A 144,179-nucleotide genomic window follows, 5' to 3' on the forward strand; every position below is an offset into this window, starting at 1 on the left:
GGAGCCGGGGACTCGAACTGGGTTCCTTACGCAGGTCCTTGTGCTTTACCCTACCTGCGCTTAACCCGCTGTGCTACCGCCCGACTCCCTGGCATGAATATTTTAAGTAGATGACTTTCCTACTATAGGTCTTCAGAAAGAGAACCCAGAGTCCTGCTCTGTCTTGGGAATAAGGAGTGCCAGGGTTACTGTAGTTGATATTGAATTGTGCTGTAGACGAATTCTCATTTCCTCCTCCTCCACATAAGTCAGGTTAATAGACTATCCTCTACCAAACTACCTCTACTAGATTTGTAGAAATATCTGTGGGCTGTACTAGCTAAACTTTCTATATTCTCAGCACAACATCAAAATACTTTTCACAAAATAGAACTAGAAGACTGTCACCTATATGATTTATCAGTTTTAGTTTTATTAAAAATGAAAATATATTAACTTGTCAAAGCAAAAGCAAGAAAAAGTCTAATTCTGAAACATTTGTGGTAATGGACAGCATATGGAATTCCTTAAAAGACATCAGTTGTTCATAGAGAATACCTGCATGGAGAACTTCCATAATGTTTTTCTTATTGAGGCCAGAAAATCATTTAAAGCTAATTATATAAGAATAGAAATGAACTGTAAATGCTACTAGAGAAATAACATGTTTATTTACTTGTTAGGGACTCAAGCGAGATTCCCTCTGCACCATGTGTGTTAACAGAAATAACAAAGCATTACTATTCCTATAAGAAAAAGAACAACTCACTTTTTCTACAGCTCCATTCTCTTCTAGTGAGTAATCTACAGAAAAGTAACAAAGTGCATTATATTTTAAGTGTTATTTTTAATTTAATTTAATTTAATTTTATAAGGCAGAATGAAATTGAGAGGGGAGGTGGAGATAGAGAGCAAGAGAGAAAGAGAGATAAATTTAGCATTGTTTTATGTCTCATGAACCTCCCTTCCTGTAGGTGGGAACTGAGGGCATAAATCTTGGTCCTTGCACTTGGTGATATATATGTACTCAACATGGTGCCCAGTCCCCCAAAATGTACTACTTTTGCTTGATTTTTATCTTCTAGATTTTACTTGAAAGTAGAGATAAACTGTGTGTGTGTTGGGGGGTCGGGAGGGAGACAGGACCTTGCCCTCAATGTGGATCAACAATGGTAGAGAATGTTCCATCCTCCCAAGGTACATTGGATAACATACTCTATCTACCACCTGACGAAGATAGGTCCTGAAATTGGGGCAACTTGGAACATTCCTACTCATGACTACAGTAGAGGTAATTTTTGTTGTGGTTTCTTTCCTGCTCAGAAATATTTTTGTATGATGTAGTCCCATGTATTTTTGTTTTTGTTCCCTTTGCTACTGGAGTCCATTCTTCAAAGACTTCTCTACAATAATGCTCAATAGTATATAATCCAAGAAAATGAAGAAAATTACTTGAGCCCTAAAGTATATTATGAAAAACACTTTAAAATGTGAATTTATAGGAAATACAAAAAAGTACCTACTGAATTTAATTTGTACCAGTCTCCTGAACACTTCAATTTCTTCTACAATGTTGTTAGCTTATTACAATAAAGATTAGAATGGATCTAAAGTTTGAAGCTGAAGAGGAATATGCAATTAATTATTATTAGTTATTATTATTATATAGTATGGCTACTTATGGGAGTTAATTATGAAAAAATAATTATTTCTCCAGCTTATTTTTTATCATTTAATGGAGGGTTGATTGTTTACAAGACAGCTGTTGACACATGGATATAATTTCTCTTCTTCCCTCCATAGGTATCTGCAAATCACTCATAACCCTCAGGTTCTCACTCCCAGCCCCTTCCTTGTTCTCATTCCCCATAGCCCTTTGCTTTGGTGCTATGCACCAAATCCAGTTCCCTTTGTAATCTCCCTTTTTGTTCTTGTTTCCTAAGTTCTACTTATGAATCAGATCATCTGGCATCCATCCTTCTCTTCTGGTTTATGTCACTTAACATGATCCCTTCAAGTTCCTTCCAAGAAGTGGAAAAGGAAATTTCTTTCTTTCTTTCTTTCTTTTTTTGAAACAAATGAGTAGTATTCCATAATGCATATATACCACAGCTTTCTTAGCCACTCATCTGTTGTGAGGCTTGCTTCCAAATTTGGGCTATTACAAGTGGCACCGTTATGAACATAGATGTACATGGATCTCTTCAGATATGTGTATTTGATTCTTTAGGATATATCCTCCGAAGAATTGCCTGGTCATAGGGTAGACCCAGTTTCTGAGTTCTGCTTTTTAAAAAGCATCTGTGTTTTGTTTAGTTATTAGTGTTTCTGATGTTTTGAGTTAGATTAAAATATTTTAATTTTTGCATGTTTGACCATTACTAATTCTGCTAAATGTAACCATCAAGTCATGTTTCATATATCTTTTCATTTTTTTGAAATTTTTTTATACTTCTTTATTTTTCCATTTTGTTGCCCTTGTTGTTTAACATTGTTGTGGTTATTGATGTCTTGCTGTTGGATAGGACACAGAGAAATGGAGAGAGAAGAGGAAGACAGAGAGTAGGAGAGAAAGACACCTGCAGACCTGTGTCACCACTTGTGAAGCGACTCCCGTGCAGGTGGGGAACGAGGGGTTGGAACTGAAATCCTTCCTCCGGTCCTTGCACTTTGTGCCACCTGCACTTAACCTGCTGCACCACCGCCTGACTCCCAATCTTTTCATTTTTTTTTTCCCTCCAGGGTTATTGCTGGGCTCGGTGCCTGCACCATGAATCCACCGCTCCTGGAGGACATTTTTCCCCCTTTTTGTTGCCCTAGTTGTTGCAGCCTTGTTGCGGTTATTATTGCCATTGTTGACGTTGCTTTGTTGTTGGATAGAACAGAGAGAAATGGAGAGAGGAGGGGAAGACAGAGAGAGAGGGGAAGAGAAATATAGACACCTGCAGACCCGCTTCACCGCCTGTGAAGCGACTCCCCTGCAGGTGGGGAGCCGGGGGCTCGAACCGGGATCCTTACCCCGGTCCCTGTGCTTTGTGCCACGTGCGCTTAACCCACTGCGCCACTGCCCGACCCCCAATCTTTTCATTTTTAACCACCTCTGGATTACACAATATTTTCCTACAAAATTATAAATGTTATTTCTAATATCAGAAGGTTAGAAACAAACAATGATTAATTCACTAATTTTATAGAATTTGGTCTTTATTCAAACCATTTTTTTCAATTTCATTCATTTAAAAAAACATAACCCTGCAAGAACAGGAAGAACTTTATGTATTATTACCACACAACACATCATCATTGTACATTCAACCTTAATAAAGTTTTAGAATTTTTAAATCTTCACTTACTTGCTTGAGACCACAGAGCAATTTCAGTTTTGGCTTTTATTGTAACCTAGAACCTAAACGACATTATTGTTTTGTTCAAATGTAGATTCCATTTTCAAATACTTTATTTTCTAGACTTAGACTTGGATGTTATATAGTGTGAGGGAAGCTTCAATTTGTTTCAAAAATTGTATATATTAATTTCTTGAGAATTAACATGTAACTAGTTTAATTCTGTCACCCACACAAAGAAAACCAGCCGCTGCAGCATTACGAAGCATTTTTGTCATTTAATAAACTATTGTCGAGGTAAATAAGAAAGTAAATTTTGTGAGTTTTTTTCTCTTAAGTATTTCACTGAGATCTATGAAGCATTATATTGTAAATATATCCTTTGGCACATTACCTGTGTATTTATTTTCTGTCTCTAGCTCCAGTGATTTCTGTCTTTGTTAAGAGAACAGCATGTTACCAGTGACTTCTGGGTCTATAATTTATCTGTATGACATTTGTGGTGTAGAGAATTGTCTACTGGTCCTTCCTCCAACTGCTTTAAAGCAAAATAAGGGGTGGACACAATATGAACTCTAACACCTGTTATTATGAAAGGACTAGAAGTGGACAAACGCTTGCAACTCTCTTTATTTATTTTTTTTTTAATTTTTTATTTAAGAAAGGATTAGTGAACAAAAGCATAAGGTAGGAGGGGTACAACTCCACACAATTCCCAACACCCAATCCCCATAACCCAACCCCTCCCCTGATAGCTTTCTCATTCTCTATCCCTCTGGGAGCATGGACCCAGGGTCATTGAGGGATGCAGAAGGTAGAAGGTCTGGCTTCTGTAATTGCTTCCCCGCTGAACATGGGCGTTGACTGGTCGGTCCATACCTCCAGTCTGCCTCTCTCTTTCCCTAGTAGGGTGTGACTCTGGGGAAGCTGAGCTCCAGGACACATTGGTGGGGTCTTCAATGCAACTCTCTTTAAATAAGAGGCTGAATTGATCTCTAAAAAGAAGAAGAAAAGAAAGTTATCAACCCAGCATTGAAAAAATAGTGATACTCTATACATTTATAACTGCTGCTTTATCAACTTTTAGCATTGGAAAGGAATATCAGAGAAAGCACTTGATACTGTAAAATGATACAGTATAACCTTCAAAGGATTACTGAGAGGATTCACTGAGGTTACATTTCCAAAGCGAAAGTACATGATAGTCACTGAGAGAAATATTAGTAACAATCCGATGATAGGGATTTCACTGTTATTTTCATCACTTAGAACTCTGAACATGCTGTTAAATATGTGTTTCAAATGTCTTATCTTTAGGATCTTCACAAGTAGAAACAAACTCTAATTCCTATTTTACAGACTTTCCCCACATTGTTATAAAATCAGATGATAAAATCACAGGTATGTTTAAAAGCAGAGCTAGTTTTTAACAAATATATCATTATTTTTACCTAGCATTTTTTATTTAAATTTATTTATTTATTTAAGAAAGGAGACATTAACAAAATCATAGGATGGGGGGGTACAACTCCACACAATTCCTGCCACCCAATCTCTATATCCCATCCCCAATAGCTTTCCCATTCTCTATCCCTCTGGGAGCATGGACCCAGGGTCATTGTGGGTTGCAGAAGGTGGGAGGTCTGGCTTCTGTAATTGCTTCCCTGCTGAACATGGACGTTGACTGGTCCGTCCATACTCCCAGTCTGCCTCTCTCTTTCCCTAGTAGGGTGGGTCTCTGGGGAAGCAGGGCTCCAGGACACATTGGTGGGGTCTTCAGTCCAGGGAAGCCTGGCCGGCATCCTGATGGCATCTGGAACCTGGTGGCTGAAAAGAGAGTTAACATACAAAGCCAAACAAATTGTTGAAGAATCAGGGACCCAAAGGTTGGAATAGTGGAGATGAAGTGTTGGGGGGGTACTCACTGCAAACTCTAGTGTACTACTGCTTTCAGGTATATATTTGCCCTAGTTTGTGGATACCTGTGAACATATGCTCTATCTCCTGGAACCTGGTCTATATCTAGGTTTCGGGACTTTGTTAGGAAGTGAACCACCTGGGATGGAATTAGAGAATACTATGAAAGGAAAGGTCTCACCTGAGTGATGAAGCTGAAGGGTTGTCATTCCACACCTGAAGTCTCTGGACACAGTCTGAAGTGAAGCATGCTGGGGTGGCACTCTTTGTGTTGATTAGGTTGCAATCAGCGATGCAATATTATTTGATAAGAACTGGGAGAAGCATATGGGAAAGTTCCCCCTACACTAGGGTCCCAGAACTGGGGGAATTTTAGACTCTATAGTGGAAATGTGAGGTTCCTGCTGTCTTAGGGTTCAAGAAGACAATGGATAGTTACTGTTATCATCACATTATTTGGTAATTGGGTTAACTTTGAAAAGTCCCTTTGTTAGACATACAATCTATTTTCCCCCTCTCATATTAATTAAATAGTTATTTATATGACTACAGTTTAAGAGGTGTGTACATAAACACCATTCCCATCACCGAAAGATTTTGTCCCATCCCAACCACCAATCCCCACCCCCACCCTACACCAGCCCAGGAAGCCAGCCACATGTCCACCTCACCACAGGGTTTTTACTTTGGTGCCCTACTTTCAATTTAGTCAGATCCTGCCTTTAGTTTCCCTTTCTGATCTTCTTTCTCAACTTCTGTTGATGAGTGGGATCATCCCATACTCATCTTTATCTTTCTGACTTAGCTCACTTAACATCATTCCTTCTAGCTCTGACCAAGATGGGTCAGAGAAGTTGAGTTCATTGTTCTTAGTAGCTGCAGTTACCTAGGATTTTAATTAACATCACACTCAATTAAAAAAAAAAATGATACTCCAAAAACAACTCTGGAATATAATCTCACAACTCATGCTTGACCATCAAAATGATTAGTAACTTACCATTTGTCTAGAGTCATAGATTAATAAACGACTACGTTTAGATCCAGTCAGCTAAAGGTAGGCAGGGACACACACTTCTAGGCAATGAAATATTTGATAATTTTCTTACCCCTCTTCCTGCTAATATATTTCTAATGGCAGTTGTCCAGAACCTTTAGTAGGGAACCAACTATGACTAAGGAAACAAAGGCATGGGGCTATATCTCAAAGTCTTGTGTCTTCTCATTAAAATGCTATTTAATATTCAAAGACAACTAAGAGTAGGCTACATTCACAAATTCAAGATAAAGAATATGAAAGTTTAAGGGAAGAGAAATCTGTAAGTAATTAATGCCTTCAATGTCTTATCATGTCATGACAGACAGAATATCTGGGGGAGTTTTTTGATTAAAAAAATGATTAATGTCACATTAAAATCTGTTATTTATTTGGTTATCACATTCTAGCTGGTGCTAATGAAAATGAGTTACTTTCACTCAGTCATATGCACCTATTGTTGAAGTTAAATGTGCAGTGAATACTATAAAATGAGACAATCAGACAGATTATAAAGCTATAGACAGAAAAAATAAATATAGTTGAAAATACTTTGGAGTCTACTAGTATTGATGGATCTCTAGAAGTTATTTAAAGCATCAGGAAATTGAGAAATTAGACCAAGCATTCATTTTCTTTGAAACCTACTTGGCATATTGATCTATGAGTTGGGTTGTAGATTTTAAAAAGAGCCATGTTCTGACTATGACAGTGAAATAACTCTTCCTTTAATCACCACTATTGAGTTGCTTATGCAATAATAATGTGAGTGCTGCTCTTCATCTTAAACATAAATAACGATATCCTAATGAGAAGGTAAGCAAGATGTGTATCATAGTATATTTCCACTATGCTATTAAACAGTCACTGAAATGATGTACTATTTGACAGCTATTTGGCATAATTACATGCTAGATAAGAACAATCATTTTACAAAGTGCCTATATAAAAATTAGGGTATTTTAAAAACCATCAAATATCATGAAATAATGTCCTTCAGGGATCAACTGAAAATTGCAAGTAGTAATGAAACCATGGCATCACTGATCAGAAAACTCTGGTGAGAAATGCACTACTCACCAGACATGTGTGCGGAGGTGCCCTATCCCATGCACCCTGGTCTATATCAAGTTTATGTAACTTTGTTAGGAAGTGCACCACCTGAAATGGGACTAAGGAGTCCTATAAGCTAGGAAAGGTCTCACCAGAGTATTGGAGCTGGAGGGTTGACTTCGCAGGCCTGGTGTCTCTGGACACAGTCCTCAGTGAAACATGTCAAGGTGGCACTGGTTGCATGGATTTGGTTGAGATCAGCAGATACAGTATCAAATGTTGTGGATCAAGAGAAGCATGCAGAAAATGAGCAAAGTCCCAGAGATTCCAAGTCTGGGACAAAAACTTGTTCTGCTTTACATCTTAATGCTTTTCAGCCACCAAGTTACAGATGCTACTATGACGTCAACCTGACTTCTCTGGGCAGACGACCTCACCAGTGTGTCGTGGAACACCACCTCTCCAGAGTTCTACCCCACTAGGGAAAGGTAGAAATGGGATGAAGGTATGGATTGACCTGTTAAGGCCTGTGCCCAGCAGAGAAGCAATCACAGAAGCCAAGCTTTCTACCTTCTGCTCTTCAAGTGGATTTTTGATCCATACTCCCAGAGGGATAAAGAATAGGGAAATTTCTAAGGGACAAAAGGGATTTGAAGCTCTGGTTATGGGAACTGTATGGAATTGTAGCCCTCTTATCCCACAATCTTGTCGATAATTATTAAATCACTAATAAACAAAAAAGAAATGCATCAATGACCACACATATAGATAGATACGCATTCCTATGGATTAAAATCTGCATAAGGTGAAGCTTACCCCATCATCCACGCTGCTCCCATTACTTTTTCCTATAGTAGCCAGGCTGGGTGTGTAGTAGAATCTAATTTTTTTAGGTATGAATATTTTTAAAAAGAAGTCAGTGCTTATTGACGGGAATGCAATTCTTGTGGAAAACAGTCTGAGAACTCTCAGAGGCTAGAAATAGCCTTATGACCCTGAAATTCCACTCCTGGGGATAGGTCCTAACGAACAAAACACACCATACAAAAACATCCATGTATACCTATGTTCATAGAAGAACGATTTGCAATAGCCAAAATCTGGAAGCAACCTAGGTCCCCAGCAACAGCTGAGTGTCTAAGAAATTTGTGGTATATATATATATATATAGGAATACTACTCGGCTATTAAGAATGATGAATTCAAATTCACTTTCTTCACCATCTTGGATGGAGCTTGAAGGAATCATAGAGTTAAGCCAGAAAGAGAAGGATGAATATGGGATGATCTCACTCATAGACATAGTTGAGAAATAAGAACAGAAATGAAAACACAAAGCAGAACTTGGACTTTGTTTGGTATATTGCACCAAAGTAATAAGCTCTGGGGGATGGAGAAGTTTTCAGGTCTACCATAAGGGGAGTGAGGACACAAAGCTTAGGTGGTATGTAAGTGGTGTGAAACTGTACTATTATTAACTTATAATCTTATAAATCACTATTAATAGAATATATAAAGGAGAAAATAGATTAAATATTTCAAGTTCTCTTTAACTGCCTAGATTTTAATTATGAGTATATATTGCTTTATTCTAAGCATTTAATATTTCAAATTTGTAAACTGATTGAATTCTGACACTGGGCTTAAATTGTTTAAGCACTCCTTAAAAATGGTCTTTGTTTGTTTGGTTTTTGCCTTTAGGGTTATTATTGGAGGTTGGTGTCAGCACTAAGAATCTACTGCTCCTGGTGGCCATTTTTTTCATTTTATTCAGTAGGACAGAGAGAAAGCAAGAGAGAAAGGGGAGATAGAGAAGGAGAGAGAGGAGGGGGAAATAGGTACCTGCAGAATTGCTTCACTGCTTGTGAAGCATCCGTCCTCCAAAAATCTGGTGAGACGTTTCCTAACACATGGGACTACCTACTTCGATTTTTGATGGCATACTCTCCAACAAAGACCTTAGATACAGGCTAGGTCCATGGAGATTGGGTACATATCTAGACGTATCCATGAGTTAAGGGCAACTATATGCCTCAAAGAAAAAGTGCTTAGTAGTCTTCTGTGATTAGACTTAGACCTAATAAGCTTGGCAAGGAAGTAGAATGACTTAAAGAAGGCACCATAAATTGTGTAATCAAATACTTATTACGTAGGTCTAGACATCCTTGTTTCCTACCCCCCACCTGACTTCCCTCAATCACTCTATCTACCCAACTAACTACACAAAAGAAAGTAACATATCTTCTTACTCTCCTCTGACAGCATCAGTGTCATTGTTACCCCTTGGTAATCTTTAGATAAAACACTGTATATAATTTGCAAGAGATACTCTGGCAAAATATATATATATATATATCAACTAAAGGACAATTATTGTCCATATGGCAACCTTTATTAGAAATCAAACAAGTAAATTCAGTAAAACTTGCAGTTAACTTAAACTCCACTAAAATCCTAGGGGTATTTCCTCCCCTAACCTTGAGGTCAAACCCACCCCATAAACCTAGTACCAATTTGTATAAAACAAATGACGCTCACACTTTTTTTTCTTTTGCCTCCAGGTTATCACTGGGGCTCAGTGCCAGCATTACAAATCCACTACTACTGGTGGCTATTCTTTCCATCTTATTGGATAGGACAGAGAGAAATTGAGAGGGGAGTGGGAAATATGGAGAAAGAAAGATAGACACCTGCAGACCTGCTTCACCACTTGTGAAACATCCCTCCTGCAGGTGGGGAGCCGGGGCTCAAACCCAGATCTTTGCACTAGTCCTTGAGGTTAGTGTACTATCTGTGCTTAGCCGGGTGTGTACCATCCAGCCACAACATTAAGCACTATAACAGCTGGGAGAAAGTCTAATCTCATCAAGTACATAAAGGTCTACTAAGCTAGGAAAATGGCAAGACTGGTTCAATTAATGATGTCCTTTTTGGCCACTACCAGGTCACCCCTTTAATCTGAGACCCTAGTCGGGAAATCCTTGGATTCCACTATAGATACAATGAGCCTAGATCTAAAATAGATCCCTCACTCTGCCATCACTAGATCAGTTCCATCAGGAACATCATTACAAGCCTTCTTGTGGGCCTCTAAAGGACCTCGACCTCACTATGAAGCAGTAACGGTAGGAATTACCCAGTTTTTCAAAGGGAGGCTATGTCAGCCTATTCTGCCACTCAGGGAAGACTGGTCCTGAAATGTGTGCAGCCTAGAATGTTCCTAGCTGTGGTCATGGACTTTGAGCTCAGACTGACAGGGACTCACAGAGGCTCCTGTGCTAAATATGAATATACATGGGTCAGATTGATAAGGCAAACTTTTAATTGTATTTATATATTTTCTTCAAGTTTGGGAGCTACTCTTAGACTTAATCCAGCTTTCTAGCCCTTTTCTCCATTCTGACTACATCTTCCCAGACAATATTTTTAGTCAGTCTCCACCTTAGCTATCAAGCTCAAGCAAAAATTACTAAAGTCATTGCCCCCTAGAAAAATACTAAAATGGCATTCTCAGTTACTTTCCACCCTAAGGTCCCTAATTTCATCTGCTGTATTCCTACTTTTTGGTTTTTGCTTATTAAACGTTTTGTCCTGCTTTATATCTTATCACTCTTCAGCCACCAAGTTGCAAATGCTTCTATGATTCCATCCTGACTCCCTAGGCAGATGACCTCACCAATATGTGCCTGAACTTCACCTCTCTAGAGCCCTACGCCACTAAGGACAGATAGAAACAGGCAGATGGGGTATGGTTTGACCTGCCAATACCCATATCCAGCAGAGAAGCAATTACAGAAGTTAGAACTCCCATCTTCTGCACCCCAAAGGAATTTTGATCCATAATTCCAGAGGGGAAGAGATTTTAGGGGAAGATGACTAGAGGACTCTGAAACCCAATTTCATCTGGGCCCTGAGAGAGAAGAGGAAAAAAGGAAGGACATTCAGAAGTATTCATTGGTGTAGATGTGACTTAGAAAGGAAGAGAAGGCAGAACCACAGGAAAAATGGGCAAATATGTATAAATACAGATAGTTATAGATACAATATTCAATCATATTTGTGACCTTGAGAGAATTACTGCAGTTTCCAGTGGAGGGAGCACAGAATTTGGGTAGTGGGAACAGTGCGGAAATTATGTCCCTATTTGTCTCATAATTTTGTAAACAAATATTGAATCAATAATAAAATTTTAAAAAGAAAAATGGAAGATATATATATATATATATATATATATATATATATGTATATATATTAGTCAACTCATATCTGTGACCTTGGGAAAACTACTGTATTTTCCAGTGGAGGAAAAAGGAACCCAGAGCTCTGACAGTGGGAACACTGTAGAAGTATACCACTGTTATCTTATAATTTTGTAAATAAATATTAAATCACTATAAAAGAACTTTGGAACTCATAAAATAAAAATTATGAAGTAAAATACATAAAAGAAGGAAAGAAAGGAGTGTTAACTTTTCAATAATAAAGCGTCTGCCTTATCGTTCAAACTTAAGCAAGATAGTAATGTAAGCCAATGCTGAATCAATAGTGAAAGAAACTGGGAATCAATGTTGAAGTCAGAAAGACCTGACCAGAATTGTAAGATAGATTGTTTTTCAAAGGTAACATAAATGTCTAGGGAAACTCCAATCCTCTCCTAATAAAGTATGTTCCCACATAACACATTATTTGAAAAATGTCATTTATTAAAATTGAAATGTGACTGATGTGTGAAACATTTTAGAAAACAGAAAATTAAGACCAATCTATTTGTTTTGCAGCTTGACCTGGTTAGTGAATAATAGCCTCAAATAAAATGCAAAACTGCAATTAGCAATATAAAATGATGACATTTTCAACAGCAAAGGTTAGCGTAGAAGGAAGTAAAACACAAGGTCAACAATCAAATTCACTGAAAACCTTCTATTTCTTTTATTTTTAATGAGTTACATATGTATAAATAGACCATTTCAGATTTTTCATAAAGGAAGCCAAGTTGAGTCCACTAGTCTGAAAGCTCCTCTCTGCCTCCACTACTCTGTCTGGAATGCATCACTTTCACCCTTTGGCAGCTCAAGATCTGATTGCATATTGGTCACACATCTTGAACACAAGATGGAATTTTATGTATGGAGGACAACTGAGGGTGCCCTGTTGTGTAACTGACTCTGTAGAACCAAGTGAGACAACTCAGTACCTTTGGACCAGCCAAAAATAACTTATTCCAACCTGAGTAGTAGTTCAGCAGGCTACAGGATATCACATTACCAGAGAAAGATGACTACAGCATGACTATTACCATTACGGCAATTCCAGTCTGATATTATGTGACCCTACTAACACCCAGACCTATTTCTCCTCATGCGGAAAGTTCCGTGACCAGAAAAAGTTAAAAACAGAACTGTGCTCCAGTCCTGGAACCTTAGGGTGGGGCCCACTTTTCTGCATGCTGCTCTCAATTCAAATCAAATAATATTGCATCCTCTGATCACAACCTAATCCACGCAACAAGTGCCACCGCAACATGCTTCTCTTCAGACTGTGACCAGAGGCTTCAGGTGTGGAATGACAACCCTTCAGCTCCATCACTCGGGTGAGACCTTTCCTTTCATGGTATTCTCTAATTCCATTCCAGGTGTTCCACTCCCCAATAAAGTCCCCAAACCCAGATATAGCCCAGGTCCCCTGAGATAGAGCATAGGTTCACCCGTGCCCATAAACTAGGGGAAAAATATATACCTGAAAGCAGAAGTACACAAGAGCATGCAGGGAATAACCCCCAACACTTCATCTGCACTATTCCAGTTTTTGGGTCCATGATTGTTTAACAATTTGTTTGGCTTTGTATGTTAACTCTCTTTTCAGCCACCAGGTTCCAGATGCCAGCAAGATGCTGACTAGACTTCCCTGGACAGACGACCCAATGTGTACTTGAGCTCCACTTCCTCAGAGCCCCACCCTACTAAGGAAAGAGAGAGGCAGACTGGGAGTATGGACCGACCAGTCAACACCCATGTTCAGCAGGGAAGCAATTACAGAAGCCAGACCTTCCACCTTCTGCAACCCACAACGACCCTGGATCCATACTCCCAGAGAGACAGAGAATGGGAAGGCTATCAGGGGAGGGGGTGGGATGTGGAGATTGGGTTATGGGAATTGTGCGGAATTGTACCCCTCTTATTCTATGGTATTGTTAATGTCTCTTTCTTAAATATAAATAAATAAATAAATAAATACAGAACTGTGAGGTTAGGGAATAAAATATGCAAGCAAGTTTTCTATTCTTTCTTATTTCAACTAAATTTATAAGGTACTGCTTTACTTTAGGTGCCAAAATTAATATGGAAGCTTTTATCTCTAGGCAAAGCATTAAAATTTGTCTTAAGCTTTTAGATTTATACTATTAAGTCTCATTTGCTCATGGTCAGGTATAAATCAGGATTAGTTGCATATTATTTGAGAGAAATAGAATATGAAATAACTAAATGAGGACATGAAGTGATGTAACTCTTCAAGACAGTCAGGCAAATCAATCATTTATGTACAAGATGAATGTTCCATATTAAGCAACTAGCAAACTAACTCACTTGGATAGAGTGCTTCTTTGCCCTGTGTGCTACCCAAATTTGAACCTGGCCCCCACCACATTAAAGGAAGCTATGGGGCTATGGTGTGATTATTTTCCCTAACCCAGCCCCCCAGCCCTAGCTCTCTGTCTCTACTTGAAAAAATTAACAAGAAAAAAAGAATAGAATAAATAAAGAACAAAAGTTCCATGTCAATAAGATACTACTATATTACGTTGCATTTATGAACACTTCAATTTTTCCTTCTAAACTTTACCTATGCACATCTCTCCTCGTGTGTGTGATAGGGAGGTATGTTATGCTGTTGTTTTTGTAAAAACAAGGGAGGAAGATGAGTCATTTGGGGGAACAAAACAGATAATAAAAATTTAACTATGTATACTATTTTACTGAATTTATATCTCATTGGACAAAGAATATATTTATTAGAAAAGGAACCAGGCATCATAAGAAAGAGAGAGAAAGAAAGAAAGAAAGAAAGAAAGAAAGAAAGAAAGAAAGAAAGAAAGAGAAGAGAGAGGAAGGAAGGAAAAGGAGGGGAGGGGGTGGGGAAGAGGAGGTAAGGGTACAAGAGGGAGTATAAAGGAGGGAAGGGGAAAGGGAAAGAGTGAGGAAGGGGAGGGGAGAGAATGGGAAGGGAGGAGAGGAGGAAAAAGCAGTAGAGGGAAAGGGGGGAATAGAAAAGGTGGAGATGATACAATGGTTATGCAGAAACGAAAGAAACCATGGAAAATTAAGTTCAAAGGAAGAAAGGACCTAGAGTATGTGGTCCAGCCAGCAATGGAATACAGGCCTTGAATGAGTGAGGCCCTAGGATGGATCCCCATCACTTCATGTAACAGCAGTCAAGTACTCTGGTCTAACTATCTATCTGTCAATCGATCTAGCTATCATCTATCTATCTATTTATCTATCTATCTCCTTCCCTCCCTCTACCTATCCATCCCTCTTTCCCTTCCAGTGTGTGTGTGTGTGTGTGTGTGTGTGTGTGTGTGTGTGTGTGTATCTGACTCTCTTTACTTCTATGTGTCTCGATATAAAAAATAAAGACAATCCCTAGGAGAGAAATTACTGGATCATATGGAAGGTTCATGACTAGTCTTTTGAGAGTTCTCCAGACTGCAGTCCACAGAGGCTGGACCAATTTACATTCCCACCAGCAGTGCTGAAGGGTTCCTCTCCAGCATTTGTTGCTGCTGTCCTTTTTGATGTATGCCATTCTTATAGGGGTGAGGTGGTATCTCAATGTTGTCTTTGTTTGCAGTTCTCTGACAATCAGTAACCGGGAGCAATATTTCATATGTTTGTTAGCCTTCTGGATCTCTTCTGTAGTGAATGTTCTGTTCATACCCTCTGCCCATTTTTGGATGGATTCATTTGCTTTTTTGGTGTTAAGTTTGCTGAGCTCTTTATTATGGTGATTAGTCTCTTGCCTGATGTCTGGCATATGAAGATCTTCTTCCATTCTGTGGTGGGTCTCTTTGTTTGGGTGATGGTTTCTTTTTCTTTTCAGAACCTTTTCAATTTGATGTAGTCCCATTCATTTGTTTTTGTTTTAGTCTTACTTGCAATTGGGTTTGTATCATTAAAGATATCCTTGAGGTTTATGTGGGAAAGTGTTTCACTAATGTTTTCCTCTAAGTATTTGATAGTTACTGGTCTAACATCCAGTTCCTTGATACATTTGGAGTTGATTTTTGTTTCTGGTCAGATAAAGAGGTTCAGTTTCATTCTTCTGCATGTTTCTACTCAGTTTTTCCAGCACCATTTATTGAAGAAAGTTTCCTTTCTCCATTTAATATTTTGGGCCCTTTTATCAAACATTAGATGTCCATAGGTGTTGGGGGTTAGTTCTGGGCTTTCAATTCCGTCCCATTGGTCTGTGTGCCTATTTATGTTCCAGTACCACGCTGTTTTGATGATGATGGCCTTATAATATAGTTTGAGATCTGGGAGTTTGATGCCTCCATTTTATGTTTCTTTTCCTCAAGATAGTTTTGGTGATTCTAGGTGTTTTCCGGTTCCAGAAAAATGACTGTAATTTTTGTTCTATTCTCTTAAAGAAGCTTAGTGGAACTTTGATGTGTATCACATTAAATTTGTATATGAAAATTAAAAAAAAAAAAACCATACTTTTCTAAGTGTGACTAAGTTTCCCTTATATCAAATTAAATTCTCTTTAAAAAATAATTCAAGGGGTAGACTTGGCTGGTGGCTCACCTGGTAGAGAATATACATTACCATGTACAAATACCTAGGTTCAAGTCCCTGCATGGGGGGGGGGGGTCTTCAGGAGCAGTGAAGCTGAAAGACAGATAGATAGATAGATAGATAGATGATAGATATGGAGAGAGACAGGGAGAGAGAGATGGAGAGAGAAGGAAGGAAAGAAGAAAAGAATAAGGGGGAAAGAATGAGAAGGGGAGAAAGGAGAGAGGGTGCTTAATCGAATGGAAGGAAAGGAAAATATTTCAAGTTAGTAGGACTTCATTCATTGAATAAAAGTCATGCTCTCTAGTGGCTACCTTTAAAATAGCATTTAATTAAATGTACAAGGTCAGTGCCAACATGTCCCAGAACTTCACCTCTCCAGAGACTCACCCTACTAGGGAAAGCCAAGTTGGGAGTATGGATCCACTCAGCTATGTCCAGCAGAGAAGCAATTACAGAAGACCAAATTCCTTCCTTCTACACCCAAAAAAGATTTTTGGTCTGAACTTCTAGAGAGGGAAATGTTAGGGGAAGATGACCAGAGGGCTCTGAACTCCAGTTCTACTGGGACCCAGAACTTTCATGACAAAGAACATTTGTCTTTGTACCATCACTGAAATGGAAGAGATTCTGGGCAATATCTAAGGAAGTTAGGTACTATTTCACTTCTCTGATAGGAAAGAGGAAAAAGGAAGGATAACTATGGGTTGATTTCACTCAGAAGTGTAATATAAAGAATTGACTTTGGGAGAACCTTGGTTGTTACCATTGAGAGGAGATGTGTGGAACACAGAACTTTGGTGGTGGGAGTGGTGTGAAACTATACCCCTATTGTTTTATAATTCTATAAAACACTAACTAAAATAAAAAATAAATGTGCAAGGTCATATTTATGATTGTAATGTTTTATTTATTGTATTTCAGTGGTAGATATATACATGGAAATATATAAACACAGAAAGAGAGAGACCAGAGCACTGCTCAGCTTTGATTGATGGTTGTACTAGGGATTGAACCTGGGACTTGGGAGACTCAGGTATGAAAGTCTTTGTGCATAGCTATTATACTGTCTCCTCAACCTGGTCATCTTTATTACTAAGATGAACACTAAATAGAGGACACTAGGGTACAGGCAGTGATACAACTAGTAGAGTGCACATGTTAAAGTTTGATGTTCACCCTAAATTGTCCTTTTCCCACTGAAGAGACATTTGGGCCAAGAAGACTTTTACTGTAGTGCTTTACAAACCTCAAAGAAGGGTGGTGTTCTCAAAGCTACTACTTTTTACCTTGCCCTCAATGTGGATCAACAACCACAACAATAAGGACTGTTCCATTCTCCAAAGGTTGGACAACATACTCTACCTACAACCTGTGGAAGATGGGTCCTGAAATTAGTGCAGCCTGGAATGTTCCTAGCCATGACCACAGAATGTGAGCTCAGACCTACAGGGATGCAGAGGTCACATAGGCTTCTGTGCTGAATATGGGCCCCAGATCAAATTGATGTGGTTTACAGTCAACAATATTTATATACTTTTCCTATATTTGGGAGCTATTCTCTTTCCTGATCCAGCTTTCTAGTCCTATCCCCAACTCTGACACCATCTCCCCAGCCAATACCTTTGGTCCACCTGCATGTTAACTGCTGGGCTCAGGGAAGAACTGTAAAGCCATGAGCCCCTTGGAATATACCTGTAATAGATCTACTAGCTTTTTCCAAAACAGAGAGCCTAAATCTTCATCCTCAATATTCTTGCTTTTATGTTCATGACTAGTCAACAACTTGTTCTGTCTTACATGTTAACTCTTTTTTAGCCACCAGGGTCCAGATGCTACCATGATGAAAACCTGACATCCCTGGGAAGACGACCCCACCAATGTGCCCTGGAACCCTGCCTCCCCACACCCTTATCCCACTAGGGAAAGAGAGAGACAGGCTGAGAGTATGGATCGATCTTCCAGTGCCCATGTTGAGCAGGGATGCAATTACAGAAGCCAGACCTTCCACCTTCTGCACCCCATAATGATCCTGGGTCCATGCTCCTAGAAGGATAAAGAATTCTATCAAGGGAAGGGATGAGATATGGAGTTCTTGTGGTAGGAATTGTGTGGAATTATACCCCTCTTATCCTATGGTCTTGTCAATATTTCCATTTTATAAATAAAAATTCTTTAAAAAGCTAATACTTTTCCCCTTTAATGTTTTCCATCTCAGATTCGTATTTTCTGAGGAGTTTGAAGGACTAGGGGTGGGGACCTTTCTCCAGGCTGTTAAATTTTCACAACAGTATCTTACCTATCAAGCTTCTTTACTGAGCTGGTGAGGAAGACTGCAGTCAGAAACAATCTATTTCATCATTTTGATCATGTCACCCAAAAAGTTGTTGTTGTTGTTGTTGTTGTTGTTGTTTTAAGTGACAAAAATACAAAGTCATGACACTGAAAAGACATTTATTCCAGAATCTAAAGTGAGGGAAGTTATATGTGGCCAAAAATGACATTTAACAACAGAAAGTGAAGTTTAGAGGGAACAAGTATTGTGCGGTTATAGACAGAAAATTGGAGGTCATGTACAAATGAAAACTGGAGCCCAGAAAACTAAGAGCTGTCACCTCACATTGTGGAGTTATTGTTTCAGGTGACTATTCAGTAAGACAGTCTTTGGATCCCAGGGCTAAAAAGTGATTTAAGTGAATACACTACCAAAAGCAACTAGAAAATCACAGAAGGACTTGGCAAGGCAAGATCATCAGAAGGAAACATGGTTCACTACTAGTGAAAAATCAGTTGTCTCTCTCTGTGAAGGAAAAGTTGAGTGTTCCCCTCCTAAGTTCAGAGATATGTAGGAGACTATCAAACTCTCCACTTATCAAAGAAAGAGAGGAAAAATGAGATTGGTTAGAATCTCCGAATGACCATTCACAGGGGAATTATACCAGTGCGTTTTTCTGTTATAATCATCAACCTGATTCCCAGGAATGGATTGCCCAAAAGTGGAACTCCAGATGTGAAAAAAGAACATCATGTGGATAAAGAATCATGATAAATATTTTCAGTAGGAAGAAACAGGCAATCACTGAGAAAAACTGTAAAAAAAATGTAATTCTAGGCGGAAAAATGGTTTTGAAAAAGCAGTTAGCTACTTCAACATACAAATTTAGGTTGGTGTAACAAAGATTGCAGAATATTTTTGATTCTTTTTGAAGCATGTATGCTAATTTTTAATCATAGAAAAACCAAAAAATAATTATTATGATAGATTCAGAGGTGGCTAAACACATCAAATTGGGTAAATTTGCAGTGAGCAATGACAATGAAGCAAAGTAAATAATTAATTGGGATCCAAATAAATAAATAACATCTTAAATCTACAAAATAATGACCACTGACTGTACAACACTATATTACATTTAATTTGAAAAATCTCAGTGTACAATAAAACTAAAAAAGCATAGAGAGGTACAGATTAGAAGGTTAATGATAATAAGTACATAGACCTCAATTAATTGTTGAATCCAGAGCAGATAATTGACAATAAATATTTAATGGACATTTATTCACAAAAAAAAGTAAAAAATTAGCTGGCAACAAGGAGCACACATTATTAAGTACAATTGAATTACTCCTTTTAGTTTGAGAAAACTAGTTTGATATATGCAACACTATAGATATTCCCTCCTCTTTTTCTGGGTGAGTGTCTAATTATTATAGATGTGGTATTATATCACAGACTTAGTAATATGTGCTTCGCTTTGAAGAAACTGCTTCAGCTACCCAAAATCATTCTCTGCATCAGGCTTTATTTTCATTCTGCATTACAAAAAGCTGAACTCATTGCAATATGTGAAGGTCTTGCCTAGGGCACTGAGAAATGCCTCTGATACCATATTATGTTCTTTAGGAAGGAGAGAAGCATCACAGGGTCCCTTTAGAACATGAAACTTGTTTGTTCATAGAGATTTTCGATTTCCACCTTCAAAGTAGCAGTGAAACAACCTCCAAGGGTAAATTTTTATGAAATTAATCTCACTGGAAGTAAGAGGTATGCTTAAACTTGATAAATCCTTACATGATTGAACAAAACATTTTTATAGAAATATGAAAGGTATAGTAGTGTTATGATTTTTCAGATATTTCAAATGTGTTTTTAATATTTATAAGTATTTATTCATTCATGTATTGGGTAGAGACAGAAAGAAACAGAGAAGGGAGGAAAGACAGAGGAGAGAAAAAGAGAAACACCTGCAGCACTGCTTCACCACTTTCCCACGTGAGGACCAGGAGTCTTGAGTGGAAACATGTACATTCAACCAAGTGCACCACCACCTGGTCCCTCAAATGTTTGTTTGTTTGTTTAATTTTTTATATTTATTTATTCTCTTTTGTTGCCCTTGTTTTTTTTTTTGTAGTTATTATTGATGTCGTTATGTTGGATAGGACAGAGAGAAATGGAGAGAGGAGGGGAAGACAGCAAGGAGGAGAGAAATATAGACACCTGCAGACCTGCTTCACCGCGGGTGAAGTGACTCCCCTGCAGGTGGGGAGTCCGGGACTAGAAAATGGAACCTTCAGCCTCCTCGCGTTTTGTGCTACACGCCCCTAATCCGCTGTGCTACCTCCCGACTACCTCAAATGTTATTTTAGTTGGAAAATTATCCATGCCCACCCCCCAGAAATTACAAGGGGTTTTCTTTGAGTGATAGCTGTTTGAAGAAGTAGGTAGTTACTATCCTTAAGCTTGGATGATATGTGAAAAATCTATGAGAAACAGGATTATTGCTCAAATTAAAGAGATTTTATGCCATCTGTCTTGGCACCATAAAAAAATGAAGCAAATCAGCAGTGTTTCTATTGTCCATAAGAACAGAAGTTTGTAAGCTTAGCATGTATTATGTAATTCAGGGAGAAAAAAAAACGAATGATTTAAGTGATAACTCTGTAAATCCCTTTGGGGACAATTTTCAACTTCTCTTTTGGATAACCAATAGAGAAATGAGTTGAAAAAATATGGGTGTTTTCAGAAAGAGAGGGAATCATAACATTAGATGAATATCATCGATTTCATTAAAGGAAGGTATTCCCAGGCTGCTTGACAAGCTATAAATTTCCACAATGTTAGCCTGAATACATTTGGAAGTTCAACCGACAAAAAAGCTTAGCATATAAATTGGCTTTATAAACACCTAAATATGGACAAAATATGAATTTAAAAGATGCTTTGGAAATCACAGATAAACTAAAAGTCATCAGATTTTTGTTAAACAAGTTGGTTATTAGTGCACTTGGCATTGTCTGTTTCAGTATAATAACACAAAGATTCTAGTAAAGATTATATGGGGGGGAATCTACAGACATTAACACATAAACTTCCTTTTCATAATTTTCAAATTGTCTTATATAAAAATCATTTTCTTCCATTTACATTGCCTTTTCTCCTGGTAACCTCTTTATGTAAAGCTAATGGACCTGTAAGTGTCCACTCCTTGGTTTTCCAAATTTGTCTCTTGATTCAGTCTGATGACTGACTGATATCTGAGATAACAAAGTTTCTCTGCTATAAGACCTCTTAATTTTTAACTTTTTTTGACTTAAAAAATGCCTTTGTCTCATTATCAGTTTTCCTTCTGTTTTAAAAGGTGAATTAATCTTGCTCTACACAAGACGTTTGTTTAATCTGTTATTATTTCTTATCTTCTATTGATGCCCAGTACTCGTCTCTTAGTTCTCTTTTTCATCAACTTTACTACCTTGTTGGTTTCTGCCTTCAGCTATTTTTAACATGTTTATATTTCCTTTCATAGTATACTCTAATTCCATCTCAGGTGGTTCACTTTCTAACAAAGTCCCATAACCTAGATATACACCAGTTTCTGTGAGAGAGAGCACATGTTCACACGTATCCATAAACTACTGCAAAATATATACCTGAAAGCAGAAGTACACTAGAGTTTGCAGTGAGTATCCCCCCAACACTTCCTCTCCACTATTCCAGGCTTTGGGTCCATGATTGCTCAACAATTTGTTTGGCTTCGTATGTTAACTCTCTTTTCAATCACCAGGTTCCAGATGCCACCAGGATGCGGGCCAGGCTTCCCTGGATTGAAGACCCCACCAATGTGTCCTGGAGCTCAGCTTCCCCAGAGACACACCCTACTAGGGAAAGAGAGAGGCAGACTGGGGGTATGGACCGACCAGTCAATGCCCATGTTCAGCGGGGAAGAAATTACAGAAGCCAGACCTTCTACCTTCTGCAACCCTCAATGACCCTGGGTCCATGCTCCCAGAGGGATAGAGAATGGGAAAGCTATCAGGGGAGGGGGTAGGATATGGAGATTGGGTGGTGGGAATTGTGTGGAGTTGTACCCCTCCTACCCTATGGTTTTGTTAATTAATCCTTTCTTAAATAAAATAAAATAAAATAAAATAAAAATGTCTCCAATTCTAAACTGTCTGCCCTTTTTTATTATTATTATCTTTTTTTTATTAGATAGAAAAAGCCAGAAATTGAGAGGGTAGTGGGAGACAGAGAGGGAGAGAGACAGAGAGACACCTGAAACACTGCTTCACTACTCACAAAACTTTCCCCCTACAGGTGGGGACTGGGGGTTGAAGCCAGTTCCTTGAGCGCTGTAACATGTGTGCGTGACCGGGTGTGCCACCACCCGGCCCCCAACTATGCCTTTCTGTCCCCTTGCTTTTTTTGTTTGTTTGTTTCTGTGAACATTCATAGGAATCACTGTATCAATTCCTCTATTCTTCATTGCTCAGTTTCATCTCTACTCCCAATACAGTCTGTAGCTTATACCACTTCAGTGAAACTGTTTCTTCAAAAACCTGAGCATTATCACAGCCAAATCTAAGAACGTTGACTTTTTCCACAGCTCCCTTTATCAAAAATATTTGAAAAATATTAATCATATGTTCCTGGGTGAGATTCTTGCCTCCTGGTTCCAGTGGCCCTGTCCCCTTCATTCTTTTTCTTTTCTCACTTCTCTTCCCAGAAAGTTCTCATCTTTCTGAGTGGAAAATTATTATCGCGGGTCAAGCAGTGGTGCACCTGGTGAAGTGTACACATTACAGTGTGCAAGGACCAAGGTTCAAGTCCCTGGTCCCCACCTGCAGGGGGAAACCTTCACAAGTGGTGAAGTAGAGCTGCAGGTGTCTCTCTGTCTCTCCTCCTCTCCACCTCCCCTTCACCCTCAATTTCTCTATGTCTCTCCGATAATAAATATGGTTTAACAATAATAAAAAAGTATTAAAAAGAAAATTATTGTTGCTCATAGTTATTTGGGGGATCCTAGTTTCACATCTTCTATTACTAGTTCTAACTTATACATCTAAGATAAACACATTATTGTGAATATAGAAAAGACATTCATAAACTTATGGTTCTAAAAACATTATAATATTAATATAGACATTGTGCAATATGTAAAAAGTAAAAGAAAATAAAGAGCCTTCATATTAATCTCGAGCCTGAGATAATCACTATTATTAATTTAATGTCCATTGTTTTTATCTGAATAAACCAAAATGGAGATCACTAAAGCTACAACTCTGTACACTGTTTTATGCCCTTAGCCTTATATAATAACTTGTCCTTGTGTCTCTAAATATTTTATAAGCACCCTTTGAATGTGCTTGTTTTCTTTCAGAGCATTCCAACATGGATGTATCATATTTTATGTAGCCATATTTTTCTGTTTCAGTATTTTAATTACTTTCCATTTTGACTATCACAAACAATGCTGTGATGAATATAATTGCAGGTCAATTTTAAATTATATTCCAGATTGTAAAATGATAAAATAAAAAAATTCAGACTTTGATTCTGGCCTTATCTGCAACTTCACGAAAAACCTTAGGTCATAAGATAACTAGAATATTTAATGAGAAATCTTAAAAGAGCAAAGGCATTTGAGTATATAAAATATGGGGGGTAGGCAATCCATTCTGTTCTGAAAGAAAGAGGTTGAATAATTTCATAAATCATATACCAAGAATATCCCAAGAAGAGAGCATTAGGAGACTGGGTGGAAAATCCATTAGCTCTATGCATGCTTTGTACCTGGTCATCATAAAATCAAAGATAAGTGTTTGGTTCAGATGAGAAATTTTTTTCTTCAGTCTTCTTTAAAGTAAAAGATTCTTTACCATTACCTATGAATACAACAACTGTCTTTGAGGCTATGAATACCTCAAATCTGGTTTTACATATTTGTTATACAAAACTGAATTTACTCACTATAGTTTGTTATAGTGAATTGTATTTAATTGAATGTTTGCTGTAGAAAATTGAATTTACTCGCCTACGTTGTAATACATATATCAGAACAGTAATAATTAAACAAAGTTGCTGTCTATGCCATAACTAATTGTATTCTGCAACATTACCAAATGACATAAATTCAATGAGAATTCATCTTCTGTCTTCGTTGTTTCCTACATTTGCTTGAGAATAATTGGTTTCTAAAGAACATGAAAAAATGTTTTCTTTACACAGTTGTAAAATGGAATGAACTCAAATTTTTAAGAAATGTCAAAACTTTTAATGCATTTTGCCAGAGATTTATATAAAAGTTTATTTATTCGGGAGTCGGCAGTAGCACAGCGAGTTAAGCGCAGGTGGCGCAAAGCACAAGGATGGGGGTAAGGATTCTGGTTCTACCCCCTGGCTCCCCACCTGCAGGGGAGTCACTTCACAGGTGATAAAGCAGGTCTGCAGGTGTCTCCCCCTCTCTGTCTTCCCCTTCTCTCTTCATTTCTCTCTGTCCTATCCAACAACAACAACAACAATAATTACAACAATAAAACAACAAAGGCAACAAAAGGGAATATATAGATAAATATTATAAAAATAAATGTTTTAAAAAAGTTTATTTATTCAAAAAATCCATATTTTTTATATCCCTCTGAGAATATGGAGCCAGAGTCATTATGGGGTGCAGAAGGAGGAAGGTCTGGCTTCTGTAATTGCTTCCCAGCTAAACATCAGCATTGGCAGGTCGATCCATACTCCCAGCCTGCCTCTCTCTTTCCCTAGTGGGGCGGGGCTCTGGGGAAATGGGACTCCAGGACACATTGGTGGGGTCGTCTGCCCAGGGAAGTCCGGTTGGCATCATGGTAGCATCTGGAACCTGGTGGCTGAAAAAAGAGCTAACATACAAAGCCAAACAAAGTGTTGACTAATCATGAACCTAAAAGCTGGAATGGTTCATATGAAGAGTTGGGGGGGGGGTCTTCGTTTTGCAGATAGTTAGTAGTCCTATTTTATTTATATTCCAAAGAGCCCATGACTATCCTAGTTTCTGTTTTGTTTTGGTTTTGTTTGTTTGTTTTACCCAGTAATTCCTCTCCTAGGGATATACCCCAACGACTCCATAATACCCAACCAAAAAGATATGTGTACACGTCTCTTCATAGTAGCTCAATTCATAATAGCTAAAACCTGGAAGCAACCCAGATGCCCAACAACAGATGAAAGGCTGAGAAAGCTGTGGTATATATACACAATGGACTGCTACACAGCTATTAAGAACAACAAGCCCATCTTCTCTGAACCATCCTGGATGGAGCTAGAAGAAATTATGTTAAGTGAGCTAAGTCAGAAAGATAAAGACAAGTATGGGATGACCTCATTCTTAAACCTAAGTTGAAAAAGAACAGAGAGGGAAACTCAAAGCAGGATTTGACTGAATTTGGAGTATGGCACCAAAGTAAAAATCTCTGGGTTAAGGGTGAGGGTGGGGGGGGGGAGGATGGGATGGGACACAGTCTTTTGGTGGTGGGAATGGTGTTTATGTACACTCCTATTAACTTGTAGTCATGGAACGACTTCTATCCATATAGTCTAGACCAGCACAGTAGTATCCTTTCTAAAAGATTCTTTGAAGAAAACATTTGAAGTGTATTCATGACCCTTTTTTTATATTTGTTTTTTTTTTAATTTTTTATTGGGGAACTAATGTTTTACATTCAACAGTAAATACAGTAGTTTGTACATGCATAACATTTCAATAAATTTGTATTAAGTATGAATTATGCCACACATTACACTGGCTACTAGGGATATAGTTCCTTTGAACAAAATATTTATTCCAAATAATACTCTCAACATTTGAGGCATTGTGCCTTTGCCAACACTAAGTATCATTATCTTAAAACCTGATGATTTTGTTAAGTTAAATGTATTACTTTATTAATTTACTTATGTATAATTACTACTGATACATTCAGTAAAAGCCAAAGTACAATATATAGGAAAGGCGTGAATAAATGAAAGGAACAGTGGAATAGGTGCTACTGAGATAGAAAGAGTCCCCGATAAGAGAAGAATTTCTAGAATGATCTGGAGTTTCCTATGAATAAGAATAAAAATAAATTCCTTTTTAAGAATTCATCTTGAGGAATAAATGAGGCTAGATCAATAGAGGAAACTATGTATTTAAATAAGAAATCAAAGATTTGTATGAAGAACAAATTCATTCAATAAATTGGACTTTGAAATATGCACCCCCATAATTGAATATGAAAAGGGTATAAAGAGACCAAAGGCATTTGCAATTGATAATAAAAAGAATCCTATGGAATAGACCTGCACTTTGAGTGACAATGTTGAAAAATATCTATCATTAAGAAATAGATACACACCCAACCAAAAAGAGGTGTGTACTCCTATGTTCATAGCAGCACAATTCATAATAGCAAAAACCTGGAAGCAACCCAGGTGCCCAACAACAGATGAGTGGCTGAGAAAGCTGTGGTATATATACACAATGGAATACTATGCAGCTATCAAGAACAATGAACCCACCTTCTCTGACCCATCTTGGACAGAGCTAGAAGGAATTATGTTAAGTGAACTAAGTCAGAAAGATAAAGATGAGTATGGGATGATCCCACTCATCAACAGAAGCTGACTAAGAAGATCTGAAAGGGAAACTAAAAGCAGGACCTGATCAAATTGTAAGTAGGGCACCAAAGTAAAAACCCAGTGGTGAGGGGTAGGCATGTAGCTTCCTGGGCCAGTGGGGGGTGGGAGTGGGCGGGAGGGATGGGTCACAGTCCTTTGGTGGTGGGAATGGTGTTTATGTACACTCCTAGCAAAATGTAGACATATAAATCAGTAGCTAATTAATATGAGAGGGGGAAATCAATTGTATGTCTCAAAGTTTCTCAAAACACAAACTGAATCTTTTTAATATATAGGCTATGTATTTGATATGCGGACTCTCTCAAAAGCCTAGACCAAGTAGATTAGAAGCTTCCAATAGCACAGCTATATACAAGATACTGGGTACTGTCCAGCAAACCATAACAAAGGGTCTTTTCAAAGTTAACCCAATTAACAAATAATGTGATGATAATATTAACTATTGAGTGTCTTTTTGAACCCTAAGACAGCAGGAACCTCACATCTTCACTATAGAGCCCCTACTTCCCCCAGTCCTGGAACCCTTGGATAGGGCCCACTTTCCCGTATGCATCTCCCAATCCAAACCAAATAACATTGCATCTGCCGATAACAACCTAACCAAAGCAACGATTGCTACCTCAACATGCTTCACCTCAGAATGTATCCAGAGACTTCACGTGTGGAATGACAACCCTTCAGCTTCATTACTCGGGTGAGACCTTTCCTTTAATAGTACACTCTAATTTCATCTCAGGTAGTTCACTTTCTAACAAAGTCCCATAACCTAGATATACACCAGTTTCTGTGAGAGAGAGCTTATGTGCACACGTATCCATAAACTACTGCAAAATATATACCTGAAAGCAGGACTACACTAGAGTTTGCAGTGAGTACCTCCCTAACATTTCCTCTCCACTATTCCAAGCTTGGGATCCATGATTGCTCAACAAATTGTTTGGCTTCATATGTTAACTCTGTTTTCAATCATCAGGTTCCAGATGCCACCAGGATGCTGGCCAGGCTTCCCTGGATTGAAGACCCCACCAATGTGTCCTGGAGCTCAGCTTCCCCAGAGTCACACCCTACTAGGGAAAGAGAGAGGCAGACTGGGGGTATGGACCGACCAGTCAACGCCCATGTTCAGCGGGGAAGCAATTACAGAAGCCAGACCTTCTACCTTCTGCATCCCTCAATGACCCTGGGTCCATGCTCCCAGAGGGATAGAGAATGGGAAAGCTATCAGGGGAGGGGGTGGGTTATGGGGATTGGGTGTTGGGAATTGTGTGGAGTTGTACCCCTCCTACCTTATGCTTTTGTTCACTAATCCTTTCTTAAATAAAAAATTTAAAAAAAAAGAAAAGAAAAGAAATAGATACATAGTGTGCCATCCCACCCATCCACCCCCACCTCCTGGGGAAGCTGGGGTTGGGGGGGGGGTGGATGGGACACAGTCTTTTGGTGGTGGGAATAGTGTTCATGCACACTCCTATTAACTTGTAGTCATATAAATCACTATTTAATTAATATGAGAGGGGAAAATTAATCATATGTCTCAAAATTTTTAAAGCACAGACTGAATCTTTTTAATACATAGGCTGAGTATTCGATATGTCGACTCGCAAAAGCCTAGATCAGGGAGAACAGAAGCAACCAGTGGCACAGCTATATACAAGATATTGGGTATTATACAGCAAATCCAAACAAAGGGACTTTTCAAAGTTAACCCAATTACCAAATAATGTGATGATAACAATAATTATCTATTGTCTTCTTGAACCCTAAGACAGCTGGAACCTCACATTTCTACTATAGAGCCTATATTTCCCCCAGTCCTGGAACCTTAGGGTGGGGCTCACTTTCCTGCATGCTTCTCTCAATTCATACCAAATAATATTGAATCCACCAGTCCCAACCTAATCGACACAACGAGTGCCACCTCACCATGCTTCACTTCAGACTGTGTCCAGAGACTTCAACCACCAGGTTCCAGATGCCAGCATGATGCCGACCAGACTTCGCTGGACAGACGATCCCACCAATGTGTCCTGGAGCTCCACTTCCCCAGAGCCTTTGCTCACTAGGGAAAGAAGATGGGAGTATGGATTGACCAGTCAACGCCCATGTTCAGCGGGCAAGCAATTACAGAAGTCAGACGTTCTACCTTCTGCAATCCACAATGACGTTGGGTCCATACTCCCAAAGGGATAAAGAATGGGATAGCTATCAGGGGAGGGCATGGGATACGGAGATCTGGTGGTGGGAATTGTGTAGAGTTGTAGCCCTCCTATCCTACAGTTTTGTTAATGTCTCCTTTTTTAAGTAAAAAGAAAAAGAAAAAGAAACAGATATATAGATATATTTCTTCAATGAGCATTTAGTTAAATGGAAGTTTTAACTTTTATTTTGCTCAATGTATGTTAACTTTAAAATATGCTTGTTTTCCTTAAATAAGACAAGATGTCCTGTGTTGTGTTTTTATTTTTTATTAGTGGTTTACCAGATTATAAGATTACAGGGTCTAATTCCACACTAAACCTACTTCTAGAGATCTGTGTCCCTACTCCCCAACAATAACTATTATATTTCATACAAAGTCTTACAGTCTGCAGATTGGCTATTTTTTTCTTTCTTTTTTTTATTGTTGTATTAAGGGGATTAATGATTTACATTAAAGACAGTTGTTGGTACAAGTATAACATTACTCAGTTTTCTATGTTTTTTTTTAATTAGGAGTATAATTTCTCACCACTCCCTTCACCAAGGGTCTGTGTCCCCACCCGCTCAGATAACCACTATAGTTTTCCCACAGTCTTAGATATGAGTTGATTTTTTTCACACTCATGTGATCAATTCTCTATATCCTGCATGTGAGTGAGATCATCCTGTAGTTGTCCTTTACCTCCTTACTTGCTTTACTAAGCAGAATCTTATCTAATTTCATCCATTTTATCCCAAAGAACATAATATCATATTTTTATTGCTGAGCAATACTTTATTAAGTATATATCCCATAATTTATTTATCCTGTCTTCTGCTGAGAGGTATTTTGGTTGTTTCCAAATTTTGGATCTTATTTATAGTGCCACTATTAACACTATGCTCATGCATAGGACTGTGCACACCTCTTCTAAACAGTGTTATTATATCTTTTGGGTAAATGCCTAGGAGTGGAATTGCTGGGTCATAAGCTATTTCCATTTGTATTTATTTAAGGATTCTCTGTACTGTGCTCCATAATGACCAAACCAATTTGCATTCCCACCAGCAGTGTAGTAGAGTTCCTCTTTCTCTCTCCACATCCTCTCCAACACCTTCTCTTGTTTGGTCGATGAATCCCATTTTCAGAGGTGTGAAGTGGAATCTCAATGTGGGTTTAATGTGCATTTCATTAATGATGACTGAAATGAAGCATTTCTGCATCTGATTGTGTGTCATGTGTATCTCATTTTTTAAGCTCTTTTTTTTCCCTTTTGTTGCCCTTGTTGTTTACCATAACAGTTGTTGTTATTATTGTTGTTGTTGTTGCTGTCGTTGTTGGACAGGACAGAGAGAAATCAAAAGAGGAAGGGAAGACAGAGAGGGGGAGAAAAAGATACCTGCAGACCTGCTTCACCACCTGTGAGTATCTCTTCTTTAGAAAACTTTCTATTCATATCTTCCACCTACTTTTCTATTGGGTGGTTCTTTTTCTTTTTGTTGAGTTGTATGAGTTCTTAACAGATATTTGATATGAAGTCACTTGTCTGAAAAGCAGTGCGCAAGTATATTTTCCCATTTGCTTTTATTTTCATAATTCACACTTCTTGGTGTCATGCTTAAACTCCATTGGCACACTAACCTGTAATTTGAACAATTAAATTTCCTTTTATATTACAAACTTCTTCTTACTAATTAAATCAGTGTCAAACAGCTGTTGATATGTTTAATATTTTAAAAATATCCATCTCTTTAAAATCTAAACAAACTTAATTACATATAATTTTATAAAATATGCAATTTCATTTTACTTTATACAAAATGAGCTTCATTCATCAAACTAGCTCTAGGCTTGTTTAATTTATATTATCAATATTTTTGTTGTTTAATCCAGAGCACTGATATGAAATATTTATGCCAACTTAAATCAGGCATGTTCAGTATGCCAAACAATTCCTTCTTTCCAGTTTTTATACAGAGATGGATTCATATTTGGTTAAATGTACTTACTAGAATGGATAGACAGTTTTATTTTGTTTTGCTTTATATAATTTTTCATTTTTTTGTTCAAAGACTTTTTTTTATATTGATTCACAAAATTGTAAGATAATAGAGTTCCGTGTCTCTCCTCCACTGGAAACTGCTGTAGTTCTCCCAAGGTCAGATATGGGCTGAGTCTATTATTATCTACCTATATCTATTTTTCCCATTGTTTTCCAATGGTCTTGCATACACTTCTTTTCTAAGTCACCCCTATACTTCTTACTACTTCCAAGTGTCTTTCCTTTTTTCCTCTTCTCTCTCAGATAAGAGAAACAGTGCCTAGCTTCTCTGGCATTTTCCAGATGTGCTTCCTTTTCATTGATGGTATAAAAACAAGATTTCTGGTGACAAATATTGAGATGTTGAAATACCAGATCCTGATGGACCAGGGGTACAAAGCCCTCTGGTTAACTTTCCCTATCTTTTACTCCTCTTGGAGTATGGACCAAATTCTTTTTGTAGTGCATATAGTGGGAGTTCTGGCTTCTGTAATTGCTTGTCTGCTGGACATGGGCATTGGCAAGTCTATCCATACCCAATAGAGACTTTTTACTGAATAGTGTATTCTTTTGTCAGATAGCATTACCCTCCTCCCCATCCCCTTCTTGTCAGCCTCTCTCCATTTTGTTCTAGATTCTCTTATATTTAACCAAAGATAGTAACAATATTTTCCCAACTGTCCCACCCTCTAAATATGATTAGTGTTCAAATGAAAGGCATTTGTTTAAGATATAAAAGGAAAAGTGGAACAATGGGTTCATATCTCTTTTCTAGCAGAAAGCAAATGCATGAACTTCTCAGATATAGATGTTTGCATAATTTATAATAGCTAAAACCTGGAAGCACAATTCATAATAGCTAAAACCTGTGCCCAACAACATATGAATGACTGAGAAAGCTGTGGTATATTTACACTACACAGCTATTAAAAATAAGGAACCCACCTTCTCTGACCCATCTTGAGTGGAGCTAGAAGGAATTATGTTAAGTGAGATAAGTCAGAAAGACAAAGACAAAAGGGAAACTCAAAGCATAATCTGACTGAGTTTGAAGTATGGCACCAAAGTAAAAATCTCTGGGTTGAGGATAGATGTTCAGCTTATTGGGGGTTGGGAAGGGAGAGGGACACAGAACTTTGGTGGTAAGAATGGTGTTAATATACACTCCTATGAATTCAAAGTCTCACAAATCACTAATTAAAATGAGAGAGGAAAAATGGATTGAATGTCTCAAACTTTTTGATGCATAGACCATAGCTCTGAGTCTATATGCCTTCAATCTAAACACTTAAGATGGTAATCAGATTGGTAATCAGATTGAATTTTAACAGTGGGCTCAAACTTTTAATACATCTCTAATAATGACTTGTGCTTTGAAATATTAAATCTCCTATAAGCTTAGACCAGGGAAAACAGAAGCAACTGTTGGCATAACTTTATAAGATACAGCTATATGTAAATAGCATTAAAGCACATAAACTATGCTGAGGTGTTGTGCTATAGAGCAAATCCTAACAATGAGATTTTCAAAGTGAACCCAATTGTCAATAAATTTGGTTATATCAATAACTATCTATTGCCTTCTTAAACCCAAAGACAACAGGAACCTTCTGCATTCTCTACAAAACCCATATTTCTCCCTGTCCTGGAATCCCTGGGGTGAGGCTCGCTTTCTAGTATGTTTCTTCCAATTCATACCAATTGATACTGCATCTTCTAATCCCAACCTATTCAATACAACCAGTACCACCTCAGCATGGTTCACATCGGATTATATCCAAACAAGTCAGGTGTGGAATGTCAACTTTCCAGCCTTATTACTCTGGTGAGATCTTTCCTAGCTCATGGAACTCCCTGCTCCCATTACAGGTGGTGCACTCTTTAACAAGGCCTCAAAACCTAGATATAGACCAGGGCTTCTGTACACATGTATCCATATGTTAGGAGAAAATATACACCTGAAAGCAATAGTGTACAATAGTTTGCAGTGAGACAATAAATGCAGCAATTAAAAAGACCTGAAAAAGATACCATAAAGCACTTAAAAAATAGTTTCTACTTAGACCTAGACACTCTCCTTACCTACCTCATATTACATGTCCCTCAATCACTCCAAAGCTAACCTTGTCAGATAAAATAAGAATTACAAATACATAGTCCTTTTTCCAACTATGACAACCAGCTCCCTAGGCAATACCGTGGGTCCACCTGTATGTTAGCTGTCAGTGTCAGGCAAAAACTAGTAAAGTTATGGCCCCTTGGAATATACCTAAGATAGATCTACTAGCTTTTCCCAAAACGGAAACCTCAAATCTTCATCTGCAATATCCTTGCTTTTAGGTTCATGATTAGTCAACAATTTGATATATCTTAACTCTATTTCAGCCACCAGGTTCCAGATACAACCATGATGCCAACTAGACTTCCCTGTATAGACAACCCCACCAAATGTGTCCTGGAGCCCTGTATCTCCAAACCCTGCCCCAACTAGGGAGAGAGAGACAGACAGGCTAGGAGTATGTATCAACCTGCCAATGCCCATGTTCAGCAAGAAAGCAATTACAGAAGCCAGACTTTCCACCTTTTGCACCCCATACAGATCCTGGGTCCATACTCTCAAAGCAATAAAGAATAGGAAAGTTTTTTCAGGGGGTGGGATAGGGAGTTGCAGTGGTAGGAACTGTGTGGAATTGTACCCCTCTTATCCTATGGTCTTGTCAATATCTCCATTTTATAAATTAAAAATAAATTACTCCAATTTTCTGCCTGGGATATAGGAAACTGAGAACATGGTTAAAAACCACAGCAACTAGTAAATGTATGCACCTTATTGGCACAGAGATAGAGGTGGGGTTCCAACAGGATCTACTGTGAACCCCAAAGAAGGAACAGAGGTAACAATCTCATATACCATGTATGCTCATATTCACTAAAACATACTAAGACCTCAATCCATGTCCTACCACAGCAAAGAGTATCATTTCTAAAATGTTAATGACAGAAGAAAAGTGGTAATTTCCTGACCACTAAATCTGTTTAATTTTCCAGAAATGATAGTGTTTTTAATACACTGATAGCATGGTTAACAGCTTTTTGATATTCCAGAGGAATAGATGCCACTATAATTAAATTTATGCTGAAGCATACCTTTAGTCTAAAATGAAATAAGAGACAGAAAGCAATGTTTTAGAAAGGAAATTTGAGATTACAAATATATTTACGATAAAGTCCAATAACCTATAAGACATACTAATTGAAAAGCAGGGTGTTAAGGAAATAACCAACATGTTCTCTGTTTCCCGCTAAAGGGCTTAAAAACCAGCTGAAACACAGAAGGAAAGCATTCTGGTGACTAACTATTAATAATATAGATGATCTCCACTGTAAAAGATTAAACTGGTTCTATATAACTGCAAATAAAATTTGTGAGAATGTTCCTGTTCTATTCTGAGAGATATCAACCTGAACCTGAAAATTGGATGCCTATGTGATTGATGTCAACTTAATAATTGAGTGGGAAATGTGTTCCTCATATCTTCCTTTGATAGTTGTTATGAGTCTTCATTTAGACTCCTATAAAGCTTTCAATTTTCTCTAACAGTTGTGTGATCATTAATAAAGAAAAACTGAGTACTTCTCATTCAATCTTTTTATATAAAATATTTTTCAATAGGATTTTCTTTTCAAAATAACATGCTTTGTCCCTGATTTATTGATATTCTAAGCATGTTCTTAGCATCTTTATTGGGTGCTTCCACAGGAAGGGAAAGAGGTAGTTGGGTTCAGAGTATTCAGATGTAGTATGTGGTCACTACCACCTAGCACAGCAGAGGAATGAGAACAGAGGATTCCCCAGACCACCACTAGTATAGAGATAATTCAGTATAAGAAGGAAGACATAAGAAGAAAAGCCAGTGTAAGCAAACAATGCAGTAAAGTTTTGTTTGTTTGTCAACCGAGCATTACTCAGCTCTGGTTTATGGTGGCACTGGGGATTGAACCTGGGGTCTTGGAGCCTCAGGCATGAGAGTCTTTTGCATAGCCATTATGCTATCTCAAAGCCCACAGTAAAGTTTGATAAAATAATTGCAGGAAAGCACTGAGAATAACAGGAGGAAGCTTAGTATAGCTACTGAGGTATAAAACAGTTGCAAGAAGAAAAGATACTTAAACGTATGAAAGAACTGAGTAAACAAAGCAGAAAGCAAACACTTTCATAGACTGTGACAGTAAAATGGTGATCACCAAAGGGGAAAGGGACCAGAATAGGTAAAAAAGGAATTAATTGTGTGATGTCTAATAGAAATGAAATATTTAGGGGGTTGGGCGGTGGCACAGTGGGTTAAGCGCATGTGGCGCAAAGCACAGGAACCAGCATAAGGATCCCGGTTTGAGCCCCCGGCTCCCCACCTGCTGGGGGGGAGGTTGCTTCACAAGCAGGTGAGCAGGTCTGCAGGTGTCTATCTTTCTCTCCCCTTCTCTGTCTTCCCCTCCTCTCTCCATTTCTCTCTGTCCTATCCAACAACGAATTGCGTCAACAAGGGCAATAATAATAACCACAACGAAGCTACAACAAGGGCAACAAAAGGGGGAAAAAAATGGCCTCCAGGAGCGGTGGATTCATGGTGCAGGCACCGAGCACAGCAATAACCCTGGAGGAGGAAAAAAAAAAAAGAAATGAAATATTTGGAAGAAATCATAGTGTAGCATAAACAGAAGCCAAACTACAATATTGTACACCTAAAAAATAAATATCACTATAACCAATAGTTTTCATAATGTGTGTGTGTGTGTGTGTGTGTGTGTGTGTGTGTGTGTCCATGTCTGCTTTAGGTTATCAGGGTGAGATTGACTTCATAGAAGGTACAAGGGAGTATTCTTGTGTCTTCAATATTCTGGAAGAGTCAGTCACTACCATCAAGAAAACTAGCATGAGCACTCCATGAGTCACTCCAGAAATATTAAGGGCAGCCCAACTTTCCAAAGCAAAGCTGGGTCATCCTACCCTGCCACATAAAGAAGACTAGTTCAGAAATGAGTGCAGCATAGAATGTTTCCAGCTGTGACTGTGAATGTTCCTAGCCAGTTCAGACTGACAGGGACTCAGAGGTGTTACACAGGCTCCTGTGCTAAACATAAATATATATGGCTCCTGTGTCAAGCTGATGGAGTTAACAGTTAATTCTACTCATAGATATTCTTCAAGATTAGGAGCTACTCTCTGCCCTAAGCCAATCTTCTAGCCTGATTCTCAACTTTTAAACCATCTTCTCAGGCATTTTTGTGCAACTCCAAACTATCAAACTATCAAACTAGCTATCAAACTCAAGCAAAAACTATGAAAGTCATAGACCCCTAGGAATATACTTAAAATAGACTTCCCAGCTTCTTTCCATCCTAAGATTCCTAGTCTCATCTTCTTGGTTCTCACTTTTTGGTTCCTGTTCATTAGGCATTTTGTCCTGCTTTATATCTTACTGCCTTTCAGCCACCAAATTGCAGATGCTATTATGATTCCATCCTGACTTCCCTGGGCTGACAACCTCACCAATGTGTCCTGGAACCTCACCTCTCCAGAGCTCTACCCTACTAGGGAATGAAGCCACTTTCTGTACCCCATAAAGAATAAAGAACCCCATTTTGGTTCATAGTCCCAAAAGGAGGGGAAATGCTCCACTTCACTTACCATTAGGGAAATGCAAATTAAAACTACACTGAGATACCATTTCACACCTGACAGAATGGCTTACATCAATAAACCAGGAAATGACAGGTGTTAGATATGTGGAGCAAATTCTCTGGTGGGAATGCAAACTGGGACAGCCCCTTTGGAAGACTGTATGTATTTGCTTTTAAAGAAATGAAAATGGGAGTACCTAATGATCCAGCAGTACCACTCCTGGACATTTATCCAGTGAACACTCTAGCACCAATTAGAAAGGACATATGCACCCCTATGTTCACAGCTGCATGATTCACAATAGCCAAAGAGTAGAAGCAACCTAAATGCCCATCATCAGATGCCTGTCTAAAGAAGTTATGGGATATATATTCCATGGAGTACTACTCGGCAATAAAAAAAGATGACAGGAGAAAATAGATGGAACTGAAGTTAATTATGCTTAGCAAAATGAGTAAAGAGAAGACAAACAGCTACCAGATGGTTTCACTCATACGTGGAATCAAGAGATCTGATTTACATAAATTTGCCCCCCCAAAAAAAAAAAATCCAAACAAAACAGAAGCAAGCAAACTGTTTGTAAGACTTATAAGAACTATGGTGGTTATCTTTTCGAGATGGGAAGTGAGTGAACTCTGGTGGTAGGTGTGGTGTAGAAGCATACATTGTACTCTTACAATTTTGTAACAATTAATAAGAAATAAAATTTTTAACTTAAAAAAAGGTGGGAACCCAGATCAGTTATAGGTTGTGATCATAAGAAAGCAAGTATACCATCCTTACCAACAGCCCTTCCAACCCCAGAGATACTGTTTTATTAACTGTATCACAAACAACTAATTCACAGAAATAACTAGCTAAAAAAATTCCACAGACTACCCAAGTATGTTACATTCTTTTTGCAGGATATTTTTCACAATTCAGACAGCATGTGCTTTTAATATAATGTGGAGCATTGGAAATGTTTTTTGATAAGAGAGACAGCAGAAAATGGCAGGCTGAAAATATGTGACTAGCCTTGATTACAGCAAAGAAGAGGAATTATTGTCATAACAGAGAAAAAAAACCATGAAAAAGGTACCATAGCTCACAGAAGTTGAATCACATGTCTAGACTGGAAATTTCAAGGCAAAACATAATGTTGGGTACTGAAAACAAAGAGTATTCAGGAAAAAATATGGGTTTAATGTAAAGGAAAAGAGAGAAAAATAAGAAGATCTCTCTAACCCTCAAGTATTTAAGATATTTAAACCTGACTAGAAAAAAAAAAAAGATAATTTAGTGAAAAAAGATATCTGGATAGGTGCAATGTATAGACCCTAAGAATGTTCACTAATACCTAACTATCTCTGTGCTTTATTATAAATGCAGCAGAATGGGGTGCAGGGAACTCAGTTAGTATTAGAACACTGGCCTGCATTCCTTGAAGTCCCAGTGGTCTCAGGTTTGATTTAAAGGACCACAAGATGCCTCAACTGAGTGGCACTCTGGTATCTCTCATCCTCTCTCATCCTCTCTCTCTCATCAAATAAATACATGTTTCTAATATGCAGAAAAATCTTGAGCATATGTATACATATGTAGTATGCACAGAATGAAGTAATATCAAATGTGTCTATAGTTTTCATTTCACCTACACCCTCTCCCTCTTTTTGTCACTAGATATTTTCTGGGGTTTCAGGAATGCACAATTCCCTCATTCTCAGTTAACTTTTCCCCCCAGAAAATGGATGAGAGCAAAGAAGAGGCAGAGGGAAGGAAAGAAATAACAGCACCACTCCCTCAACTTGTGAAGTTTCTCCTGTGCATAGTGTTTCCATGTGGTGACCAGAGGTTCAATCTCAGGTCCTCATACAAGATCAAGTGCTTTACTGGGTGAGTGACTTCCCAGTCCAAAATCTCTATAAAATTTAAATATATATATAGGGGGGGGCGCCAGACAGGGTACTCACATATGTGGAATTACATTGCTCCCAAGAAACTTTGTTTTTCATTAAGAGAGACCAAATCACTAGAGTTTCCATGATGCTATAGTATTTCTCATACTATTCCAGAGCACCAACCTGGAAGGTCTCTCTCTCTCTCTCTCTCTCTCTCTCTCTCTCTCTCTCTCTGAGCACAGGTCAACTTTTGCTTATAGTGGTATGAGGGATTGAACCTGGGACCTAGAAGCCTCAGGCATGCACGGAGTCCAACAAGAAAGAAGAAGCAAAGGAATTCCAACTGTTAATAAGGTGATCAGTGGTAGAATAAAACCAGGAACCCAGCAACAGCAATGGGAAAAAGCATAGATTCAGGAAAGAAGACAACAAAATGGACAGAATGATAATATCAAATGTTGGTGAGCCAAGGCTAGCTTAGAACCTTTACATGTATGCAGCCTTAAGAATGAAAAATGTAACCTTAGAATTACAACTTTAAGAAGGTGGCAATTTTCCTGGGGCAGGCCTGATGGGGACCTCAGATAGCACAAAATGGCGGCAGAGGACAGGATGGAGGACAGCCCTTTGAATCTCACCCAGGGTATGGATGACGACCCCCTTCTGGACATCAAACACCTCTCTTGCCAACTGCAAGCTCACTTTAGACCCAGGTTCTAGCCTCTTCCTACAGTCATCATAACAAATCTTCTCCTGTTCATACATACATACAACACCCTTCTCTTCGTCCTGAGCATATAGCATTCCCTTCCCCAGGCCAGCAGGTTGTCTCTTAACCTCATTCTGGCCAACCTTGCCCTGGAACTGATCTATTTCCTGATATGTCTGCTCATTTACACAGTATAAATTCTACGATTTAATAAAGCCAGACCACAGCCATATACTTGAAGAAGAAAAACTTAGTGCTTACCCCAGCAATATTATCACAGAGACTGGATTCAGGATGATTTCAAGTCTGGAAGAGATTGCTGAAAAGCAAGGGGACATAATATTGTACCTGAAATGACACAATGTACTTATCATGAGGTAAGAAGGGTAAAATTCCACACTATTCCCACCATCAGAGATCTGTATCTTTTTTTTTTCTTCTTCTTTTCCTCCTCCAGGGTTATTGCTGGGCTCGGTGCCTGCACCATGAATCCACCGCTCCTGGAGGCCATTTTTTTTTCCCCCTTTTCTTGCCCTTGTAGCTTCATTGTGGTCATTATTATTGCCCTTGTTTACACAATTTGTTGTTAGATAGGACAGAGAGAAATGGAGAGAGGAGGGGAAGACAGAGAAGGGGAGAGAAAGATAGACACCTGCAGACCTGCTTCACCACCTGTGGATTCCCCTGCAGGTGGGGAGCCGGGGGCTCGAACCGGGATCCTTAACGGTCCCTGCGCTTTGTGCCACATGCGCTTAACCCACTGCGCCACCGCCCGACCCCCAGATCTGTATCTTATCCCCTCCATTGGAAGCTTCCCTTTTCTTTATTCCTCTCGGAGTATGGACCAAAGATCTTTATAGGGTGCAGAAGGTGGGAGGTCTGGCTTCTGTAATTGCTTCTCCACTGGACATGGGGATTGGCAGGTCAATTCATACCCCTAGACTGTTCCTGTCTTTCCCTAGTGGGGTAGGGAATTTGGTTCTTAACTGTCTGGTTCTTTCTTATGTAGGCTTTGAATGGTGCTTTGTAGAATCCTTGATAAAGAAGAATGCCTGTTTTGAACACTATGACATATTGTAGGAATAAAGGTATAGTTTCAACATCTCCTTAACAGTACTTCTGCATGAAACTAAGACCCTGCCATCATTGGGCTATTTTATAAAAATCTACAGTGACAATTTTTTAAAAAGGATTTTGATTGAATAAGTTCTTTTTAAAAAATGTTTTATTTATTTATTAATGAGAATAAGATAGGAGATAGACAAAGAAAGAACCAGACATCACTCTAGTTTATGTGATGCCAGGGATTGAATTCAGGACCTTATACTTGAGAGTCCAATGCACCATCTCTCTGGCCATTCAAATAAATTCTTCCTACTTCACAGCACTCCTCGGTTTGGGCTTATGTTGATATTGGGAACCTTTTGTGCCTTGATCATCAAAGTTTTTTTTTCTGTGTAACCTGTATTTGTGTGGCACTGGATGGCAGCTTTGTTCATGTAGTTTTTCTTTGCTTGTTTGGTTTGGTTTTTACATAGTGGTAGGCAGAGAGAAAGGGAATGAGACCACAGTCCAAAGATTTCTTCAATGCGGTGGGGGCTAAACTCGCACCTAGGTCACATGTCTGGCAAAGCGGCACACCATCCAAGTATCCAAGTAAGCTATTACCTCTGGCCCTCGTTTAGCTTTTTTTTGTTGTTGTTCATTGTTATTGTCTTTTTATTTATTGAGGGGTTAATGGATTGCAGTACAGCTATTGACACATAGATATGTTTTATTTTTTTCATTGCCCAGTGATAGGTGTCTGCAAAACAGTCTCAGCCGGAACTTGTCCTTTTTTACCTCTGTGAGCTAGATGTTCCCACACCTTCCTCCAATCTCCAGAGTCCTTTGCTCTGGTGCAATACACTAAACTGAGTCAAAGTTTTACTTTGTGTAGCTTTTATAAAAATTTCTTCACGGTAGAACCAAACTTTCACTAGATAATTTAGATTCCTTAGGTAAGAAGACGACTTGGGCCAGTGTTACTATCCAAGTTAGAATGACCACTGCTGCTGGTTACATAAGTTGTGATTTCTGTTGGCATCAGCTGAAATATTTTAAGAAGACTATAAACTTCATTTTACATTTTCTTAAAGAAGCTGTCATGTATTTCAGTATTTACTATATCTTTACTAGATGAGTAAAATCATAAGACCTTCTATGACATTAACTTATAATTGTTTTCAGGAATAAAATGTCTGGCAAGGAGACAGCCTAATGGTTACGCAAAAGACTTTTATGCTTGAGGTTCTGAGGTCCAAGGTTCAATCCCCTGTATCACCATATGCTAGGGTTGAGTTGTGGTTTGGTCTCCCTTTCTCTCTGTATCTCAGTCTTATTAAAAGAAATGAAATGGGGAGTCAGGTGGTAGTGCAGCAGGTTAAGGATTGGCTTAAGGATCCCAGTTGGAGCTTCCGGCTCCCTACCTGCAGGGGAGTCGCCTCACAGGCTGTGAAGCAGATCTGTAGGTGTCTGTCTTTCTCTCTCCCTCTCTGTCTTCCACTTCTCTCTCCATTTCTCTTTGTCTTGTCCAACAATGATGACATCAGTAACAACCACAATAATAACTACAACAATAAAACAACAAGAGCAACAAAAGGGAATAAATAAATAAATAAAAATTAATTTTAAAAAATTTTAAATAAATGTTTTTTTAAAAAACGGGAAAAAAAGAAATGCAGCTTTAGGTTACTTTAAAACTTAAAGTTAGTTAACAAGGGCAACAAAAAAGGGAAAAAAATAAATAAATATACAAAAAAAATTTTAAAAATCAAAACTTAAAAGTAGAAATAAGGGGGAGTCGGGCGGTGGCGCAGTGGGTTAAGCGCACGTGGCGCAAACTGCAGGGACCAGCATAAGGATCCCAGTTCGAGCCCCCGGCTCCCCACCTGCAGGGGAGTCGCTTCACGCGGTGAAGCAGGTCTGCAGGTGTCTATCTTTCTCTCCCCTCTCTCTCTGTCTTCCCCTCCTCTCTCCATTTCTCTCTGTCCTATCCAACAACAAAGCAATGTCAACAATGGCAATAATACCGCAAGGAGGCTGCAACAACTAGGTCAACAAAAAGGGGAAAAAATGGCCTCCAGGAGCGGTGGATTCATGGTGCAGGCACCGAGCCCAGCAATAACCCTGGAGGAAAGAAAAAAAAAAAGTAGTAATAAGGACCATAGTATCCATAGTATAGTACCCATAGTATCCAAGTCATTTTCTTGAAAATGTTGGCTTAGTCTGTTAAACTTGCAGACAATCATTTTTCCACACATGAAAATATTTGAGTATAACCTAAGTTCAGGAAGATACAAATGTGTGTATTTTTATGTCTCATCCTTTTATGAGTTTATCCTGCCATTTTTAATCTCTTGATTCAGTGTTGCATGAAGTTCCATTAATTTACAAAGCTGAACAGTAGAGTAAAGATAAAGGTAAGAGTTACATTCCTGAAAAGGGGAAGCATGTTGGGTTTGAACTAACAAGAAGAGAATATAAAAGGATACAAAATAGTCTGTGCTTCTCTGAGCAGATAGCCTTGCCAATGTGTCCTGGAATGTGATCACCTCTCCAGAACCTTACTGCACTAGGGAAAGACAGAAACAAGCTGGGGGGTATGGATCAACCTGCCAACGCCCATGTTCAGCAGAGAAGTGATTATAGAAGCCAGACCTTTCACCTTCTGCCCCCCATAATGATCCTGAGTCCATGCTCCCAGAGGGTTAAAGAATAGGAAAGCTTTCAAGGGAGGGGATAGGATACGGAGTTCTGGTGGTAGGAACTATGTGGAATTATACTCCTCTTATCCTATGGTCTTGTCAATATTTCCATTTTATAAATAAATTTTTAAATGTTTAAAAAAAAAAAAGAAAGATTATTGTGATTTCAAATAAAAATTTTCATTTCCTCATCACACAAAAATGCTTTCAGTTTTCTTGAAAATGACAGAATATTAATTTTAAAGAATCAAGTAAGTATCCCATAAACCTCATTATGCTAGTAATAATTAAAATGTGTAATTCAGGATCAATTCAGATCAAGTTTTTTTCAGAAATAAAAATGTCTCCTGTTATCCAGCATATACTAGAGAAAGAAGTATTCAAATCTACTTCTATAGACTATGAATGGATTCCTTAAGGAATTCTGACTCTTACATGTCTTTATTTCATATTTTGGCAATAATAAACACTATTTTATCCCCTGAAAAGATTATTTTATACAAATGAAATGAAAATACTCCAACTAACAAAATTACAAAAAGATAAATTTCTTACTGTGTGTTGGTCATATGAAAATCAATGAAATTTATTTTAGGTCGGGCAGTGATGCACTGGGTTAAGTGCACATAGTAGAAATTTATTTTAGTTTGAACATAGAAATAAATGTTTTAAGTATGAAAGATCTTTAATAAGGACTGTATGATGAAAATATATATTAGTTAGGGTATTATCATATGTATACATATAGATATTTCCCAGAAAATTCATGATGTATTTTCCTATGCAAAAATGTGCCATGACATTCCTGGCAAACACACACACACACATGAATCTTAAAAATCAGTATTATACAGAAATAACTTTTTTCAAAATCCCTTTGAATGAGAATGATGAGTTCCAGATGATTTTACTCATAGGTGAAACTAAAGAAACAGAGAAAAGAAAAATATACAGGATTAAAATTAAACTAGTGGGGACCAGGTGGTGTCTCACCCAGATAGGTGCACATATTACGTAAATTAAACTAGCCTCTACCTGCAGATGGGAGCTTTGCAAGTGGTGAAGCAGTGCTGCAGGTTGTCTCTCTGTCTTTCTCCCTCTCTATTTCCATATTCCTTCTCAATTTCTCTCTATAGATGTATTCATTCAATTACTAAGACATTATTAAAAATTACAAAAGGAAATTAAATTCACTGTAGTCTATTGCAGCAGATCCAAGGGCTGTAAAGTGGGAGTGGGGTTAAGAGAAAGTTTAGAGAGCCTTAGTGTGAGAGATGGTTACACCTTCTCTTCAAAGAAATACGAATAGAACAGCTGTTTAGTACAAAAATTCTTTTTATAAATTGTTATCTATGACCCCCCCCCCCCCCTGTGGCCAGTAGTTTTGAATCCTTTAGGTCAGATAATAGTTCCTTGCAGCGCTTGATAATCCTCCAGCAGAGACCCTCAGACTCTCTTCCTCCTCTCCTTATTTAGACAAGGGGCAGATTGTGAGCTCTGCTGCCCAGCCCAGGGGTGGAGGAGGCAGTTCTGCGTCAGGTATAAAAGATGGGGAAAGGGTGAAGGGGGCGTGCTGCTGTCTGAAGGCCACTGTTGGCGGCACGTCTTTTTGCAAAAGAATAAATGCCTTGCTTCAACTCCTTATTTTCTGCCTTGACAAGTCATTTTAATTGGACGTCATTTACAACATTAGGGATGCAGTACATGAGAGAAGAGGGAGATTTCCGCTGGTGGTAGGAATGATGCTCAGGCACCTATCATTAGGAAATGAGAAACTACTCCTGTGACAGCAGATGTCTTGTAAATTATTGTTTCTTTCAATAAAGTTATTAAATATATATATATATATATATTAAACTTTAGCTGACCAAGAATCACAGTGTTAAAGACACATTTTAGACTCTACCCTTTTATAAGGCACCTTTGATAAATTTTCACAACATTCACACCAATGATCACTCATATATATCTTAAAAAGTATTTACTTAGTATTTGCTTCTTATCATAGATTGTGAGTGTTGTGAGAACTGAATATTCTTTGTTTTGGATGTTCTGTGTCTCCAGCCCTTGTACATAGAGCAGGCTTCCAATTTTTTTTTTCCTTGAGTGAATTGTTAAAAGAATAAATTAGAGAAACATACCTGTGAAAGAAATAATGAATGAGAGCCAGGTGGTGGCACACCTGGTAAAGTGCTCACACTACAGGGAACAAGGAAGGACCCGGGTTCAAGCCACTAGTCCCCAACTGCAGAGGGAAAGCTTCATGAATGGTGAAGCAGGGCTGCGGGTGCCTTTTATTTATTTATTTATTTATTTGCCTCCACAGTTATCACTAGGGCTTGGTGACTGCACTACATCTGCTCCTGGAGGCTATTTTCTCCCTTTTGTTCCCCTTGTTTATTGTTGCTATTGGATAGGCCAGAGATAAATCAAGAGAGGAAGGGAAGACAAGGGGGGAGAGAAAGATAAGACACCTGCAGACCTGCTTCACTGCCCATGAAGCGATTCACCTGAAGGTGGGGAGCTGAGGGTTTGAACCCGGATCCTTAACCAGAATTATCACTGGAGCTCGGCGCTGGCATGAATCCGTTGCTCTTGGCGACCATTTTTTATTGGATAGGACAGAAAAACGAGGGGAAAGTAGAGAAGGAAGAGAAAGACAGACACACCTGCAGATCTGCTTCACTGCTTGTGAATTAGCCACACCCCCTTGCCCTTGGAGAGCCAGGGATTGGGCCCTTTGCGCTTTGTACTATGTGTGCTTATCTTCTTGCACTACCGCAGGGCCCCCAAATACCCCTTAAGCAGTTAATAAAGTGTCATTTTTATTTAGTGATTCTAATTATAAAATAATGTAAATGTTTACTAAAGATTCCTAGAAAAGAAAATTATAAAACTTGGTATAGTTACCACAAGACAACTCTATTGCAAATAAAAGTTTTAGTATTTTACTAAACTAGGTTTAATACATCTTTAGTATTTTACTAGTGACACTGGTCTGCTTAATAAGAAAAGGAATGTGTGGTTGAGGAAGGTTAGAAAGATTAGAAAAGGGAAAATTCATTTATTCATAAATATGATCATATACTCAGAAAAGTCTAAGGAATTTACCCCCCCAAATAAAAATATTAAAACTATTGTGGCTGTTGTAAAATATCTATAATCTTTTGATAATCCTTCCTTCAGAAGATGACACCTAATTTCTTTCTCTGTGTGTGACATATCTATCTAATCAGTATCTCTAGGAGTTGTGTACTTACTGGGTACCAGGCAACATAAGATGAAATTTCCACACATCATATAGTTTTGTCTTCATAACAAATCCCTGAGATATGGGCTTAATTTCCTTGAGAAGAGAGAGAGAGAGTGAGAAAGACAGACACAGAGAGAGAGATTATAGGTAAATTAAGAGAAGAGGTAGAATGAAAGAAAAGTAGCTCATGAGTCACTTGAGGAAGGTCTCTATGTGGCAGCCAACCAACAGCAAGAGAGGAAATGCAGCACTGCACTGCCACTGCCCACAGGTGTCACATCTGCAATCACTTAAAATGCCTTTAGCAAATTTAAAGAGCTTGCCAGAACCACTCAGGGGCCAAGTGGTCCAAAAAAGTTAACTTCGGACAGCTGTTTCGAACTGTAGAAGCTACTTGCCCCAGAGCAAAACCTAGGAAACAGGTGGGTGGGCAGACTGCATAATAGTTATGCAAAAGAGTCTCTCATGCCTGAGGCTCCAAAGTCTTAGGCTCAATACTCCTCCACCACCACCACCACCACCACAAGCCAGAGTTGAGCAGTGCTCTGATGGGAAAAAAAGAAAAAGAAAAAAAAAAAAAAACACGTAGGTAACTGTTCACAGGAACCAGCAAGAGCACTGTAGCCTAAAGCATCAGAGAAGCCTATCAAAAAGCAGGATGTCCCAACAGCCAGCCACACAGACTCTGGTGATAAGGGTCAAACTGCCCTGCAGGCCATGATTGCTCAACAAATTGTTTGGCTTCATATGTTAACTCTCTTTTCAATCACCAGGTTCCAGATGCCACCAGGATGCTGGCTAGGCTTCCCTGGATTGAAGACCCCACCAATGTGTCCTGGAGCTCAGCTTCCCCAGAGTCACACCCTACTAGGGAAAGAGAGAGGCAGACTGGGGGTATGGACTGACCAGTCAACGCCCATGTTCAGCGGGGAAGCAATTACAGAAGCCAGACCTTCTACCTTCTGCAACCCTCAATGACCCTGGGTCCATGCTCCCAGAGGGATAGAGAATGGGAAAGCTACCATGGGAGGGGGTGGGTTATGGGGATTGGGTGTTGGGAATTGTGTGGAGTTGTACCCCTCCTACCTTATGCTTTTGTTCACTAATCCTTTCTTAAATAAAAAATTAAAAAAAAAAAAAAAGAAAAGTAACATTGACCTCCCTTATAGGAATCAATCTGAGAAGAGGAGAGCTGGGCTCTCTAGTCCCTTACCTTTCAGACTAGGACTCTGTTTAAGGTACATGATGCACCATGTCACTTCTTCAGAGCGCCTCCCTCCCCTCTGCAACTCACTTACAAAGAAAAACTAAGCAGAGCCAGGCGGTGGCCAGCTGGTTAAGCGCACAGAGTAGGAAGCACAAGGACTTGCAAGGTCCTAGTTCCAGCCCTGGGTTCCACACCTGTAGGGGGCAAGGGTCATTTAACAAGCAGTCTTCTTCTTCTAGCGTTTGCCCTTCTTCAGTAGCCAGTCAACAGCAGTTGAGCCTGATGTAAAGTTTCGAGACCTCCTTTGAATCTGGAGAGGTGGCAATCGTTGACTATGTGGGTCATAGTCTGTCTGGAGCCGCAGGGGCAGTTCGGGTCGTCTCTGGCTCCCCAGTGATGGAACATAGCGGCGCACCGGCCATGGCCTGTTCGATAGCGATCGAGGAGGGCCCAATCATAACGTGCTAGGTCAAAGCCGGGTTGACGCTTGCAGGGGTCTGTGATGAGGTGTTTGTTCTTTACCTCAGCTGACTGCCAGCTCTGTTTCCAAGAGCCTGGAACAGAGAAGTTCAGTGTAGGCGTAGGAGACCAGATTGGGTGACGAGACGTCAAGCGTTGGACAGGGTGGGCGAAGATATCCGCGTATATTGGCAGGTCCGGTCGAGCAGAGACGTGGGAAATGAACTTAGATGATGCCGCATCCCGACGAATATCTGGCGGGGCGATGTTGCTAAGAACTGGCAGCCATGGGACCGGGGTGGAATGGATGGTTCCAGAAATTATCCTCATGGAGGAATATAATTTGGAATCGACCAAGTGGACATGGGGGCTACGGAACCATACTGGGGCACAGTATTCTGCAGTGGAATAGCATAATGCCAGAGATGATGATCGTAGTGTGGAAGCGCTCATGAAGCAGTTCTACAGGTCTCTATCTATCTATCTATCTATCTATCTATCTATCTATCTTCTCCCTCATCTCTCAATTTCTCTCTACTCTGTCTTATAGGGGGAAAAAATTAAAAAGCCTCCAAGAGCAGTGGGTTTGTAGTGCATGCACCGAGCCCCAGCAATAATGCTGGAGACAAAAAAAAAAAAAAAATCAAGCACTACATTTGGTCAACAACAAGAAAGCAAAACAAGTGGATAACAACAGGAAAATGGAGGGTTTGCAAAACCAAGATGAATGTCTGACACTGAATGATGCAAACCCAAAAGTAATATCAAAAGGAAGACTTTAGGAAACACATTGTCAGGAAATAGGAAGCAATACAAAACTCTCGATTTAATTTAGAGAAATGAACTAAGAAAGAAATTCTTAATTTCAAATGATCACTTGATGAGAAAATGGAAAACTTATAGAATATGAGGAATACTTTGAATGCATTCCAGTCAAGGAAGTAGACTTATTCATGTAGAAGGAAGAACATCAGAAATAGAGGAACTATGATTCCCCCCCTTGAAGGGGAGGGAAAAAATGTGGAGGTGGGTTGGTATGCAATTATACTCCTGTAATCTTATGATAATTGCAAACTATTTTTAAATCACTGATTAAAAGAAAACATAAAACAAATAGGGGGAAGGATGAGAAGGGTAGAACATAGTCTAATAATAGTACACCAGACCTGAGGACCAATAAATAGTAAATTCAATCCCTGGCATCATCATATGCCAGAATTGAACAATGTTCTGATCTCTCACACTCTCACTATCTCTCTCAGGTATATAGATAAATCTTTTAAAAATATAGAAATGTTTCTATATGTGTTTTAGTAGATACTAATAGGTATTTCTATGTTCTGTTCCAACTGACAGAGCCCAGAAGCAATGACATGCCAGTAAACACAAAAACACCTAAGTCCCAGATCTTGAGTTCTAATTTTTTTTTTTCATAAAAGAAACAAGGACTCCTTAGAGAAGCGACTAATTTTAGGACTAGGGCAAGAAATATACAAGGTGAGTTCTTGTAGTGACATAAAGAAGAAAGTGCTAAAAACACAATGTAAACTACAATGATGGGAGTGTATCAACAAGCACAGAAGCCTCCTGAAAGAACTGCCAGTGACTACTGGTGTAACAATTTGAGGAAATAACTAAAGTAGTATTTCATTATAATAAAAAGTATATAATGTCATGTCCACACTTGCATAAGTGACTAAATTGATTAATAAATGGAGAGGGTAGAGACAAATCTTCCTTGTAGAATATGCTACCATGATGCCACCTGACTGCCCTGGGCAGACAACCTCACCAATATGTCCTGGAACCCCAACTCCCCAAAGCCCTACCCCAATAGGGAAAGACAGAAACAGGCAGGGGGGAATAGATCCATTTTTCAATGCCCATGTCCAGTGGAGAAGCAATTACAGAAGCCAGACCTCCCACCTTCTGCTCCCCATAAAGATCCTTGGTCCATACTCCCAGAGGGATAAAGAATAGGGAAGCTTCCAATGGAGGGGATGGGATATGGAACTCTGGTGGTGGGAATTGTGTGGAATGTTACCCCTTTTATCCCACAACCTTGGCGATCATTATTAAACATTAATTTTTAAAAAGTAGAATAATTGTAAGTGATATATCAACATTTCGTATGCTCTAGAGGACAGAGTATTAACTGTTCTTTAAATGCATATTACCCATCGTGAATTCTTTTTAAAAAGTACAGTATGAACAGAAGGAGCAAAGAAACTTTAAGGGGAAGAAAAATGAAAAGCACTATTTCAGTCAGGCAATCAAGGTCAACATTAACAGTCATAAGTCAGCTTGACAGTACACACTTCGGACATGAGTAATGAAAATGGCACTCTGCTTCTGTGATCCTCCCCTAAACACTCTTGCCCCAGTCAAATTGTGAGGAAAACTTCAGAAACCTTGCAAGAAAGAAGCATTCTAGAATATAGCGGATGAGTACTTCAGAAAACTGTCAAGGTCATCAAAAACAAAGAATGTCTGAGCGACTCTCACAACCAAAAAGATGCTAAGAAAACATTTCAAACACAGCTGAGGGGATAACCTAGATGGGATCTTGAGATTGATAATGACATTTAGTAAGAAAAAGGGAAATATAAAACTATGGATTTTAGTTTAAAATATACTGACCCATTAAGTATAGAAATTTAACATATTGATAGAAGACTTACTAATTGAGGACTATTACATATGGAGTAGGACACATGGAAACTATCATTTGCAGAGCTTTCTGTAAATATAAAACTACTCTAAAAATATAAGGTACATTAATTTAAATTTTTAAGACAGTCTTTTTTTTTAATAGTTATTCCCTTTTGGTTGCCCTTGTATTTATTATTGTTGCTAATGTCATCATTGTTGGATAGGACAGAGAGAAATGGAGAGAGGAGGGGAAGGCAGAGAAGGGGAGAGAAAGACAGACACCTGCAGACCTGCTTCACTGCTTTTGCAATGACTCACCGCAGGTGGGGAGCTGGGGCCCCGAACCAGGATCTTTATGCTGGTCCTCGCACTTTCTGCCTAGGCGACAAGTGTACTTAACCCACAGTGCTACCACCCACCTCCCTAATTTAAATTTTTAAGAATGCTTCTTAAGCAACTTTTAGAAATTTTGTATCCTTAGAAACAAAAAGAAATTCTGAATAAGTCTTCACAGAAAGAAAAGGTGGTGTTTTTCAATGTGATTGGGGCCGGATGGTGGCGCCCCTGATTGAGCCTACATGTTATAATGCTCAAAGACCTGGGTTCAAGTCCCTGGTCCCCACCTGCAGGGGAAAGTTTCACAAGTGGTGAAGCAGGGCTGCAAATGTCTCTCCCCCTCTCTATCTCCTCCTTCCTCTCAATTTCTTGCTATCTCTATCCAATAAATAAATTTTTTAAAAAGATAATAAAAAGAAATTTTTTTCCACCATGCCACCTTCTGGACCAAAAAATTTTTTAAATTAAAAATCAAAGTGATGAGAGTCAGAATAGCATAAGGCTTCTCCTAAGCAACAATGGATGCTAGAAAAAAAATGCCCTTGAAGTCTTGAGAACTATAATTTTTATCCCAGGTAAGTAAATAATTCTGACCCTCATCTAACTGCTACTCAAAGTAGCAAAGTGAAAACATTGTAAAACTTTTCAGAACCCAAGAAAACTCATACATACATATTCTTCAAAGAACTATTAAAAGATGTTCTCAGGCTGGGGTAGATAGCATAATGGTTATGCAAAGAGACTTTCGTGCCTGAGGCTTCAGAGTCCCAGGTTCAATCCCTTGCACCACCATAAGCCAGAGCTGAGCAGTGCTCTAGTAAAAAAAAAAAAAAAAATGTTCTCTAGAAAATAAAAAGAGGGGCCAGATGGTGGCACACCTGGCTGAGAGCACATGTTACAATGCTCAAGGACCCAGGTTCAAACCCTCAGTCCCCACCTTCAGGGGGGAAGCTTCACAAGTGAAGCAGGGCTGCAGATGTCTATCTGTCTCTCTTCCTGTCTATCACCCCCTTCGCTTTCAATTTCTGGTTGTCTCTATCCAATAAATAAATAAAGATAATTTAAAAAAATTTAAGGGAGTCTGGCGGGTAACCAGTGTAATAAGCATACATGGCATGAAGCGCAAGAACTGGCATAAGGATCCGGGTTTGAGTTCCTGGCTCCCCACCTGCAGGCATGTCCCTTCACAGGCAGTGAAGCAGGTCTGCAGGTGTCCATCTTTCTCTCCCCCTCTCTGTCTTCCCCGCCTCTCTCCATTTCTCTCTGTCCTATCCAACAACAATGACATCAATAACAACAACAATAATAATTACAACAACAGTAAAAAACAACAAGGGCAAAAAAAAATGGGGAAAATAAATTTTAAAAATTTCAAAAAGTAACAACAGAAAGTGAAAGCATAGAAAATGAGAGACAAAAAAAGTGGACCAAACCTTAGAATACAGTGAAATCTTAGAATAACTTTCAGATGAGGATGAGATATAATATAGTACAAAGTAGAACTGAATGTTAGAAATTCTGAGAAGGCTATCTTGGACTGGGGAAATAGTATAATTATGCAAAAGATTTTCATGACTGAGCCTCTCAGGTTCGAGATTCAGTCCCTAGTACCACCATAAGTCAGAACTGAGCAGTTCTCTGGTTGGTAAAAGGAAATAAATAAGCAAAAATTTGATCTTAAAAATCAAAAATATTAATTGAAAATACTAATAAAACACTTAAGTCACATAAAAACCCTTATATTCATACCTTCATTATTTGCAATAGACAAGGAGTGAAAACAACTAAAATATCCATCAACAGAAGACTAGATAAGGAAGTTAAGGGACATACACTAAATGGAATACTATTCTACATTTTTTTTTTTTGAGAGAGAGAGAGGCAGAGAGTTAAAGAGATCACAGCACTAAAGCTTCCTTCAATGGAGTAGAAGACAGGCTTGAATCAGGGTCACACACATAGGAAAGAAGAACAATATCCAAGCCCTTTTGAAAGGGCATACTGTGGTTTTCAGGACAAAATGCATAGAACTGGAGGTGTTTATGTTTAGTGAAAAAGATTAAAACAACTACCAGATAGGTTTTTTTTTTCATATGTGAAATATAAAGAATGTAAACACATGAACTTGGAAAAAAAAAAAAAAGAAGTAAACTCTCTCTAAGACTTGTGAGAGACAGAGCAGCAGCAGCTGTGTTTCTCTCCTCTCCTCTCCTGGGTCAACTAGGAACACCAGAGGAGACCACCTAGAACGGCAACAAGGCAGGACTAGAGCAACTTCAGGAACCCAGCAAGCCACCAGTGGGTGCAAACACGTGTGACTCGTGGACAGAGAGGAGCTGGGGCAGGGGAATGTTTTTCCCTTTTAGAAAGCTGCTTCCTTTTTTAATATTTTATTTATTTATTAATGAGAAACCTAGGAGGAGAGAGAAAGAGCCAGACATCACTCTGGTACATGTGCTGCCGGGGATTGAACTCAGGACCTCATGCTTGAGAGTCCAATGCTTTATTCACTGTGCCACCTCCCAGACCACAAAAAGCTGTTACTTTATATTAATTTCTGAGCTCCTTCTCCACTCTTCAATTCCAAGAATACATTATTTAAAGTACTCAATTCCAAAAAAAACACTTCTGCATTGCTGGTCCATCCTTGGTGAAAAATAGTCTGGAGATTTCTCAGAACGCTAGAAATGGACTTGATATATGATTCATCAATTTCTCTGCTGGGGAATTATCCAAAGGAAGCAAAAGTACCTATCTGAAAAGATCTATATTTACCTATGTTCATAGCAGCACAATGTCTAATCACCAAAACTGGGAAACAACCCAGATGTCCACTGACAGATTATTGGCTAAAAAAAATTAAAAATGTGATATATATATATATGGTGGAATACTACTCTGATGTTTAAAAGGATGATGTCTTCTTTGGGCCAACTTCAATGGAACTAGAAGACATCATGTTAAGTGAGAATACAAAATGAGGACGAATACCAAATGATAACACTTATAAGCAGGACTTAATAAAGAAGGACAGGAAGAGACACTACAAAGAGAAATGTGGACTGGGCACAATGTATTGCATCAAAGCAAAGCACTCTGAGGAATGAGGGGGAGGGAGAAGTGGAAGAGAACTATGGGATTCTGATGCATAATAAACTCATACTCATATCTATGACTGCACTATAAAGCATTAATCCCCTCAATAAAAAAATTAAGATAACAAAAAAATAACAATAGAAAGCTTAACAAGAGGGGCCCGGTGGTAGTGCAGCAGGTTAAGAGCACATGGCGCTAAGCAAAAGGACAGACATAAGGATCCCAGTTCAAATCCCTGGCTCCCTACCTGTGTGTGTGTGTGTGTGGGGGGGTGTCAGTTCACAAGCAGTGAAGTAGGTCTTTCTCTCCCCCTCCCCTCTCTATTTCTCTCTGTCCTATCCAACAACAAAAATAACAGTAACAAGGGCAATAAGGGCAACAACAAAAAAAAGAGAGAGAGAGAGAGAGAAATGGCCTCCAGGAGTGGTGGATTCATAGTGCAGGCACCGAGCCACATCGAAAGAATGTGAAAGAACTGGAGGTGAAAGAAAGAAAGAAAAAGAAAGGGAGGGAGGGAGGAAGGAAGGAAGGAAGGAAGGAAGGAAGGAAGGAAGGAAGGAAGGATGGATGAAAGAGAAAGAGAGAGAAGGAAAGAAAGAGAAAGCTTAACATGTTAACAATTTCTGAATCAGCTTCATTTTATAAATGAGGAATATGAATTCCTAAACAAAGAAAATCAGACACCTGAGGAGAAACACCAAAGGACATCCAAGCCTAAGGTCCCAGAAGTCCTAGGTACTAATCCTCAACACCACCATAAGTCAGAACCCAGCAGTGCTCTGGTCTCTGAGTCTCTTATAAAAATAATAAGTAGAGCGAGAAGGATAGCATAATGGTAATGCAAACAGACTCTCATGCCTGATGTTCCGAAGTCCCAGATTCAGTCCACCAGCACCACCATAAGCCAGAACTGAGCAGTGTACTCTGGTACAAAAAAAGGAAGAAAAAAAAAAATCCTCACTCACATTCCCCTTTCCCTTTAAAAAATTTTCCCATCTTGCATTCAGAAGAAATGCAATTTCTGTTTATAAATTATTTTTATATAATTTTTATTATCTTTATTTATTTGATAGAGACAGCCAGAAATGGGAGAAAAGGAGAGATACAGAGGGGGAGAGACAGAGAGAGACTTGCAGCCCTGCTTCATTACTCGTGAAGCTTGCCCCCTGAAGATAGAGACCCAGATACTTGAACCCAGTTCTTTGCGCATCGTAACATGTGCACGCAACCAGGTGCACCACCACCCAACCCTGGGAAGGACTGTAATTTCAAGCTACAACTCTGAAGTTACCCTCAGTAGGAGTCCTACCTCAAGATAATAAAACTTGCTATTTGAAAAGCCCCTCCAGTCAGATTTGACTTTTGTGCAGCAAGCCACAGACCTAGTTTTCAGGAACACAAATAAAAGTCTGATTTTCCTCTGAGGAGACATAATCACAAAAATTCTATTCTGTGGGTCAGGCAGTAGTGCAGCAGGTTAAGCGCACATGACGCAAAGCAGCAAGCCAGTTTGAGCCCCAGGCTCCCCACCTGCAGGGGAGTCACTTCACAGGCAGTGAAGCAGGTCTGCAGGTGTCCATCTTTCTCTCCTGCTCTCTGTCTTCCCCTCCTCTCTCCATTTCTCTCTGTCCCATCCAATAACAATGACAGCAATAACAACAACAGTAAAAAAATAAGGGCAGCAAAAGGGAAAATAAATAAATAAATATTTAAAAAATAATTCTATTCTGTCAATTTTAATAGATTCATCATTTTAAGACTGATAATTCCATGATCATTTTCTGAATCACCTTCATTTTATAAATGAAGAAAATCAGAAACACCAGATGCCAGATTATCATTAAAACACAGCTATTAGCACATTAAAAAGTATAATATCCTGTTTATGCCTACAGTAGGCAAAACATCCCATATCTTTTCACTGTTTTTAAATATTATATGACACATTTGTATTTGTATGTGTTTAGTAACACCCACATTGCCACATTGCCGAGTGTTAAAAAAAGAAGAGTGAGATGGATGGAGAGAAAAGAAAGACGAAAAGAGACACTATCCCCAAACTCCACTAGAAATGCTCAATTTCTAGGCGACAGGTCCTGCAGATGCCATGAGAGTCAGGCATTCAAACAGAAAGAGCCTGGCAAAGTATTACTGGACATTAGCAATATGTCCACCTGAATTCTTATTCAAATGTGTAAAGCAGAATGTGAATACAGTTTCTTTTTTCAATACCAGATCAAGCCATAATTTAAGAGGCTTTGTAATATTCCTAGCACTATAGGCTCCAGGGCCTTTAGGAGTGCTTAGGGACACAAACCTGCCACCAGTGATGTTTCCCAGTTCAATTAAGCTGGAAGTAGGAAGCAATTCTAAGAGTCTGAAGAGGTTCTTGATGAAAATGTTGGGTAGGAAAATGACTGTGCCCTCATGCCTGTCCAGCACATCTGGTAGGAAAGGATTGCCACTTTTTTTTATGTTCCATGAACAATTTTAAAAAGTAATTTGCATTTTTGGACAAAGAAATCTGAAACAACAGTTGACTGATCAAAAAGAAAGAGAGGAAGAAAGAGAGAAAGAGAGAGAGAGAGAAAGGAAGGAAGGAAGGAAGGAAGGAAGGAAGGAAGGAAGGAAGGAAGGAAGGAAGGAAGGGAGGGAGGGAGGGAGGAAGACAGAAAGAAAGGACAGCTCAGTAAAAGACATTCGTGCTTGGCATACTAAGGTCCCAGGTTTAATCCAAGGCATCACCGCAAGCAGTAACTAAGCAGTACTCTGAGGTCTTGGTCTCTCTCTCTTTATCTATCTTTCTCATTAAAATAAATAAATACTTTGAAAAACCTCATCAATTGAGCCTCATTAACTTAAATATGATTTATCTTGGTTTGATATTTATTTTTTGGACTAAGAAACTTGGTAGAGGGAGTCCAGCGGTGGTGTAGTGGGTTAAGGGCACGTGGTGCAAAGCACAAGGACCGGCTTAAGAATCTTGGTCTGAGCCCCCAGCTCCTCACCTGCAGGGGAATCGCTTCACAAGCAACGAAGCAGGTCTGCAGGTGTCTGTCTTTCTCTCCCCCTCTCTGTCTTCCCCTTCTCTCTCCATTTCTCTCTGTCCTATCCAATAACAAAGACATCAATAACCACACCAATGTTAAACAACAAGGGCAACAAAGGGGAAAAGAAAGAAAGCAAGGAAGCAAGGAAGGAAGGAAGGAAGGAAGGAAGGAAGGAAGGAAGGAAGGAAGGAAAGAAAGAAAGAAAGAAAGAAAGAAAGAAAGAAAGAAAGAAAGAAAGAAAAGGAACTTGGTAGATATTGGAACTTGAACTTGGGGTCTTTAGGTGATGAGGACTACAGCATAGAAAGAAGGGTTAAAATCTATGAATGGGTAGAGGTCAGGATAAGGTTGCCTGGACAATGGGTTTTACCATAGGCCTGAAAAAGAGGGGCAGAAAAAGAAAAAAAAATTGACAAGGCACTGGGACCAACAGAACAGAAAGGAGGATTACACAGAGGTGAAAGGAACCAAAGTGTCTCTTTGTCATACTGAGTTTGAAAGGTGTAAACAGAAGAGTTGCTAATAGTCCAAGTAGCAGAATCCTTTCTCTGAAGGCACACTGCTCTTGAGGCATGTGATTGAGGAGAAGAGTTCGTCTGCTGACTTAGATTTTTACAAAGAGAACAATATTCTCCAGGGAAATTGTCTGGTCTGATATTTGCTATATTTTATTGCTATCTGCTAATTAAATTTACACTGAGATAATTTTGTAATATATTTTTAAAGATGCTTTATTTTATTTTTATGAGAGGGAGAGAGAGATACAGAGACAGAAATAGAGACGGAGACCAGAGCACTACTCAGCTCTGGTTTATGGTGGGACTGGAGATTGAACCTGGGACCTCAGAGCCTCAGGCATGAAAGTCTATTGCAGAGCCATTGTGCTATCTCCCCAGCCCAGATTGTATTTATTTGTTTGTTTTTGAAATGACGGTAATTTTTTAAATTCTTCTTTCTTGCCTTATGCATTTTGTATCTTTATAATTTTGATACATTCACAATTTGACCTCAGTCTCTAAATTTCCTTATTTGTGCATGTGTGTGAGTGGGTGTGTGTATAAGAACAATACAATCTTAAGTTTTTGTGTTTTTTTGGCTATACACACACAAACAAAATCTTGAACATTAGCAAAATTAGTATGGAATTAATGACCATCCCTAAATTAATAAAGTGACTCACTGAAACTAATACAAATGCAGAAATTAGGAGGTGTAACACTTATATCATTCAGAAAACATGAAGTAAGATTTATTTGTGTGCACACATATATCTCACACATGGAATGAAGCCTTAATTTTTTTTTTCTCTTCAATTCCTTACTCAAGTAGTGCATATGACTGAATTATTTTCTAAAACTTTGAAGGCAGGACTGACAAAACACATTACCTGATTTACCATGAACATGACCCAGATTTGAGCCTTATCAGCACCACAGTGGGGGAAGTGTCAGTGTTATGGGGCCCTTGCCTCTCTCCTTATGCTGTGCTCCGTTTAAAAATCAGTGAAGCTCTGGTGACAACAGCAACATAACAAAAAACAAAAATGCATAAATAGAAAATGGCACATAAGTACAGGGGATACAAAACATATCTGTTGTTTTTGTTCAGATCAGGGAGGGAGGTGTGAGTTTTCAACTCCTGAAAACCCAGGAATTGTTTAATGGGTTTCTGCCTTTCAGGTTGTATAGTTCATAAATCTCTTTAATGCCTGACTTACATTTCATTTAATGTAATTTCCTCCTCATTTTATGCCTTAATCTTAACATCATTTTTTATATTTTTATTTATAAAATGGCATATTCCCAACCTGTCTCTGTCTCTAGTGGGTCAGGGACCTGGGAAGGCGGGACTCCAAGACACATGGTGGGATAGGCTGCCCAGGGAAGTCAGGTTGGCAAGATTAAAAATGTAACAACGTTTTCAGATGAACACGTGTTCTAGAAGAATATGGTTATCAGAAGATACATGGATGTAGGAGAGTATAACTTGCTAAATGTAGGATATATTCATTTCCAACATTGGACAGACACTTCTAATGAATCTGAGATTCCTTTCCCACTAATTAATCAAAGGGGAATCATTACAAGATCTGCATATGCAATCCTCTCCGATTCCAATCCATTTGCAGACATTACTAATCAAAGTGCCCGCTTAGACAAAACTTAGCTGCCTCACAGCACTCAGGTCAGGAGACATGAAAGAAATGTTTCACACCTGTGATACTGTCTGTTAACTTTTGAGATGGCTTACTCAAAAATTAGTAACTGATAACTGCATTGAAATCAACAACAACAAAAAAAAAAAAAAAAAAAAAACCCTGCACAATAAAAGGTAAAACCACAAATATTTATTTTAAATCAATAGGAGACTATTCAGAAAACCTTAAATTGTTTTTGGTTAGTAAACATTCTATTGAATAGTATTTTACAATTTTCATTGTATTTATTTATTTATTTGATAGAAACAGCCAGAAATCAAGAGCAAAGGGGTTGACAGAGAGAGAGAGACACCTACAGCATGGCTTCACCACCTGCAAAGCTTTCCCCCTGCAGGTGGGCCCCAAGGGTGTGCTCAATCAGGTGCACCAGTGACCAGTCCCAATATTCTACAATTTTCAGGGGGGTTTCACATACAGATTAATTATATAATTATGTTGATTAAATAGTGATTTCTAAGAGTATAAGTTAATAGGAGTGTATAGTAACATCATTCTCACCACCAAAGGTCTGTGTCTCTCCCCTCTCCTCCTTACCCTCCCTTCTCCTCCCTCCCCCCTATAGTGAAGCTGAAAATCTACCCTCACCCTCCACCCAGAGTTTTGTTTTTTTTTTACTATGGTGCGATACTGCAAATTCTGCGTTGCATTTCCCTTTCTGTTATTTTTTTTTCTCAACTTCTGTTTATGAGTGGGGTCATCCGACACTCATCTTTGTCTTTCTGACTTAGCTCTCACTTTATATAATTCTTTCTAGCTCCATCAAAGATGAGTCAGAAAAGGTGGGTTCATGTTGTTTATAGCAGAGTAGTATTCCATTGTGTGTATATACCACAACTTTCTCAGGCATTCATCTGTTCATCTGTTGTTGGGCATTTGGGTTGCTTTCAGGTGTTGACTATTACAAATTCTGCGGCTATGAACATAGGTGTACTTATATCATTTTGGTTGGGTGTGATTGAGTCCCAGGAGAGGTATTACTGGGTTATATGGAAGGTCCATTTCTAGCCTTATGAAGGTTCTCCAGACTGTTCTTCATAGAACCAATTTACATTCCCATCAGCAGTGCAGGAGAGTTCCTTTGTCCCCACAACCTCCCCAGCATTTGTTGCAACTGTCATTTTTGATGTGTGCCATTCTCACAGGGGTGAGGTGGTATCTCAGTGTTGTCTTTGCATTTCTCTGACAATCATTGACCTGGAACAAGTTTTCATATGTTTGTTGGCATTTTGTATCTCTTCTGTAGTGGATATTCTGTTCATATTCTCTACCCATTTTTGGATTGGGTCATTTGCTTTTGTTTTCACAAAGTTTGGTAAGTTCTTTATATATTTTTGTTATTAGCCTCTTGTCTGATGTATGTGATTTGAAGATCTTCTCCCATTCTGTGAGGGGTCTCTTTGTTTGGGTGATGGTTTCTTTGGCAGTGCAGAAACTTTTCAATTTAATGTAGTCCCATTGATTTTTTTATTTATTTAGTCTTCCTTGCAATTGGGTTGTGTCATTAAAGATGCCCTTGAGGTGTAGACGGGAAAGTTTTCCGCCAATATTTTCCTCTAAGTATTTGATAGTTTCTGGTCTAACGTCCAGATCCTTGATCCATTTGGAGTTGACTTTTGTTTTTGGTGAGATAAATCTGAGTGGCTCAGATGCATTCTTCTGAATATTTCAACCCAGTTTTCCCAGCACCATTTATTTAAGAGACCTGCCTTGCTCCATTTAATAGTTTAGGCCCCTTCTCAGAGATTAGATGTCTATAGGTGTGGGGGTTAATTATATGATTCCTACTGTAGAATTATAAAGGAAAAGACTCAACAAAAGACACAAATGACCAGAAGAGAAAAACAATGAGCCACTAGTGATTTTTACTCTTATAATTTGAAAGATGTTATTACTAGTTCTCACAGTGCAGGGAAAAGCTTATTTGTTTTTGCAGTGTATCATTAGACACTATTTTCATTCTGTTGCACTTGAGCCTGCCACTGTATTTATGGTTTTCATTGCATTTTTGATTAAATATCTCTGTTTATAGGAAAATTTTAAATCAAAAATTGTTCCATGATCTCAAACCAAAAATTGATTTTACAAACATAAACAATCATACACTCAATATACTTAAAGACTACTTTCATGCAATTTTTACTGTAGAGAAAAATCAGATAAAATTTTCCTTAGATCTAATAGATTATAATGCAGGTGGTCATAAGTGTACATGGTTACACAAAGTTTGTGTTATCACAAATTGACACAAAAGACATGTTTGTGCTCTGGTATAAAAAGAAAATGAATCATTTTGAATAAATGATTGGTATAAATGAGAGTGTCATGACACCTTAGCTCTCTATCATCTCAGGGAAGAGATTCAGCTGAGTAAAAAATGTGTACATACAAACTGTAAGGGTTAATTAAAAATAAATTAATTAATTAATTAAGGGGGTAAGTTGTGCCAAAATGGGGACGGGGGAGCCCACAGACCAATTAATGGGCTAGTTAGTGAAGATATATACCAACAGTTTTCCTTATAGCTCGGTTTTCAATTGTGAATTAAACTTGTTACTTACAACTACAACAGTAATATGAAGACTCAACTCCAGTCTTTTTGAAGATTCAAAGAAATCTAAGCTCTGACTCAGCACTACCAAAACCTTGCTATATAAAACTCCACAGATTCAGTGAAACCAATATTCTTATTTTAAGATGTACCTTACTCTGGATATATATTTTCTTAAATTCTATATAAAGCTTCTTCTTAGGGTATTTTTTTGGTTTGTTTGTACGACTTACTGAAAACAAAATGTCAACTCATGAAATGCAGTCTACAAAAACTCTGGTAATATTAAACAAATTGAATCTTACTCCTTTGAAGTGTGACACACTCTCACTGTTTCTTCCACTTTAACACTGTTTGTTCCACTGTTTCTTGCACTTTAACACTTGTTATATTTCAAGGATATTTCTAGGAAACGTTTCAATGTCATAATGTCTTTTATTTCTTTTTTTAAATTCTCACAGGGGTGAGGTGGTATCTCAATGTTGTCTTTATTTGCATTTATCAGACAGTCAGTGACCTAGAGCAATTTTTCATGTGTTTGTTAGCCTTTTGGATCTTTTCTGTAGTGAATGTTCTGTTCATATCCTCTTCCCACTTTTGGATGGGGTCATTTGTTTTTGTGTTGCTAAGTTTGCTGAGCTCTTTGTATATTTTGGTGATTAGTCTCTTGTCTGATGTATGGCATGTGAAGATCTTCTCCCATTCTGTGAGGGGTCTCTTTGTGTGTGAGAGAGTTTCTTTGGCTGTGCAGAAGCTTTTCAATTTGATGTAATCCCATTGGTTTGTTTCTGCTTTAGTATTCCTTGCAACTGGGTTTGTATCATCAAATATGTCCTTGAGGTTTAGGTGAGAAAGTGTTCCACCAATGTTTTCCTCTAAGTATTTGATAATGTCTTTTATTTCTAACCTCTTTAGTAATTAACCTCAAGCCAGGAGAAGGTTTTCTATTGTTCAATTATTATATTTATCCTAGATGTTCTTTTTTTTTTTTTTTTGCCTCCAGGTTTACTGCTGGGGCTCAGTGCCTGCACCTCAAAGTCATTGCTCCTGGAAGCCATTTTTACCCCTTTTGTTGCCCTTGTTGTTTTATCATTGTTGTGCGCTGGGAAATTGTGCCGATGCAGTCACATAAGCCATGTTGTCCCCTCAGGCTACTGCTAGTTTCCAAGAGAGTTGGGACATTCTCGGAGTGCCTGTTCAGCCATGTTGTGCCCTCAGGGCATTGTCTATATCCCCGCCATATTTGCAGTGCTTTGGTTACTCCTCCTCCCTCCCATTCTCACGAGAGTTATTATCCTATCCTGGAGTGCTATGGTTACTCCTCCCCCTTCCCATTCTCGCGAAAGCTGCTCCTATAAAAGCCTTTCTTCTTCTGTACCTTGCTCTCTTGCCAGTGCTTCACTCTGGTGTTCAGACGCAGGAAAGGTTACTGCGTGAGGCGGCCATTTTCACTACCTCCACGTGGCCCAAGCTGCCTCTCTAGCACCCAACTCTGAGGTGCCAGTGCAAATAAAGACTTGTGTTTCCTCTTCGCTCCGGACCCCCTCTCTCTCTTCTCCGCGGCCTGCGCACAACAACAGTTGTGATTATTATTGTTGTTGGATAGGATAGAGAGAAGTCGAGAGAGGAGGGGAAGACAGACAGGGGGAGAGAAAGACAGATATCTGTAGATCTGCTTCACCATTCATAAGGCGACACCCCCTGCAGGTGGGGAGCCAGGGGACTGAACCCAGGATCCTTACACCGGTACTTACGCTTCGCGCCATGTGCACTTAACCCGACCCCCATAGATGTTCTCTTTGCAGCACTACTTGACTGGGGAAGGAGAAATGTAGTCAGAGAAGAAAACATTCATGCCGGTTGTTGACAAATTTCCCCTACTTGGCACATCCATATATCCACTCGACACTGCAACTCATGGAGTTCCCTGCTTTCCAATATTCTGTTAACTTGAAATAGAACTATGTGGGGGGTAGGGGTAGAGGAATATTGGGATTATTTGTTGGTCTCCAGGGTTGTCACTGGGGCTCAGTGCCTGTACTACTAATCCACTGCTCCTGGAAACTATCCTTTCCATTGTTGTTGCTGTTGCTGCTGCTGTTGTCGGACAGGACAAAGAGACACTGCGAAGGGAGGGAAAAACAGAGAGGAGGAGAGAGAAAGATAGATACCTGCAGACCTGCTTCACCATAAATCCCCTGCAGGTGGGGAGAACCAGGCTTCACACTATATGCAGCTAACCAGGCGCTCTACTGCCTGGCCCCCTGGAATAGTGTTTTTATTTGTGAAAACAGATACTTGTTCAGCAAACGCCACAAAAATTTAATTATATTGTTTTCATCATCAATCTAAGAAATATTTATTCACTGATACTTGGAGTTAATTCCCTCATAGAATGAATAAAACATTATTTTACAGGATTTATTTATTTGGTAAGTTTTTCAAAATACCTTGTGGCATTAAACATTTGAGTTGGCAAAACTGAAGAAAAAGGAGCTAATAAAAGCTCTCGTTAGTTTAGTGCACATAGGTCCTGGGCAAGTTCTTTACTTTTATCTGTAAGTAGAAAACATAGTTTGTAACTTTTAGAACTGCACTGAGCACTAGCATATAGTAACCTTCTGTCAGTGGGTACTGATAGAAGCAGAAAGAGTGTAGCACAAGTACAGTGATAGCAGATTGATGTCAGGGGAAAATAGATCCCAGTTTCAGTTTTAGCCAGTTCAAACTTTTATCTATCAGTGTGAACAAATGCTACAGATTCAAGGGATCCTAGTCCTACTTACAAGCAAGCCTTGCTGCTGAGAGGTTAGGGAATAGAATTTCGGATGAAAGGCTAAAGTGAAAATGAAATATGAAAAAATCATTTTACTGCCTAACAAAGTAATTTTAAAACTATGAAAATAGGGGGCCGGGCAGTAGTGCACCAGGTTAAGTGCACATAGTACGAAGCACAAGGACTCACTCAAGGATTCGGGTTCTAGCCCCTGGCTCCCCACCTGCAGGGGGGTTGCTTCACAAGCAGTAAGTCAGATCTGCAGGTGTCTCTCTATTTTTCTTTTCTCTCTCTCTCTCTCTCTCTCTCTCTCTTCCCTTCTTTTCCTAATCTCTTTGCATTGGCTTTCAGATATTAAGATGAGAACAAATGGATTCATTTTGTACCTTTACCTGATAAAAAAAAAAAGTTTAACAAGCAGATGAATAGAAAAGACAGAATTGGGGGCCAGGCAGTAGTGCACCAGGTTACACACACATAGTACCAAGTACAAGGATGAGTGCAAGGATTCTAGTTTCATTCCCTGGCTCCCTACCTGCAGGGGGCTCACTTTGCAGGCTCTCTGTCTTCCCCTCCTCTCTCAATTTCTCTCTGTGCTATCCAACAGCAACAACAGCATCAACAACAACAATGGAGAAGTAATGGCCACCAGGACCAGGAACGATGAATTTGTGGTACAGGCACTGAGCCCCAGCAATAACCCTGGAGACAAAACAAAAAAGATAAGACAGAATGGGTGAGGCTTAGACCATTGTATGGAAAATTGAGAAATGTTACACATGTACAGACTACTGTCAACTATAAACCATTAATCTCCCCAATAAAGGGGGGAAAAGATAAAAGACAGAATGTAAATTTTATAATAGGAGGCAGCTGTTAATAGGGAACACAGCTCTGAAGTCAAACTCTGAGGGTTTGACAAGTGACCTTGAAACTTGCTAAAGTTACTTTGAACAAATCACTTAGCTTCTATATATTTCATTTTCTTCAACTATAAAATGGACAGAAATGAATGAAGAAAGAATATTTCTCAGGTCAATCACTTATTTGGTATATGTTTAACATGATACATATATATATATATGATACATATTAGCTCTTACTGTATTATCATTACAGAAACATGAGTTCTTGAACATAATGGCAATAAATTCTTGAGTATAAATCTAAAAGAAGCTTGAAATATCTATCCAGGAGAATTTTAAGTAGAAAAGTCTCCCACTAGGAAAGAAAATATGTATTTACTAAACATTATTTTCCAGACTTGTACTAGCCACTGTAGGTTATCTGATTTCACTTCCAAAACAACCCTGCATATTAGATGCTGCAAGAATTGCAACTATTATACAGAAAAGAAAGAAAATCTCTGGGACTTGATGCACAAGCCACCAGCTTATTTGAGGTAAAGTTGAGTGAGATTCTAGCACAGGTGAATCCAGCTTCTGAGTATATATGGTTTTCATCAAACCAAGGTGTCTTCTCACTATATTCAGTGAACATCTCTATAAAGAAATATACCCAGTGTAAAAACAGATCAGTTTATTATTATGGATCACTTACAAGAACTGCAGTGTTAATAAAGACAACCAGCAGTAGTTAACATCTCTAAGTGTAAGAGAGTAAAAAGGATTCAATATTATCTTAACTATTCTGAACATCACTTTAAAAATGTACCCTTGGGGGTCGAGCACGTGGTGCAAAGCGCAAGGACCCGGGTAAGGATCCCGGTTTGCGCCCCCATCTCCCGACTGCAGGGGAGTCGCTTCACATGTGGTGAAGCAGGTCTGCAGGTGTCTGTCTTCCACCCCCCTTCTGCCTTCCCCTGTCCTTTCCAACAACGAACGACATCAACAACAGTAATAACCACAACAAGGCTACAAGGGCAACAAAAGGGGGGAAATGGCCTCCAGGAGCAGTGGATTCATGGTGCAGGCACTGAGCCCCAGCAATAACCCTGGAGGCAAAAAAAAAAATGTACCCCTTGCAGAATAATACAAAAGAAGCATTAAAATGTCAAACCTTGGGGGCTCAGCAGTAGCATAGCGGATTAAACGCATGACGGCTAAAAGTGCAAAGACTGGCATAAGGATCCCGATTGGGGGCTCTCCACCTGCAGGGGGAAGCAGGTCTGCGTGTGTCTACCTTTCTCTTCCCCTCTCTGTATTCTCCTCCACTCTTAATTTCTTTGTCTTATCCAACAACAACGTCTATAACAATAATAGCAATAACAACAACAAGGGCAACAAAACAATGCAAGGAATGGCCTCCAGGAGCAGTGTATTCATAGTGTAGGCACCGAGCCCCAGAGGCAACCCTCCAGGCAAAAAAAAAGTCAAGCTTTATAAGATTCCTTTTTCACAAGGAAGAAACTTCTTAGGTGTCAACAGATTCAATAATGTGCCTTAAGGCACATGAAAACCGGGCTTGCCAAATAACTACTCTGAAGTTAACATCTCTCTATTACATACCAATTTCCCATCTGAGGGTTTCTTTTTTTCTTTTCTTTTTTTTTTTCCTCCAGGGTTATTGCTGGGCTCGGTGCCTGCACCATGAATCCACCGCTCCTGGAGGCCATTTTTCCCCCTTTTGTTGCCCTTATTGTAGCCTCGTTGTGGTTGTTATTATTACCATTGTTGATGTTGTTCATTGTTGGATAGGACAGAGAGAAATGGAGAGAGGAAAGGAAGACAGAGAAGGGGAGAGAAAGACAGACACCTACAGACCTGCTTCACCGCCTGCAAAGCGACTCCCCTGCAGGTGGGGAGCCGGGGGGTCCAACTAGGATCTTTACGCCAGTCCTTGTGTCTTGCGCCACGTGCACTTAACCCACTGCGCCACCGCCTGTCCCCCCATCTGAGGGTTTCTAAAAGGTTTATAACTATAATCAAAAGCCTCTGCAGTCAATATTCTTCCTTTTCTAAATGTATATAAATTCTGCTCAGATTCATCAGGGAAAAAAAAATGCAGTGGCTGTTACATTACTTCATCAACATTTGCCATACTTGCATTGACATCAAGTAACCCTTTCTTTAAAATATAACTACCATAACTCTTATCACACTGTGGCATACTTATTAATTTATACACCTGCCTCCACAAATAGCCAGTAGGCAACTCAATGGCAAAGACTGTGTCTTACTCACCTTTGAAGAGTTTCAGTTCAGTAACCATTTAATAAGTACATATTCTGCCAGTATCCAAGACAAATGGTCAGGCTGTGAAGACAAATGAGATACAGTAGAGCCCCGGAGGATGCCGTGGAGAAGGGAAGGAGACAGGAACATCAATAAATTCTTTCAACACCATGTGGCAGAAACTGAAACCAGGACCCCAAAAGAATAAGGCTGTCTGATAATGGACCTGAGAAGAAGAGATAAACTGAGGGTGATAAATTGAATTGAGCCGAAAAACAGCAATTAGTATGCTGAAAGCAAAGCTTGAAAACTGCTTTGACTCAAAAACCTCCATCCCACTCCTGCTCACCTTGTCCTTTCAAAATAATAAAGAACAGTTAAAAACCAATTATAAGAGGATGTTCAAAGCGACAGCAAAATCTGAAGGCCTTAAACACCTCACCGCTTGCTGCTAAATGCAGTGCCTGGTTTTCCAGTTTTCCCTTCTATACATCTAGATGTTCTCTCATGAGAAGGGCAGGAGGTTAGTTTGACTAACAAATTCAGTCTCCACTGTGGTTCTTTTTTTTTTTTTTTTTGTCTTGCTTAATACTGCATTTATTAATTTTTTGGATAGAGACAGAAAGAAATGGAGAGAGGAGGGGAAGTTAAAGAGGAATAAAGAAAGAGAGACCCCTGCAGCACTGCTCCATCACTTATGAGGCTTCCTCCCCACAGGTGGGAACCAAGGGCTTGAACTGGGACCCTTGTGCATGATAATGGGAGCACTCAACTGGGTGGACCAGTGAGTGGCTTCCTCCACTGGGGGTTCTAATAGCCATAAAATGAGCAGTTTTCCCTTCATTTAAATGCTAGAGTAATAGCATGTAACACTAGGTAGTGGGTATTTGCTCAGCTTCAAAACTGTTACACGTACACAGGCTCAACATAAGCATGGGCTAATGCAAATATAAGAGCATGAACTTGGCCTAGATAGTTCAAAAAAGACCCCAAAGACCAGCACAAAATGTGATAGGTAGCAAATATTCAATCAAGAATCCATTAGGGAGTCGGGCTGTAGCGCAGCGGGTTAAGCGCAGGTGGCGCAAAGCACAAGGACCAGCATAAGGATCCCAGTTCGAACCCCGGCTCCCCACCTGCAGGGGAGTTGCTTCACAGGCAGTGAAGCAGGTCTGCAGGTGTCTATCTTTCTCTCCTCCTCTCTGTCTTCCCCTCCCTCTCTCCATTTCTCTCTGTCCTATCCAACAACGACAACAACAATAATAACTACAACAATGAAACAAGGGCAACAAAAGGGAATAAATAAAATAAATTTAAAAAAAATAATCCATTAAAGGAGGGAAAGAGGAGAATGTAAAAGACTGACATAAAAAGTTCTTTTTATTTCCACCAAAGTCGTGGGAGTTCATATCTTGATCACCTTGTTTCTTAAAAAAGAGTTCTTCTTAAATTCCTGAGGAACAACAACAACAAATTGTTCTACTCTTACTCTATCCCAAAGCTGCCTAATCCTGGCTCTTTTATGTCTTCACATATATAGGAAATGGCATTTGTTTAGTTCAAAGGGGTAAATAAGATAAACTATTTGTGATCTAATAATTGGGTTGGAAAGATCCCAAAGGCTAAACAGATCAAGGTCTTGGTAAAACTCTAGACTATTTGAAGTCTATGATATACTGAGGCAGACAAGTTGGAAAGTATGTTTTTTTGTTTGTTTGTTTGTTTTTTAACAAACACGCCTCAAACATTTTAATAGAATTTAGCTTTTCCTTAAGTTGTCTTTTCATAAACAAAAGATCAACTAACAACCCAAAGTTAAAACCACTTAATACTTACAAACTTGAAAAATTAGACACCTCAGGTAGACAATAAACTTCATATTATGAAAGCAAAATATTCCAAGTTTCAAAGTTATGACAAGTTCTGTAGAGTATTTTTCAGTAGATGCAAACTTTTAGGCTCCATGATCTTCTTCCAGGGAGGACTAAGCATCATTCACTGGTTTGCAGCCAAGTCCATTTCAAGTATGTTCTAGACCAAGGCTTCCCCTCTTAGCCCTGCTTATACACTGCTATTCAGGAAAGTAGCAGACAAATAACTCATTCTGTGTGATCATTCAATATGCAACTCCCTTTCTGTCTTTAAACATGATCAATTTCTTCAACTCAAAGATAAAACTTCTTACATGGTGCAAAGCTCAAGGACCGGCTTAAGGATCCCCGTTTGAGCCCTAGGCTCCATACCTGCAGGAAGCTCACTTCACAAGCGGTAAACAGGTCTACAGGTGTCTTTCTCTCCCCCTCTCTGTCTTCCCCTCCTCTCTGTCCTATCCAACAACAATGACAGCAGTGAAGAAAGTGATAATAACAACAACAACAATTACAACAAGGGTGACAAAAGGGAAAAAATAGCCTCCAGGAGCAATGGAGTCATAGTGCAGGGCTGCAGGTGTCTGACTCTCTCCATCTCTATCTCTCCTCCCATCTCGATTTCTCTGTCTCTATCCAATAATAAATAAATAAATAAGAAAAAATCTTTAAAATTTTCTATTTCTATTTATGTCTTCCCAGTTAGACATTTTTCAAAATTCTTTGCCATATGACACCAATTTTCATTGGGTCTAATTTAATTTAAAACGGGGGAGGGGGAGAGAGATCTTACATCTTAACACAGTGTGCTATCTGTGCTTACAGTTTATTTCACTTAGAGAATACAAAAACATAGGTTGTTTTTAAAATGAGCACTGCTTACTTTTGTATAATTATATCCAAAGGCAAGTTCCATGTCTGTTTCACATCCACCCCCAAATGCCTTGGTTCCACAGAGCCTCAAATATTTGCTATTTCTAGCATATAATCTCTTGAAATGTTCTATATATGTTCTTCCTTCTGACTATAATAACTTTACCTTACTCTAGGGAAACCCAATCCAGCTTTCTGATTTAACTCAAAAACTATTGGTTCCTTCCCAATGGAGAAGAGTTGTATACAGAATCTGCTGCTCTTTCATTGTGTTCTAGTCCCTATCTTAATCTAATGTTTACCTATTTTTGACTGCTTCATAACCTGCTCTAGACTGTCAGATCTAAAGCAGTAGAAATTGCTTGGATAGGATTTGTGTCTAGGATGGGATTTGGGTCCAATTATTTTTTTGTTTGTTTGTTTGTTTTCTTGACCACAGCACTACTCGGCTCTGGTTTATGGTGATGTGGTGGGATTAAGCCTGGGACTTTGGAGCCTCAGGCATAAGTTTCTTTGCATAACCATTAGGCTATCTACTCCTGCCCTGTGTCCAGTTAAGTCTTATGCCACCAAGACCTAGTACTGGGTAGAAAAGAAAAAATATATAGACGCTCAACAAATCACTGTTAAGAGTAAAATGCACACTGGAAATCTCCACTTGCAACCTTCTAGTTCTCTATATAGGGCTAACGCTTGTGTTTCAATGATAAACTTTGATTATTATATCTATAACCATAGGCACATAGCTACATCCTGTCAGCGTTAGGATGCCCACATTTCAGTAAACTACCTTCCCTGCCCCCTGTAATTGTGGTCTTCTTTTCTCCCCTTATTTCCTCCAGCTTTTTCAGTTTCAGATTGTGTTATCCAGCTGTGCAATCAGCCTAGAATACGAACTGTCAGCAGTCACTTTTTAATGTAAATGATTTCTTTATCCACAGGTCAAAGCTGTAAGTTTTTCAGGGGATGATACAGGGTGAGAAATGAGGATTATTTTCTAGTGAAACGTATTTCTGGAGTCTTATAGATAGTCTTTTCAGATTTTACATAGAGATATACAGGAACTCTGGAAGGAAATATCGAACTAGTTCTGACCTAATATAGCATCAAATACGAGCAATTACAAGCCCCCCACCTTCTGACCCTAAAAAGAATTTTGGTCCATACTTCCATAAGGAGAGAAATATTAGGGCAAGATGACTAGAATGCTACGTAACTCATTCCATCAGGACCATCAGGAGAGAGAAGAGGACAAAAGGAAGTACATTCAGAAGTAGTAATAGGTGTAGGTGTGGCTTAGAAAGGAAAAGAAGGTAGGACCACAGAAAAAATATAGACAGTGAGGCAAATAGTCATAGAAATAATAGTCAATCCGTATCTGTGACCTTGAGAGAACCACTGCAGTTTCCACTGAAGGGAATGACAGAACTCTGGTGGTAGGAATGGTGTGGAACTGTACCCCTTTCACTGACGTTAACATCCAAAGAGTCTACCAAAAACAGAGAATCCACAAATGCTGTAGGTAATGGTTATCTAATAATAATAATAATAATAATAATAATACCTTGACTTAATTTTGTTGGGTGCTCAAAAAAAGAAAAGAAATAACCCAGTAAAAAAGGAAGAAAGAAAGAAAGAAAGAAAGAAAGAAAGAAAGAAAGAAAGAAAGAAAGAAAATTGGGCAAAATATCTGGATAGGGGGCCAGGTGGTACTGCACTCAGTAGAGCGCACATGTCACAATGTATAAGGACCTGAATTTAAGACCCTGGTTCCCATCTACAAGGGGAAAGGAAGCTTCATGAGTGTTAGAGCAGTGCTGAGAGTGTCTTCTTCTTTCTCTCTCCCCTTCTACTTCTCCCTTCCCACTCAATTTCTCTCTGTCTTTATCCTAAACAAATAAACAAAATATTTTTTTAAAGATCTGGAGAGGGAGTCGGGCTGTAGCGCAGCGGGTTAAGCGCAGGTAGCACAAAGCACAAGGACCAGCATAAGGATCCCGGTTCGAACCCCGGCTCCCCACCTGCAGGGGAGTCGCTTCACAGGCGGTGAAGCAGGTCTGCAGGTGTCTATCTTTCTCTCCTCCTCTCTGTCTTCCCCTCCTCTCTCCATTTCTCTCTGTCCTATCCAACAACGACAACAACAATAATAACTACAACAATAAAACAACAAGGGCAACAAAAGGGAATAAATATAATAAATATTTAAAAAATATATATTAAAAAATTTTTTTTAAAAAAAGATCTGGAGAGACTTCTGAAGGCTTGGCTATAAAGTAACATCAATTTCACTTTGCTTTCCCAATCAACTAGGAAAAGTAATGAAAATCACCTGAAAACTCAACAAAACACTACAAGGATTTCTTCAGAAACTCATCAAGCACCCATGTCCAGTGGAAAAGCAATTACAGAAACCAGAATTCCTACCTTCTGCATCCCCAAAACAAAGTTTTATCCATATTCCTGGTGGGGGAGAAGTGATAAGAGAAAGAGGACAAAAGAGCTCTGAACTCGAGCTCCATCAGGACCCTAAGAGAGAAGAGGGAAGAAAAGGAGAGATATTTAGATGTAGTAATAGGTCTATGTGTGGCTTGGAGAAGAGAGGACTGGACCTGAAAGAAAAAGAGGGAAAATACGTACAAATGTAGACAGACAGTTGTAGAGATGATAGTTAGCCCATGTCTTCAACCTTAGGAGAGAGAATTACAATGGTTTGCAATGGAGGGACTGGGGACTTAGAACTCTGGTGGTGGCTTGGCAAGGTATGGAATTATGCCCCTGTTGACATGTAGTATTGTAAATCAGTATTAAATCACTAATATTTCTTTTAAAAAGGAATATTTGTGAAGAAATGGTATTGGTTCATCTTTGAATATTTGGTAGAATTCATCAGTAAAAAAAAGGCAATGAGCCAGCAGCATAACTCACTTGGAGAGCGTGTTGCTTTGCCATGTGTGTGATCCAGGGTCAAGCCCAGCCTCCATCACATTGGAGGAATTTTAGCCCATACTACAAGAGGGGGCAAATGTTAGAGAAAGATAACCAGAAAGCTTTGAACCCCAATTCCACTAGGACCTGGAGTGTTTGTCGCCAAAGGGAAGGCAGGCATAGTTTCTCTTATCTGAGAGAGAAAAGGAAGGACACTCAGAAGTAGTAAGAGCTGTAGGTGTGACTTAGAAGGAAGTAAAGGCAGAGCCATAGAAGTGAATAAAAATGGGCAAAAGGAAATATATATATACAATCAGCCCATATCTATGATCTTGGGAAAACTATGGCAGTTACCACTGCAAGGGTAGGGGGACACAGAGCATTGGTGGTACAAGTGATGTGGAATTATACCACTACTATATATTATAATCTTGTAAATCACTATTAAATCATTAGTAATAACAATTAATAATAAATAAATAAGTAAATAGAAATATACTAATGCTTCCTTGTTTCCAAAATTATTGATATTTGCTTCACATATTTTGCAGACAGATCAGTAGTGGTAGGGGTTTATCACAGGGGTTGGAATGGAGAGCGGATTATATAATATCCTAAATACAATAGACATACTAATTTTTTATTTTGACATTTATTTATTGGCTAGAGACAGCCAGAAATTGGAGGAAAGAGGGTGACAGAGAGGGAGAGAAACAGAGAAACACCTTCACCATTCACAAAGCTTCACCATTCACAAAGCTTTCCCCCTATAGGTGGGGGCCAGGGACTTGAACCCCCACCCTTGCACACTATAACATGTGCACTAAACCAGGTGCACCCCAACCTGGCCCCCATTTTTAATTTTAAAATGCAACATTTTAATACAATAAGAATTAATGACAGGTGACCTGATAAAGCAACGTACTGGTGTTATATTAGTTTAATAACATATTAGTTTAATATGTTGAACTTTTTTTTTTTTTTGCAAACCTTGTTTTCAGTGAAGGGCTCATTCCTCCCCTGTCCTCTTCCCCAGAGTCTTTTGCTTTGATACAATACATCCTGTCCAGTCCATGTTTCACTTTGTTCCTTCCCTCCCTTTCCCTGTATATTAAGTCCTACTTATAAATGACGTCACTTGGTATTTCTCCTTCCCTTTTGGTTTATCATGTTAACATGATATCTTCAAGTTTCATCCAAGATGACACAAAGGAGATGACCACATCATTTTTGACAGCTGAGTAGTATCCCATTATGTATTCTTTGTGATACTCATCTGATGTTGGATATCTGGGTTGCTTCCAGGTTCTGGAAATTACAAATTGTACTGTTATGATCATAGGCATACATAGGTCTATTCTAATATGTGTTTGTTTTTCCTTTGGTTATATCCCCAGCAGGGTCATTGGTGGATCATAGGGCAGGTTGATTTCTAGAGTGCTGAGAACTCTGCAGACCGCTTTCCACAGTAGTTAAACCATTTTACACTGCCACCAGCAGTGCAGAAGAGTCCCTTTTGCCCCACATCTCCTCCAATATTTGTTGTTTCTGTCCTTTCTGATGGACATACAAGAAATTTAAGAAAAGATGTCTTAGTATTTAAGAGGAAAAGTCACCTAACTATGCAAAATATTATCAACAAATTCACAAATGTAGTGTCTGATTTCATTTCGATCTCAGGAAAATGCCATTGTAGTTCACTGTTCTTAAAATTATTTTCCATATGGAAGCTGCTAATAACTATGACAAATTGAAGAAATAATGGGCCCTCCTCTGCTTGATTTGTATACAATCTAAGAAAAAATTCTCAGTTTAAAGCAAAGAATTTTCTAGCAACATTTTCTGGAGTGCTTGCTCCTCCATGAGGCTTGGAAAAGCTCTTCTAGATTTAGTTCTCAGAGAATACTAAGGCAGTTCTTTATTAGGTTAAGTATGCAGAGCTAATTTTGCTTTCATAGAATGTAAATTTGATAAAAATTAAGACCTTACAAATTTCAAATGCACTCGTCAAAAAATCTTCTAATGACTATAAGGATATAATTTCAGTTGGTCACACATTTTTGTGAATAAAAACAGAAGTGATATGTTCAGTTTTAATTCTAGGGAAAATCAATGAAAAGGTAATTTTTAGTAACTGAACAATAGACAGAAGCAAAAAAAATAAATATAAATGAAATCTTTTTCCAATCTTCCAAATCAACAAACAGATATATTTTAGGCTAAACTAATATAAACTGATAGTGTCAGGGAACTTCAAAGCATGAACCCATAGAAAATAAAATTGCTTAATGGCTTTCAATTTCTCTATTGTAATATCTTAACCCTGAGCTAGGAATGTGACTTGAGTACTCTAATGTAAAACAACAAAACATCATAAAAACTTAACCCAAAGTTTCTCCTTTAGTTCAACATTCTGAAGCCTTGGGGCATAAGAAAAGAACTCATTTTAAAAAGACTAATTCAAAAGAGTATTAGCATTTGGGAGCTGGGCAGTGGTTTAAGCTGCGCAGTGGGTTAAGCACACATGGCACAAAGCGCAAGGGCCATCATAAGGCTGCTAGTTCAAGCCACCAGCTCCCCACCTGCGGGGGGGGGGGGGGGTCACTTCTCAGGTGGTGAAGCAGGTCTGCAGGTGTCTTCTTCTTCTCTCTGTCTTCCCCTCCTCTCTCGATTTCTCTTTGTCCTTTACAACAACAACAACAACAGCTATGACAACAATAACAACTACAACAAGCGCAACAAGGGCAACAAAATGGGGAAAATGGTCTCCAGGAGCAGTGGATTTCTAGTGCAGGCACTGAGCCCCAGCGATAACCCTGGAGGCAAAAAAAAAAAAAAAAAGTGTTAGCATTATGGATGCATCTGGTGGGCACTTAGTAAAGAGAGCCTTTTGCAGGGAAAATAATTCACCCAGTTAGAAAGGGTCACCAAGATACAATATGTCATAAATTCATTCCAGCATGAAGCAGTCATATTGGCTAAATCTGTTCTTTCCATAAACTATTGCACTGTAGAGAGACAATCTATGAGCAAAAAAATCTTTCACAGTGAATGTTAAGGACTAGGATTACTCCAGAGTTCACCCTCTAAACAGCAAAGTTGGATAACCTGCATTTCACTTTATTAAAGGTTTCAGGTAATCAAGAGAGTCCCAGGAGAGGGGAAGTTAAATAGGTTGTGGCTTGAAAGATAAGAAAAGCAACCTTCACCTAATTTATCTCTAAAACTATGTAAGCATAAAAGTTATTCACTCATAGCTTATTTGACCAGCATAAGTTATCTAATGAAATATAAATGTGTTCCTTAAAAGAGAATATACAATAAAATATATTGATAGAGTAACTTTTAAAAATGCAGGTCTAGGGTGGGGGTATTGCATAATGGTTATGCAAAGAGACATTCATGCCTGAGGCTCTCAAGTCCCAGGTTTAACCCCCGACACCACCATAAACCAGAGCTGAGTAGTGCTCTGGTAAAAAAATAATAATAAAAATAAAAAATAAATTCAGGTCTTAAGGAAGATGGGTCCTGAAATGAGTGCAACCTAGAATGTTCCTAGCTATGACCACAGAATGTGAGCTCAGATCTACAGGGGGATACATAGGTTACTCAGGCAACTGTGCTGAATATGGGCCCCAGATCAGATCGATGAGGTTTATAGTTAGTGGTATTTATATACTTTTCCAGTATCTGGGAGCTACTTCCTGCCCTAATGCAGCTTTCTTGTTCTATTTCCAACTCTGATACCATCTTCCCAGACAATACCTTTAGCCCACCTGCATGTTAGCTGCTGGGTTAAGGCAAAAATTAGTAAAGACATGGCCCCCTTGGAATATACCTAAAATAGACCTACTAGCTTTTTTCCAAAATGGAGACGTCAAATTTCAACTGCTCTATTCTTACTTTTAGGTTCCTGATTATTAAACAATTTGTTCTGTTTTATATCTCAATGCATTTGATGCTGCCAAGTTGTAGATGCTGCCATGATACCAACCTGACTTCCCTCTGCAGATGACTTTACCACTGTGTCCTGGAACACCACCTCTCCAGAGCCCTGCCACACTAGGGAAAGATAGATACAGACTGGGAGTATGGATCCAGCTGCTAATGCCCATGTCCAGTGGAGAAGCCAGACCTTCCATTTTCTGCAAGCTATAAGATCCTGGGTTCATGCTCTCAGAGGGATAAAGAATAGGAAAGCTTCCAACTGAGGGGATGGGATACAGAACTCTAAATGGTGGGAACTATGTGGAATTATAACCCTCTTATCCTGTGGTTTTATCAACCATCATTATATCAAAAAAAATTCGCAAATTAAAAAACATAATCTGATTTCTGGAAGAATGAAATATGGGGCAAGAGGACTATGGTGAGATAACTTAAAGCCCTAAAAATATGAATGGTGGCTAACTGAATAGTGGAGAATGAGTATCAATCATAAAAAATTCCAGATGACTATACTAGGACCTTCAGACTTGGGTTGAAGAGAGGTAGAAAAATGAAAAGAGGTGGCCAGGTGGTGGTGTACCTGGTTGGGCACACATGTCACAATGTGCAAGGACCCAGGTTTGAGCCCTTGGTCCCCACCTGCAGAGGGAAAGCTAAGTGGCAAAGCAGGGCCGCAGGTGTCTCTCTACATCTCTCCCTACCACGCCCCTTCCCTCTTGATTTCTGGCTTACTCTATTCAATAAATAACAATAATTTAAAGAATTTTTTTAAAAATAAAAGTGTGCAACAGGTTAAGCACACGTGGCACAAAGTGCAAGGACCGGTGTAAGGATCCCGGTTCGAGCCCCCGGCTCCCCACCTACAGGGGAGTCTTGACGGCAGGTGAAGCAGGTCTGCAGGTGTGTGTCTTTCTCTCCATCTCTCTGTCTTCCCCTCCTCTCCCCATTTCTCTCTGTCCTATCTAACAATGACAACATAAATAACAACAATAATAACTACAATAACAATAAAAAACAAGGGGTTGGAAGTCAGGCGGTAGCGCAGCGGGTTAAGAGCAGGTGGCTCAAAGCACAAGGACTGGCAGAAGGATCCAGCTTCGAGCCCCTGGCTCCCCACCTGCAGGGGAGTCACTTCACAAGCCATGAAGCAGGTCTGCAGGTGTCTCTCTTTCTCTTCCTGTCTTACCCTCCTCTCTCCATTTCTCGCTGTCCTATCTAACGACGATGACATCAGTAACAACAATAATAACTACAACAACAATAATGACAAGGGCAACAAAAGGGAAATTAAATAAATAAATATAAAAATTAAAAAAAACCAAAGGCAACAAAAGGGAAAATAAATAAATCAGTTAGTTAAAAAAAAATGGAAAGAGGAAAATCTTGAACAATTTTTGCTTTTTATATCTGTTTTCCCAGGGATGTTCTTAAATAGAGAGATACAAACTATGGCAAAGTTAGACAGGATTCTCTCCCTAGTTTCTTGTTGTTTTTTTTTTAATTTCTTTATTGGGGAATTAATGCTTTACATTTGACAGTAAATACGATAGTTTGTACATACATAACATTTCCCCATTTTCCGTACAACAATACAACCCCCACTAGGTCCTCTGTCATCCTTTATGGACCTGTATTCTCCCCCACCCCCACCCCAGAGTCTTTTACTTTGGTGCAATATGCCAATTCCAGTTCAGGTTCTACTTGTGTTTTCTCTTCTGATCTTGTTTTTCAACGTCTGCCTGAGAGTGAGATCATCCCATATACATCCTTCTGTTTCTGACTTATTTCACTTAACATGAATTTTTCAAAGTCCATCCAAGATTGGCTGAAAACGGTGAAGTCACCATTTTTAATAGCTGAGTAGTATTTCATTGGGTATATATACCACAACTTGCTCAGCCACTCATCTGTTGTTGGACAGCTGGGTTGCTTCCAGGTTTTGACTATTACAAATTGTGCTGCTAAGAACATATGTGTACACAGATCTTTTTGGATGGGTGTGTTGGGCTCCTTAGGGTATATCCCCAGGAGGATTCTCTCCCTACTTTTCTATTCATCCCTACAGAACAATTTTGTGTTTACTTGTCTCTTTTTTTCTGATCCCCTTCCTAAAAATGCTATTTTATACAATAGTCCATTTCTTACACTGAATTAACTGCTTTCTGTAAAAATTATTTTAAATTATTCTTCATGCCTTACTTTACTTAATACTCATGATTTTCAGAATTTATTATAATACTTAAACTTACAGCATATGGCTATTTGATGGGTGAAAAGATTGGCTTCCTGAGTAAATAAACTAAGAGAAAACACTAAGAAAGGTGCTGAATCGATACCATTCTGTTTTGTTTATCTTGCCCTTACTCTTTTGATGGGGCTGACACGGTAATACACTTGGACAGTGCACTGCTTTGCCATATGTGTGATTCAGGTTCAAACCCAGCCCACGCTACACTGAAAGAAGCTTCAGTGCTGTTGTCTATTTATCTATGTACCTATCTGAAAAAATCAGCCTGAAACAATAAAGCCCCAGAAATTATTTTATTTTAAAAAGGCTATTGTGATTACAGAAACCAAAAGCCAGACCTTCCACCTTCTGCATCCCATAAAGAATTTTGGTCCATACTCCCAGAGAGGAATAAAGAATAGGGAAGCTTCCACTGAAGAGGATGGGACATGAAACTCTGGTGGTAAGAACTGTATGGAATTTTTTTTTTCCTCTAAAGTTATCATTGGGGCTCTATACCAGCATGATGAATCCACTGCTCTGAAGGACCATTAATTCCCTTTTAATTTTTCTATCTTTTTCTTCTTTCCTTTCTTTCATTCTTTCTTTCTTTTTTCTATTTTGTTTGATAGGACACAGAGAAATTGAGAGGTGAGGGGAAGATAGAGATAGAAAGAAAGACACCTATAGACCTGCCTCACCACTCATGAAGCATCCCCCCCCAACCGCAGGTGGGGCATGGGGTCTCAAACCAGGGTCCTTTTGTGGGTCCTTGTGTTTAGTATTATGTGCACTTAACCCTGTGCACCACTGCCAAGTCCCTAAAACTCTATGGAATTGTACCCTTGTTATCTTAAAATCTTGTTAATCATCACTAATAAAATTGTTTTAAAAAAGGTTGTTGTGATTAAGCAATTGACTGTCCAACAGCTTAATAATTCAGACTAATTCCATTATGGATAGGATAGATTTTTATGTCTTAAACTAATTTCATTATCTTCCACTAACCTTAGGTTAAAAACTATTTCACACCCTCAGCTTCACCTCTTGATCACAGTGTGTGTTATTGCTAGAAAATTATTTTCTTTAAGCATACAAAGAAAAAAAACTTTAACCAACTTCTAGTCTCATTTTGTGTCCTAGGGAACTCTTCAGATTTTAACTTATGTCATAGAATGTCTATATTAAAAAAAGATATACCAAGATGGAGTCATAGCACCTAGCATATAGCACAGGCCAGGTACATAAGAATCTCATAAATATTTTTAAGTGAAAAAAAAAAGAGTAAAGAACTCTACCTTTTGCAGTTCAGCAAAATAGTTCATTTAGATAGTTGCTTTACCATGTGCTCAATGCAGGATAAGTGTGACCCCTGCCTTTTGGTGCTGTGAAATCTCTCTCTCTCTCTCTCTCTCTGCCTCTATCTTTTAAAAAAAAATCCACATATATTCATTTTTATTTTTATATTGCCACTAAGGTTACCCCTGGGCTGAGCACCCACATGGTGAATCCACCATTTCTGGTAGCCAATTCTTCCTTTCTTTCTTTCTTTCCTTCTTTTTTTTTTCTTTATTTGATGAAACAGAAAGAAATTGAGATGGGGGAAAAACAGAGATGGAGAAAGACACCTGTAGCACTGCTTTACCACTTGTGAAACTTCCCCCCTCCCACAAGTGGAGACCAGGGTCTTGAGCCCAGATTCTTGTGCATGCAGTGTGCACTCATCTAGGTAAGCTACAACCCAGCCCCAAGAATTCTACATTTTTAAATCATAGAAGATATCTGAACACTCTTTGTGCCTATTATTCCACTAAAAATCAAATACTATGCAAACTTACAGGCTAACTGTGGTTAGTTTCTTATCTGCCATTGTTATATTTATTTGTTGATGATGAAGCTTTAGCAATGGAAAATATTTCCATCACTGATGACACAATGTTAGAGCCATGTGTCTGGGCTCTGAGACCCCATGATGGAACTGAGAGATTATAGTCTGCCACGGTTTTTTTACATGGAGTGTTTAAAATAAATAAATAAATAAATAAACAAACAAATAAATAAATAGCTATCTTCAAAACAGAGACCCCAAATCTTCATCTGCAATATTCTAGCCTTTAGGTTCCTGATTAGTCAACAATTTATTCAGCTCTATATGTTAACTTTTTTTTTCAGTCACTAGGTTCCAGATGCTAACATGATGACCCCACCAATGTGTCCGGTAGCTCTGCTTCCCCAGAGCCCTGCCCCACTAGAGAAAGAGAGAGACAGGCTGGGAGTATGGATCGACCTGTCAATGCCCATGTTCAGTGGGGAAGCAATTATAGAAGCCAGACCTTCCACCTTCTGCACCCCATAATGTCCCTGAGTCCATATTCCCAGATGATAAAGAATAGGAAAACTATCAGAGGAGAGTATGGGATACTGAGTTCTGGTAGTGGGAACTGTGTGGAGTTGTACCCCTCTTATCCTATGTTTTGTCAGAGTTTCTTTTTTATAGATAAATAGTTTTTAAAAAAAACTTCTACACTTGAAAAAAGCAAAATGTTTTCATTCAGTGAGCTCTGCTGATGTTTTACTTGAACTTAACTTTTTATTCAGATAATTTAGCAAAATCATAAATTTGAAGAATTGCTGTCAATAATATGGGCAATAAGTTCACTCAGATCATTCTTTCTGTGGGCAAAGATCTTAAACACCGCAGCACTAAAGAGGGTTGCTTGTACAAAGGCTTCTCTCATTTCACATTCATAGGAGAAGAAATAAATCTAGGATATGCTGACTAATTCTTCTGGCAGATAACAGCTTTTAACATGCATGAGATATTCCTACTGTCACTTGCCTGAAGGGCACCAGAGGGAGAGAGGGAATGTACTTAGTCATAGCTCTCATACTATCAACATTACTGCACTTTCTTGAGTCCAAGGCACAAATAAGTGTGATGGGTAAACAGTAAGAAAAATAATTCATTATTTCACAATCACATTTATCAAACATCAAAATGAAATGGTTCAGATTCAGTAATAAAGTATTTTAATAGTATTCAGTGATGTGGACATCTTATGACTGGAAAGACTCAGTTTGGACAATTTCAATATATTCTATTACTTTAAGGATTGCATCTTCTTGCTGATGTAAATACCTATGCCCTCTATAGGACTTGAGTGCTCATTATTACTCACCTTCTAAAAAGAAGAACTATAGTCATTGGTTGTACCATAATTACCACAAAATATCCAAGTCATTTATTTTCTTGTTAAAATAACTTTAACAGGCAACATATTATATTTATTTGAGAGAAATAGAAGACAAAATATGATGCATTTTTTTAAAAAAACCAAAATCAGTTAGCATTATCTAACAGAATATAAAAATACTTAGTGATAAAGTATATCTCAGTCTACCAGAATTCAATACTGGTAAGTTGGAAAACCAGCCTCTATAGTAGCATGATAGGGTATTCTCTGAGTAAGAACCCCCTCAGTTTTACAAAGGCAAGTCTTTTTATCTCATTAGTCTGTATGACTAGCATAAAAATGATCAATAAATACACAAAGACTGAAAGAAGCATAGAGAAAACTGACAGAACATTGCTGAGAATCAGACCAAGTCATATAGAGAATAACAAAGGACCAGATGATGGCCCACCTGGCTGAGCACAGACCCAGGTTCAAGACCCCTGCCTCCACCTGCAGGGGGAAGCTTCATGAGTGGGTAGTGTTGCAGGTGTCTCTCTGTCTCTCTCCCTCTCAGTCACCCCCTTCCTGCTTAATTTCTGGCTGTCTCTATCCAATAAATAAATAATGATGATAAAAAATTTATTTTAAAAGAGAGAATAACAAAGAGGGAGAGGAAGACAAGCAGGAAAGTGACAAAAAATGAAGTATGTCACTGAGCACAAAATATGTGTAACACATATTACAATCTATACGCCTTCTCTCTTCACATCTGTATCATGTGAAATGTTTACAACTCATCTGGGATTTTTTGCAAATGGCAGAAGTTGGTGGATGGAGGAAGGAGAGTTTTCATTGGTCCTAACTTTTAACATCTCCAGTAGAATTCTGGTCACCCTAGCATTTTACCCCTTTAGGTAATTTTATCATTTTACTCAAATAACTGGAGTTTTTTTTTTTTCTTTGAAGTCCTAGAAGATACAAAGGTTAGTTCAAGGAAGACTGATCATTTGTACCTTTACAAAATAAGTGATAGCCTGTACACAAAGCTCTTTAAATCAACCAACTAGAGTTGTGAGACTGATTTTTGTATTGTACCAATACTACCTATACCCCCACCTCCAAAAATTAAATGTAAAACATCCCCCAGGTTATACAGTAATTGGGAAGTGAAAACAACCTGATATTAGCTGAGAGCTCAGAGGAGTTTTTAGATATGCAAAAACCTATCTCTCTTTTTAATAATTTTTATTAACAGTTTGCTCCACACTACACCTACCACCAAAGTTCTGTATTCCCACTCTCTCACCTCCCAAAGATAAGCACCTCAGTTCTAACAAGTCTTACAAGCAGTTTTCTTTTTTCCTTCCATCCTTCCTTCCTTCCTTCCTTCCTCCCTTCCTTCATTTCTCTTTCTCTTTTTCTTCCTTTCTCTTTCTTTCTTTCTTTCTTTATTTTTTATTATCTTTATTTATTTATTGGATAGAGACAGTCAGAAATGGAGAGGGAAGGAGGTGATAGAGAGGGTGAGAGACAGACACCTGCAGCACTGCTTCACCACTCACAAAGCTTTCCCCCTGCAAGTGGGGAACAAGCAGTTTTCGTGCTTCATTTTTGTTTGAATTTTTTTGGCAAGTTCATGGAAATCAGATCTCTAGATTCCACTTATGAGTGAAACCTTCTGGTAGTGGTTTTTCATCTATTTCTCTAAGCATAATCATCTGCATTTCCATCTGTGAGTGCAAACACGTATGGCTGGTGGACAGAGAGGAGCCTAGGGAGAGATTGGGTGGCTGGTAACAGTTCAGCAGTTTACCAGTTGAGAGACCACCTCCAGTCTGTTTCACCAACAAAAAGATGACTGAAGGGAGGAGAGGACTCCCCTGAGATTCACCAAATTCAACTGTAAGTCCCCATTGCTACTGCCCTCAGACTCTGGAGGAAAGGCAGGGAGGCCCTGTGCTGACACCAGGGGACATAGAACAAAGCAGGAAACTCAGGACAAGATCCATACCTTGGTGGCCTAGCTGTGGGGCTATGACAGTCTCTTTGCATAACTACTGGATTATCTCTGCCCCACCCTGCTTTTGACTCTTGACTCTTTCTTGTCAAGAGTCAGTGATTAAACTGAGAAGCCTACTTATAGTTTGAAAGACCTCAGGCTCCCATAGTCTACAGAGAAGAAAAAGAACAAAAGAGGCTTTTAAGCCACTGAGCTCCAAAGGATACAACATCAGCTTTTTGGACTGCAGAGTAGTATTCCATGGAATGAATATATATATATATATATATATATATATATATATATATATATATATATATATATCCCATAACTTCTTTAGCCAATAATATGATGAGCACTTTGGCTGCTTCTACTCTTTGGCTACTATGAATAATGCAGCTATGAACATAGCTGTTGTTGTGTTCCTGGTTCTATTCTTTTTTTTATTTATTTTTTATTTAAGAAAGGATAAATTAACAAACCCATAGGGTAGAAGTCCTGGTTATATTCTAATGCTAATCATCTCATTAAAAGTTGGAATGCCTTTGCATCTTCTTTTCATTTGGGACTCCTCTAAGTAATTCTTGCAAGGCAAGATTGGTAGTAGCAAATTCCTTCAGTTTGAAAAGATCTTTATGTCTACCTCATATTTGAAGGATAACTTAGCAGGATACAGAATTTGTAACTGGCAATTCTTATCTTTTAATACTTTGAATATGCTATTCTACTCCCTCCTTGCCTCTAGAGTTTGTGATGAGAAATCTGATGAAAACCTAATGGTTCTATATTTGTATGACTTTCTTTCCATGGCAGCCTGTAGTATTTTTCCTTATCCATGGTTTTGGATAGTTTTACAATGATGTGTCTTGGTGTGTGTCATTTTGGATTCAAAAATTTAGGTGTGTGCTCACCTTCTTGAATTTCTATATTTTGAATACTGCTAAAGTGTGAAAATTTTTCTGCTAAAATTTATTTGAATGTGTTCTCTACTCTCTGCCTTTCTTCACCCTCAGGGATCCAAATAACTTGGATATTTGTCTTTCTGATGGAGTCTGCTATTTCAGAAAGAAGTGCTTTGTTTTTTCTAAACCTTTCCTCTCCAAGAGTTTTAAATTCACAGAGTGTAGTAGCTGAAATCCTCTCCTCCACCTGATTAAGTCAACTTCTGATGCCTCTTACCTAGACCTGAACTACATACAAAGTATCCTTTAGGCTCTGCTATTCTGTTTGGATTATTTGGTTTTTTGTGTTTTTTTTTTCCTGTATTTTATAATTCTTTCATAAAATTATTACTAAGTTCTTGAATCTTAGCTTTAGCTTCTTGACATGATTCCAAAGTTAATTTCCTGGCCTCTCTGTCGTTTTTTTCTAGATCTGTGCCTGTCTGGTCATTTGGGGTTTCTGTCATTGCTGTTTGTGTATTTTTCAGTTTCCACATTCAGTGTTGCTTACATTATTGTGTCAGCAGGAGGCGCTGAGGCTAAGGTGTTCAACTTCCCTGTTTATATATCTTGGTGAAGGAGGGGAGATTTCATCGTGAGTCAGCAGTTACATGTCCCCGATGTAAATATAGGGTCTCCCTAATGCTGTTCCAGCCTCTGTGAAGCAGCAGCATTTGAAACTCTAGAAGTCACAGTTGTGAATTGATGAGTTTTAACAGTTCATCGTTGCTTAAACTCAGACCCAGAAGTAGTGTGCCTCAGCCACCAATCTCCCAATTGGCTATGAACTTTCCTTAAGCTTTTGTTTTTAGTTCTGGGAATGGCTCCCTCACCTTCTTTCCATCCACAAGCTATATATGTCTGTACTCTCCTGTGGCTTAGGTGATGTTCTTCCTTCCTTCCTACCTACCTTTCTTTCTTTTCTTTCTTTTCTTTCTTTCTTTCTTTCTTTCTTTCTTTCTTTCTTTCTTTCTTTCTTTCTTGCTCTCATTCTTTTTTAAACAGATTTTTTTCTTTAACTCAGACCCAGAATTGGTGTGCATCAGCTGCCAAGCTCCCACTTCAGTGTCAGTCATTCCTGAGTAAGGCCTTTTAGTCCAAGGAATCTTTCCCTCGCCCCTTTTCTGTCCACAAGCCACACATGTCTGTACTTGCCTATGGCTTAGTGAGTTTCTGAAGAAATCCTGGTCATATTTTCTTAAGTTTTCAGGTGATTTTTGTTGCTTTTTCTAGTTGATTGTGGAGAAAGACTGAGTCTGCTGCTATTCCGTAGCCATGCCTGCAAAAGTCCTTCCAAAACCCATATCCTTTTGAATGGTTGTCCTGTGCACTGTAATTCCAAAGCAGTTTTTATGGCACCACAGAAAAATGGACAGAGGAATGTCATAAAAAGTCAGTTATGCATTTGATTTCCAGATAGAAAATAGCTGTGATCTTTTCTAGATACTAGAATTATTTTGTTACATGCAGTTAAAGGTAACAAAAGTAAAAGAACTAGAACACTTAAATCTAGTAACTTCAGAAAAAAAATATAATGTTCATTGGTGATCACAGGTAATCACCAGTTGGTCTTTTTAGTCAATACCAGACAACTCTATTATCTGTGGCCCTAGTCAAGAGAATCCTTGGATTTCCACATAGATAAAATGGGCTTAGACCCTTAATAGATCCCTCTCTCCATCATACTTGTCATCATACTTGTGATATTTGCCATCATACTTGTCACTTCCATCAGAAACATCATCATAAGCCCTCTTGCCAGCCTCTCCAGGACCTTGCCCTCACTATAAAATAGCAATGGAGACTGCCCTACTTTCTTTTTTTTTTCACTATTTATTTATTTTTGTTAACTTCTTTTTATATGATGGAATTACATGTCAACAGTGGTTTAAATCCACACCATTCCCACCACCAGAGTTCTGAATCTTATGTCTCTCTACTGCAATCTACCACAGTTCCCCTAAGGTTGTAGACATGGGCCAACCACCATCTCAGCGACTATCTGTCCACATTTATACATAACTGCCCCCTTTTTTTTCTGGTACAATCCTGTCTTCCCCCTCTAAGCCAGTCATGACAACATAACTACCTCCATATGTTCCTCTCCTTTTCCTTCTCTCTCTCTGTGCTGATAGAGCTGGAGTTCAGAGTGTTCTTATCATCATCCTATCACTTCTCCACCACTGGGAGTACAGATCAAGGTTGTTTTTGGGGAGCAGAAGGTAGGAGTTCTGGCTTCTGTAGCTGTTTCTCTGCTGAGCATGGGTGTTGACAGGTCAATCCATACTGCCAGCCTTTTTTATCTTTACCTAGTGGTCCAGAGCTCTGGAGATGCAAGGGTCCAGGACACATTGGTGAGGTCATCTTCCCAGAGAAGTTGGGATGGAGTCATGTTAGTATCTGTAATTTGGCATCTGGAAAGTGGCATGACCTAAATTGACACAAAATGGTTAATGAACAGGAACCAAAAAGTAGGTTTAGAGTGGATGACATTAGGGATTTTGGGGTAGAAGAAAGCTAGAAAATCTGTTTTAGGCATGTTTCTGGGGGCACACAACTATGGTAGTTTTGCTTGAGTTTGGTAGCTAACTTAGAATTGCATAAGAATATTCTCTGACAACCCACCATGCGTCCTAGAGCCTTGCCTCCACAGATTCCTGCCCCACTAGGGAAAGAGAGAGACAGGCTGGGAGTATGGGTCGACTTGCCAATGCCCATGTTCAGCAGGGAAGCAATTACAGAAACCAGACTTTCCACCTTCTGCACCCCATAATGATCCTGGGTCCATACTCCCAGAGCGATAAAGAATAGGGAAGCTATCAAGGGAGGGGATTGGTGGTGGAAATTGTGTGGAATTGTACCCCTCCTATCCTATAGTCTTGTCAATATTTCCATTTCATAAATAAAAGTTAAAAACAAACCAACAAAAAAGAATATTGTGTCAGAGTAGAGAAAAGGGGCTAGAAAGTTGGATGAGGACAGGGAGCAGCTCTCATTCTTGAAAAAAAATATGTTGCTAAAATGAACTATTTACCTCCATCCACCTGCTCCAGGGCCCATATTTATATTTATATTTAGCACCTCTAAGTGTAACCTGTGTAACCTCTAAGTCCCTATTGGTCTGAGCTTATGGTCACAACTGGGAACATAGCAGGCTGTACTTATTTCAGGACCAGTCTTTTAGGAGTGGCAGGTCAGGATAACCCCAGCCTCAGTCTTTTAGGAGTGGCAGGTCAGGATAACCCCAGCCTCCCTTCGGAGACTGGGGCTATCTCTACCATCATTGCTTCATGGTGAGGACAAGGTCCTGGGAAGGCCTATAGGATGCCGTTCCTTATGGAAGTCACCAGTGGTGGTAGAGAGAGGGACTCTCTAGGCCCATCATATGTATGTGGGAATCCAAGGATTCCATAATTAGGGCCCCAGATGATGAGGAGGCAGTGTGATACTGACCAAAAGAGCCATTAAGTGGGCCAACACTGTCCTACTTTCCAAGGGAAGCTGAATCAACCTTCCGTGCCCATCGAGGAAGAGTGGTCCTGAAATGAGAGCAGCCTAGAATGGACAAAGGGAGGGGAGGGTATCTTACCCTGCCACTCAAGGAAGACTGGTCCTGAAATGAGTGCAGCCTGCAATGTTTCCAGCTGTAACTATGGTTCCATGCTGGCTTTTCTGGGCAGAAGAGCTCACCAACGTGTCCTGGAACCTCAAGGTAAAGATATAAACAGTCTGGGGGTATAGATCAATCTGCCAACACCCAAGTCCAGTGGAGAAGTAATTACAGAAGCCAGAACTCCTACCTTCCACACTCCAAAATAATCTTGATCCATACACCCAGTGGGTTTATAGGAGAAAGAGGATAAGAGAACTTTGAACTCAAGCTCCATCAGAACCCACAGAGGAGGAAAAAGGTATAAACATCTGGATATAGTAATAAGATAATGAGTGGCTTGGAGGGGAGGTGAAAACTGGACCTGGAAGAAAAAGTGGGTAATTATGTACAAATCTAGAGAGGTAATTGTGGAGATGACCCATGTGTCTAAACTTGGGAAAACTGCAGTAGTTTAGAATGGAGGGTTTGGAGATTCAGAACTCTGATATTGGGAATGGTGTGGAATTATACCCCTGTTGACATGTAATTTGATAAATCAATATTAAATCACTAATAAAAAAAGAATTTTGGTTCATACCCCTAGAGGAGGAAATATAATAGGAGAAGTTTAACCCCATTCCATCAGGACTCAGGGAGAGAAGAAGAAGAAAAAAAGGATATTCAGAAGTAGTAATAGGTGTAGGTATGACTTAGAAAGGAAGAAAAGGCAAGACCTAAGGAAAAAAATCTATCTATAAACAGCAGTTATAGAAATAATTGTACACCCATATATGTGACCTTTGGACAACTACTGCAGTTTCCAATGGAAGGAATGAGAACAGAGAACTCTGATGGTGGGAACAGTGCAGAATCCCTGTTATCCCTGTTATCTCATAATTCTTAAAAAATTGATTGGGGGATTAATGGATTACAGTTGACAGCAAAACATAATAGTTTGTACATGCATAACATTTCCCAGTTTTCCACATAATAATTCAACCCCCCACAAGGTCCTCCTCTTATCTCATAGTTATGTAAGTCAATATTAAGTCACTAAGAGAAAGAGAGAAGAGAGGGGAGGGGAAGGGAAGGGAAGGGAAGGGAAGGGAAAGGGAAGGGGAGGGGAAGGGAGAGGAGAGGGGAGGGGAGGGGCAGGGAAGGGGGAGGGAAGGGGAGGGAAGGGAAGGGAAGGGAAGGGAAGGGAAGGGAAGGGAAGGGAAAGGGAAGGGGAGGGGAAGGGAGAGGAGAGGGGAGGGGAGGGGCAGGGAGGGGAAGGGAAGGGGGAGGGAAGGGGAGGGAAGGGAAGGGAAGGGAAGGGAAGGGAAGGGAAGGGAAGGGAAGGGAAGGGAAGGGAAGGGAAGGGAAGGGAAGGGAAGGGAAGGGAAGAGAAAGGAAACATACAGAGAGGGAGAAATGCCACAGCACCATAGCTGTTGTGACTCAAACACAGACCATCCCATGGCAAGTCTACTCCTCCTCCAGGTTCAACTCTGCTCACATTAAAACAGCAACATCTAAAACCACTCACACACATACATACAGAAAAAACAAGATAATCATATTTAGTCATTCTATAGAGAAGTCCAATCCTATTGAGGGATGAGGAGATAAACTGACTATCCAAATGAGTTTTCTACACTAAGGAGCCAATGAGCTCTGCTTAGTAAAAAAGACTCAATTTCCACAATTATAGTCTGTTACTTTAATAGCCCTCTCTCCCTTCTAGTCAGAGGGAAACCTCTTTGTTTATAAAAAAAATACATCTTAACTCAGTCATCTCTTTGCACCGAATAATTTTTAATTTCTTTATTGGGGAATTAATGCTTTACATTCAACAGTAAATACAATAGTTTCTACATACATAACATTTCCCAGTTTTCCATATAACAATACAACCCCCACTAGGTCCTCTGTCATCCTTCCTGGATCTGTATTTTCCCCACCTACCCACCCTAGAGTCTTTTACTTTGGTGCAATATGCCATTTCCAGTTCAGGTTCTACTTGTGTTTTCTTTTCTGATCTTGTTTTTCAATTTCTGCCTGAGAGTGAGATCATCCCATATACATCCTTCTGTTTCTGACTTATTTCACTTAACATGAATTTTTCAAGGTCCATCCAAGATCAGCTGAAAATGGTGAATTCACCATTTTTATAGCTGAGTAGTATTCCATTGTGTGTATGTATATATATACCACAACTTGCTCAGCCACTCATCTGTTGTTGGACAGCTGGGTTGCTTCCAGGTTTTGGCTACTACAAATTTGCACTGAATAATTTACACACACAAAAAAAATAAATTTTAGATTTGGCAGCATTGAGAACATTGCTAATCTCTGAAAAATTTGATTTCATAAAAAAATGTAGATGCCAAGAACTAGGCTAATTTGAAAATGGAATTGGAAAGTCATTGCTGTATTATTTTTTTTTAATGTAACAGTTCTTTGAAATTACATTTTAAGCTTCTTGTTTTGTTCTAAAGAGGTTTTTCCTTTTTTGCTCTGAAAGTTTTCCCTCAAACAAATTTTTTATCTAAAGTTCTAAAATTCATAGCGTTCTGTCCCCCTTTTTTTATTTTGAATTACTTCTCCCTCCTGGTCTTTTTTTTTCCTTCTGATTTGAAAGCAGAGTTGGAAATTCTATGAGAAGTGAAAGCTTTGAAAAATAAAATAAAATCTGTGTAACCGCCTCTCCATCAGTTAATAAAAATGCATCCTTTTCTTTCTAGATGGTTTGGCTTGGAGATGTTCACTTACACTGAACTTTTTTTTTTTTTTTACTTTTTTCCCTGAACGAACATTAAAAAATCTGTCAGCAGGCATTTCTCAGTGTGAGAGACCTCAAAAAAGTAACAGCAAAACTACTTTCTTCACTGGAGATATTTCTGCTATGATGTTGATTCTCAGCCTATTTCAAGAAGTAGGTACCCCCAGGGGACTGATTATAAGCTACAGTATCTTTCATGACTAAACAGTCAGTTTCAATTTGACCAACCTTGGCACCAAACCTAAATCCATGCCAGCTGAGAACCACTTAGGTTATCAGGGGTGAATTCTTTTTTAGGAGGCAATTGTTGAAAGGTGGTATACTGTGAAGCTAGAGAACAGATTCTGGGACCCAGGTTCCAGTTTTGATCAGATGTACTTCCTTCAGCAAGTTTCTTAACACTCTTTTGCCTAGGTTTCCTCATCTGTAGACAGAAATTATGCTAGTGAAAGCACTTAATTCACCTCTGGAGACTAAATGGCACTGATGAAACAGTTAAACATTAGCCACAGTTCTGATGGCATGTTCAAAAGAAAGTTAATTAACTATCTTGTAATAATTCTTACCTGAAGATTTATTTTTAAGAATCTCGGAATCAATCACTCCATAGAATCATTCCTTTATCGTTGCTTAAGAAGATCCAGTAAAAGTAGTTTCCAGAGACATTCTGCAAGGATCTTGCTTTGCCTTCATCTGACAGTCTGTTCAGAGCAATGAGAAACTAGTTTTGTGCGACTGTGGGTTTCTGATCTCTTGATCCTCAGGATCAATTTTATAAACCTCCTATGGTCTTTAAAATGAGCAATTCCCTCAGGTTAACTCAGGGAGGACTTTTCTGCAGCTGCATTTCCTAGATGACTTCTCATTCCCCTGCCTTCAATATACCAACCCATGCATAACTAAATTATCTTTCACACAACCTCATTCTCTGAAGAAAACAAGAAATATACACCTGTAAGTATATCAGTTTCCTAGTAAACCTGATAATGGGCAGAGTGTTTGCTTCCAGAGTATCATGAATACACATTAAAATCCTCTACCCTGTGAGATTCTGGGGAAACTGTGTACTCAACTTAATCTCCAGTTTGATGAATAAACTGTGGTGATATGAGTTACCCAGCAACCAGAAAAATAACTCATCTGGTTGTGCACTGGATTTGTGTGCCTAAGGTTTCTGGTTCAATCCCTTACACCACAAATATTGGACTGGCACTCTGGTTTATGTCTCCTTTCTCTCTATATTTCTGTATTTCATGTCATAATTCTTTAACTCAGTCACAGTTACTTTGTGAATTTAATATCCAATGCATATTTTTATTTATTGAGGAAATGCTATTTTAGACGACAATTTTTTGTCACAGGAGTAGTTTCACTTTCCTCAAAATAGGTGTCAACCCATTTTGACCATCAACAAATTGTCATTTCTCTCCACCATAATACATGGCACCTTAATCAACTTTAAACTACCACGCCCCACCTCTTTATGAATCCTTACATCAGCTGAAATACACCCCGGATTAATAATATTTCACTCTGCATTTTCCTTTAGTTTGCCTCTTAAATTATATAACTATATAATAATGTGTGAGATAATCTGATAGGTTCATAAACATTTGGATAGCACGAGTATACATAAATATCTTCGTCAGATAGATACTTAAGAAAGGAATTGCTGGATCATAGGGTATGTCTAATTTTAAAATCTTGAGGTATTGAAGATAACCTGGAGGGCTGTTTTTCACAGGTATTAGACCAACAGACACTCTTTCATATTTTTGTTTGTTTGTTTGTTTTTAATTGCTTCCAGGAATATCAGTGGGTCTCAGTATCTGTATAATGAATTCACCACTCCTAAAGGGTTCTTTTAATTAATTTATTTATTTACTTAAAAAAAAGGAAACATTAACAAAACCATAGGACAAGAAGGGTACAACTCCACACAATTCCCACCACCAAATCTCCTTATCCCATCCCCTCCCCTGATAGCTTTCCTATTCTTTATCACTCTGGGAGTATGAACCCAAGGTCATTGTGGGATACAGAAGGTGGAAGGTCTGGCTTCTATAATTGCTTCCCGGCTGAACATGAGCACTAACTGGTCGATCCATACTCCCAGCCTGCCTCTCTCTTTCCCTAGTAGGGTGGGACTCTGGAGAAGTGGAGCTCCAGGACACATTGATGGGGTCATCTGTCAAGGGAAGTCTGGTCAGCATCATGCTGGCATCTGGAACTTGGGGGCTGGAGTCTCTGGCTTTTTTTTTTTTAAGAGAGAGAGAGTACTTGAAAAGGAAGGGGGGTATAAAGAGAAAAATAAACATCTGCAGCAATGCTTCACTCATGAAGCTTCCCCCTTGCAGGTGGGAGCCAGGAGATTTCATTTCTGACACATGAAATTAACCGAGATATGAGGTGATCTCTCAGTGTTGTCTCGATTTGCATTTACTTGATAAGTGACATTGAGATTTTTTTTTTCAGATGTCTGAAGGCCATTTGAATCTACATTGATGAAAAATATGTTCAGAACTTCTCTCCATATTTTGATGGGATTGTTTGGTTTTATGTTGTTGACTTTTGTGAATTATTTTAATGTCTTGGTTACTAGTCTTACGTCTTATAGATGGATTACAAAATATCTTCTCTATTTTCTGGGGAGTCTTCTTATGATTTCCTGTAGAAGATTTTCAGTTTGGTTTAGCCCTGTTAGTTTGCTTTTACTTTTGGTTTCTTTGCTAATATACTGAGTTTCCCAAGACATTTCTGAACTCAATATCATAGAGTGTTCTATGCTTTCTTCTGTGTATTTTTACAGTTTCCAACCTAAGACCCAAGTCTTTAATCCACTTTGAGTCACCTTCAAAATCATGCCTTAAACCCACTGTTTGAATATTTTTAAAGAACTGCATACCCTACTTATATCTGGGTGGAGGAAGTTTAAAACAATATAATACATTTGTCCATAAACCTTTGTATAAAGTGTGTGTGATTGTGTGTGCAAAAATTCTTAAGTACATCACAGGTTTAAATGCTTTTACATTATATTTTATGGCCAAAAATATTTGAGATGTACTCTTTAGGTAGTCTGATCAAAAGAACTGCTGTGGGGGCAGGTAGTGGTGCACCTTATACAAAGACCCAAGTTCAAGCCCCAAGTCCCCACCTGTAGGGGGGATGCTACATGAGTGGTGAAGCAGGGTTGCAAATGTCTCTGTCTATCTCAATGTTATCTTTATTTGCATTTATTTGCATTTATTTGCATTCGTACCTTCCTCCCCTCTCAATTTCTTTCTGTTTCTATCTAGTAAAAAAATAAATAATAAAATTAAATAAATAAATAATAAAATTTTTAAAAAGAAAAGAAAGACTACTTTGATTAGTCTAGATACTGTATATATATTTTAAATTTTTTAGGATACTTCTGGAGGCGGGGCTCTGGAGCAGCAGCAACTGTATTTCTCTTCTCTCCCAGATCAACTAGGAATACAAAAGGTGACCACCTGGGACAGTAACAAGACAGGACAAAAATGACTTCAGGAGCCCACCAAATCACCAGTGAGTGCAAACATGTATGGCTGGTGGACAGAGAGGAGCCTAGGGAGAGACTGGGTGGCTGGTAACAGTCCAGTAGTTTACCAGCAGTTGAGAGACCACCTCCGGTCTGTTTCACCAACAAAAAGATGACTGAAGGGAGGAGAGGACTCCCCTGAGATTCACCAAACTCAACTGTAAGTCCTCATTGCTACTGCCCTCAGACTCTGGAGGAAAGGCAGGGAGGCCCTGTGCTGACCCACCAGGGGACATAGAACGAACCAGGAAACTCAGGACAAGATCTATACCTTGGTGGCCTAGCTGTGGGGCTATGACAGTCTCTTTGCATAACTACTGGATTATCTCTGCCCCACCCTGCTTTATCTCTTGGTCAAGAGTCAGTGATTAAACTGAGAAGCCTACTTATAGTTTGAAAGACCTCAAGCTCCCATAGTCTACAGAGAAGAAAAAGAACAAAAGAGGCTTTTAAGCCACTGAGCTCCAATTCAGGGATTAAAATACTATTGAAACAACTGTCAACTTCCACAATTCTCAACCCTTTAATTACCTTACTTAGACACAATTCAATCAAGGCAAGAGTGATCAGTAATTTGAAAAGTACTTAGAGAAGGACCTCATAACATAATATATAAAATGGTTAAACCAACAAGAAGAAATATTTGAGAAATGAACCAGGACAATAATCCAGATAAAAGCCCCCCAAAGGTTGAAGCACAAAATAATGAAGTCAATACCCAAATACTAGTTAAGGAAATAATCACAGGAGTGAGTAAAGAGATTGAAAGAATTGTCATCAGAAACACAGGAACAACAAATGAGACTATGGAAGAAAACACTAATTATCTCAAGGTTATTAAAGAGATAAAGCTGAAATAGCTGAGCTAAGAACACAACTAGCTGAACAAGCTAAAACAGTATCAGAACAGGGTAACAAAATAGATGAACTCCAGAAAACAGTAGAGAGCAGAGATAATAGAATCAATGAGGCTGAAGACAGAATTAGCAAGATCGAGGATGAATTAGAGACAACTAAAAAAGAAGTAAAAGATCTCAAAAAGAGATTAAGAGATACTGAAAACAACAACAGAGACCTATGGTATGACTTCAAAAGAAATAATATATGCATTACTGGCTTACCAGAGGAAGAAAGAGAGGGAGGGGAAGAAAGCATTCTTCAGGCCATAATTGCAGAAAACTTCTCTAGTCTAGACAAAATAAAAGACATAAAGGTTCAAGCCTAGAGGGTCTCAAACAGAATTAACCCAGATTTAAAGACACCAACACACATCATATTTAGAATGGAAAGGAATAAGGATAAAGAAAGGATCCTGAAGGCTGCAAGAGAAAAACAAAGAGTCACTTATAGAGGAAAATCCATAAGATTAGCAGCAGACTTCTCCACACAAATAATACAGGCCAGAAGAGAATGGCAAGATATCTACTGAGTGCTCAATGAGAAAGGCTTTCAACCAAGAATACTGTATCCTGCTAGACTGTCATTCAGACTAGATGGAGGCATAAAAACCTTCTCAGAAAAGCAACAGCTGAAGGAATCAACTATCACCAAGCCTGCCATGAAAGAAATTCTGAAAGGTCTCCTATAAACAGTCAGACCACCATAAATAGGTCATATATCAGAACACTCTAAAACTGTACAAAAATGGCATTAAAATATCTTCAATTTTTGATATCAACAAATTTCAATGGCCTGAATTCACCTATTAAAAGGCACAGAGTAGGAAGATGGATCAGAAAACACAACCCAACAATATGCTATCTACAGAAAACCCACCTAACTCAACAAGAAAAACAGACTCAAAGTGAAAGGATGGAAAACTATTATACAAGCTAATGGCCCACAAAAAAGGGAAGGAACAGTGACTCTCATATCTGACATGATAACTTTAAAATAAATAAAATGTAAAAAGATAGGGATGGACACTACTTAATGCTCAGAGGATCAGTCAATCAAGAGGATGTAACAATTATTAACATCTATGCACCCAGAGAGAAGCCATCTAAATACATCAAACATCTACTGAAAGAGCTACAGCAATATATTAATAGCAACACAGTCATAGTAGGGGACTTCAACACCCCACTCTCTCAACTGGACAGATCATCCAGGCATAAAATCAATAAAGACATGAGGGAGCTAAATGAGGAGATAGATAAACTAGATCTATTGGACATTTTCAGAGTCATTCATCCCAAGAAACTGGAATACACATTCTACTCAAGTCCACATGGGTCATTCTCAAGGATAGACCATATGTTAGGGCACAAATCATCAGCAAATTCAAGAGCACTGAAATCATCCCAAGCATCTTCTCAGACCACAGTGGAAGTAAACTAACACTTAACAATTAACAAAAGATTAGTAACAGTCCCAAAATGTGGAAGCTCAACAGTAAATTCCTAAACAACTACTGGGTCAAAGAGGAAATAAAGGAAAAAATCAAAATGTTTTGAGAGTTCAATAAAAATGAAGACACAAACTATCAAAATATTTGGGACATGGCTAAGGCAATACTGAGAGGGAAGTTCATAGCCATACAAGCTATGAACTTTTTATTCTACTTTTAAAAGTCTTCCAGAAGACTGAAGACACAGGAATATTCCCTTCCAGTTTCTATGAAGCCAACAGCACTTTGATACCAAAAGCAGACAGGGACACAACCAAAAAAGAAAACAACAGACCAATTATCTCTGATGAATATAGATGCTAAAATATTGAACAAAATTCTAGCCAACCGGATACAGCATTATATTAAAAATTTTGTTCATGACCAAGTGGAGTTTATCCCAGGCATGCAAGGTTGGTTTAATATATGTAAATCAATCAACATGATCCACCACATCAAGAAAAGCAGACCAAAAACCACATGGTCATATTAATAGATGCAGAGAAAGCCTTTGACAAAATAGAATATCCCTTTATGATCAAAACACTACAAAAAATGGTAATAGACGGAAAATTCCAATAGAAAATTACTAAAAGTCACAGAATTGGGAAACTAAACAACATGCTGCTTAAGAACCACTGGGTCAGATAGACACTCAAGCAAGAAATTCAAATGTTCCTGGAAACAAATGAAAATGAAGACACAAGCTATCAACATATTTGAGACACAGCTAAAGCAGTACTGAGAGGGAAACACATAGCCATACAATGACATATTAAAGAACAAGAAAAAGCTCAAATAAATGCCCATACTGCACACATTAAGGACTTAGAGGAAGAGGAACAAAGGAACTGCAAAGCAATTAGAAGGACAGAAATCACTAAAATTAGAGAAGAAATAAACAACATCAAAAATAAGAGAACCATACATAAGATCTATGAAGCCAAATGTTGATTCTTTGAAAAATTAAACAAGATTGACAAACCCCTAGTCAGACTCACTAAAAAAAAAAAAAAAGGAGAGAAGACACAAATAAATAGAATTGTAAATGATAGAGATATCACAACTGACACCACAGAAATTCAGAAAATCATATGAAACTTCTATGAAGAACTATACACCACATAGCTAGAGAATCTGAGAGAAATAGAAGAATACCTAGAAACATATACCCTTCCAAAACTGAACCAAGAAGAACTACAAAACCTAAATGCACCAATTATGGACAAAGAAATCAAAAACTGTTATTAGGAATCTACACAACAACAAAAGTCCTAGACCAGATGGCTTCATAAACGAATTCTACAAAAACCTTCAGGAAAGAGCTAATACCTATACTTCTAAAGCTCTTCCACAAGATAGAAGAAACAGGAATACTCCCACCTTCTATGAAACCAAGATCACCCTGATATCAAAAGCAGATAGGGACACAACAAAAAAGGAAAACTACAGACCAATGTCTCTGATGAACATAGATGCCAAAATATTAAACAAGATCCTGGCCAACCAGATACAGCAGTATATCAAACTGATTGTTCATCACGACCAAGTGGGATTCATCCCAGGAATGAATTCAACATATGTTAAGTCAATCAATGATTCAACAAATGTTAAGTCAATCAATTTCATTCATCACATCAATAAAAATAAAACCAAAAACTACATGATTATCTCAATAGATGCAGAGAAAGCCTTTGACAAAATCCAATACCCATTCATGCTCAAAACACTACAAAAAATGGGAATAGATGGGAAATTCCTCAAGATAGTGGAGTCCATATATAGTAAAACTATAGCCAACATCATAATCAATGGACAGAATGGGAGAAGATCTTCACATGCCATACATCAGACAAGAGACTAATCACCAAAATATACAAAGAGCTTAGCAAACTTAGCAACTAAAAAGCAAATGTCTTCATCCAAAAATGGACAGAGGATATGAACAAAACATTCACTACACAGGATATCCAAAAGGCTAACGAACATATGAAAGATTGCTCTAGGTCACTGATTGTCAGAGAAATGCAAATAAAGACAACATTGAGATACTACCTCACTACTGTGAGAATGGCTTACATCAAAAAGGACAGCAGCAACAAATGCTGGAGAGGCTGTGGAGACAGAGGAACCCTTCTACACTGCTGGTGGGAATGTAAATTGGTCCAGCCTCTGTGGAGAGCAGTCTGGAGAACTCTCACAAGGCTAGATATGGACCTTCCATATGACCCAGTAATTCCTCTCCTAGGTATATACCCCAAGAACTCCATATTTGTACACCTATGTTCACAGCAGCACAATTCATAATTGGTAAAACCTGGAAGCAACCCAGGTGCCCAACAGCAGATGAGTGGCTGAGAAAGCTGTGGTATATATACACAACAGAACACTACACAGCTATTAAGAACAATGAACCCACCTTCTCTGACCCATCTTGGATGGAGCTAAAAGGAATTATGTTAAGTGAGCTAAGTCAGAAAGATAAAGATGAGTATAGAATGATCCCACTCATCAACAGAAGTTGAGAAAGAAGAACAGAAAGGGAAACTCAAAGCAGGATCTGACTAAATTTGTAGAAGGGCACCAGTAAAAACCCTAGGTTGAGGGTGAGGTTGGATGTTCAGCTTCACAGAGCATGGGGGCGGCGGGGCGGGGGAGGAGAGGGGGGATTGGATGGGACACAGTCTTTTGGTGGTGGGAATGGTGTTTATGTACACTCCTATTAATTTGTAGTCATATAAATCACTATGTAATATGAAAGGGGAAAAACTGATTGAATTCAAACTTGTAAAGCAAAGTCTGAGTCTTTTTAATACATAGGCTGAGTCTTTGATATACTGACTTTCTTAAAAGATTAGTCCAGGGAGAACAGAATCAACTGGTGGTATAGCTATACACAAATAATGTCAAAGGACATAAAATATTGCCCCGGCCTGCGGGGTTATCGACGGAAACCTAGGGTAGGGGGCGAGAGAATGGAGGGGACAAGAGACACGAAGAACGAGAGCAAGACAGGTTTCTGATCAAGCTCTGAAAATTTTATTTTACAGCCGCATTTTAAGCACACACCATGAGGAAGGGAGTGGGGGGAGGGAGGTGGGTGAGCAACTTTCCAAACAGTTAGATGGTAATCGCAGTTACAATGATCAGAATGTCCGTTCACCGGTTATGTGAGAGACTTAGCTAAGGTTTTGGCTCCCGGCAAAATATGGTGATGGTGTGTATGATACAGCAGATCCTAACAAAGGGATTTTTCAAAGTTAACCCAATTGCCAAATAATGTGATTATAACAATAACTATCTATTGTCTTCTTAAACCCTAAGACAGCAGGAACCTCCCACTTCCTCTATAGAGCCTATATTTCCCCCAGTCCTGGAACCTCTGGGGTGGGGCTCACTTTCCTGCATGCTTTTCTCAAGTCATACCAAATGATATTGCATCCAACAATCCCAACCTAATCAATACAAGGAATAAAACCTCAGCATGCTTCACTTCAGACTGTGTCCAGAGACGTCAGGCATAGAATGCCAACCCTTCACCTTCATCACTCGGGTGAGACCTTTCCTTTCATGGTATTCTCTAATTCCATTCCAGTAGGTTCACTTCCTAACAAAGTCCCAAAATCTAGATATAGACCAGGTCCCATGAGATAGAGCATATGTTCACATGTATCCATAAATTAGGGTAAAATATATACCTGAAAGCAAAAATACACAATAGTCTGTAGTGAGTCAGTATCAAGTTCATAATGAAATAATGTCTACTTAGACTTAGATACGCTCCTCACCTACTTCCTATTACAGTTCTCTCACTCACTCCAAAGCTAACCTCACCAAAGCAAGGACTGCAAAAGCTGAATAAGGGCAAGAGACTGGCATACTTTAAAGATGACTCTCTAGTCACTATCAGGCCACCCCATCAGCTGGAGCCCTATTTGGGGAGTCCTGAGATTCCCAAACAGACTCGATGGTTCTAGACCGCGAATAAATCCCTCTCTCCATTGTTAAAGGTCATTCCTATCAGGAACAACACAATAGACCTCTTTTTGGGCCCAAATAGGACCTTTCCCTCAACTTGGATCAACCATGGCAGAGAATGTTCCATCCTCAGAAAGGAGGCAGAGAGGCTGGACAACACACTCTATGCTACACCTGAGGAAGATGGGTCAATATTGAGGCAGCTTGGAACGTTCCTACTTATGACCACAGAATGTGAACTCAGATCTATAGGGATGCAGAGGTCACATAGGCTCCTAAGCTGAATATGGGCCCCAGATCACATCCAATCGATGGGGTTTACAGTCAACAATATTTATACCCCTTTCCCATATTTGGGAGCTACTCTCTTCCCTGATCCAGCTTTCTGGTCCTTCTGCCAGCCATGATACTACCTCCCCAGACAATAATTAGGATCCACCTGCATATAAGATTTCAAGCTCAGACAAAAAAATAAATAAATAAAATAACAACACTATTATAGCCACAGGCCCTTTGGAATATAACTAAAATATGCCTACTAGCTATCTACAAAATGGAGGGCCCCCAACTCTTCATCTGCACTATTCCAGCCTTTAGGCCCATGACTGCTCAACAATTTGTTTGCCTTTGTATGTTAACTCTCTTTTCTTTTTTTTTAGGAGTAATTTCTTTTATTTATTTATTTATTTATTTATTTATTCCTTTTGTTGCCCTTGTTGTTTTGTTGTTGTGGTTATTATTGATGTCATCGTTGTTGGGTAGGACAGAGAGAAATGGAGAGAGGAGGGGAAGACAGAGAGGGGGAGAGAAAGACAGACACCTGCAGACCTGCTTCACTGCCTGTGAAGTGACTCCCCTGCAGGTGGGGAGCCGGGGACCTTCCGCTGGTCCTTGTGCTTAGCACCACCTGCACTTAACCTGCTGCGCTACCGCCCGACTCCCGTGTTAACTCTCTTTTCAACCACCAGGTTCCAGATGCTAGTATGATGCCAAGCAGACTTCCCTGGACAGAACACCTCATCAATGTGTCCTGGAGCTCCACTTCCCCAGAATCCTTCCACACTAGGGAAAGAGAAAGACAGCTTGGGAATATGGATTGAACTGTCAATACCCATGTTCAGCCAGGAAGCAATTACAGAAACCAGACCTTCCACCTTCTGTATCCCACAATGATCTTTGGTCCACACTCCCAGAGGGTTAACAGGAAAGCTATCAGGGGAGGGGATAGGATACAGAGTTCTGGTGGTGGGAATTGTGTGAAGTTGTATCCCTTTTATCCTATGGTTTAGTCAATGTTTCCTTTTTATAAATAAATATGAACTAAAAAATAAAAAAATAAGAAGAAATCATCACACTATTTACTGTGATTGGATACTATCTTTTAATCTCTAAATTACTCTTCAAGAACAGTTTCATGTTAGTGCCACATTCTATAAGAGAAGATAGGGAGTAAAGTCATTATTTCTTGATTGATCCAGAGGCCCTAAATATTATCTTCTGTGTTGGAATTACAGACTGTAAATTATATAATCAATAAAGCTCATGGGGTTGGTTATGGCTATAGATCCAAGACATCAATCCTTGACTTTTGTATTTTTGTTGTTGTTGTTTAGCCGACTATCTAAGAAGCAACAAACATGTGAAAATAGCATTATCTGTGAAAGACTCTTTACTATCGAGACCTGTAATTTTCTTTATCATTGTATTTCAACTCCAGTAATGACTCAAGTGCTCAGGGTGCTGAATCAGTATTGCTATTGTTCTAATGGTCAAGTAGTTTGAGAGCCTATCATAAAAAATAGCTATCTTGGAATTTTGTTTTCAATTTCTTAATTATTTTTTATTACCAGGATTATTTCTAGAGTTTGGAGCCTGTGCAACAAATACATCACCACCAGCAGCAATTGTTTTTACTTTTTTATTTCTTTCCCCCTTTTTTTTTTGACATAAACAGAGATAAATTAGGAGGGAAGAGATAGATAGGGAGAAAGAGAGGTACCTGCATTACTGTCTCACTGTGAGTGGAACTTCCTTCCTGCAAGTGGGGGAGTGAAGACTTGAACAAACATAAAACAAAAGAACAGAAGAAAAAAAGTTTTAAAATATTTCCCTTCACATTAGAATCCAGAACCATTAAGACCTGATTTTTTTTTTTTCCTGAATCTCATCTCAGCTATAACTAAATCGGATTGCTCCACAGGGCAATTTAACTAAATGTAAACACAGTTTCTCCTTTAGTTTACTTGCGTCTTCTGCCATGTACCTTTGCTATTTTGCTCCCTGAAAGGCTGACCTTACCTTTCCTCTTGAATCTAAGGTTTTGCAACTTGCTTGCATGGATGGGGTGTTAACAGATACATATATATAGCCAGAAATGTCAAAAAGTATTCCTATGACACCATTTCTTGACTTCTGCTATTGCTATGAAAACAGGCTAAGCTACTAGAAGACAACAGACAAAAACAGTAAAACCAACACAACCAACAAGCAAGATAAATCAAGAACAACAGAGTTGCCAGCTGCCATCTGTAGCTGATTATGGACACAGGAATAAATGTTGCAAAACCCAACACAGAACACCAGGGATTATAGCTAACTTAATGCTTATTGTTGTAAACTGTTATCAATAGTTTGTGGAGTGTTGGGGGGGGGGAGATTTCATGTTATACAGCATTATAATGATAAGTAACCAATATTCTGCTCTGTAGATGTTAATAAATGAGATCAACATTTTTTATACATAGAACAGGAGTACAATAGTTGAAAATTCACTATAGAAATTGAGATCACTCCTATTTCCCTACACTAAAAACATCCATCCCCTGTTCTAAGTAACGAGCACTTATATGAAAGAGTGAAAGATTTTCTGAGGAACCATCTTTGAAGTTGCTAGCTAGACATGAGGTTAGTAACAACTGCAGGATTGGTTCAGGTATAAAGGGCAAAGTGGGTATTTACAGGCTGAAGGAATGGTTCCTTGCATTTTTGATCCCTCCTTCCGGTTAAGAATTCTCCTCCACTGTATGCGTTCTAGTTCCCAAACTCACCAAGATAAACTATTTAGTCCACCAACACCATCTCAATCTGAAAAGAAAAGTGTTTCATGGACCAGAGACCCAAGAAAGAACAGTTCTAATGAATGATTCCTAAAATCAAGCAACTGAGTCTTGTAGTCCAATGAGATGATGTCAAGAATATTACCTCCACTGCTGGTTATGACCCCGTCTCATCCCAGCTTCTGGATGAGTTAACATGAGTACTGCTTTCATGGGGGCTGGTGGTGGTGACAGACATATTGCTTGCTGTTAAGGGTGAGATGAGACTATCCAAAAACATAGGAGAACAGCATTGGAGATCAACTGGAATAAAGGAAAGAAAATTGGAGGGGGCCAGGTGGTGGCACACCTGGTTGAGTGCACATGTTACAATGCACAAGGACCCAGGTATGATCACCAGCTCCCATCTTCTGGGGGAAAGCTTTGCAAGTGGTGAAGCAGTGCTGCAGGTGTCTCTCTGTCTCTTCTCCTTTCTATCTCCCCCTTTCCTCTCAATTTCTGACTATCTCTATCCAATAAATAAATAAATATAATTTTTTAAAAAGGAAATCCAAACCCCGCTTTGTGATTCTGACATAAAGATGCATTTTCTTTTGACAGGAGAGTCTTTCTCTTCATCAGAAGAAGTTTCTATTGTTAGGTCAATAACTTCATTGTTAGGTCAATGCCTCATTGGCTACAGTCACAGAATAAGGCTTACTAAGGACATACAAACTTTCTATTTTTTTATATATTTATTTATTTATTCATGAGAAATGTAGGAGGAGAGAAAAAGAACCAGATATTACTCTGTTGCATCTGCTGCCGGAGATTGAACTCAGGACCCCATGCTTGAGAGTCCAATGCTTTCTCCACTGCACTACCTCCCGGACCACTAAACTCTCTATTTTTTGTACACGGTTAGATCAACACTTTTGTAGCTTCTTTCTTTGGTCTCATTGGACACCAAGAACCATCTTCTTAGAATTTGATCTCATCCACATCAGAATAGTCACTGTAAAAGACCAAGTAATATTAGACTATCATAGGCAGCTTTTTTTTGTCACAAACATGAAAAATACAGGTGTGCTTCTTCTCATTCATTTGCAGGCAAAGACCAGCTATCAAAAAAAAAAAAAAACATAGTAGAAGTGTACAAATCACTTGTGCAGCATGGGATTATAAACCTCATCTTCCCTGAAGGGCACATCAAGGATACTAAAAGGCTAGTTGTAGCAATTTCACTGTCAGAATCTGCAGTAAGCTTTTCTTTAATTAGTGCTCTGGGATGGTTAGGGTTTCTAATATCTTTCATTTTTAATCTCTGTAATAATATGGCTGGTTTGAGCTGCCATATTAGATATGCAGACATTGAGTAATTCTTTCCAGTTTCTGATGCCCAAGAAATAGAAACCTAATTTAGCACAGTGGTAACCTGACACTAAACCCATGTAATATAGTGAAACAAAAACTTTTTTCTTCAACCATTCCTATACCAGGGATCCCTCCCTCTATAGATTATCTTCTTAAGCAGGTATTCAAGATTTCCAATGTCAAGTCCTGAAATATCATATGGCCTCCCACTAGTCCTGGTTTCTCTCTATCCTACCATATAGCAAATCTATTCTCAACTACGAATATAAAACTCATGATAAGAGATTCAAGTGATTAGAAATTCCAGGTAATTAATTGTATCACGCTGGAAAGACAACATACATGCACAAGATGGAATCGATAGACACCAGTAATAGGAGTAGAAAAGTAGTATCTGAAAGGTATTGGGCTCCTTGGGCAGCTGCAGCCAGAGAAAGGGCTATTCTCTTGCATATGAGACCAACTCAGTTGTAAGACTCCCTGCACTTAGAAGAACTCCATGTTGAATTTAATGCTCTGCTCTCTTTCAAGGAATTCTACACTTTCGTTGCACAAGCTCCCCTATACTATGCAGTCACACCCATACAGAAATATCAGGTACATAAATAAGTAGGTTTTATGTAAATGTTACCAAACTAATGTGGTAGTAAAGTCTAATACTCTAGTTCTTTACATATACACATTCTTTAAAAAGAAGAAATATACACACATTACTATGCACAAGCACTCAGGGTCAAATGCTCAGTCCCCATTTGCAAGGGGGAAGCTCTACTAGTTATGAAGAAGTGCTGCAGGTGTCTTTCTTTCTCCCTCTTGCCTTCCCCTTCCCCCTCAATTTCTCTCATTCTCTAAACGGAAAACTGAAAAGAAGGAAGAGGAGGAGAAGACAAAGGAAGAGAAGAAGAGTAAATAGTTGTCTGGAGCAATGGGTTCACTGTGTAGACACTGAGCCCCATCAATAATACTGATAGTAAATCAATAAACAGAATTGAAACAGAGTGTTGATAGAAGTCTGAAAATTATCTATTAGAGAACTGTTTTCATTCCTCCCCAAACAGAAGACATTTACCATTAGTACCCCAGCACCATGTTAAGGTGCTGGTGAGAGTGCTGAATAAATCCTTACCTCACCTCACATTCATATTCTGTTCTGTAGCAGGGAAAATGGAGATCTAAAATGCAATTTTTCCCTTGAGGTAGCATTTTATGTACAATTTATTAAACCTACATTGTGTGTGAGGTATCTAAAAGAACACATAAAAATGGCCTCTTTCTAAAACAGCCTTTTCAATTACTTCTCAGTGTAATGCTCTTGTAACTCATCCAGAGGCTATAAAGCCCAAGGACTAGAGTTTCTTAGGTGTGTCATTAAAACTGTTAAGCAACAATGAGCCTGTTTACTTGTTTTTGCTATAATGTCCACTTGTAGCAGATTTTCTTCTATTATGAAACATTCTTCCCATAATCAATATAAGGAAGAAAAATCCAACCTTTGAAATCTGTTTCCTCCTGTTTACAAAGGGATGAGGTTGACTACCTACCTGTTTAATAAAATGACACACAGACTCCATCCTTCTCAAAATACTTCTACCATTAACTTGTAAGAAGTTTAAATTAAAAAGGAGGAGGAGGAGGAGGAGGAGAAGGAAGAAGAAGAAGAAGAAGAAGGAGGAGGAGGAGGAGGAGGAGGAGGAGGAGGTGAAGAAGAAGAAGAAGAAGAAGAAGAAGAAGAAGAAGAAGAAGAAGAAGAAGAAGAAGAAGAAGAAGAAGAAGAAGAAGAAGAAGAAGAAGAAGAAGAAGAAGAAGAAGAAGAAGAAGAAGAAGAAGAAGAAGAAAGTTTTAAATGCCACAGCCTGGGGATTAGTGTACTGGATAAAGCCCTAGATTCTCAAACAGGAACTTGGGGTTGGATTCCCCAGTATTATATGTACCAAAGTGATGCTCTGGTTCTAGCATTAGTTTCCTCCTCTAATAAGTAAATACATTTAAAATGTTTCAGCTAGTTTGAGTCTAACCCCCATCACATTGGAGGCAGATTTGGTGCTATGGTGTCTTTCCCTGTCTCTGTCCCCCTCTATCTGAAGAAGAAATAATCATCATATCACTTGGCAAAAGAACAACTTTATGGTTCGTTTACCCTCTATCTATGGGGTATGACAACCTGCCAATGGGTCTGTATAGATACTTTAATGAGATACACCAAAGACTACTGACCTCTTCTGCATATCTAACAAATTCAGACAAGAGTGGAGGAAATGTTAGAATTTGACTGTTTCTTCTTTAATGATATGCAAATCATATTGTCTCTTCCTAACATCAGTGGCACTAAGCAAATTCATTCTGGTATAATTTTTTTTTTAACCAGGTATCAGAAGCCGACAGAGTCTAACAATATATCTTTCAAATAAGAGAATTTTATAACATAGAGCCAGGCTACTGACAACAGACGTTTGAACATCATTTCACATGAAATAATCAATACAGCTTTGATTTTGAAAAAAAAGTTCTTGGGGGTGGGAGATGGGGGGTGATGCATCTGGTTAAGCACACACATTATCACATGCAAGGACCTGGATTCAAGCCCCAGGTCCCCATCTTCCATGGGAGGCAGGGAGAAACATCAAAAGTGGTGAAGCAGTGCTCTCTCTCTTTCCCTCTCTAGTTCTCCACCCTTTTCAATTTTCTCTGTCCTAACAATAATAAATAAATAAATGTTTTTTTAAAGTTCTATCCACTGGTATTATTAAATTTTGTAAGTCTTAATGCTACAAGAAGTTTTAGGGGATACTATTGAAATACATTTTTATGATTAAAGAAAGAGCAGTGTGTGCCGGGTGATAACACACCTGGTTAAACGCACATGTTACAATGTCCAAGGATGCAGGTTCAATCCCCCGGTCCCCACCTGCAGGAGAAAAGCTTTGCGAGTGGTGAAAGGGTGTTGTAGGTGTCTCTCTGTCTTTCTCCCTCTCTAACTCTCCCTTCTCTCTTGATTTCTGACTGTCTCTATCCAGTAAATAGATAATAAAAAAAAAAGCTTTCTCACTAAGCTTGCTAATTAGAGACTTAGCCCCTAGTTCTAGTCAAAACCTATCAGCCAGTACTAAAACAGATATCTATAGGGTTAATGGAATCAGAATGCTAACCACAGAAGAGGGTATCCTAAAATTTATATGCAGACTTTATGGGAGTTTATAAATGTTGTATGTCTGTATCTTTGACCTCCAGATAGTTCAGATACCACTAGAGAGATCACTGAGGGATTAATTATGTCATCTTGATTAGAATTTTTCATTTAACACTTACTAAAAGCCCTCTTGGTGGTAGGCATAGTTCTAAGTGATGAGAAAAATCAGAGGGCAAAAGTTAAAATTCCCTACCCTGCAGAGTTCACATTTATTTAACAAAATAAAATTTCAAATAGCCAATTTTGAAAACAGACTCCATGTTTATGGAATAAAACAGACAAATGACAAGAATCTCAAATTATGTAAAACCTCCAGCATGGTGAAATCAAAGCGTCACTGGGTTTGCAATCAAGAGACATTGATTACAATCTATTATAGTAAACCTTGTTATTTTCTAAGTTTGTTTTCTCTTCCATTAAATAATGGTACTGAGTTTCATAATCTCAAAAACTTCCATCATCTTTATCTATTTATTGACTAGAGACAGTCAGAAATCTAGAAGGAAGGAGGAGAAAGAGAGAGAGAGAGACACACACACAGAGAGAGAGACCTGCAGTCCTGTTTTATCACTAGTGAGGCTCAGGGGCTCGAACATGGGTCCTTGTACATTATAATGTGCACTCAACCAGGTGTGCCACTACCCGGTCCCAAAAACTTCCTTCTATATTGAACAAGCTACTAGGTTATGATATGTATCAAGCATTTAAGTATTTACTTACCTTAATGAATTATTTAAGGTAAACTTACACATAGTAAAATGCGTAGATCATAGTAATCTTTCCTCATAATAAGAAAATCCAAACATCATTGAGTAGCTCCCAACTAAGCTACATAGGAGCCTAAAAGAAAAAGATAAGAATTGGTGATACTAGTCCTATTTTGATTTAAGTCTTTGGTGTTCTGTTTACAATGTATATTTAAATGTCTATTTTGAAGGGTCAGGTGGTGGTGCACCTGGTTGAGCACACGTTACAATGTACAAGAACCCTGCTCCACATCTGTTAGGAAGCTTGACCAGTAGTGAAGCAGCTATGTGTGGTTCTCTCTCCTACCCCCCTTCTCTCCTTTTTCTTAATCTCTTTCCAATATATAAATAAAAATCTTTTAAAGTAAAAAATAAGTTTTTATTTTGATTATTCAAATATTACAAGGGCTTGATAGATAGCACAATGATGATATAAAAGGTATTCATGCTTGAGACTCAGAGGTCCCAGGTTCAATCACTAGCACCATCTTAAGTCAGAGGTGAGCAATGCTCAGGCTTAAAAAATTGCATTAAAACTATGTAACTTGTTCAATAAGCAGGCATCCAAAGATGGGAGTAGGGCAAATAAAACTAGGGGTCTTTGTGTGGGAGGAAGGTGGGAAGTCTTTTTTTCACGTATGCTCCATGTGGCCAATGACTTTAGTAATTTTTCCTGAGCCTAATAGCTAGCATGCAGGTGGACTAGAAAGATTGTCTGGGAAGATGGTGTCAGAGTTAGAAATAGAGCTAGAAAGCTGGATTAGGGTGTATATTAGCTTCCAAATATAAAAATGGTATATAAATATCATTAACTGTTAACCCCATCAATCTGACCTAGGGCCCATGTCTTTCAGCCAGACATTTTTAAAAATTTATTATTTTTTAATTTATTAATTGGGGGATTAATGGTTTAGAGTTGACAGTAAACTAATAAAGCCATGGACCCTTTGGAATATACCTAAAATAGACCTGCTAACTATTTAGTCATTTCCAAAACGGAGACCCCAGATCTTTATCTGCAATATTCTAGCCTTTAGGTTCATGATTAGTTAACAATTTGTATTACTTTATATGTTCACTCTTTTTTTAGCCACCAGGTTCCAGATGCTACCATGATGCCAACTTGACTTGCCTGGGCAGATGACCCCACCAATGTGTCCTGGAGCTCTGCTTCCCCAGAGCCCTGTCCCACTAGGGAAAGAGAGAGACTGGCTGGGAGTATGGATAGACCTGTTAATGCCCATGTTCAGCAGGAAAGCAATTATAGAAGCCAGACCTTCTACCTTGTGTACCCTATAATGACCCTGTGTCCATACTCCCAGAGGGATAAAGAATAGTAAATCTATGAGGGGAGGTGATGGGTTATGGAGTTGTGGTGGTGGGAATTGTACCCCTCTTATTCTATGGTCTTGTCAGTGTTTCCATTTTATAAATAAAAATAAAAAAAGAAGAAACTAAAAAAATATAATAGTTTGTACATGTATAACATTTCCAAATTTTCACATAACAATTCATCCTCCACTAGGTCCTCATCTGTCAATTTGACTTTTTTTTTTTAAAGTTCATCTTGAATTGGAGTTGGTGTATTGCACCAAAGTAAAAGACTGTGGGGTGGAGGTGAGGGTTCAGGTCCTGGAACATGATGGCAGAGAAGGACCTACTGCGGATTGAATTGTTGTGTGGAAAACTAAGAAATATTACCCATGTACAAACTAATGCATTTTACTGTCAACTATAAAGCATTAATCCCCCCCAAATGAAATTTAAAAAGTTCACATTTTTCAATTCTTTATATTACACACATAAGTGAAACAATCCAGTAGTTGTCTTTCAGAGAAATGTAGGTCATTTGGTAACAGATACAAATTATAGCAACAGAAGTCCTTGAACACAAACACCAAATTCAAGAACCCCAAGATAATATATAAGAAGGGTGAGAAAAACTAAGAAATTGTGAGAAAAGGAGAGAGGCAGAGAGACACTTGCAACACTACTTCACCACTTGCAAAGTTTTCCCCCTGCAGGTGAGGACCAGGGACTTGAACCCAGGTCCTTGTGCACTGCAATGCATGCGCTTAACCAGGTGTGCCACCACCTGACCCCCTTTCTTTTTTATTAGTGATTTAATGATTGACAAGATTGTGGGTACAATTCCATACAAACACCAGAGTTCCCATCCCCTCCATTGAAAGCTTCTCTGTTCTTTCTCCCTCTGGGAGTATGGACCAGAGATCTTTATGGGGTGCAGAAGGTGGAAGGTCTGACATCTGTAATTGATTCTCTGCTAGACATAGGCATTGACAGGTCAATCCATCACCCGCAGGATGGTCTTATTCTATGTGCTTGCAGAATCTAGTTTTCTTCTCCAATGGTTTTTAAAGATAATTCAGATTTCATCAATTACCAGCTTTCACTTTAAAAAAAGTTGATATCCGGGGAAGAAAGATAGTACAGCAGTAGTGTACAGGATTTGCATGTTCCAGTTCCCAGGCTTGATCCCTAGCACCACCAATAAAATTAGGAAGTGCTCTGATGTTGTATGCTTTACATTGGGTTGTTCTAGCTCTCCCCCGCCAAGAAAATTGGATCAGTCCTGCTAATTTCGCGGGCCTGCTTGGCCCCGCCCCTAGGAACCCCGAGAGGGTTCCAGAGTTCCAGGGTTGCAGAGTTCCAGAGTTGGAGAGTTGGAGAGTGCTTGGCGCCATTGCGGGGGAAAGAGGCAGCAGAGTTCTGTTTGGTGATTAGTTTGGGTTAGTTTATGAATCGTTGTTCCTGAATAAAGAAATACAGCTGCCCTGCCCAGCCATATGTGTCTGGTCGTCTCTGTTACCCGCCCGTGAAGCTAGCCCGGCCAGCTGGAGCCTCCGAATTTTAACAACAAATGGCGCCCACGTGGACCTGACCTGCGCATCTCTCAGATAAGTGAAGACAATTTGGCTACCTATGTACTATGACCTTCTCTTCTGCTTGTGAAGAGATCTCCAAAGGCCTCTGCTCTTTCTTCACGAGACTGTTTTGCTATTTCTGGAACATTTATCTCTGGACCACTCTGTGGTTTCCACTCGCTCGGGCGAACTCAGAACAGCCAGAGGAGTCGGGAAGAGCCAGCGGGCAAGAGGCGAGGCACGGAGCTGCTGTTTCCACCTGGTTAAACAGTCAGCCAGCCAGCTGCGCCCAGACAACCCCATGCACCCGCAGCCCCGCAGCCTGCAGGAGGCCGACGCCAGCACACAGGAGCCTGACGCCAACACGCTGGAGCCCAATGCCACCACACAGGAGCCCAATGCCAACACGCTGGAGCCCGATGCCAACACGCAGGAGCCTGATGCCACCACGCAGGAGCCCAATGCCAGCACGCAGGCCAGCCCACAGGAGCCGGCTCTCCACCACGTGGTGCAGGGCACTGGACGCGTGATCCCTCCATGCTGCTCGGCCACTGCGAACAGGGCAGCAGACATGGCAGGGCCATGGGGCAGGGCCACGGCGGCCTATCATGGTCGCCACCCCTGGGCACCTCGGCCCGCGCCTTCTACAAGGCTGGCCCGCCTGCCCTCAGGCTATAAATTCTGGAACAATCCCGGACCTCCCAGACCCCCGGGCTCCCTGCCGAAACTGGGCACACGAGATCTCCAGCTGCTGGTCCAGTCTGAAGGCAGACAAGCTGGAGTACGCAGAGATTTGTAGAGATCGCAACCTGCAATTCCTTGAAGTGGAGCTGCGCAGGAAGCCACCTCCGGATGGTGAACCCTCCCACCCCCAACAACTAAGACAGTATATATCTAAATTCGTGTTTGAAATGACATGTCTTCGTAACAAAAGTTTCTCTCCTTGTGTATTAATGACCATGTTTATGGGTATGTTTAAAGTTTGGTAAACAGTAACTTTAAGGCTAAATTCTTACTAGACAAAGTTGAATGAAAAAGGTTTTCAATGTAATTCTCGTAAAGATAAAATTAACTTACATTTAAAGTCTGAGGTAAAAATTAGTTAACAATCAATATATTTTAACTAAGTTGGTCTAAACAAAAGGTTAAATAGACTTGTTGATATGTAAAACTCTCCATTACTTTCTCTATTAGAATTGATAGATTACACAATGGCTATGCTAATTATTCTCATGCCTGAGGTTTCCTTTCCTGCGCACACCTAGGGTGTGTCTCCATCTTGAATGGGTGTAACAAAAGGTTAAAAAGACGTTGTTGATATGTAAGTCTCAAATTCCTTCTCTATTAGAAACGTTAGATTGCGCTATGGTTATGCTAACAAGTTTTGTTAAGTAAGTAAATTGCAGCCAGCTGCCTTTGGGACTCTAGGCCATTCCCCACCCCCATGCAAATGCCTGTCGAGGCAAGTACGCCCCCCAGAGGCAAGAAATGTTTTTTTTTAAGCTGATAAAGTTTTGCCCACAGAGGCAAAATATGGCCCCCTCAGGCCTTCCCTTGGCAGCACACTGGTTCTTGTTACTTGCTTACATGTTTCTCCATGTTTGTGCCAGTTTCTTTCTTTAAAAAATGCCTGTATGATAGAGGTTTCTGTTCACCCCACACCCCTGATACTGTGGTCATTTAGTTAAAAAGAAAAGGGGGAATTGTTGTATGCTTTACATTGGGTTGTTCTAGCTCTCCCCCACCAAGAAAATTGGATCAGTCCTGCTAATTTCACGGGCCCACTTGGCCCCACCCCTAGGAACCCCGAGAGGGTTCCAGAATTGGAGAGTTGGAGAGTGCTTGGCGCCGTCGCGGGGGAAAGAGGCAGCAGAGTTCTGTTTGGTGATTAGTTTGGGTTAGTTTATGAATCGTTGTTCCTGAATAAAGAAATACAGCTTCCCTGCCCAGCCATATGTGTCTGGTCATCTCTGTTACCCGCCCGTGAAGCTAGCCCGGCCAGCTGGAGCCTCCAAATTTTAACAACACTCTGATATTTTATATTTTTTTTAAAAAAATGTTGATATGGGAGATTTAACTTCACTAATACCAACCCCCAAATAATTCTGTTTCATTCAAATGTTTATCAGCAGTAGAATGGACAAAAAAGCAGGCTACAGTTACAAATCATGAGAATGAACATTTGCAACATGTATTACTTTCAAAATAATAGGTTAAGCACAAGAAGGTAGGCATCAGAAAACACCTATTATCAGTTTTACTCATTAAAAATTCCGATTACTACTAAGCTAGGATACTGGTGACACTAAATGTCATATCTGGAGGTGGGCAGGATGGATCACATGGAGGATGGTAACATTCTCTTCTCTTTCTTGAGCTGGGTTACAGGTGCAAGGCTACCCTACTACGTGAGGATCCATTGAGTATATCCTCTGGGGAATCGGGTGGTAGTGCAGTGGGTTAAGCACATGTGGCGCGAAGAGTAAGGACCTGCATAAGGATCCCGGTTGAAGCCCCACGGCTCCCCACCTGCAGGGGGGTTGCTTCACAAGTGGTGAAGCAGGTCTGCAGGTGTCTATCTTTCTCTTCCCTTCTCTGTCTTCCCCTCCTCTCTCCATTTCTCTCTGTCCTAACAGTGATGACATCAATAACAATGATAATAATAACTACAACAACAATAAAAAGCAAGGACAACAAAAAGGGAAAATAAAATAAATCAATAAAATGAATATATCCTCTGTACATTTTATACATCAGTGAAGTTTTGTGAAGTAATAATACTATTGTCAATGTATCATTGCATAAATACATGACTAACAGTGTTTAACTGGAGGACACTTAGAAAATAAAGTATTATTCTTTCACCCTCTTGCATATTAGCTATTGTGCTTAGGCAAAATTAGTAAAGTCATGGGCCTCCTTGGAATATACCTAAAATAGACTTCTTAGCTTCTTCCAACATGAAGACCCCAAATCTCATCTGCTCTATTCTTACCTTTAGGTTCCTGACTATTAAACAATTAGTTCTGCTTTATATCATAATGTTTTTTAGCCACCAAGTTGCAAATGCTACCAACCTGACTTCCCTAGGCAGATGATTTTACCAGTGTGCCCTGGAACCCCACCTCTCCAGAGCCCTGCTCCACTAAGAAAAGATAGAAACAGGAGAGGAGTATGACTCGACCAGCCATTGCCTATGTTCAGCAGAGAACCGATTACAGAAGCCAGACCTTCCACCTTCTGTACTCCAGAATGATCCTGGGTCCATATACCCAGAGGGGTAAAGAATAGGAAAGCTTCCAACTAAGGGGATGGGATACAGAATTCTGGTGGTAGGAATTGTGTGGAATTGTACCCCACCTATCCTACAGTCTTGTTTATCATTATTAAATTTTTAAAAAGGAAATAAAGTATTCTTAACATTTTAAACTATATATATATATGTATATATATATACATATATATGTCATATGTAAACATGTAAAAAGTTAAGTCATGGGGGCTGGGCAGTAGTGAACTGGGTTAGACATAGTACTGAGAAGGAATTTCCAAATTTTAGCCCCTGAATATGCTTTAAGTGTGTGTGTTTATAACATGATGGCATATGATTGTGATGCATTTATACAAATTCCTCAACACAGGATAGGACTGAAAATATAACAAAGGGTTAAGAATGGTAGAAGGACTGAGTATGTCCCCAGGTTTGCAACAGTGCAGGTGGTTAGTACAGTAGCACAGGCTGGCCTTCACTGGATGAGCAAGAGATAACAAAGTAGAAATGACGAAGATAAGGCTCAGCTTTCTCAAGTGGACAGTAGATAAGTAAAGATTAAAGCCAAAGAAATGTTTTATGGAATATGCCTCCTTGTGTCTACAGCTATCTGCCAAATTTTACTTTGTATTTCTTGCCTGCTTACTTACAATAACTGCTGCTATGTCAGCTTCTGTAACTCTGCTTGCTTTTGCATTTGCATAAAAGGTATATAAATCAAAACTAGACTTAATTCAGGGCCCTGACCTGTGTGTAATACATCTCCTTTCTTTCTTCACCCACACCGGATCCAGCCATCTTCATTATTAATCATTTCCCTTAACAGTACTAAGAGCAAGGATCCATCCCATGCCGGTTCGATCCTCGGGCTCCCCACTTGCAGGGAGGGTCTCTTCGCAAGCGGTAAAGTGGGGCTGCAGGTGTCTCTCTTTCTTTGCCCCCGCCTCCCTCAATTTCTCTTTGTCCTTTCCAATAAAAATAAAAAATGGCCACCAAGAACAATAGATTTGTAGTGCCAACCCCAGCGATAACCCTGGAGGCAAAAAAAAAAAAAAAAAAAGGAGAGCTAAGGTCATCAAGTTACATTCACACTATTTGACTTTGTATTGATCGTTTTCTATTTAGAAACTCTTGTTATTGCTTGAAAATTTATTGAAGTTGGACCAGTCAAATTCTCCACTGGGAGTTTGAATTTAAGACTAAATAGTGGTTATCAATCTAGGATAACAGAAACTAGGATAATTGAAAAACTCGGATAATAGAACTAGGATAATAGAAAATAATTGGGACAAACTCATTGTGAAAATCAGAGGCAGAAAAATTTGGCCTGGAAGAACTAAAAGCAGTCTTACCTTGCCTACTTTTCAAATCCTGATCCATTCAGCTAGAAACACTTTCTGCTTTTGAATTTAAGAGACTGATTCTTTGTACCTGCCTTGATATTTGGAACTGTTTGATTGATTTTTTAAATAAAATATGGGATTTAATTTTTAGTTAAAGTTTTATAGAAGTGAAAGATGTGACAGAAACAGCTAGACAGGATTAATTTTTTAATGAGTTGTAGAAGGAGGTGTATGGGACTCAAGGATGTGAGTTTACAAAATAAATGATCCCACTGAAAACAATATAATTAAAAAGAAAAAGAAATTTATTAGTGGCATATCTTAATGTCACTTTTGGAGTACTAAAGACAAGAAAAGACGCTAGAATCTTCAAGTAAAAGTCAAGTCATATACAAGAGACCTAAATTTAGTGTTTATTTTTACCTTGCAATATCCAACAAAACTATCAATGAAGTATAAAGAAAAACTGAATGAAAGTTTGAGTAGGCAATACATTTCCTAAGTTGTCTTTTCATTAAATGTCACAGCAATATGCACCATGGCAAAAGAAAGGATGAAATAATACCAAATAAATAAATAAGATGGTGACATTAAAATATAAATAAGAAAAGCTGATGTAATGAGGACCTACAAAGGAAAGTCCTAGGGTGACAGAAATTCAGCAAGTCAATATCCCAATATCATCTTTTTTTGTTGCTGAACAACACTCTATTGAGAGTATGTCCCATAACATTTTTTGACTTGTTTTGTTTTTATTATTGTTTTTAAAGACAGAGAGGAATTGAGAGAGGAGGAAGAGATAGAGAGGGAATGAGACAGAGAGAGAGACACCTGCAGCCCTGGTTCACCACTTCTGAAGCTTTCCCACTGCAGATGGGGACCAGAGGGTTGAACCTGGGTCCCTGCTCATTGTAACATGTGCACTTAACCAGGTAAGCCACCACCTGGCCCCAATCCCATAACATTTTTTATTATTGTCTTTATTTGCTTTTTTTCTATTTCAATTTTTTAATTTTTTTTATTTATAAAAAATAAAAATTGACTAAACCATAGGATAAAAGGGGTACAACTTCACACAGTCCCCACCACCAGAACTCTGTATCCCATTGCCTCCCCTGATAGCTTTCCTGTTCTTTAACCCTCTGGGAGTATGGACCAAAGTCATTGTGGGATGCAGAAGGTGGAAGGTCTGGCTTCTGTAATTGCTTCCCGGCTGAACATGGGCATTGACAGCTTGAACCATACTCCCAGCCTGTCTCTCTTTCCCTAGTGGGGAAGGGCTCTGGGGAAGAAGGGGCTCCAGGACACATTGGTCTGGTTGTCTGTCCAGGGAAGTCTGCTTGGCATCATGCTAGCATCTGGAACCTGGAGGTTGAAAAGAGAGTTAACATACAAAGCCAAACAAATTGTTGACCAATCATGGACCTAAAGGCTGGAACAGTGCAAATGATATTTGCTTATTTTATAGAGAAAGCCAGAAATTGAGAAAATGAGGGAGATAGAAAGGGAGAGATACAGAGAGATACCTACAGCCCTGTTTAACCACTCATGAAGCTTTCACCATGCAGGTGGGGGCTGGGGGCTCAAGCCTAGGTCCTTGCACACTATAATATGTGCGCTCAAACAGGTGTGCCACCACCTGGCCTCAGTCCCATAAAATTTTTATCCAATCATCTGTTGAAGGGCATTTTGGCTTCTTCAAGGATTTTGCTATATGAATAAAGCTTTTATAAACATGGGAGTGCATATATCCTTTCAAATCAGTGTTTTTACATCTCTTAGGTAAATGCCTAGTAGTAGACTTCCTGGGTCATATGGCATTTCCATTTGTATTTGATTAAAGATTCTCCATACTGTTCTCCACAGTGGTTGTACCTATTTGCTTTCCCCCAACAGTATAATAAGAGTCCCTCTCTCTCCACATCCTTTGCAATACTTATCTTCTCTTGTTTTATTGATGGAGCCCATTCTCACAGAAGTGAGGGACTTCCAAGAGGAAGTTTCATCAAATGGTGGGGCAGATCTGAAGATACCTCTTCTCTCTGTTTCTCTCACTACTTTGTTCTTATCTCTCTGTGTCTCATCTATTAAAAAAGAAAGAAAGTGCTCAACAATTTGTTTGGCTTTGTATGTTAACTCTGTTTTCAACCACCAGGTTCCAGATGCTAGCATGATGCTGACCATACTTCCCTGGACAGATGACCCCACCAATGTGTCCTGGAGCTCCGCTTCTCCAGAGCCCCACCCTACTACTAGGGAAAGAGAGAGGCAGGCTGGGAGTATGGATCGGCCAGTCAATGCCCATGTTCAGTGGGGAAGCAATTACAGAAGCCAGACCTTCTACCTTCTGCAACCCACAATGACCTTGGATCCATACTCCCAGAGGGATAAAGAATAAGAAAGCTATCAGGGGAACAAAATAAATAAAATAAAAATAAATAAATAAATAATTTTAAAAATCTGGAAAAAAAAGAAAATTAAAAGGGAACATAAGACAAAAAGAAAGAAGGAAAGAAAGAAAGAAAGAAAGGAAGAAAGGAAGGAGGAAGGAAGAAATGTAGGGGGAGGAAGGGAGGGAAGGAAGAAAATAAAAAGTGGTCAAGGGAAACAATGGTTTCATGGAGGATGGGGCCCAAAAAACTCTGGTGTTGAAAGAAAGAGAGAGAGGGAGAGAGGTAGAGAGGGAGAGAGAGACAGAGTGAGAGAGAGACAGAGTGAGAGAGAGAGAGAGAGAGAGGTGACTGGAAAGAAGGAAGAAACCAATTTTGAGAATCGAGGTAGGCTGTCGGGCAGCCCCCCAGCTCTGCTCCATGGCTGATGCTGTGGTCTATTTACATAATCATTGTTTTGCCTGAGACCTGCCCTGCCTGCAGGGTATTGGTTAATCCCACTGGTTAGAACCTTTGAAACAGCTGCTATGGAAGCTTTCTATCTTCGCGCTCTTTCCTTTTCTCCATCCCCTCTCCTAGCCATTTCCTTTTCCCACTTCCAGTTAAAGATATATATAAAGGCATTGTCTCTGATCAATAAAGGCACTGCGTTCCCGCTCCACCTCAAGTTCCTGGTCTCTCTATCACGTCGCTGAGTAAGCAGCAGCCCAGGTTGGCTCCAGTCAAGTTCTCTCCAACCCAGAGAGCACGTGCCTGGGAAGAAACACCTGCATCGTTAGCCTGGCAGTAGGCACCATCCTGATCACTGCAACGTCACTGTGAGCAGCACTGGTAGAAACCATATTGAGGGGGCTGGGCAGTGGCATACCTAGTTGAGAGCATACATTATCATGTGCAAGGACCTGGGTTCAAGCCCCCTGATCCCCAACTGCAGGAGGGATGCTTCATGAGTAGTAAAGCAGGTCTGCAGGTGTCTCTCTGTCTCTCTACCTCTCAGTCTCCCCTTCCCCCCTCTCGATTTATCTCTGTCTTATGTAATAAAATAGAAAATAGGAAAAAAGGAAAATGGTTGCCAGGAGTAATAGATTCATAGTATAAAAGCAATCTCCAGCAATATGCCTAGTGGCAATAAAAAAATAAAAATAAAAAAGCATAATGAATTTCAGTCTCCTTATAATAGCAAACCCTATGTGAAATCCTGAGAGGGGTACTTCACTCACTCCGATCAAGTAAATGATTAAGCCAAGAACAAAGACATTTTTCAAGAATGCTAAAACTTGGCAAACAAACATATCCAATTTTGCCAGCCCATAGCCTGTAAGACTTTTAGGGACCTTTAAAAGCAAATCCAGCAAGCAAGAAGACCTTAATGCATGCTTTTCATTCTACGTCCCAGACTTGAATGAAAATAACTAAAATAACTACTATCTACAAAACAGAGACCCCCCCCCCAAATCTTCATCAGCAATATTCTAGCCTTTAGGTTCATCGTTAGTCAACAGTTTGTATGGCTTTATATGTTAACTCTTCTTTCAGACACCAGGTTCCAGATGCTACCATGATACCAACTGAACTTACCTGGACAGATAACCCCACCAATGTGTCCTCGAACCCTGATTTCCCAGAGCCCTTCCCCACTAGAGAAAGAGAGAGGTAGGATTGACCTATCAATGCCCATGTTCAGCGGGGAAGCAATTACAGAAGTAATACCTCCCACCTTCTGCATCCCACAATGACCTTGGGATAAAGAATAGGAAAGCTATCAGAGGAGGGGATGGTATAGGGAGTTCTGGTGGTGGGAACTGTGTGGAGTTGTACCCCTCTTATCCTATGGTTTTTGTCAGTGTTTCCTTTTTATAACTAAAAATTTTAAAAGAAAGAAAATAATATAATGCGAGAATAAGCAAATTAGTCATAAACTCTATGTTGTGAGAATATGTATATAATTTCTTGCTTGAATATAAAAATTTAACTTAGTGAAAATGAAAGATGAATACATTTTACAAAATAGCATAATTTCTTAATTTAATTTGTTCACTACACCATATATCCTGCACTGTTCAGCATCTATCAGAATATCTGGGGCCGGGTGGTGGTGCACCTGGTTCAGCACACATGCTACAGTGCACAAGGATCTGGTCCCCACCTGCAGGGGGAAAGCTTTGCGAGTGGTGAAGCAGGTCTGCAAGTGTCTCTCTGTCTTTCTCCCTCTCTATCTCCCCTCCTCCTCAATTTCTGGCTGTCTTTATCCAATAAATAAATAAATATAATAAAAGTTTAATAAATAAATAAATATCTTTGTATGATAAAGGATGTAACAAGAATTCAAGTATGAAGTATGGCTTTAACTTAACCTTGTGATAGTTCCTTTGTTGATTTATCCAAATCTATACGCAAACATCTTTATATTTGGATGGTAAACCTACTGATTGTTCTCAATTAAATTTCTTAAAATAAAAAAGTAACATGAAATTTGTAATCAAGGCAACTAAAAAAGTAAAAATGTATTTATTTATTTAATATTTATTTATTTATTCCCTTTTGTTGCCCTTGTTGCTTTATTGTTTGTTATTCTTATTGTCATTGTTGTTGAATATGACAGAGAATGGAGAGAGGAGGGGAAGACAGAGAGGGGAGAGAAAGATAGACACCTGCAGATCTGCTTCACCACTTGTGAAGCGACTCCCCTGCAGGTGGGGAGCTGGGGGCTCGAACCAGGATCCTTACACTGGTCCTTGCACTTTGTGCCACCTGCGCTTAACCTGCTGCACTACTGCCAGACTCCCCAACAATCAATTTTTAACCATTGCCCAGTAATGGTGCACCCAGTTGAGCACACACAGTACTGTGTGCAAAGACTTGTTTTCAAACCTCCACTACCCACTTGCAGAGGGGAAATTCACAAGCAGTGAAGCAGTACTTGGGATGTCTCTCTTTCATTCTCCCTCTATTCCCCTCTACTCTCTACTTCTCTCTGTCCTATAAAGTAAAAGAAAGGGAGAAAAGAGGCACTAGGAGCTGTGGGTTGGTAGTATAGGCACTGAGTCCCAGCAATAATGCTGGTGGCAATAAAAATATTTTAAGAGTTTTAATCAAAAAAGTGGTAAACAACCAACAACTGTATTTACTGTAAGCCATTAATCCCCTCAAAAAAAAAAAGTCTTTACCCTATGGTCTTGTCAATCATTATTAAATCTATTTTTAAAAAGTGATAAACATTAAAATGTTTTGGTTTTTTAAATTACTTATTTATTTATGAGAAATATAGGAGGAGACAGAGAAAGAACTAGACATCACTCTGGTACACATGCTGCCGGGGATTGAACTCAGGACCTCATGTTTGAGAGTCCAATGCTTTATACACTGTGCCACCTTCCAGACCACAAACATTAAACTGTTAAAGTGAAACATCTTGACTCATATTTGCTAGAAAGGGCAAATTATATATAACTTGTATATTAAAATTATATATAAAGTATGTATAATTTACAGAGAAAATCACATGTTATTACTTAATGAAATATGATCTCATCTTTAAGTATGCAGATAATAATTAAATAACATATCTGAACATTATTTTTCGGTGTGAAACTTACCTGTCATTTCTTTTTTTCAAAGAAAAATTGTTTTTCAGTGAGCTAATTTATAAGCAAGCAGTACATTCAACTCTCAGTTTTTCAAATGAATCTCTAGTGGCTTCCCTGAGATAAATTAACAGAAGAATAATATTTCATGGCTCATTAGTGCATGGATCAAGTACCAGATCCTAGCCCAGTAACATCAAGAGAGAAGCAATGGGGTGAGTCCCATTCCATTAACTCCACAATGTGCTTATAGGACTCAATCAAATATATGGGTTAAAGATTAAATATCATCATAAAACAACTGATGAACAAAAAGAAAAATAAAGATTTTACAAAAAGAGGTAGTATAACTTAAACTCTCACTTTTCAGGGAAATAACATTATCTTCTTTGTAGATAAAAATTCTGTTGTAGCTCTACTAAATTTCATACTTACAAGCCTCTTTGGCCTCTCTCTCAGTCTAACTGTTATTTTCATACTTGAATGCTTATATTGGGATGAATGAATAATTGAGTCTGTACATTCAGGTGACTATTTTTTTTTCTTCTTATTGAGCTGGGATTAACAGTTTATAGTTAAAAAAAACATATAAAAAAAAGAAAAGGAGCCAAGTAGTGATGTTTGGTAAAGTGTATATGTTACTGTACACAAGGATGCAAGTTCAAGTCTCCAGCCACCACCTGCAAGTGGGAAGCTTCAGGAGTACTGGAGCAGTAGCACATGTAACTCTCATTCTCTCCCTTTCCATTTCTCTCCACCTCTATCAAACAAAGAGAATGGCCATCAGGAATAGTGGAGTTGTTATGCAAGCACTGAGCCCCAGCAATAACCCTAATGACAAAAAGAAAAAGAAATAAAGAAAAGGGGAGTCAGGCGGTAGCACAGCGGGATAAGTGCATGTGGCATGAAGCACAAGGACCGGCATAAGGATCCTGGTTCGAGCCCCCGGCTTCCCACCTGCAAAGGAGTCGCCTCACAGGTGGTAAAGCAGGTCTGCGGGTGTCTTTCTCTCTCCCTCTCTGTCTTTCTCTCCTCTCTCCATTTCTCTCTGTCCTATCCAACAGCATCAATAACAACAACAATAACTACAAAACAATAAAAAACAAGGGCAATAAAAGGGAAAATAAATAAATATTTTTTAAAAGAAATAAAGAAAAGAAAGAAGGAAAGAGAGAAAGGAAATGGGTTAATGTGTTCAAAAGGTACAAAAGTTCCAATTATAAGATACATAAATTCAAGTGACTTAACTATCTCTTGTCTTTTTTAAATTTTTACTTATAAAATGGAAACACTGACAAGACCATAGGATAAGAGGGGTGCAATTCCCACCACCAGAACTCCATATCCTATCGCCTCCCCTGATAGCTTTCCTATTCTTGATCCCGCTGGGAGTATGGACCCAGGGTCATTATGGGGTGCAGAAGGTGGAAGGTCTGGCTTCTGTAATTGCTTCCTCACTGAACATGGGCGTCGATCCATAATCCCAGCCTGTCTCTCTCTTTCCCTAGTTGGGTGGGGCTCTGGGGAAACAGGGCTCTACGACACATTGGTGGGACTGTCTGCCCAAGAAAGTCAGGTTGGCATCATGGTATCATCTGGAATCTGGTGGCTGAAAAAAAAAAAAAGAGTTAACATAGAGAGTCAAAAAAAATTGTTTAGTAATCATGAACCTAAAGGCTAGAATATTGCAGATGAAGATTTGGAGTCTCCATTTTAGAAATAGTAGGTCTATTTTAGTTATGTTCCAAATGACCCATGACTTTATCAGTTTTTGCCTGAGCCTGACATCTGATATGCAGGTTGGATAACATACTCTATCTACTACGTGAGGAAGATGGGTCCTGAAATTTGGACAACTTGGAATGTTCCTACTCATGACCATAGAATGCGACTTTGAACCTACAGGGAACAGAGGTTACACAGGCTCCTATGCTGAATATGGGCCCCAGATCAAATCAATGGGGTTTACAGTCAACAATATTTACATACTTTTCCCATATTTGGGAACTACTCTCTTCCCTGATCCAGCTTTCTAGTCCTTTTTCCAGCCATGACATCATCTGCCTAGATAATAACTTGGGTCCACCTGCATATTTCTCTCCTTCTTAAACCCCAAGACAGCACGAACCTCCCCCTTTCTCTATAAAGCCCAAATTTCTCGCAGTACTGGAACCTCTAGGGCTCACTTTCCTGCATGCTTCTTTCAATTCATACCAACTGATAGTGTGTCTGCTGTTCCCAACCTAATCAATGCAACCGGTACCACCTCAGCGTGCTTCACTTCAGACTGCATACAGAGACATCAGGTGTGGAGTGTCAACCCTCCAGCTTCATTACTCTGTCATCAGGTTCCTGATGCTACCATGATACCAACTGGAATTCCCTGGGCAAATAACCCCACCAATGTGTCCTGGAGCTCCACTTCCCCAGATCCCTGCCCCACTAGGGAAAGAGAGAGACAGGCTGGGAATATGTATCGACCTGCCAACACCCATGTTCAGCGGGGTAGCAATTACAGAAGCCAGACCTCCCACCTTCTGCACCCCATAATGATCTTGGGTCCATACTCCCAGAGGGATAAAGAATAGGAAAGTTTTCAAGGGGGGCTTAGGGGGATGGGATAGAGTGTTCTGTTGGTGGGAATGTGTGGAATTGTTACATAACCCCTTACCCTATGTTCAATATTTCAATTTTATAAATAAAAATTAGAAAAATTTAAAAAATTCAAATGACTTATTGTATAGCATACTGAATACATATATGTTATATATATATATATATATATATATGTTACATATATATAGAGAGAGAGATTGCAAAGCAAGAGAGAGATTGCAAAGCAAGATGCAAGGAGTTAATATCAGTAACAAACTATTATTGTTGTGTGGGAAGACAAAGTTCTATCTGAGAGAATAACTAGAATCCTAGAATAGTGAGAATGGGGACAGAATCTTATCTAGACAGAACAGAAATCCAGGAAAAGAGACTCCATCCATTATAAATAATCAGAAATTAATGAACAAACAAAAGCACCTAAGAAATAAAAACAAGATTCAGTCAAGTGTCTCAGGTAAGAGTAAGAAAAAAACACAAATAGGAAGGTCACTCTACAGTGGCCTACACATGATTTACAGAAGTTTAGGCATGCCAACACCATCACTCAAACCAAAGTACGAAACTAGTTACCAACTGCACAGAACTGACAAAAAAAAAACATTATATAGGAAAAAAACAAACAAGGTGCACAAAAGTACACACAGATAAATGCTCTAAATTGGACGTGACTTTTGTTCAAGCGATACTTCAATTCTTGAAATACTCAAGTCCATCTTTCTTCTATTGGCCTTCAGCTTTTCAGCTTTGCAGGCTATTATTATTGACAAATCAGGCTATTTCTCCAACACAGCATGTTCCTTTGAATCTCTAAGATGTTCCTTAGTGTGCTTTCTGTGCCTTAAGAAATCTTTGTCTCTTTCAAGACCAAGTATCTAAATGTAAATTCAGTAAAAATAAAAGTGTTTTTTGATTACACTGTTGTTGGTTTTTTTTCTTCCCCTCCTTGGTGAAACTGAAATTAGTGACATTACTGATTGAGGCATGTATTGAGGCAGGTATCTCAAAGTAAGCAGAGGCAAATTGGAAAATTGTCTTTCAAAAACTACAGTTCTCAGGAGGAACTCCTATGATCGTGATGAAAATGGTTCCCAGTTGTACTGTTCAGTAGGTCCTATCTCATAGAAAACTTAAATTTCTCCAGTAAGTGATGGAGGGAGACAGAGATTTCCCCACATTCTCAGAGTATTATAAGTCTGAGGAATTTTCCACACTTCAGGATTCACATCAAGGATTTGGCATTCAGCACCCACTGTGCCATTTCCCCCAAACTACCAATTTATCATTGCCCTTTTCAAATGGGGCATCCTAGTGTTTCTTCCCAGGCAAATTCTGTAGAAACACCACATTAATCATTTCACATATTTTCAGGGTTGAGAGCATTGACTTGCATTTGAGTTTCAGACCTCAAAAAATTGATTTTTAGATTTTCACAGTTGTATGAGAAATTGTTCCTTTTTAAGACTAGGAAGATGAAAGCATAATTAGTTTGCTGGAACTGTCCAATATCACTGATTTACTCATACTGAGTGTAGCACTAAAATCATGCTGCTCCTTTAGCATTTTCTGACCAACAAGGCAAGAACCCCATTGAGTCTTATCATCCTGTATCAAAAACTAATGGGAATATAACTGAACTCTGAAGTTGAAGGACCTGGAATACATGTCAAATTAAAATGTGGACTGGCCAAGGGTGGGATACACTGTTTAGTACTAACAAGAGACATAATGCCCAAGTTCACCACCCAACTCATTTGATTTTGTGACATAGCTTTACCACTGAAGCATGGTCATTTTATTTTATTTTATTATTATCTGTTGTTGTTGCTCAGATTGTTCCAATTTTATTCATTGTGAACTCTTTTTTATTGTTTATTTTTTTATTGATTAATAATGATCAATAAGACTGTAAGATAAAAGGGGTACAATTCCACACAATTCCCACCACTGGAGTTCCACATCCCACCCCCTCCACTGGAAGTTTTCCTACTCTTTATCCTTCTGGGAGCATGGACCCAGGATAATTGTGGGGTGGAAGTTCTGGCTTCTGTAATTGCTTCTCCTCTGAACATGGGTGCTGGCAGCTTGAATCATACTCCCAGCCTGTTTCTATCTTTCCCTAGTGGGCTCTGGAGTGGTGGGTTTCCAGGTCACAATGATGAGATCATCTGCCCAGGGAAGTTAGGTTTGCATCATGGTAGCATCTGTAACTCGATGGTTAAAAAAGCATTAATATATAAAGCAGAACTAATTGTTTAATAATCAGGAACCTAGAGGTAAGAACGTAGCCCAGGAGTTTTGGAGCCTCCATTTTGGAAAAAAGCTAGGAAGTCTATTTAGGTATATTCCAATGGGCCCATGACTTTACCAATTTTTGCCTGAGCCTGACAGCCTGACAGTGTGAGAGTTGGAAATATGACAACACTCTGAACTATAGATAGCACAAAGACAATGTACTTTGCAGGTCAGCTCTAACATCTATACAAAAACATTACAAACTGCTTATTTCCATGCTTATTTAGACTCTTCTGTCACTGTCTGAAATTCAAAATGTGCCTAAAAGCTACTATCAAAATACAGTCCTGTGGAACATCTGTATGCTTTTAGTCTCTCAGCTTTATTGAGCTATATCTTTGAGTAATAAACTAATCAATAACAGTTACTTAACTGGTGGTAGGTATTGTGCTGAGTTTTTTTGTTTTCATTAACTTATTAATTTACATGCTAACATTAGAGGGAACTGAGGGTTATAGACGCTAGATAACTTGCTCAAGACAGCACTGTTGATAGGTGTCATAATCAGCTTTTTTTAGTAGAGAAAACTAAAGATAATTCATATTATTTTTTTCCACTTTTATTTGTGATTAATAGTTGCATACAAGATTTTGTATGATTACAGGTTATAGTTCCACAATGCACCCTCCACCAAAGTTCTGTGTCCTCACCCTCCCACCTTGCAAAGATTTCCACCACAGTTCTCACAAAGTTTTAGAAATAGTATGTTTACTCCTCTTCTCTCTCTCTCTCTCTCTCTCTCTCTCTCAGTTCATGTGTATTAGTTCTCTAGATTCCAAATCTGTGTAAAATCATCAAGTAGTTGCTTTTTATCTCTTTACTTATTTCACTAAGCATAATCATCTCTATTTCCATCACTTTTGTCCCAAAGGATATGATCTCACCTTTTTGGATTGCAGAATAGTATTCCATGAAGTATAAGTCTCAATAACTTCTTCAGCCACTCATCTGTTGATGGGTATTTTGGCTGCTTCCACTCTGGCTATTGTGAACAGTGTAGCTATGAACATTGGGGTGCATATGTCCCTTCAGATTAGAATTTGAATATCCATTGGATAAAAGCCCAAGAGTCTAAGGATTCTCAGTACAGTCTTCCAAAAGGGTTATGCCAGTTTTCATTCCCACCAGCAGTGTAACAGAGTCTCTTTTTCTCCACAATCTGGTCAACACCTGTCATTTCCCATTTTGCTGATGTAGGCAATTCTCATAGGTATAAGGGGGGAAACTCAGTGTAGTTTTGATTTGCAGTTCTCTAATGATAAGTGAAGAGGAGAATGTCTTCATAAGTCTGTGTTCCATATGTAACTCTTCTTTAGAAAACTACCTATTCAGTTCTTTGGCTCACTTTTAATTTATTTTTTTTTCATTTTTGAGTTGTACCAGTTCTTTTTAGATGTTTGATATCAGTCACTTGTCAGATGTGTGTTGTGTAAATATTTTCTCCCATTTAGCTTGCCCTGGTGAAAGTAATTCAGAGTCCCTGAAGGAAAGGACGAGTCGGCGAGATGAATGAAGTAAGAGACACATTAGCTGTTTCAGGTGCAGAAGAGAGGCGTCTCTGTCCTCTGTCTGCAGAGGTTTATTATTTAAACATGTTCTGCCCGGATATAGTTGACATTATGTGAGATTATTTTCATTGACATCAAGGATACAGATGACATCATGTATAATTGTTTTCATTAACATCAAGAATAACGTTAAACAATATTATTATTATTATTATAGGTATGCTTTTCTTAGAAAGTTCCCTAAGTCTGGGGCATCCTGACCTCCCCTTGAAAGTTTATTGGGTCTGGGATAGCCTAAATCTACCCTTGAAAGTTTCCTGGGTGTGGGGTAGTCAATCTACCCTTGAAAGTTTCCTTGGTCAGGAGTAGTCTAAATTTCCCCTTGAAAGTTCCCTTGAAATGATCATCTATGTTTTGACCATCTCCCTGTTTTGACCTTCTGTATGAATAAACATTTTTCTCTGGAGCTAAATCTAAAAGATTTTCTTCTTAACCCATTCTTGGATGGGTGTAACTAGATCATAGTAGGCTGTCCACCTAAGAAATCTTCTGCTGTAAAGTAAGCACACAACATGGGGGCTCTCTTCTGGTTAACCTTTGCATATATGAAAGTTCACTAACTTTTAGCTAATGAAAGTTTACTTACTTCAACCCCTATATCCTAACATTAACCATTTAACTACACAACCTAATACACATCACAAATGCCTATAAGTGGAAGCAGGTGTTTGTGGGTGAGGGTAAGCAATAGAGCCTCTTTATATATTTAGATGGAAACCACAGCCTGTCACTCATGCTACAAGCCACCCATAGTTCTGGTTTTTGGTCAGAGTCCAGCTGACTGAGAAGCTGTAGTGGTGATAAGTAGCTCCTTTTCTGAAAGCCTTTAAATGGGTACAGCAGCTTCTGCTCCTAGGCCATTTTTAGTCTTGTTACACTCACTGCCATTAATAGTTGTCAGTATGTATTTCCCCTGGGGATCCCTTTCTATTGTCCCCAGGTAATATTTGTGTATTTGCAATATAGCCAGTAAGGCCTCAAATTATCAATTAAAAAACAAATAGCTTTTATTAGTCAAGAACTTCCCGCTTTTGCAGTAGGTTCCAGTCTGTTCGGACTTCGGCAACAGACGAGATGTCACCTCCGCCATTATACAAAAAGGATGAATAGTTTCAGTTCGGTCCTGGCTTGCTCGGACTTTGACAGCAGCTGTGACGTCGCCTCCACCAACTGGGTTGCCTTGTAGTTTGATTGTGATGTGTAAAAGCCTATTTTCATGTATACCCATTTATTTAGCCTTGTTTTCATTTCCCATGCCCAGCAGGTAGAGTTTGCAAATACATCTTCAATGTGAACACTATGTAATGTTTCAGCAGTGTTTTCTATATAATTTAGAATTTCTTATCTAATATCTAGGTCTTTACTTCATTTTTTTACCTGATTTTTGTATACAGTGTTATATGGAGGTCTGATTTCAGTTTTCTACATGTGACTTCAATTTTCCCAGCACCACTTGTTAAAAAAAACCTTCTTCTTCTCCTTTTAAAGTTTCACCTCTCAGATCACAAACTCCTTGCTTTCAAGAACTCTTTAAGGAACAAATGTTGAATTTATCCCAAATGGCATTATAAATCCAGTTGCCTAGAAAATTCACTTCTGGGGCTCGGTGCCTGCACCACGAATCCACTGCTCCTGAAGGTTTTTTTTTTTTTTTCCCTTTTTGTTGCCCTTGTTGTTTTATGGTTGTTGTGGTTATTATTACTGTTGTTAGATAGGACAGAGAGAAATGGAGAGAGGAGGGGAAGACAGAGATGGGGAAAGATAGACACCTGAAGACCTGCTTCACCGCTAGTGAAGTGACCCACCTGCAGGTGGGGAGCCCAGGGTCGAACCAGAATCCTTATGCCAGTCCTTGCCCTTTGCACAGTGTGCGTTTAACCCACTGTGCTAACGCCCAACCCCCAGAAAATTCATTTCTATTCATGTGGCTATATTATTAACTAAGCTGAGTATACATATTATTATATGCAAGGACCTGGGTCTGAGTACTTGCTCCCCACCTGCAGGTAGGACACTTCATGAGCAGTGAAGCAAATCTGTTGGTGTCTATATCTTTCGCCTCTCCTCTCAATTCTCCTCTGCCACATCAAATACAATTTTAAAAACTGGAGTCAGGTGGTGGAGCACCTGGTTGAGAGCACATGTTAACAATGTGCAAGAACCTGGGTTCAAGCCCCTGGTCCCCACCTGCATGGGGAAAGCTTTGCAAAGTGTTGAAGCAGGGCTGCAGGTGTCTCTGTGTCTCTCTCCCTCTCTATCACCTCCTTCTCTCTTGATGTCTGGCTGTCTCTATCCAGAAATTAAAAAAATTAAAATAAATAAATAAAAATTTAAAAATAAAGGGAAGAAATGGTCATTGGTAATGGTGGGTTTGTAGTGCCAGTACCAAGCCACAGCAATAACCCTGGTGGTAAAACAAAACAAGAAAAAAAAAAAAGATAAAAAAGGAAAGGAAGGAAGAAAGAAAGAAGTAAAAATAAAAAAGCTACCAGAGAATAACCAAAAGGGAAAGGACCATCTGTCAGACCCAACAGGATGGAGTGATAGCAGCCTTAATTAGGAAGCTCATAGCAATTCAGGTTCACATTAATAAGAAAGGTCTTAAATTAACTACCTAACAACACCACTGAAGCAACTAAAAAATAGCAGCAAAGAGACCGAATAAGTCAGCAAAAGGAGAGAAATAATCAAAGTCAGAGCAGAAGTCAATGGCATAGAACCAAAAAGGTGATTCAAAAGATCGATGAGACCAAGACCTTATTCTTCTGAATAACAAATAAAGTAGATAAATCACTGGCTAGATGCCCCCAAGAAAAATGAGAGGAAATTATTTAAAAAATCAGAAATGAGAAAGATGTAGACTAAAGGACCCAAAACCATTCAACAGGGAAAAAGAAGGTCTCTTCAATAAATTTTCTGGGAACACAGGACAGCCATAGGAAAATGAAGCTAGAGGCTGGGTGGTGGGACACATTATTAAGAGAACATATTCTACTGCACACGGATCCAGGTAGCCCCCTGTCTACCTGCAAGAGGAAGTTTCACGAGCAGTGAAACAGTGCTGCAGGTGTTTCTCTCACCTCTACCCCACCCTATATATCCTGCCCCTCAATTTCTCTCTGTCTGTATCCAAAATAAATAAATAAATAAATAAATGTCCAAAAAATGAAAGCAGACTACCTCTTAAAGTCATTCACCATAATTATCTCAAGTGGTCCAAGAAGTGGGATACTGCATTGGACTGTCAAGCATGAAGTGCTGAGTTCAATCCCTGGCAGCACATGTATCAGAATGATGCTCTGATTCTCCGTCTCTCTCCTCTCTCTCATTAATAAAATCTTACCAAAAAAAAAAAAACTTAGATAAAAACATACAAAATTAGCTCAACAATTGATCAAACTGGATATCAGAACTAAAACTACAAAACACATAGAAAAAAGTATAAGTGAAACCCTTTGGGATCTAAACAGCAAAGATGTATTCAGAAACCCATCCATGTGGCCAAGTAAACTAAAACAACAATAAGTAAATGGGGCTACTTCAAATTAAAACCATCTATAGATTTTTAAAAAAAATGTGACAAGGAGTATCTTGGAAAAGATATTTGTACATCATACATTTGATAAGAGATTGATATTAATCTAAATTCTGATATCAATCTGAGATTCTGAACCCAAATGGCCTTCAGTAGGACCCATTGTAGTAATGCTATCGAAAAATAAATAGAAGAAAAAAAAACTATTATAGGCTGCTAGAAAAAGGAAGAAACTGAAATACAGAGGTAGAACAATCAGATTTTCTCAGAGTTTTTCATCACAAACACTTGAGGCAAGGAACAAGTGAAATGATATATTTAAACTATTAAAAGATAAAAGCTGCCAGCTGTGCATACTCCCTGCCAAATTATCATTCAGATATGAGGGAGAAGTGAAAAGCTTTTCAAACATTCAGAAGTTGAAGGAATTTTCTATCACTAATCCTGTCTTGCAAGAGTCAGTGAAAGGAGTCCCACGTGAAAAGAAGAAGCAAAGGCATTCTAGTGAAACACGGTAATCAGAGGTAGATTGGAACTAGAAAGACAAAAAGCAGCAACAGAAAGAAAAAAAAAAGGGTAAAAGGGAAGGGCAGAAACAGAACAACAATTAAATGTTTGTAAAGCAAGCCAATTTAAAACAAATAGTTGTAGATGCTGTAAGTTAAAAACAATACACATGGTAACCACAACAACAACAACAAAAAAACTATAGCACAGAAGCAAAAAAATATATATATGTAGTATTCAAGACTATCATTAAAACCAACCCCACAATAAAATAAGTAGAAAAAAATAGGAAAACATCAACAAAAACATAAAAAAACTTCATACAGAAATTAGAATGACTAAGTAATCTATGTATGTCAATAATTAGCCTACATGTAAGTGGTCTAAATTCACCAACTGAAAGAATCAGAGTGACTGAATGGATTAGAAAGCAAAATTAATCTATTTTGTGTTTCTTGGAAAGATACATTCTACAAAAAGACAAATACAAACTCCAAATGACAGGATAAAACAAGGTGCTCCAAGCCAACAATGTGGGAAAAAAAGGAGAGAATCACTATCCTGTTATCAGATAAAACAGATTAACAGATTCTTAAAGGAGGTAATAAGAGACAGAAATAGGATCAATCCAACAGGAAGCCATAACCATTGTGTGTGTGTATATATATATATATATATATATATATATATATATATATATATATATATATATATATTCACAATGTGAAAGTACCCAAATACATAAACAAAAGGTATGGGAGACATCATAACAACCTTATGGGAGACATCAATAACAACCCCTTAATAGATACATCATCAGGACACAAAAAAAAGTCAACAAGGAAATAGAGGCCTTAAATAAAGCTATGGACAAAATGAACCCAACAGATATATTCAGAAACTTAAGAAAAGAAAATACATTATTTTCTCTTTTTTTTTCTTTCTTTTATTTTTATTTATTTATTTATTTGCCTCCATGTTTATTGCTGGGGCTCACTGCCTGCACTATAAATCCATGGCTCCTGGCAGCATCTTTTTTCCACTGTTGTTGCTTTTGCTGCTGCTGCTGTTGTTGGATAGGACAGAGAGAAATTGAGAGAGAAGAGTAAGACAGAGAGGGGGAAAGACATCTGCAGACCTGCTTCACAGTTGTGAAGTGACCCCCCCTGCAGGTGGGGAGCCAGGGGCTGGAACCAGGATGCTTACTCCAGTCCTTGCACTTTGCACTCTGTGTGCTTAACCCAGTGCACTACCACCTGCCCCCAAAGATACTCCCTTTTTAAGTGCCCATGAAACATTCTCGAAGATCGACTGTGTGTTGGGACACAAAGACAGCCTTAATGAATATGAACACTGAGATCATAAAAAGGATTAGCATGAAGCATGAAGCTGTGAGGTTAAAAATCAGCAACAGAAAGAAAAGAAAAAAAAAAAAAAACCTCCCCAAACATGGAGATCAAACAGTATGTTTCTCAGTAGCACTTGGGTTACCAAAGGAATTAAAAGAAAACTTGAAAACTACTTCGAATATGAAGAGACCAGCTACCAGACTTTATTTTTTATTTTTTTAAAATATTTATTTTATTTATTTATTCCCTTTTGTTGCCCTTGTTGTTTTATTGTTGTAGTTATTATTGATGTTGTCGTTGTTAGATAGGACAGAGAAAAATGGAGAGAGGAGGGGAAGACAGAGAGGAGAGAAAGATAGACACCTGCAGACCTGCTTCACCGCCTGTGAAACTGGGGAGCCGGGGTTCAAACCGGGATCCTTATACTGGTCCTTGTGCTTTGCGCCACCTGCGCTTAACCCGCTGCGCTACAGCCCAACTCCCCAGCTACCAGACTTTATGAAATGCAGCTAAAACAGTCCTAAGAGGAGGGTTTATAGCAATACAGGCCCACATTAACAAAAAGCTAAATCTTCAAGTAAGCTATCTAACATCACAGCAGAATCAACCAGAAAAAGAGCAACAAAGAGACCCAAAAGCCAAGGTGAAGAGAAATAGTCAAAATGAGAGCAGAAATTAATGAAATAAAAAACAGAAAGAATATTCAAAAGATTAATGAGACAGAAGAGCTAGTTCTTGAAAAGAAGAAATAAAATAGGTAAAATAGGTGGCAAAGCACAAGGACCGGCATAAGGATCCTGGTTCGAATCCTGGCTCCCCACGTGCAGGGGAGTCGCTTCACAATCGGTGAAGCAGGTCTGCGGATGTCTATCTTTCTCTCCTCCTCTCTGTCTTCCCCTCCTCTCTCCATTTCTCTCCGTCCTATCCAACAACGACAACAACAATAATAACTACAACAATAAAACAGCAAGGGCAACAAAAGGGAATAAATAAATAAAATATTTTAAAAAAATAGGTAAAATACTGGCTAAACTTACCAGAAAAGAGTGATTTTATTAAGGCATAACAATCAAGAGTGAGAGAGATAAAATTACTATCAAAAATGGGGAGACATATAGAATCGTACTTCTTCACAGTACTAAAATACTGTGAACACCTCTTTGCAAATAAATTAAACAACCTAGATGAAATGGATGTATTCCTAAAAGTGTATCACCTGCCAAGTGTAACCTAAAAGGAAGTAGGTAGTTTAGACATGCCAGTCTCTAATATAGAAATTGAATCAGGGGGTCCCAGGAAGTGATGCACCTGGTTAAGTGCTGACATTACAGTGTGCAAGGACCCAGGTTCAAACCCCTGGTCCCCACTTACAGGGGGAAAGCATCATAAGTGGTGAAGCAGTTCTCTTTCCCTCTCGATCTCCTCTTCCCTCTAAATTTCTTTCTGTCTCTATCCCATAATAAATGAAGAAATAAAAAAAAAGAAATTGAATCAGTAATAAAAAATCTCCCAAATAGAGTGGGGTAGATAGTATATTGGTTATGCAAAGAGACTTTCATGCCTGAGGCTCCAAGGTCCCAGGTTCAATCTCCCACATTACTAAAGCTGAGCAGTGCTCTGGTAAAAACAAAATAATAATAAAATAATCATCATCATTATTATTATTATTGAAAAATCTCCCAGATAATAAAAGTTCAGGTCCAAATGGTTTTACTAATGAATTTTGTAAGACTTTCAAAGAAAACACCAATTTTTCTCAAGCTCTTACAGAAAACTGAAGAGGAGAAATCACTCCCAAACACATTATACAAGACTAATTTCACATTAATTCCTAAAGCAAGAGAAGACCCTACAAAAAAAAAAAGTTATACTCATATATCCTTAAAAAACAGTGATGTGGAAATTCTCAACAAAATCTAGGCAAACTGAATTTAATAACACATCAAGAGAATAATTCAGCTGGGGTTCACCCTTGGAAGGCAGGAATGATTCAACATTCAAGAATCAATACATGGGGGGCAGGATTGTAGCGCAGCAGGTTAAGTGCACATACTGTAAAGGGCATGGAATGGCGTTAAGGATCCTGGTTCAAGCCCCAGGCTTCCCACCTACTTCACATGTGACGAAGCAGGTCTGCGGGTGTCTGTCTTCTTCTCCCCCTCTTATCTCCCCTTCCCCCTTCGATTTCTCTCTGTCCTGTCCAACAATGATGACAGCAATAACAACAATGATAATAACAACGATAAACAAAAGGGCAACAAAAGGGAAAAAATAGCCTCCAGGAGCAGTGGATTCGTAGTGCAGGCAGGGAGACGCAGTGATAATTCTGGGAGGAAAAAAAAAAAGAATCAATTGATGTAATTTACCATATCAATAAAAAGAAAGATAAAAAACAAATGATTATATCAATTGGTGTAGAAAAGGCATTTGATAAGATCCAATATCCATTTATGATAAAGACCTTCCAGAAATTTGCAACTTAAGGACAGTTTCTCAGCAAAATAAAATCTATATATAATTAACTAACATCTAACATCATCCTTAGTGGAAAAAACAAAACAAAACTGAAAGCTATCCCTAAAGTCTGGCACCAGACAAGGAAATCCACTATCACCATTATTATTCAACATATTCCTGGAGTCCCTTGCAATTGTAGTCAAAAAAGAAAGATATCAAAGGTATGCATATTTAAAATGAAGAATCAAGCTATCATTATTGGCTGACAGCATCATAGTACAACTAGAGAATCCCAAAGACTCCAGTAAAAAAAAAAATTACTGGAAACAGTTAATAAATTCAGTAAAGTAGCAGGATACAAAATTAACACACATAAATCTGTGGTATTTCTATGTACAAATGATGAATTAGAGGAAAGGGAATTGAAGAAATTAATGTCACTTACAATCAACTTCCCCTCCAAAAATAAATAAATAAAATACCTCTGAGTGAACCTCACAAAGAAGGTGAAAGATCTCCAAATGAAAAAACACTGTTAGAAGAAGTAGAAAATGACATAGAGAAATGGAAGAATATCCCTTGTTCATTAACTGGGAGAATAAACAATATCAAAATAACAAATCTTCCAGAAGCCGTCTACAAGTTTATTACAATACCTATCAAGATCCCAATGACATTTTTAATGAAATTGATCAACTTATCAAAAAATGTGTAAACCACAAAAGTATGAATAGCCAAAGCGATTTTGAGAAAAAGGAATAAATATGGAGGTATCACACTGCCCAACTTCAGTTTATATTACAAGGTAATAGTAATTAAAGCAGTATATTACTGGACTATAAACAAACACCAAGATCAGGGAAACAGAACTGAAAGCCTGAAAATAAGCCCACACATATATGATCACCTAATATGTGACAAAGGGGCCAAAACCATTCGATGGGGAAAAGAAAGGCTTTTCCAATAAATACTTCTGGGAAAATTCTACCCCCACATATAGAAAAAAAACGAGATCATCAGGGGTCAGGGGGTAACACAGAGGGTTAAGTGCAGGTGGCGCAAAGTGCAAGGACCAGCATAAGGATCCTGGTTCGAGCCCCCAGCTCCCCACCTGCAGGAGAGTCGCTTCACAGGTGGTGAAGCAGGTCTGCAGGTGTCTATCTTTCTCTCCTCCTCTCTGTCTTCCCCTCCTCTCTCCATCTCTCTCTGTCCTATCCGACAACGACGACATCAATAACAACAACAATAACAACAACAACAATAAAAACAAGGGCAACAAATGGGAAAAAAGTTTTTAAAAAATCATCCACTCTCAGACAGAAGTTGAAAAACAAGATCCGAAGAGAAAACACAAGTAGAACCTCAACTGGAATTGGCGTACTGCACCAAAGTAAAAGACTCTGGGGTGGGTGGGTGGGGGGAGAATACAGGTCCAAGAAGGATGACAGAGGACCTAGTAAGGGTTGTTTTGTTATATGGAAAACTGAGAAATGTTCTGTATGTACAAACTATTGTACTTACTGTTGAATGTAAAACATTAATTCCTCAATAAAGAAATTTTAAAAAATTAGAAAAAAAACCCGAGATCATCATCTAATACAATGCGCCAAAATCAGATCAAAATAGATCAAAGATATAGATATTAGACCAGAAACCATAAAATACATAGAAGAAAATATTGGCAAAACATCATCAGACTGAATTTTAACAGTAGACTCAAAGTGTTAATACATTGCTAATAATGACTTGTTCTTTGAAATGGTGACTCTCCTAAAAACTTAGACCTGGGAGAACAGAAGCAACCGGGGGCGTTACTTTATAAGGCACAGCTATATAAATAACGTTAAAGGGCATAAATTATGGTGATGTCGTGTATGATACAGCAAATCCTAACAATGGGAATTTCAAAGTAAACCCAATTGCCAAATAATTTGATTATATCAGTAACTATTTATTGCCTTCTTAAACCCTAAGACAGCAGGAACCTCCCCCTGCCTCTATAAAAACCCATATGTCCCCCAGTCCTGAAACCTCTATAGAGTGGGGCTCACTTCCCTGCATGCTTCTCTCAATTTATACCAAGTGATACTGCATCTACTGATCCCAGCCCAATCAATGCAACCAGTAACACCTCTGCATGTTTCACTTTGGACTGTGTCCAGAGACATCAAGCTTGGAATATCAACCCTTCCGCCTCATTACTTGGGTGAAACCTTTCCTTTCTCATAGGACTCCTTAATTCCATTTTGGCCGGTTCACTTCCTAACAAAGCCTCAAAACCTAGATATAGACCAGGACCCATGAGATATGGCATATATAATGTGTATCCATTAATTTTTGGCAAAATATATACCTGAAAACAAAAGTGCATAGTAGTTTGCAGTGAGTCAATAAATGAAGCAAGCAAGTAGGAAGACCTAAAAAGACACCATAAAATACCTAATGAAATAGTGTCTGCTTAGACCTAAATACTCTTCTCACCTACTTCCTGTTACACTTCCCTCAATCACTCCAAAGCTAACCTTATCAAAGTAAGGACTACAAAAGCTGAATAAGGGCAAGATACTGGCATACTTAGTCACTATCAGGTCACCCCATCAGCTGGGGCCCTAGTCAGGACGTTCTGGGATTCTCACACAGACATGATGGGCCTAGACATCAAATAGACCCCTCACTCATTGTCACTGGTCATATCCATCACAAACAACATAATGGACCCCTTTTGGGGGGCCCCATAGGACCTTGCCCTCAATGTGGATCAACAATGGTAGAGAAAGTTCCATCCTCCAAAGGAAGGTTGAATAATATACTTTATCTATCACCTGAGGAAGATGGGTCCTGAAATTGGTGTAACTTGGAAGGTTCCTACTCATGACCACAGAATGCAACTTTGGATCTACAGAGATGTAGAGGTACATGCTCCTATGCTGAATATGGGCCCCAGATCAAATCAGTGGGGTTTACAGTCAACAATATTTATACACTTTCCCCAAATTTGGGAGCTGCTCTCTTCCCTGATCCAGCTTTCTAGCCCTTTTTCCAGCCATGACATCATCTCTCCAGACAATAACTTGGGTCCACCTGCATATCCAGATGTCAGGCTCAGGCAAAAACTAGTAAAGTCATGGGCCCTTTGGAATATAACAAAAATAGACCTACTAGCTATTTCCAAAATGGAGACCCCAAATCTTCATCTGCAATATTCCAACCTTTAGGTTCATGATTGTCAATAAGTTTTTTGGCTTTATATGTTAACTTTTTTTTTTCAGCCACCAGGTTCCAGATGCTACCATGAGACCAACCAGACTTCCCTGGGGAGAGGATCCCACCATGTGTCCTGGAGTCCCACTTCCCCAGAGCCCCATTCCACTAGAGAAAGAGAGATGCAGGCAGGGAGTATGGATCGACCTGATAATGCCCATGTTGAGCAGGGAAGCAATTACAGAAGCCAGACCTTCCACTTTCTGCACCCCATAATGATCCTGGGTCCATATTCCCAGATGGCTAAAGAATAGGAAAGCTATCAGGGGAGGGAATGGGATATGGAGTTCTGGTGGTGGGAACTGTGTGGAGTTGTACCCCTCTTATCCTGTGGTTTTTGTCAGTGTTTCCATTTTATAAATGAAAATTTTAAAAATTAATCAATTAAAATAAAAAAGCAAAGAAAAAGCAATAACCCAATAAAAAAGTGGACTAACCTCATCAGGGAATCCCTGGATTCTCAGATATGGTGGGCCTAGACCTCTAACAGATCCCTCTCTCCACCATCACTGATCATCTCCACCAGGAGCAACATCATGAACATTCTTGAGGGCTTCTACAGGCCCTTGTCCCCAATGTAGAACAACAATGGTAGCAATTGCCCCACTCTCCAAAGGGAGGCTGGATCAACCTACTTTGCCACTCCAGAAAGACTGGTCCTAAGATGAATGCAGCCGTAAATGTTCCTAGTTGGCCACAGAATATGAGCTCAGACCGACAGGGACGCAGAGGTTACACAGGCTCCTGTGCTAAATATGAATAGACATGGGCCCTAGGTCAGACCAATGAGGTTTATAGTTAACAGTATTTATATATTCTTCCCATATTTGGGAGCTTCTCTCTGCCCTGATTCAGCTTTCTAGTTCTATTCTCAACTCTGACATCATTTTTCCAGACAACATGCTTAGATCACCTGCATGTTAGCTGTCAGTCTCCAGCAAAATCATGGGCCCCTTGGAACATACCTAAAATAGACTTCTAACTCTTCCAACATGAAGACCCCCAAATCTCATCTGCTCTATCCTGACCTTTAGGTTCCTGATTATTAAACAATTCATTCTGTTTTATATCTTAATGCTTTTCAGTCACCAAGTTGTAGATGCCATGACACTATCCTGGCTTCCCTGGCAGATGACCTCACCAATATGTCCTGGAACCCCACCTCCCTAGAGCTTTTCCCCAATAGGGGAAGTTAGAAGCAGGCTAGGGTATGGATCGACCTGTCAATGCCCATGTCCAGTGGAGAAGTAATTACAGAAGCCAGACATCCCACTTTCCTACACCCCATAAAAATCTTCGGTCCATACTCCCAAAGAGAGAAAGAATAGGTAACCTTTCAGTGGAGGGGATGGGATACAGAACTCTGGTGGTAGGAATTGTAAGGAATTGTACCCCCTCTTATCCTACAATCTTTTCAATCATTATTATATCACTAAAAAGGGGGGTGTCTCTTTCTCTGTCCTTCTCTCTCATAAAACAAATAAAATATATTTAAACTGTCAAAAAAAAAAGGAAACTGAACTTTCTTTGAAAAATGAAAGTGGGCCAAATAACTGAACAAGCAGCTTTCCAAAGAACAGAAGCACATGGCCTTCATAAGCACAGGCATATGAAGAAATGCTCCACTTCACTTACCATCAGATAAATACAAATGAAAACTACACTGAGATTCCATCTCATACCCATGAGAATGGCTTGTGGATGTTAGCTTGACAGATACTGGTAAGGTTGTGGATGAAAAGAGACTGTTTCTAAGACTTGTGAAAACTCCAGTGGTTTTTGGGAGCTGTGAGAACACAGAACTTTGGTAGTGTGTGATATGAAACTATATGCTGTAGTCTTACTATCTTTTAACCCACAAATAAAATATTTTTAAAAAGAAATTGGTAACAAACATCTATAAAGAACTCATACAACTCAATGACAGCAAAAAAAGTGATAATAAAATTTAAAAACTGAGCAAAAGATCTGAATAGCAAATTTTCTAAAGAAAAATGTACATACAAGGGGCCAGGTGGTGGTGCCCCTGGTTAAGTGCTCACATTACAGTGTACAAGGACCCAGGTTCAAGACCCAGATCCCCACCTGTAGAAGGGAAGTTTCATGAGTGGTGAAAGCAAGGCTGCAGATATCTCTCTGTCTTTTTCTCTATCTCACCAATCCTCTCAATTTCTCTCTGTCTCTACCCAATAATAAATAAATAAATAGTTTAAAAAGAAAAGTACATAGAGTCTATAGATATATGAAGACTCTACTTCTACTTCATTTACCATTTAAAGTGTAAATTATAATAACAATGAGATACCACCTCGTACCCGTGAGAATGACTCACATCAACAAATCAAGAGATGACAACACTTGTCAAAAATGTGGAGATAAAAGAACTGTAGTACAGTGTGTGTGTAGGGTGGGGCGATGAAAACTAATGCAGCCCATATGGAAAACTGTATGGAGAGTCCTCAGGTGTAAATAGCTTATGATTCTGCAATATGACCAGGCATGTAGCCAAAAGG

The 144,179-nt window shown here is 39.0% G+C and overlaps 1 non-coding gene and 1 pseudogene across 1 annotated transcript; one reads left to right on the forward strand and one right to left on the reverse strand.

Annotated features, from left to right (window-relative positions):
* Nucleotides 1–22,877: 22,877 nt before the first annotated feature.
* Nucleotides 22,878–106,709, reverse strand: LOC103112518 (E3 SUMO-protein ligase PIAS2-like; annotated as a pseudogene).
* On the forward strand, nucleotides 81,785–81,853 carry LOC132532586 (small nucleolar RNA SNORD66). The gene has a single exon (XR_009544522.1). It is a non-coding gene; the product is annotated as a small nucleolar RNA SNORD66 (small nucleolar RNA).
* Nucleotides 106,710–144,179: the final 37,470 nt, after the last annotated feature.

Source organism: Erinaceus europaeus, chromosome 13 (genome assembly GCF_950295315.1).
Source record: "Erinaceus europaeus chromosome 13, mEriEur2.1, whole genome shotgun sequence".
NCBI lineage: Eukaryota > Metazoa > Chordata > Mammalia > Eulipotyphla > Erinaceidae > Erinaceus > Erinaceus europaeus.